Source organism: Carex rostrata, chromosome 19 (assembly GCF_964058835.1).
Source record: "Carex rostrata chromosome 19, lpCarRost1.2, whole genome shotgun sequence".
In the NCBI taxonomy this organism is placed as follows: Eukaryota; Viridiplantae; Streptophyta; class Magnoliopsida; order Poales; family Cyperaceae; genus Carex; species Carex rostrata.
In genome coordinates this window covers 7,319,306-7,459,957 of record NC_135936.1, presented here as the reverse complement: position 1 = coordinate 7,459,957, position 140,652 = coordinate 7,319,306, and the positions used below count along the sequence as shown (strand labels likewise).

General features: G+C 33.8%; 14 protein-coding genes across 17 annotated transcripts; 7 read left to right on the top strand and 7 right to left on the bottom strand.

Moving 5' to 3' along the window:
- Positions 1–14,307: 14,307 nt before the first annotated feature.
- On the bottom strand, positions 14,308–17,685 carry LOC144571585 (Polynucleotidyl transferase, ribonuclease H-like superfamily protein). Its single transcript, XM_078320930.1, has 6 exons — positions 17,427–17,685; positions 17,141–17,343; positions 16,864–16,944; positions 16,639–16,764; positions 15,830–15,953; positions 14,308–14,863 (listed from the first exon to the last, which is right to left on the bottom strand). The coding sequence occupies exons 1-6, from the start codon at positions 17,637–17,639 to the stop codon at positions 14,666–14,668; spliced, it is 945 nt and encodes a 314-aa protein (XP_078177056.1). The 5' UTR covers positions 17,640–17,685; the 3' UTR covers positions 14,308–14,665.
- Positions 17,686–27,934: 10,249 nt separating this feature from the next.
- LOC144571707 (fasciclin-like arabinogalactan protein 6) lies at positions 27,935–30,840 on the top strand. The gene is made up of 2 exons (XM_078321068.1): positions 27,935–28,515; positions 30,516–30,840. The coding sequence occupies exons 1-2, from the start codon at positions 28,072–28,074 to the stop codon at positions 30,825–30,827; spliced, it is 756 nt and encodes a 251-aa protein (XP_078177194.1). The 5' UTR covers positions 27,935–28,071; the 3' UTR covers positions 30,828–30,840.
- Positions 30,841–40,603: 9,763 nt separating this feature from the next.
- LOC144571748 (Mitochondrial substrate carrier family protein) lies at positions 40,604–43,504 on the bottom strand. The gene is made up of 3 exons (XM_078321119.1): positions 43,324–43,504; positions 42,912–42,986; positions 40,604–42,076 (listed from the first exon to the last, which is right to left on the bottom strand). The coding sequence occupies exon 3, from the start codon at positions 42,056–42,058 to the stop codon at positions 40,964–40,966; it is 1,095 nt and encodes a 364-aa protein (XP_078177245.1). The 5' UTR covers positions 42,059–42,076; positions 42,912–42,986; positions 43,324–43,504; the 3' UTR covers positions 40,604–40,963.
- Positions 43,505–54,756: 11,252 nt separating this feature from the next.
- LOC144571584 (uncharacterized) lies at positions 54,757–58,408 on the top strand. The gene is made up of 4 exons (XM_078320929.1): positions 54,757–54,884; positions 55,068–55,138; positions 55,721–58,175; positions 58,266–58,408. The coding sequence occupies exons 3-4, from the start codon at positions 55,727–55,729 to the stop codon at positions 58,292–58,294; spliced, it is 2,478 nt and encodes an 825-aa protein (XP_078177055.1). The 5' UTR covers positions 54,757–54,884; positions 55,068–55,138; positions 55,721–55,726; the 3' UTR covers positions 58,295–58,408.
- Positions 58,409–60,244: 1,836 nt separating this feature from the next.
- Positions 60,245–61,532, top strand: LOC144571676 (fasciclin-like arabinogalactan protein 6). The gene is made up of 2 exons (XM_078321023.1): positions 60,245–60,778; positions 61,054–61,532. Exons 1-2 carry the CDS (start codon positions 60,320–60,322, stop codon positions 61,366–61,368), a joined length of 774 nt encoding a protein of 257 aa, XP_078177149.1. The 5' UTR covers positions 60,245–60,319; the 3' UTR covers positions 61,369–61,532.
- A 2,144-nt stretch (positions 61,533–63,676) lies between these two features.
- On the top strand, positions 63,677–65,208 carry LOC144571513 (Optic atrophy 3 protein (OPA3)). The gene is made up of 4 exons (XM_078320837.1): positions 63,677–63,963; positions 64,194–64,328; positions 64,607–64,693; positions 64,804–65,208. Exons 1-4 carry the CDS (start codon positions 63,835–63,837, stop codon positions 64,966–64,968), a joined length of 516 nt encoding a protein of 171 aa, XP_078176963.1. The 5' UTR covers positions 63,677–63,834; the 3' UTR covers positions 64,969–65,208.
- An 842-nt stretch (positions 65,209–66,050) lies between these two features.
- Positions 66,051–72,075, bottom strand: LOC144571583 (acyl-coenzyme A oxidase 3, peroxisomal-like). Its single transcript, XM_078320927.1, has 13 exons — positions 71,474–72,075; positions 71,146–71,263; positions 70,773–70,880; positions 69,952–70,124; positions 69,248–69,347; positions 68,809–68,883; positions 68,578–68,708; positions 68,048–68,183; positions 67,852–67,971; positions 67,624–67,770; positions 67,436–67,540; positions 67,230–67,331; positions 66,051–66,700 (listed from the first exon to the last, which is right to left on the bottom strand). Exons 1-13 carry the CDS (start codon positions 71,959–71,961, stop codon positions 66,449–66,451), a joined length of 2,055 nt encoding a protein of 684 aa, XP_078177053.1. The 5' UTR covers positions 71,962–72,075; the 3' UTR covers positions 66,051–66,448.
- Positions 72,076–76,355: 4,280 nt separating this feature from the next.
- LOC144571393 (ras-related protein RABA1f) lies at positions 76,356–78,744 on the bottom strand. Its single transcript, XM_078320666.1, has 2 exons — positions 78,307–78,744; positions 76,356–77,092 (listed from the first exon to the last, which is right to left on the bottom strand). Exons 1-2 carry the CDS (start codon positions 78,522–78,524, stop codon positions 76,660–76,662), a joined length of 651 nt encoding a protein of 216 aa, XP_078176792.1. The 5' UTR covers positions 78,525–78,744; the 3' UTR covers positions 76,356–76,659.
- A 1,035-nt stretch (positions 78,745–79,779) lies between these two features.
- On the bottom strand, positions 79,780–82,487 carry LOC144571553 (rac-like GTP-binding protein 7). The gene is made up of 7 exons (XM_078320884.1): positions 82,277–82,487; positions 82,072–82,159; positions 81,819–81,928; positions 81,668–81,731; positions 81,370–81,434; positions 81,217–81,282; positions 79,780–80,169 (listed from the first exon to the last, which is right to left on the bottom strand). The coding sequence occupies exons 1-7, from the start codon at positions 82,373–82,375 to the stop codon at positions 80,041–80,043; spliced, it is 621 nt and encodes a 206-aa protein (XP_078177010.1). The 5' UTR covers positions 82,376–82,487; the 3' UTR covers positions 79,780–80,040.
- Positions 82,488–90,383: 7,896 nt separating this feature from the next.
- On the bottom strand, positions 90,384–94,676 carry LOC144571988 (protein CHROMOSOME TRANSMISSION FIDELITY 7-like). The gene is made up of 7 exons (XM_078321380.1): positions 94,524–94,676; positions 93,895–94,022; positions 93,224–93,455; positions 93,026–93,121; positions 92,492–92,566; positions 91,551–91,897; positions 90,384–90,701 (listed from the first exon to the last, which is right to left on the bottom strand). Exons 1-7 carry the CDS (start codon positions 94,674–94,676, stop codon positions 90,569–90,571), a joined length of 1,164 nt encoding a protein of 387 aa, XP_078177506.1. The 3' UTR covers positions 90,384–90,568.
- Positions 94,677–95,973: 1,297 nt separating this feature from the next.
- SNI1 (negative regulator of systemic acquired resistance (SNI1)) lies at positions 95,974–101,650 on the top strand. 2 transcript variants are annotated; one of them, XM_078320936.1, is made up of 15 exons: positions 95,974–96,187; positions 96,268–96,334; positions 96,448–96,541; positions 97,063–97,122; positions 97,224–97,310; positions 98,598–98,666; positions 98,750–98,822; positions 99,864–99,913; positions 100,005–100,193; positions 100,278–100,348; positions 100,453–100,522; positions 100,707–100,772; positions 100,851–101,000; positions 101,093–101,214; positions 101,425–101,650. In XM_078320936.1, the coding sequence occupies exons 1-15, from the start codon at positions 96,088–96,090 to the stop codon at positions 101,513–101,515; spliced, it is 1,359 nt and encodes a 452-aa protein (XP_078177062.1). In that variant the 5' UTR covers positions 95,974–96,087; the 3' UTR covers positions 101,516–101,650. The 2 variants fall into 2 exon arrangements, with proteins under 2 accessions (XP_078177062.1, XP_078177061.1); XM_078320935.1 differs by having other exon boundaries at positions 95,976–96,187; positions 98,741–98,822.
- Positions 101,651–105,097: 3,447 nt separating this feature from the next.
- LOC144571833 (ATP synthase F1 complex assembly factor) lies at positions 105,098–107,066 on the top strand. Its single transcript, XM_078321212.1, has 4 exons — positions 105,098–105,407; positions 105,994–106,073; positions 106,148–106,206; positions 106,613–107,066. Exons 1-4 carry the CDS (start codon positions 105,099–105,101, stop codon positions 106,915–106,917), a joined length of 753 nt encoding a protein of 250 aa, XP_078177338.1. The 5' UTR covers position 105,098; the 3' UTR covers positions 106,918–107,066.
- A 4,075-nt stretch (positions 107,067–111,141) lies between these two features.
- LOC144571363 (Apoptosis inhibitory protein 5 (API5)) lies at positions 111,142–116,252 on the top strand. Its single transcript, XM_078320638.1, has 16 exons — positions 111,142–111,383; positions 111,912–112,076; positions 112,519–112,618; positions 112,704–112,769; positions 113,379–113,461; positions 113,550–113,624; positions 113,703–113,852; positions 113,961–114,026; positions 114,118–114,183; positions 114,409–114,519; positions 114,750–114,836; positions 114,951–115,057; positions 115,146–115,260; positions 115,437–115,502; positions 115,647–115,747; positions 115,835–116,252. The coding sequence occupies exons 1-16, from the start codon at positions 111,297–111,299 to the stop codon at positions 116,004–116,006; spliced, it is 1,617 nt and encodes a 538-aa protein (XP_078176764.1). The 5' UTR covers positions 111,142–111,296; the 3' UTR covers positions 116,007–116,252.
- An 839-nt stretch (positions 116,253–117,091) lies between these two features.
- On the bottom strand, positions 117,092–124,631 carry LOC144571478 (C2 domain-containing protein At1g53590-like). Of its 3 annotated transcripts, none has more exons than XM_078320769.1 (13): positions 124,206–124,631; positions 122,284–122,358; positions 121,612–121,755; positions 121,433–121,528; positions 121,209–121,340; positions 120,922–121,074; positions 120,792–120,833; positions 120,636–120,684; positions 120,318–120,410; positions 119,614–119,797; positions 118,856–118,973; positions 118,023–118,291; positions 117,092–117,932 (listed from the first exon to the last, which is right to left on the bottom strand). In XM_078320769.1, exons 1-13 carry the CDS (start codon positions 124,329–124,331, stop codon positions 117,302–117,304), a joined length of 2,112 nt encoding a protein of 703 aa, XP_078176895.1. In that variant the 5' UTR covers positions 124,332–124,631; the 3' UTR covers positions 117,092–117,301. The 3 variants fall into 3 exon arrangements, with proteins under 3 accessions (XP_078176895.1, XP_078176896.1, XP_078176898.1); XM_078320770.1 differs by having other exon boundaries at positions 117,092–117,926; positions 124,206–124,597; XM_078320772.1 differs by lacking the exon at positions 121,612–121,755 and having other exon boundaries at positions 124,206–124,559.
- Positions 124,632–140,652: the final 16,021 nt, after the last annotated feature.

Genomic DNA, 140,652 nt, shown 5'->3' with positions numbered 1-140,652 from the left:
CGATCATAATAATTTTACATTTACTTGTGCATCTTTAGAGGATTTATGGTTATTAGATGCAAATATTTCTTTAAAAGATAGGCTATTTGTTGAGCTATTACGAGGATCCATTTTATGGGTAATTTGGTTAGAAAGAAATCAAATTTGTTTTAATGATGCTAACTCATTACCAATTAAATCTATTGATGCAGGAATTATTTCATTGGCTAGTTTTTTGTGTTAATCTCATTTAGATAATTCATTTTTAAAATTAAGTCTAATGCTCCCTTCTGATGTTAAGGATCTCCCAGATCAACTTCAGGAGGAAGAGGTAAGAAGTCCAGAATTGGCTCAAGTAATGGATCTTCCAATGTCCATTTCTCAAGTGACCAGTTAGAGGACATGCAGGTTTTTGGAGTTGGCAACCCTCCATCTCCAATGTCTGGAGAAGAGGGGGATGATGAAGACTTATTAGATATATAGTACTTAGTTTTATGCATATTTTGATGTTTTTTGTGCTATCTTACGTTGTTGCCTTGCTCAGTTGTGTGCATGTTATAAGGTTTTGTATTTCTTTTGTTTTTGTTTCTGTTTTGAACAGTTGTATAAGACTTGTCATATTTTATTTTGGTACCAATTAGGTACTATGTCAGATATGCTATGATTTCAAATAAAATTGGTGGTATATACCACTATTTTTCAAAAAATATATGGTACATATAGAGAGAGAACAATTTGACGAATATAAATTTCAAGAGTATCTAAATAAGTTATAAATATTTGAATTTTTTATTTTCATGATTCAATAAAAAAATATACTAATTAAATTTTATAAAATTTCACAAATATACTTTTGAAGCAACTTGACGAATCAATATGCTGATAAAACTCAACACCATTCATGGGATATGAAATGGTCGAGCAAGTGTATATTGTACTTCCTCTTCCTACTCTTAAGTTTGTAGGAAATTTAAAACTTGAAATAATTCAACGATATCTAATCTGATGTGGTATTATTAGAGTTTCTAATAAGATGTGACATAATTCAGTTTCAGAGTGGAAGAGCTTATTTATAAACTATACAATAAAGTTTCTTAATAAAAAAAACTGTTTATAAACTCACACTGGCCAAATGATTGGCTCAGATTATTTTTTTCCTTTTTTATTTGTTGCTGATGTGGTTTAATAGAAACACTAAAATTAATTTCAAGGATGTGAGAATTAGAAACTTCAGTGACCTTAATTTCTAAAAAGTAGTTAACAGTTATTTAGAAACTCATTTGAGTTGCTGGGATGTAGATTGCAGAGTAATTGTAGAGTAAAATTGTCGATCAAATAATTTTTGTAATGAACACAATATTATTTATAAATTATGTTATGTGAATATCAACCTCTTAATATTTAATTCTGAATAAATGGCAAAACAAAACAGTAACACTATATTAATTCAAATTTAAAAAGAAAAGTAAATTATGCACCTCATTTTTATTTATACTTTTTCAAACACAATTAAAAATATAGCTGAAGCATGCATGATTAATTTTTCTGTTGACTCTATAATTTATGATAATATTGATATTTAATTTAGAGTATTTATTATTATAAAATAAAATTTTAGATGAATAATTAGCTGACTGTGGAAAAAAAAACTTCAACTTAATTTTTGAGATACCAAACGATTTTTTTTATTTTTACAATTCTGATTGCTTCAGCTTTTTGAGTGCTCGAGTCCCATAACGGCCACTAAACATCATATTTTTATCTTCTCTACTACTGGGTTGTGTACCATCTTCTGCATCAAAATCATCTTCAACAGCAGGGTCTCAGGTTCCCTCCTCTCATTCATTCCCAATTTTTTTTTTCTTTTTTGGAAAACATAATTTTTTTTTGGTATTAAAATATTAGAAATGTTGAATATATTTCTTTGAAAATAGATGAAATACAATATAATTTGATTTATTAGAAAGACTGCAACAAATAACCCGGATCAATATTTTTCAGATCGGATTTTTCGCGGCTGTAAGAAAAATTAATATATTTCTTTATGTGTTATTGGAAAAAAAATAAAAATAATTAGATTCTGAGTTATTGATCCCGGTTCAAAAGTCACTTCTAGGTAATCCAGAAAATATTGTGACCTTTCTAGTACATTTAATTTATAAAAAGTTGTATCTATTTTGATAATTCTTTTTGAAAAACAATAATTAAATAAATTAAAGATTTTGATTTTTTTCAAAAATAGATACAACTTTTTATAAATTAAATGTACTAGAAAGGTCACAATATTTTCTGGATTACCTAGAAGTGACTTTTGAACCGGGATCAATAACTCAGAATCTATTTATTTTTATTTTTTTCCAATAACACATAAAGAAATATATTAATTTTTCTTACAGCCGCGAAAAATCCGATCTGAAAAATATTGATCCGGGTTATTTTTTGCAGTCTTTATAATAAATCAAATTATATTGTATTTCATCTATTTTCAAAGAAATATATTCAACATTTCTAATATTTTAATACCAAAAAAAAATTATGTTTTCCAAAAAAGAAAAAAAAAAAAAAGGCAAAATCAATGTGGCCGCTGTGGCCCCCAAAGCGGCCCTGCCCGCTGGGCCCAGAAGCGGCCCAAATAAGTGCCTGCTTCCCCTCGCAGCGGCCATGCGAAATTTAATAATTCCAGTCCAATTTGGTGTTTTGGTTTATTAATTTTAATAAAATGGTATTTTTAAAAATTTCGGCAAACATAGCCAATAAACTACATTGGTAAATAGTAATCATTTGTCACTTTACTGATTTCAATTGTACAGTTGTAGGGAAACAATAATTAAAAAAATACTCGAAAATTGCCTCAGAAATTGCCTTTTATTTCTCTTTTTCTCTCTCTTCCACTCTTTCTCTCTTCGAATTCTAGTGGATTTAAGAGGGAGGAGAGAGAAACGGAACATTTACAATGCAAAAAAAAAGAAACCCAAACTGCATAATTATTTTGCAGTTTGGATTAAAAATTACAAACCACAAAATTAAAATGCAACAATGGGTATTTTTTTTTTTTTTTAAAAGTTGAATCTTGGATATAATTAGATATTAATAAAAATGTCGGGATCTTTCTACTCATAAAATTAATTTGCAGATCTCTCTATATTCCTATTTCCTCTTTTTTTTTTTTAAATATTTTTCTAACACGAGCTATATTTCATGAGGAGCTCAGGAGCTGTATTGGTAGTACACGTATAACATAATCCCAGAGTCTGGGGTCCTGACTATCCCATCAGTTCAATGGTTTGGTGGTTTGCCAAAATTTCACAGATGATGTGACGGGGAAAGTTTGAAGTCTGGATGTCAAGTCCGACTCTTTAATTAATGCCTACGGTTTTCCGTTTTAAAAAGTTTTGTACTAGCCTCGTTATTTTAATGCTTATCCATATTTTTTTTAATAAAAAAAGTTGGGAGTATCTCCTTTAATCGCATGAGTCCGTATGCCCCCAACGTACCTGAGGTGTAATTAATAAAAATGGACGGCTCAGATTAATTCCATCCAGGTTAAACTCAATCCGGTAGCTGTTGAGGCTGTAGGAGCTGCTTTGAGATTCGTGCCAAGTGAAATGAATGGTCCAGATTTATCACTTGCACCTCAGGTACCTGGGGTGATGCGGATTCCAATCGCACCGCCCTTGCCTTATGATTTTTTTTTATAAACCATAATTAAAAAATAAAATGTAGGAAACCAGTAATGATTATTTTTTTTGTTGTTGCAAAAACATAAGAACTAAAATGTCATTTCGGTTCGATTTTTTTTTTGGGACTGAAATGTTAATTTGGTCCAAGTATTTTCATAATTTTTCAACGTATTTTTTTCTCGAAATATGCGAAAACGGCTAGGACCGAAATGGTAATTCGGTAAAAAAAAAGGGACCGAAATGGCATCTCGGTTCTTATAATTTTTGTAAAAAACAAAGTAATCAAGTTGGTTTGGTAAAATTTATTTTTTTATTTATGGTTTCTAAAAAAAATTCCTTGCCTTATTAACAAACCATATTATTTTTTGGTAATTTGCCTGTGTGATTTTATTTAAGCAATTATCTTTTCCACTTTCTATTTAGCGAAAATAATACTCTTATTTATTGTCATCATTCTTAAATAATTAGTCTTCCATTAGTTAATTTCAATTAAAATTGTTTACATAGTTAAGTTATTGAGAACATTTTGGTCATTTAACATTGTAATTAAAGTTAAGAATATGAAAATAATTTAATGGTTGGATGGCTAATTGTCATAAAGAGTGAAAGTTTAGATGAGTGTGGTGGTATTATATGAATTGAATGAGGCTATGCCTCTATGGTAATTTGCATATTGTATACTGATCCGTGCTATGAATTTTTATTTTTATTTTTAAATTTCAAATAATCAAACCGAATTGTTAAATATTTCTTACTATTATGTAAAAAATATTATTTTTCGATGGTTCAGAATTTTTAGATCAAGTGATTTTTTTCAATAATAAAAAAAATCCTGTCCATATCCGTAACCGAAAAAAGAAACAAATATAGATATAATTTTTACCACTATCCGCCCTGTATCCGATCCGTTTTCACTCCTAAGAGTTCGATAAATAGATATCATCATTTCAAGGAAAATTGTTTGTTAAGTAAAATTATATTGTTTAATTATATAATAATTTTGATACTGTGACTAATAAACCTTTCGTTTTGTCCAAAGTAAGCTTTGTTGCCCTCGGTGAAAAACGAAAAATATATATATATATATACTGAATGTTTCACGTCGATTAAAGAGAAAGATAATGATTAATACTCATCATTGAGCAAAACATAAAATATCAAAGTTGATAGCACAACTTTAATAATAGTTAACAATAACGAAAACTCAGAGGGTGTTTCATTTATTTTATTCAGACAGTTCTGCGGACGTACAGACTCTACAGAGAGCTTGTATTATAGATAGGGATGCAGATCGGATAGTGGTAAAATTATATCTGTATTTGCTTTTATTTTTCAGATACGAATACAAGTTATATATTTGACGGATACGGATCGGATATTGAATATATGTAAATATATACATAAATATTTTCATAAATATATATTAAATTATATGGTATATATCTATCTATTCGGATACAGATAATTACAATTCAAAACAATATCCATATCCGTATCCGCACAGATAATCGGATATTCATATTTAATTTTCGGATACAGATCCGGATACAGTCGGATATTATCCGTTTGAACACCCTAATTATAGTTGTTAATTTTTTTTTACACGGATAGTTTAGATTTACATATCCATTTAAAGTTATAAGTTTTTAATATGTCGGCACGAATCTTAAAGCAAATCAAATGGTAAGGTCCGACTTTAGATGAAATTATGTCCAAAGCTCTTTGGACAAAATTCAATTCCATAGTTGTCAAGGCAGCACCCCAAAGCAATTAAATTAGTAATCTGGTACCTTCTGTTATCTGCTTAAATGTGAGATATTATTTATATTGTTAGGGTTTTGACGAAAGAGAGGCAAAAAATAAGAGACATAATTTATAATGAAGCTTAATTGTATTTTTGACTTCATTTTTACATAGAGTACGAATAACATAAATTTCTAAAAAGAAAATCCTATAAATTAATGACACGTTCTAAAATATCCTATATTAAAATATTAACGTCTTCCTCCTTAATATAGCATGCCAAATATAGCATACTATTATGACATCCTGCTAAATCAAGTCGGATGAAAATAAATGATGAAATAAGAGGCATACATGACATATATTTTCATGCATTTCCTAATCCCGTATTTCCATAGAGAATTTGGGAATATTATTTATTTGCATTTTATAACCCTTAATTAACCCTTGGCTCCACCTCCACTCACCCGCTTGGACAACGTACCCAACCAATATATATTGTATGGGCTTGGTAAGATGTAAGAACTGCCAGCTTGTAACACAATCAAATCAATGGCTTGAATTGAAAAGCAAGCGAAGCAAACAATGTGCGGTTGGTGCCTGGTCAAAACAGCACGATTTGCCAGGTGGAGGATCGAGCACTTTACTAAACGTCTTCAAATGGCACCAGTAGCACACAGTTATTACAATTACATACATTACTAAGTACTAACTAACAGAAATAGAATTCCAGTAATTCAGTCATAACTGAATTCGTACTTTTTGAGGATTCCGTCATGCCATTAACGGAAACAGTACTTAAATTCCAGCAACACTTGCGGTCCAAGCGAAAAAAAACAAAAGCGCATTTTATTATGATGAAGTTTGAAGCGCTAATTTAGGTGGGGCACACTAATCAATGCCTTTTAGTACTCCAACCCTTGACAACCATTTCCATTACAACATATATTTTACAAGTTTCTAAAACATTGATATAATCAGTATGACCATCATTTTTAACTGGGGTGTCAATGATACCCTTTTAGCCGTTTACCCGATCCGTACCGTATTTAATAAGGCGGGTATGGGTAACGTTTTTTTTCATTAGTTTATTGGATATGGGGTATGGATGAGAATTTTTTTTCGTTAGTTAAACAGGTAAAGGTACGGATAAAAACTATTTCATACCCGTTACCCTATAAGGTAATTATATAATAATATGATAATGTTTGAGCAATAATTAGTGAGTACATTTGTTATTTAGTGTATTGTTTTTGTTGTAAGAAAAGTATTAAACATATTATTTTTATTTGTATGTCTTGTTTTTTGATTAAATAATTAAATTTATCGGAAAATATATTTTTGTTTTTCAATTCTCTTGTTTTATAAAAAAAAAAATTAGTTGAAATTGATTGCATATTTATTTTTATTTTTATTTTTTATTAGTAATATCATTACATATGTGTGAAATAAATGAGTTTTGATGTTCTAATTGTAAAATATAATAAAACTAATTATTATAGTAGTATTATTCGTTATTCATTCATTACCGTTTCGTTACCCGATAATTTTAACGGGTAAGAATAGGATAGGATCAGGTAAAATTTTAATTGGTAAGAGTAGGATACGAGTAAGGTCATTCTTAGTGGGTATGGATATGAAAATACTTCCACTCTATTTGTATCGTACCCATTAACACCTCTATTTTTAACATAACGTAAAAAATCAAACCCCAGATATAACTTTGACCGATGCAAGAATCAGTTACGTAAACCTAAGAAAATTGAATCGATATGTAAAAAGTAATAAGTGAAAAATTGCAAGCCCAAATATATTAACGACTTGCTACAGCATTAATATTATAAAACATATAGACAGTAAGACAGGCCTGTCCGGAGGATTGAGACCCGTATTAATTAATCCCACAATGTGTACTATGTAGTATGTACTGCGTAGGATGTGGTAGGTTGCTGGAGCCTTTTCTGGTCATACAATTTCTCTCTCCCTCCCTCCCTCCCTCCCTCCCTCTTTGGTTTATATTAAAAAAAAAACAGAAATATATTACTCATTACTCTCTTATGAATTATGATGATCAGAGAATTGTAGGCGCCCACAAGTGGGATAACAAATGGCAAATTAGTCAGGAGGAGATTAGAATTAGAATTAAAATTAAAATTTAAAAGGGCTTTTAGTTCTGGGGAAGCAGGAGAGAATGAGCTGGAGGCCGATCACATGGGAGGCGTGGTACAGTGGAAAAGGAACCGGTAGAAAGTTCCAAAAAGGCTGTATGCGTGAGGACATGCACATGCGTACTGTTTTAGTATATTTATCTGAAAAATAATAGGCGCATGAAAATTGAAAATATCATAAACTTGTGAGCAGGGGTGGCATAAAACTTCGTACCTCGGGGCTCCATCGCGATTCGTATTAACAGCTTATTTGTTATTGGATCGAGCTATTAACGAGTCAGTTTGTCACTAGTTAGGTCCGCAATTAATGAGTTCAAGTTGGGATCGAGCATGCTCGTCAGTTCGCGAGCTAGCTCGGTTGGCATCAATTTGTGTGCATTTTATACTGTTCAGCTTAGTCCAGCTCAGTTCAAAATATTTGTAGTTAAACAAGAACCAATCAGATTTAGCGAGTCAGCTCATCAGCTCACGAGCTAGTTCGATTTAGCTTGTGACGATTTCAAGCTGAGATTTCAGCTCAGACTCTTAAAGTCAGTTCGCTCGTAATTCAGACAAGCCGGCTCATAACGAATTCAAACTAGACTCAACTCGTGACGAACCAGCTTGTTGACACCCTACATGTGAGAGAAAGCATGAGGAAGTATGTACGACTTGTACTAAGAACCGCAAGGCGGCTCACATGCAAAAATACATTATATACTGAGGAGATTATAACTTAAAGGACTGCGATGCATATTCTGTGATTAAGATTTTGAGTGCACTGTTCGAGATTTAAGTTATACCTTTTTAGGACTTTGACTGGACTTTGGGTTTTCCGAATAACGACAGAGAGACCCCAAAAAGAAATCACGCACATCTACGTAGGATGGGAAATCAATGAATAAAGAGAGGAAAAAAAAAAGAGATCAAATGAATAAAGTTTTCTTAAAGGCCAAGTGTGGTTACGCCGTTACGGGACCAATACTGGTTGGTAGGTTGGGTTCACTTCCGGTTAAGTTACCGCCTAATTAAGTTCGATAAGTACCTTCTTCGTATCTAAATAAAACAAGAAAAATAATGAAATGTACTTTTCATTCGTCGCTTGACAGACTGTCAGACTGAATGGGAACCCTGGTCCAATTGACCATTAAAGGATTTTGTGTTCGCCTGACTGTCGCTGTGATCTTGAGATTTATAGTTTGGTGTGCTTAAAATATTTGAAGACACCAGATGAAAGTGCTTAATGTAGATTAAATTTAAAACACTGCAATGTTCAGAACATCTATCTGCTTTCATCATTATTCTAAAAAGTATCGATATTGTAAGATAATTTAATATTTTCATTGTTTAAATTTTGGTTGCCAAATAACACAAGATCAAATAAAATAAAAGCTTGAAATAGAATGGTGTTGTAGAGTGGCGGAGGGAGCTTATATGAATGGAGTCAATTGACTTCATATTTTTTTTATTTATATATAATTTTTAATATAATTTAGAGTAAAATGTCACAAGTATTGTAAATTGATTTCTATTTTTAACATGAATTCTTTTTATGATTAACCCTTATTACATGTTTGACTTCCGTAGTTTGGAAGTCTGAATCCACCCCTGATGCTGTACGTGAAGCTAATTGGCCTTGAACTAGTTCAAGTTTGTTATTGTTAAGGCACCTCTAATTGAACAAAAACTGAAAATAAATTGCAATTGAAAGTAAATAGATGAGTTTAGAGAAATTTGACACGCGGGATGTTAACGGAGTTCGGCAAAACAAAGGCCTACGTCTCCGGGGCTTCACAACCTTGAGTGGTGCGCCTTTCTATTACCCAATATGAAATGATTACAACTTGTGAACCGTTGAGCCCTTACACACCAAGCGGGAAGTCAAACGGCCAACTCAAAGAGATGAGAACAAGGTCTCTTAGTTCTAGTTACTCAAGAGAAACACTCAATAGATCACTCTAACCTAATCTAATTTGAGATTAGTGAAGTGTGTTTGAGGTTGTTTGAGAGATTTTGAAGTTTTAAGCTCTCACAACAATGGAGTAGGCTAAGCTCTCAGAAAATCACTTTTTAGAAGATTAGGGTCGGCTAAGATTATTTGGGAAAAAAATCCAATCACCTATTTATAGGGTCAGCTCAAAAATGAGATGTTTGACATAAAACGTTACCAACGTTTTATAAAACGTTACAACGTTTTAGTTCAAAGTGCGATTTTTAGGTTTAAATTTTCTGACAGCTCAGCAAAACGTTATAACGTTTGTCAAACGTTATGTAACGTTTTAGCCTGTAAAAACTTGATCAAAATAGATGCTCTTTGAAACTTAAATTTAATTAAAACGTTATAACGTTTTGTATAAACGTTGCAACGTTTAAATTTGAATTTTAATCTTTGGTACAGCTGTACTTAACACTTTTGACATCCATAAAACGTTACAACGTTTTAAGTTGTTACTGTACAGCTGTGCTTCAGTAGTTCTGTAACTATTAAAACGTTACAACGTTTATATATCGTTATGACGTTTTTAAATCGTCACAATGTTTATAAAACGTTATAACGTTGTAACTTGTTTCTTATCTTGATCAGTTTGTTACTTCTGACAAGTATAAAACGTTACAACGTTTTGAAAACGTTACCAACGTTTTATCCCTGTTTAGACAGCCTCACGCATACTTTACCAACTTTCTGATTTTACAATTTGTATTCTTGATAAGTGTCTTCATGATTTCTTCAGTCCAAGTATTTCATAATGCGATTTCATTCGACTTGAACCTACATATTTTTCAAAACAATAGAACACATCGTAAAATTCAATAATTGTATGTTTTTGCAAATTAGTCAAATAGATGAAAAAGATTATTGCTCAACCAACAAAGTTAATTATACATACCAGACTCTATCGAATATGCTTAGAATTTTCATTTACATTGTGTGGTTCACCACGACTAAGATCTTCATGGATATTAACGACTAAATGAATTCTGGATATTTGTCAATGGATGGTTAATTGTTAGGTTTTGGTTTGGCAACGCTTTCTAGATCTCAGGTGGAGATTGGGCAAGGTAATACACTGTTCTAATTAGTGTGTTATTTAACATTTAATCTAGGTACGAATCTGTCGCGAGGCTAAACCAGGTACTCCTGGGTTGTAATTACTTTTCTTCTTAATACAATTGTTTACGACACTTCGCTGTAAACCTTCAAAAAAAAAAACGACTAAATGACTCTGAGTACGAGCAAATTTGACACGACAAAAAAAGTACATCTTAATTTGTATCTTTTTGTATTGAGAGCGATTATTGTTTTTTAAAATTGTAATACAATAAGAATAAGTTTTTAGTCTAGTGATACCTTTCAAATATAAGGTTTTAATCTAGTGATAACTTTCAAATAGTAAGAGATACTTTTTAGATCCAATACTAGATTGATAATAAATATCCATAATAATTGGCTAACATTATTGAATACGAAATTAAAATTTCATTTGTAATGGTTGGTTAATAAAGGACATTTTGGTAACTCGTCGGTTACTTTTAAACTTTTCAAGGAACTCCCAATGTAAAAAATATATAAGAGCAACAGACAAATTATTAAATATATGCTGTAGAATATTTTCTAAAAATATAAAGGAACCACCTACTATTTCTATTTTTTTTTTTACTGCAACTTTACTTGCAACAATACATCTATATATAATGTGACACTGTGCAACAGATCAATAATAATTTCATTCAGTGATCTTGTAGTATGTTAGGGACCTTTTTTTTTAAGATAGTTGACAGGTTAATCACTTGAATTCCCAGATAAAGAGTCTCGTTATATGTCACGAACTATACATAGTGGATTAAAGTCGGGCAGGGGCAGGGTGGGCCGGGTATACCCGAGCAGGGGCAAGGGTATTGGTCGGGCACATGTATCACGGGTAGACGGGTATCTCGGGTATTTTTTTCAAAAACCGTGCCCGTTGTACCCTTGAGGGACAGGGCGGTCCGGTTTGGTCCGGTTTTTTTTTTTCTGTGTAGTTGCATGAGGTATAAGGGTGGGGGGAAATTTGAAATTTGGGTTTGTTTTTTGAATTAAAGTGGGTCGGGTATAAGGGTACGGGTAAGGTCGGGTACGGGTATGGTCGGTCCGGATAGGGTCGGATATTTGCCAAAAAAACAGTGACCGGTCCGGTGTTTGCCCATACCCACGTACCCGTTTACCCGATTTATACCCGGGCTCGGGTACCCCGGGCATAGAGTAAGGGCGGACAGGATAGGGTATACCCGACTGGGGTATAATTAATACACTAACTATACATAGATACAATTTATGCATAAATGTTTCTAATTTTTTTACAAGTGAATTTAAATGAATGCACTTGTAGTTGTACTGACGCCACAATACAAAGCTACAAAGGAGCAAACATTCACTTTGTCTAGGCTCCAGCTAGTAGAATCAGAAATAGAAACGCTACATTGCTCCCATGAGATCTTTCGATAAAAATAAAAAAAAGATCCCCCCAAAATCTTTGTCACGGGCCACAGCCCACAGGTGGTGATTTCTCATTTGACCTGCACGGACTCCTTTGATGCTCTTTTAAGATCACCCCATTGGGTGACCCAGTCGCTGACCGTACGGCTCAGGGGATAGGAATTCGTATCCTCTGAGATATCTCAAGCTTTGCGTGACTTTATGGAAAATCCCAACCGTTTAGATACGCTCTGCACGAATCTCAAAGCACACATAATACTGACCCTACATCACCCCCGAATAGGCACTCGGAATTCGTATCCTCTGCATCAACTCAAAAAGGAATCTTTTGCGTTAATGTATCTCGACCGTCTGATTAACTTTAAAATTCGTGTACATTAAATCCGCACTAATATTAAAGTTCCTTTTATTTTAGATGGTGGCTGAATGAACTCTGTTTATAATCGGATGGTCGACATGTATTAATTCAAAAGATGCTCTTCTGAGTTAATGCAGACAATGCGGACTCTACGCACTCGTGGGCATGGCAGGAGGAGGGAGTCCATAACCTATCGCTTTTTTTTGAGGAAAAGCCCGTAGGCACATAACCTATCGCAGACCCACAGCATCAGTTCCTGACCGTTACATGAGGAATCACTACCGTTGTCTGCATCAAGATGCGCGCTTTCACATGGACCGACTGCTTGGATTGATTAAAAAGGGAGTGATTTAGATATCTGACAGGATAGGAACCCTCCAACGCTAATGGGATGATCAGCCAGGCAAGTGGTCCCCGTTCCGGTACACTAGACGCACAGAGAGAGGCCACGTGAGCTGCACTCTTTTTAAGGTGCCCTTGAAAGCAACGTTTCCTTCCTTTTCTCTGTCTTTGACCCCAGTCAATTCCTGTTTTTATATGCCGGGTGCTTCTGGTCCACCTGTCAGTGAGCTAAGGTGTTAGTGGACCAGCGCAGGGAGTAATTAATACGTCCCTATCAGCAGGTTTATGCAGCTTGACTTTCTCGTTCTGTTATTTTCCAAATGCTGCTGCCTGCAGAGGGTTTTTAATGGGCCATCAACGGTAGGGTTTTTGGCAGACAAAACAAGGCCCACTATATTGGGCTTTACTGTAGTTGGATTACGATGGTTTCGATCAGGCCTACCTACTTACTGTTATTAATGCCAGAGCATATGTTTAAATAAGATCATCTCAAATTCCAGAGGCACAGATAGGGCTGCAAACGAATCGAACTTACCCCAGTTTGAGTTTGGTTTGAGTTAATTTCGAACTAAGTTTCGTTTGAATTAATTTCGAATCGAGTTTTTTACGAACTCAATTTCGAATCTTTTACGAACTTTTTTACGACAAGGAAGAGTGATCGTAGTCGCCGAAAGTGAGAGGTGAAAGTCATCTAGGGTTTTAGAACTGAGAGCGAGAGTTACGACTTACGAGTTATGACTTATAGCTGGGCGGCCTTATGTTTTAACTTTTAAGTTATCAGCGGAAATCAACGATTCACATTACTTTGAGATTCGAATTAGAATAGTTTGCAAACCTATTTCGAACGAACCAGGTCCAGTTTGAATTTGGTTAGAATTAATTTCAAACTATTTTGAATCAATTTTTTTACAAAATTTTTCGAATCAAACTCGAATTGAATCACGAACTATGAATTTTTTATGCCCACAGACACAGGTTTGAAATTCTGGTCGCCAATTAACAAAGTTGGGCCAACTCACTATTGTATCTGCAATTCTGCATTTCATTACTCTCTATCTTCATGTTTGGTTGTGAAGTAAGAGGTGGAGTAAACCCCTTACTCCACGCTTAAGGAGCCAAACGAGGAGTAACATAGGCGGTTTAAGATGGAGTAAGATTTGAGCTAAACCGGAGTACACCATCTAGAGAGGTGGTTTAACTTACTCCACCAAACATGATTAACTTGCTCCGGTTTAGCTTGGAGTAAGAAATTTAATCCGGTTTAACTCCACAACCAAACATGACCTATAGCTGTTCAAGGATTTAAGTGTTAAGAGGTTATTAGTTGAGTTTGATGAACAGCAATAGAGCCAATTTATTGGAGTGGACTATGGCATAGAGACGGCACCTGTTTCAGGCAACACTATAGTACAAGAGCTCCACCTTAATGACTGAATACTGATAACAAAGAAATACAGTTAATGTCAGAAAGACACTGGTTATACTATCTTTCTCTGTAAAAACCCAATGCAAAGAGAGCATTTACTAGAGCCTTTTCTCCCTGTCTACTTGCAGGAAATGTTATTCTGTTACAAGCAAATTGACTTTAGGTACAGTAAATTATATAAATAACATGTGCCAGTCTTCCAGAGATTTACATCAAGAAAATGACAAAAAAGGCATCCTACAAGCATGGTCATTTAAGAAGAACAATAACTCCAGCTTTTCTGCTCCTAACCTGTTCATATATCTTCGTCAATATGAAAAACAAAAGGATAAAGAAAGGGCATATTGAATTCCTTCATGTACTACCAAAATGATTCCTCCATGTATCTCAAAATAAAATATCTGCTCAATGTTTCTCTATCCACCATATAATCTCATCCACTATTCCGTGTCAGACTGTTATTGTTTTTTTTCCCGTTCTCCAAGCTGCACAGCCAAAGGTGCCAAAATTACTTGATCAAATCCGATTTTTGAATGTATACTTTACATCACCACTAGCTGAAGAACCCCTTCTTGCAGTTATTTGCATAAGAGCTCCATCTGAAAGCATATGTTGAAGGACTCTCGCTATGTTCTTTGCATCGTCAATTCCAAGATGATGACTGCCGAATGTTGGCATCTGTAGTTCTCTCATCATGGTCATCATTCCAGTTGCCTAAAAATGTCAAAAAAAAAATTAATAAACAAGAGCATAAGGGAGCATTTTCATTTGAAATTCTGCAAATGCTCAGCATATTGTTTAGCCTGAAAGTGTAAAATCAAACATATCCCCACAAATTGGAATTTATTAATATAACTTTTGTAAATCTGGAAATATCCACAAATACCCCTTAAATTTACATATGTTTGTCAAAAGATGCCGGAAGGCTGCGGAATGCTCTCTTGATGTTTCCTTCAACAAATGTGAGAGAGGATGAGGTGAAATTTTGAGTACAATTTAGTATAAATGAGAACATTAATTTCTTTTCCGCTGGTGTTGACAAACATGTAATTTTTCTGAAGTTACTATAATTCTTGAAATTTTGAAAGAGAACAACTAGGAAAGCACTAGTAAAGGTTTTTTTTTTTAAGCGTATAGACTCTCAGTCATTGCTCTTTTAGACTATTCTCAATAAGCATCGACTACAAAGAGGGGTGTTCAGATAGTTTAGTTAATTGGTTTGAGCCAAGTCCTTTTTTTTGGTTAGAAGTAATTCTGTTCTTTGTTTTGTCAGGTTCGGTTCGGTTTAAAAATTATGGTGGTTCAGTTTTTGGTTTGATATTTATAATGTATTTTGAAATATTGCACATAGTAATACATGGATTAGCAAAGTAATATTCAATAATATTGCTTATAAGTTGGACATTTCATACTAGTTCAATTTGACCGAATTAAAGTATGGTACATCTTGGTCGGGTTTTCAATTTGGTTGATGGGTTTATTCAGTGTCTTTAGTTTATATTATGCAAACTTAAAAAAAAGTTTGGTTGGGCTAGTTCCTATTCAGTTTGAAACAAACTGACTAATGAAAAGCACTAACTACAATCATTTAAATTGCAACCCCCCTTTGATCAGCTCAGTTACAGTGACATCGGCATGGCTTGGGAACTAAAAGAGAACATTTTACATAAACATGCTTACCCTTCTATTGTAGAAGTTAAGAAATATATCTTTGAGATTTATCCACTCCATGAAATAAGATGGTAACTTTATCTTTGAAACTCGACACTGGTCTGGAACTTTTGTCTTCAGATCCCAGTTTCCACTGGATTTAAAAATAAAGAATTAGGTCATTAGAATATTTGTTTCTCCTCAGCACAAAAGCTATGTCATTGAATAGTAAAAAAAAAGCTCTAAGAAGCATAAACAAGTCATATAAACTAAAAGAAGTTGAATAAAATAATATGTAACAGCAAGCAGAATTTCGTCTGCCCCTCTTCCAAACCTAAACTTATAATGCATACTACTGGAAAGTATGACCATGAATGTCCCTACAAACCACCAAACAATACAGCTGCTCCAGCTAGCACTATTTTATCTACAGTTGTTAATTGTTTGATATTTTTCCAAAATCACCCCAATTAAGAAATGTAGATGCTCTCCTTGTGCTAGGCTACAGTTAGCGGTCAGAAAGAGGAAACAGTGCTCTCGTAAAGGTAACAGCTACTATGTATGGAAGTTGTAAGAAGTATATTCGCCAACTTTACCCTATTTTTTTCCCATAGAATTTTTTTGTGCTTGTATTAAAGCCATTAACAAATGTACACTAATTTCAATATGGTTAAATTAATTAAATTTGGCGACTAAACAACTAAAATATTTTTGTAAGGCACCCATGATATTTGGGATGGCCTGATACCATGTGTATATGATATAATAAATTTACGCCTTATAGTGCAAGAAATGATTTTGAGATAATGCCAATTATTCCCCAATAAAGTGTTACTAACCAAGTGACAAAAGCTGCTTTATTAAGAGGCCCTCCTTTTACCCTCTCCCATAAATTATGATTTGCAAGCCACTGCTCAAACTCTTGGAGCACGTCTTTGAAAGGGATGGCTGTATCATGCCATACTCTACAAAATTTGGGATAAAAGAAGAGATTTTCTACATGAGAAAAATGGCTTAACTAGCTCAATTCATGACAAAACACGATGGAATGAGTATATTATTACCTGTCAACTCCAAATTTCCCATATTTTCCTTCTATATACTCTCCAATTCTTTGTTCACTCATCATGGTTGGCCGGACAAACCTGAATAAAAAATCTGTGAAGAGAAACCAGTGCCAAGCAAAACTGATGAAAGAGAAATGAACAGCGCAAAATTATTTGTGGCACCAGCTATACATACTTTGCTTTCCTAATCCTATAGTTTTCTCGAACTGAATTATGGCATATGCATAATATCGTGAGAGTAATCACAAACTGGAACTACAGAAAGTATAATCACCTGTGGAAAGAATCAACAAACTTCATATTCCTTGTATCGATCATCACAACAGGAAACTCAAGAATTTCAACTTTCCCTTCCAGATCAAGAACTAAGAGATAATCCAGCTCCTGAGGTCGCAATTTGTTTAGCACCAATTCATTGACACCGAGGTCTAGTTCTAAATTGTGATTAAATTTCTCAAGGTGTGAACCATCCTCCATCTAAAAATAAAACAATTCTCAGCCTCGAGAAAATTCAATTTCAACTACAATTTAGTTCAAAACAAAGAACAGCAATGTCGTACCAGCGTGCACTTCCCTTGCGTGTAGTAAAGGCACACAGGTTTCCATTTCCTCGGCGTGGGAGGCTCAATGTCCACCGTCGGATTCTGATCAAAGGTGGCAACAGATGTCGAGACCGGAGTTCGTCGATTGGCGAAGCGGGAAAGAGGGAGAGAAGAGCAGGTGCGCAGTTGAGAGAAGAGCACAGTGCTACAGTGAACTCTGGTAAACGCCATGAGTGAGCTCGCAGAGGAAGAATCGCATAAGCCATTAGGTCGACAAAATTTCCAAGACACTCTAGTAAAATACGGGCCGGTATGGGCCGATAATTTGATGGTCTTATTGGGCCTAGATTATGATAAACTTCTTTAAGCCTCTTGAGACTATTCAATTATTTAGTGGATCCGATGGGCTGGGTGATGGAGCCCAAGTGTCTGACATGGGTCTCATTTGACAGCTAAGCAAAAGATGAAAATGATAGATGCTATGATTGGAGAAAAGCACACATGATGCATCTGGAGAAGGCTGAAATATGCTTGTCAATAAATGGAGGACATCGGCGCCAGATGGGATAATGGTGACCTCCTGCCAGTAGGGATGCACATGTGACAACTACCATTTGTTCCCAATTTGCAAATGTAAATTATCTTTTATTATTTGTCATTTCCAGCTAAATAAAAAATGTACCATCTATTAATTGGTTTAATGCAATAATGGTTCGACTGAGTTTAATTACTTGTTATTTATCAGATTTTTTGCAAAGCTTTCATTTCATTCAAAATGAAAAGAAAAGAAAAGAAAATGATGGAACCATATCAACAACTCAAATCTAGAACCTGAGATTTTAATTTCACTAAACAAAGAGTGAGTCTATGGTAATATGCATATCACGATTTGGTACTGTGCTATGGCTCTATATTCGAGTTTTCAAATCCTAACGGTCGATTTGAACCGTTCATCTTGTTCTCCATATTAATATGTGTTTGGAGATGAAATTTTACATTTTTTGAAATTTTTTTACTATTTTTTTAGATTTATTGAAAATCACTGTTTTTGGATGGTCCAGAATTTTCAGATCAAGTGATTTTCTAAATATCTAAAAAAATAGTAAAAAAAAATTTCAAAAAAATGTAAAATTTGGTCTCCAAACACATATTAATATGGAGAACAAGATGAACGGTTCGGATCGACCGTTAAAATTTGAAAACTCTAATATAGAGCCGTAGCACGGTAACAACCCGTGATATGCATATTACCATAGACTCACTCCTAAACAAATGCAAATATATAATTAACTAGATAAAGAAAATCACTTGGAAAAAAAAATATCTACAAGAATGGGACAGTATTCGTCAGGGTAAAAAATGACTATCTGCGAGAGTATACCGACAAAAATGTATTTTTTCTATTAGCGACAATAATATCTGCAAGGGTATTAGATACTGTCCCATATAAAAATTATTGTGATGCACCAGATATGATGTGCACTTGGATAGAAACGTTCATTTTGCTTCACCTAACGATTTGGTTACTGTTATACAATGTGGATCTTTTTGTACTTCTTTATTTTATTTTTTTTGTCTTTATTTAGTACTTGTGGAAAAGGACATACTATTTGTATTTTTTTACAACGAATTGAAAGCATAACTTTTGATTGTTCTCTTCTAACAGCCATACACCAAATTGTGTCATTAATTGCTATGGAAATTAAATATAATTCTTGTGTTAGCATCAGAGCAATTAACAAGAATTCATTTAGTTCAATGCTGCCCCAATAATTTAATCGAAATTCGAATAGAAGTTTTGTAACTCTACTTAAATTGCTCCAATCAATGTTGACACAATGCTCGGTGGAAATGTGATCCAATACCGTTCTGATGGAAATTAAATTTATATATTTCAATGAAATAAGTATGTTGAATTTGATTTCTATAAACAACAGCTCCACTGATTAAATGTGGATTAAATGTCGATCGGTGGAGGCAGTTTAATATGTCAGCCATAAATGTAATGGAGCAAAAAAATTCTACCTCCATCGATTCACAAAATCAGTGAAGTTGTTTTTTTATAAAAATCAAATCTTGAGTGCTTGTTTCTTTGAAATATTCACATATAATGCTATTTTAAAAAAAATCGTTCCGATGCATCCGATTCCCTTGTGGAAAATGATCCACAAAGAAACCCAACAACATACTTCATTACATAATTTAAATAGGGTTAAAACTAAAATTATAAATTTATATATATGTTATTGAACATAAAGTAGTCCATAAATTAAATTTCATACAAATTTTATATTATTTGCTGATGATTATGTACCGTTATTTTTAAACTATTGAAAAATTCAAATTGCATGATGAAAGAATAAAATAAACATCAAATTTTATTATTTTTAAGGCATGATATATACCTTATGTTAAGTAGAGACACTATATTAAAATTAATTTTATTATTCATTCTAATTTATTCTTACAACTACACTTTTTTTTTTATGGTTGGCATATACAACTACACTTCTACTGCTCAATATTTTCTACACCTCCAACCTACTATCATTCTTAACTAGAAGAGAAATTGCTTGATTTACTTGATACAAAATGAAGACTAAAATTAAGTTCATATTTATTTATACTAGCTAATAGAGTATTCTAAATACTAAATATTTTATTTATTTATATATTTAAATTAACTGACATTACAAAGTCTGTTTGAAATATAGAAAGAAATCTAGATTAATTTTGAATTTTTCCGAATTGGGCTTGGGCCTTTTAAGGCGGTGCTAACTCTAAACACCTCATAAATTCATACTTTTTACTTCTACGGATTCAATTAGTCACTGCTAAACATGAGGAGGTTTCAAATGCCTCCATGTTTTTGTGCCTCCATCATGCCTCTATCTCTCTCCATTATTTTCAAAGTTCAAACAGTCGATCCGAACCGCTCAACCTAACCTCTATACTAAAATATGTTTGGAGACCAAATTTTATATTTTTAGGAATTTTTTTACTATTTTTTTAGATAGGTAAAAAAATACTGTTTTTAGATGGTTCAGATTTACTGATTTTGTACCTATCTAAGAAAATAGTAAAAAAATTCTTAAAAATATAAAATTTGGTCTCCAAACATATTTTAGTATGGATGTTAGGTTGAGCGGTTCGGATCGACTATTTGAACTTTGAAAATGATGGAGAGAGATGGAGGCATGATGGAGGCACAAAAACATGGAGGCATTTGAACCCTCCTCGCTAAACATAACCAACAAAACAGAGTATTGATGTAAGAAACCGCTCTGCGTGCAGGTGGGATCCACATGTCAGTAATAAGAAGCTTTGATTTCCCTTGACGACATCCATGACAGGACAAATTATCTGAACATGATTACTACAAATCCTCCAAATTTTTGATGATACATTTATAATTGAGAAGTCTAAATTTATTGAGTGATCATTCTGCAATCATATTAATTATTCTCATATAATTAATATTTATTGAGTGGTCATAAGCCATACAAGGATTGCATTCAAACCTTTTTTTTATGAGAAAGCGGCTTTGCCAAGCAGAATAATATACAAATAAAAGATAAACTCTCTTAAATTAAAATTTTATAATTTTTGTGTTCATCGATATTTTTTATCCCCTTGATTTATAAAATAAAATCACTGCACTAGATTATTTAATTTCTCTCTCAACTTTTATCAGCTCTGTCTGTCTCAACAGTCAAGTTTCAACTGTATCAAAATCATTTTCATGTTCTTAAATACTAAATTAGTACAATATATGTCTAATTATAATTTTCTCTATGCATGCCAGTTCAATTATGTGACATATATAGACCGATTTTTTTAAAAATACCCTAAAAAAATGATTTTATTAAAATAACCAAGTTTTAGTCAGATTTTTAAAAATATCCTGGCCGTAGAAAAAAATCTGCGCTCCGGAATTTTTATTCCGGGCCGCAGAAAAAATTTGCACTCCGGAATTTTTTTTTTTTTTTTAGAGTTTGAGTGATGATATCTCACAATTTGTTTGGAGATTTTCAATGAAACTTCACAGTCTTGTTGTACGATGTCAAGACTACATGTCGGTCAATTTTCATAATTTTTGAAGATGTTTTGTTATGTTAACCAGAGGTGCAAGTTTGGACTCAGAAGCACTCTTTCAGCAGTTCGGGCAATTTTTGAGAGATGATATGTCACGATCTGTTTAGAGATTTTGTATGAAACTTCATAGTCTTGTTCTACAATGTCAAGACTACATGTCGGTCAATTTTCATGATTTTTGAAGATGTTTTGTTATGTTAACCAGAGGTGCAAGTTTGGACTCAGAAGCACTCTTTCAGCAGTTAGATTTTGTATGAAACTTCATAGTCTTGTTCTACGATGTGAAGACTACATATCAGTCAATTTTCTTGATTTTGACGAATTTATTAGTGCCGGTTTTTATTTTATTTGTTTGTCATATTATTGTTCTTAATTTAATTTTGTTTTTTATAACATAGAACCCAAAACACAATAAAACATAACGAAAACAATAACTATAAAACTAAACTCAAAGCATGATAAAAATATATAGCTAAACTACACCAAAACAAGAACTATAAAACTAAACTCAAACACAATAAAACATAACGAAACTAAACTACACTAAAACAATAACTATAAAACTAAACTCAAACATAATAAAACATAACTAAACTAAAACTATAAAAAAAAACTCTCTATCATTGGTACGTCGAAGGGGTGAATCGGATAAGTGCTCTACCCTTGTTCTCCCTACATGTCTGTCCAACTTTGCACCTCTGGTTAATATAACAAAACATCTTCAAAAATCATGAAAATTGACCGACATGTAGTCTTGACATTGTAGAACAAGACTATGAAGTTTCATACAAAATCTCCAAACAGATCGTGACATATCATCTCTCAAAAAATTGCCCGAACTGCTGAAAGAGTGCTTCTGAGTCCAAACTTGCACCTCTGGTTAACATAACAAAACATCTTCAAAAATCATGAAAATTGATCAACATGTAGTCTTGACATCGTAGAACAAGACTGTGAAGTTTCATTCAAAATCTCCAAACAGATGGTGAGATATCATCTCCAAAAAATTGCCCGAACTGCTGAAAGAGTGCTTCCACTAGTGGAAAATATGGAATCAGGATCGGTTATATACACATATCAGTATCGGAATCCAACCGATCCTGTTGAAGGCGATACTGATACTATCAGGATCGGTTTTATATTTTTTAAAGAACCGATCCAAATAGAAACTATTAGGATCGGTTTTTTAACAAAACCGATCTTAATAGTTGTTATCTAGATCGGTTTTTGACTAAGAACCGATCCAGATACGTACTATCAAGATCGGTTTTTATAAAAAAACCGATCCTGATACAAATTTTTTTTTTTCAAAAAAATTTCTGCAAAAAAAAAAAAAAAAAAAAAAAAATCAGGGTCGGTTTTTAATAAAAAACCGATCCTAATAGTATTAGGATCGGTTTTTTATTAAAAACCGACCTTGATTTTTTTTTTTTTTTTTTTTTTTTTTTTTTTTTTTTTTTTTTTTTTTAAAAAAATTGTATCAGGATCGGTTTTATTGCTAAAAACCGATCCTGATAGTACTATCAAGATCGGTTTTTATATAAAAACCGATCTTGATATTTTTTTCGAATTTTTTTTTAATTAAAAATTACATATCAAGATCGGTTTTTATATAAAAACCGATCTTGATAGTATTTTCGATTTTTTTTTTTTAAAATTACATATCTAGATCGGTTTTTGAATAAAAACCGATCTTGATACGTACTATCAAGATCGGTTTTTATATAAAACCGATCCTGATGTTTTATTGAGGCTAAAAAAAATATTTTTATTTATTTGACCAGCTTCCATATATATTTTGCTGGCCAGCATCCTAAATTTTTTTTTTTTGCACAGTAAGAAGCAATAATCAATTAAATATCATATACACATTCTAAATTAATTATCATACACATATTAAACTATTACAAAAAATTCATGTACTTCATACAAAGTTTTGTGAAGCATTACATATTATAACAATAAATTTAAATCCAAAAAAAAAATTAATTAACAAACATACAAGTGACTAATTGGGCTATTTCTTCAATTAACACACATTTATGCAATATACACAATTATGCAATTAATGTAAAGCACAACAATAAAAAAATCAATAATTACCTCTTTTGCAATCACATCACTTGAGATTAAAAAAAATCCTAAAAACAAAAACAAAGGTAACAATTAGATAGAAAAACATTTTCCAATAAAAAATACAAAAAAATGTGTTTTAAAAGTATAATAATGAGAAAATTAGATAAAGCTAATACCATGATAGTTGATCGGCCGGATGATTAAGTAACTTGAGAGAGATGTCCTCAAAACTGTAAAACAATATACAAACACCATTAATTCATTTTTGAAACAATAAAAAAAATAAAAAATTGGCACAATTGAGCCGGAGGTGCGAGATGCTCGGATTTGAGAGGAAGAGACGGAGAGAAAGATAGAGAGACACACGGAGGAGAGAGAGAGACGGAGACAGAGAGAGAGAGTACTGAGGATTTGAGAGGGAGATACGGAGACAGAGACAGAGACGCTAAATTGAAAATGAGAGGCGCGAAATGAAAATAAGAAGAACCCTAGCTAAGCTGGTTATATAGAAAGTTATCATTAGGATCGGTTGTTTATAAAGAACCGATCCTAATAGTATCAGGATCGGTTTTTATAAAAAAACCGATCCTGATACTAATTTTTTTGAAAAAAAATAGTATCAGGATCGGTTTTTTATTATAAAAAACCGATCCTGATACTATTTTTTTTTTTTCAAAAAAATTTCTGCAAAAAAAAAAAAAAAAAAAAAAAAAAAAAAAAAAAAAAAAAAAAAAAATCAGGGTCGGTTTTTAATAAAAAACCGATCCTAATACTATTAGGATCGGTTTTTTATTAAAAACCGACCCTGATTTTTTTTTTTTTTTTTTTTTTTTTTTTTTTTTTTTTTTTTGCAGAAATTTTTTTGAAAAAAAAAAATTGTATCAGGATCGGTTTTATTGCTAAAAACCGATCCTGATAGTATCTGGATCGGTTTTTAGCAATAAAACCGATCCAGATAGTTTTTTTCTTTTATTTGGAAAACCTTTTCATATGGTTATGTTTAAATAAATATAAAAAATTACATATTAGAAATATAAGTTAATTATTTAATAAAAATTTTATTTAATTTTCAAATGACTTGTGCATATAATATATTTTCTTTTCATATGGTTATGCATCAATGACTTGTGCCAAAAACCGATCCAGATGCTATTTTCTGATATATATTTCATTTGTTATATGTATTTAAGTTATCTGAGATATATATATATAACCAGAGATTATTTAAAAAAAAATAAACAACTTGTTTGTGTTTGTATAATTGTTTGTTTAATTATTTATTTGTTATTTATAAATTAATACCATAAAATTAATTGCTTAATTGATGTCATGAACAAATGGAAACGAATTCATATTACCTGAGATAACAAAATATATATGGTTAGACCAAGACCATATTGATTCGAATTTTATCAGACGGTTCATATATAGGATGTACATAGGGAATTAAATATCTTTAATTTGACATCTTTAAAGAAATTAATTCAATTATAAACCTCTTTTTAAAAAAATATATATACTTGAAAGCTGACCAGGTTTTACAATGCTACCTTTAAAAAAAAAAAAAAAAAAAAAAAAAAAAAAAAAAAAAAAAATTATCAAGAACGGTTTTTAGCAATAAAACCGTTCCTGATAGTATTTGGATCGGTTTTATTGCTAAAAACCGATCCAGATGCTATTTTCTGATATATATTTCATTTGTTATATGTATTTAAGTTATCTGAGATATATATATATAACCAGAGATTATTTAAAAAAAAATAAACAACTTGTTTGTGTTTGTATAATTGTTTGTTTAATTATTTATTTGTTATTTATAAATTAATACCATAAAATTAATTGCTTAATTGATGTCATGAACAAATGGAAACGAATTCATATTACCTGAGATAACAAAATATATATGGTTAGACCAAGACCATATTATTTCGAATTTGATCAGACGGTTCATATATAGGATGTACATAGGGAATGAAATATCTTTAATTTGACCTCTTTAAAGAAATTAATTTAATTATAAACCTCTTTAAAAAAAAAAAAAAAAGTACTTGAAAGCTGGCCAGGTTTTACCATGCTACCTTAAAAAAAAAAAAAAAAAAAAAAAAAAAAAAAAAAAAAAAAATTATCAAGAACGGTTTTTAGCAATAAAACCGTTCCTGATAGTATCTGGATCGGTTTTATTGCTAAAAACCGATCCAGATGCTATTTTCTGATATATTTTAATTTGTTATATGTATTTAAGTTATCTGGATCGGTTATTATGTATAGACCCGATCCAGATGCTATTTTATGATATATTTCAATTAATAAGATTTATTTGAGATATTTTAATTATCAGGATCGGTTTTTGTTGGAAACGGATCCTGATACTATCAGGATCGGTTTTTACTAAAAACTGATCCAAATGATTGAACTATTAGGATCGGTTCTAAAATAAAACCGATCCTGATAGTATCAGGATCCGTTTCCACAAAAAACCGATCCTAATAGTAATAAACTAGGATCGGTTGTTACTAAAAACCGATCTGAATAGTTTTTAGGATCGGTTTTTTTAAATAAACCGATCCAGATACTTATTAGGATCGGGTGTCCATATAACCGATCCAGATAGGCCGATCCTGATTTCTGTTTTTCCACTAGTGTTCTGAGTCCAAACTTGCACCTCTGGTTAACATAACAAAACATCTTCAAAAATTATGAAAATTGACCGACATGTAGTCTTGACATCGTAGAACAAGACTGCGAAGTTTTATTGAAAATCTCCAAACAAATTGTGAGATATCATCACTCAAACTCTAAAAAAAAAAAAATCTAGAGCGCAGATTTTTTCTGCGCTCCGGAATAAAAATTCCAAAAAAAAAAAAAAAAAAAATTCCGGAGCGCAAATTTTTTCTGCGGCCCGGAATAAAAATTCCGGAGCGCAGATTTTTTCTGCGGCCAGGATATTTTTAAAAATATGACTAAAACTTGGTTATTTTTAATAAAATCATTTTTTTTAGGGTATTTAAAAAAAAATCGGTATATAGATCTACTGGAAAATGAATAATAATTAGCTTTTCAAGATCCAGAACCGGAGTCTTTAAATCAATGATTCGAATAGGATATGCCAAATAAATAATCAATGATTGGACTTGTAAACAATGAGTAGAAAACAAGTTATCCATACACCTTACATGGCCTGTTGGGATAGTTGTGACACCCCAACTTTACCACCATAAATTGCCTTTTTTTATGTACATCAAATTGGTCCTCTCATTTTTGTTTTGTTTTGATAAACATTTATGCTCCATTCATTCATGCTCCTATATGGATTACTTGAGATCAAACCAGTGTTATAAATAACGGTATGCGGTCGTCAGACAGAGATGGTACCGTCAAGCGATTAATCGGAAATAATCAGGAATAATCGGCCGGAAATAATCCGTCGATTAGTCAGGAAAATCCATGACGGTTTAGTCATCGCCAATGACTAATCGGCCAATTAATCGGTCTGGATCAAACTATGCCTCAAAAGTTATTTGTATATCTTGCATCTAGATCTGTGCCAAATATTACTTAATGTTAATAAAGTAGTTGTTAACTTAAAAAGGTAATGTGGTACATGTTGATAAACTGAAATTAAAATCTGATCATATATTTATGTCTTGTTCTGACCTAAATTTTAGATTTTGATATAAAATTTGAAATGATAGAATATTTGGAGATCTTAATATGATTCCTTCACTTTGAATTAAATTGTTGTACATGACTGCAAATTAATGATCAATTTCATTTATCAATAGATTGGCTTGTATTAAGATTAGTGCAAGTAATTACTCAAAATGAAATTCTAATTTCTTTTTCTCTTCTCTTCTTATTTGTAATTATTATTTAACTTTTCAGTGATTTTCAAGCAAGTAAAAAAAATAAAAATGTAAAGCGTACCCTTTTCAAAGAAAAATAGAACCTTAAGTATTAATATTAACTCAAATATTATGAGCTAATTATTACTTAAGTTCCAGACAATAAATGATAGTTCATCACGGAAACAAATGTCCCTTTAGATAATCAATTCAATGCTATAAAATATACAGGCTGGGACTAGTGTTGCAAAAAACGTCAATTTAGATCGATTAATCGGCTGTTTAGTTGTTGGCAGTAATCAAACTGTTATGAATTTTCCCGATTAATCGGTCAATTATTTCTAATTACAATCGATTATTCTCGATTAATCACTTGGCGATACCCTGTCCGTCCGATAACCGCATATTTACTACACTAGCTGGGACAAGTTGGGTATCAATATCATATTTTCATTGATCTTATAATAAAGCGATAGATGGACTCAAAAAGGCAACAGTCATCTCAAGTCTCACATTAAGCCAGCTCATTCCACCGCTCTCCCCTCCACCTTTGTCCCTCGCCTCGCACCACTACAAAACCTCATTCAAGCTCTCAATCCCTCTTACACTTAACAGTTAACACACACTAGCTACACACTGTGAGTTACCAAATGGCTTCCTCATCCCTGTCCTTCTCTTTCCTTCTCTTTACCATATTCCTCTTCTCCTCTACCCATGCAAAAACTGCACCAGTTGCTCCGGGCCCAACGCCAGAGCCGCTAAGCCTAACCAAAATTCTAGAAAAAGGAAGCCAGTACACGACACTGTTGCGGTTGCTCAAAGAAACCCAAGTCAGTACGCAGATTAATAGCCAGTTGAACAGTTCCTATGACGGTCTGACAATCTTTGCACCAACCGATAATGCATTTCACCAGCTCAAAGCCGGTACATTGAACAGCCTCACCGATCAGGAGCAGGTTGAGCTTGTGCTGTTCCATGTTCTACCTCGGTTCTACAGTCTTACAACGTTCCAGTCGGCGAGTAACCCAGTTAGCACACAAGCGTCAGGAAATGATGGTGTTTATACTATGAATGTCACCACCACCAGCAACCAGGTAGATATATATATATATATATATATATATATATATATACACACACCAACAGGATTATTTTTTCTTTACTGCTCATGATACGATGAATAGTTGTGATAGCAGGATTCTTCTAGCTAACCCATTATATTCGAATAGGTATACTTTTAAAATTGACCCGTTTATTTTAGATGGGATGCATGAAATTAGAATAGCAGGGATCCTTATATATATATATACAGCGTAGCAGCAGATCCGATCCGATCCGATCCGATCAATTTTGGACTGATCTTTTGAAAAGAATTCACGTGGGTTGAATGAGCTTAATTAGATCAAACTCAGTCCCCAACAAGTGGCAACGGTATCCATGCAACGCTTTTGAGCAATCACATTATCAGAGGCATATCTTTCCTCTTCATTGATTAGCCGATCAGGGTATCGCTAATCAATTTTTCTTATATATAAAAATCAGTTATATATATATATATATATATATATCATGGTAAAGAAGGACTCTCGTCCAAGATAAGCCAACATATATTGTTATTTTCGAGGGTATATCATTACTGCCAACAAGAATATCTATAATAATATTGACCCTGTTATGCAATTTTTTTTTAATGAAACCAACATGATTACTTTTTTTTTTGGGATCAAAATGACATTTCGGTTCAAGATATTTTTATAATTTTTCAACATATTTTTTTTCTCAAAATTTGTGAAAATGACTCGGATCGAATTGCCATTTCAGTTCAAAAAAAAAAGGGGACTAAAATGGCATCTTGGTTCTTATGGTTTTTGTAAAATAAAAAACAAAGCAATCAAGTTGGTTTGGTAAAATATATTTTTTTATTTATGGTTTCTGAAAAAAAAATTCATGTCATGCACATACCTTTGTCAAATACCTTTTATGAAAAATATATTCTTGTAGTTAGTGTACATGTTTTATTTTCCATATGTGCACACCTTTGTCAAATACTTATTTTAAAAAAAAAAAATTACTTCTAAATCTGATTCAAGACAAAAATTCTCAAGTTAGGAAAAAAATTCTGGATCTAGAGGATAATCTTACAAATAAATGTTTTGGAATATTATTAAGATGGATGTTGAAAATTAAATTATCAGCGTCAACAAATTGAGATTCAAGAAAAGAGTAACATATTGGATTTAGAGGGCATTTAATGAAGAGGGAGATCATTTGACAATTTTGATTATTTTTAATAATAAAGTTAAATTTTAAAATTCTAATATAAACATTATTTATATAAAATATAATGAGACTTGATGTACACATTGTTTATATAATAACATGTATGTTTTATAATACATCAAGTGAGTTAAAATTATAATGATCCAAAGTTAACGGTCTTAATTAATACATGATCAAACGATACTTCGATTAATGCATGAAATGTGATTCTTGGACTATCTATACACCCAATAACATATTTAAAAAATATTTTTAAATTTTTAAATTTTATTTGAATTTTTTTGAAATTTTATTGTTAATGTTGTCAAAATATCAGGTGATCTCTCTGTTTTTTTTTTTTTTATGAAGGCTGGCTGATATTCCGACGTTTTTAGTTATAGAGGAATGTCGGTTTGAACATTATATAAAAATATTAATTTTCTCCTTTAATTTGTTTGACTAAAATTCAAGAGTTTGTACTTTTTCCAATGTCTTTTCAATTTACAGTTTATCTTTTGTCCTAAAGCAAATTTCGTTTGAACGAGTGCCTCAAATCAGCTCTCCTTTTTGAGATTGAACGGTTCCAAAATTCAGTGTAATGTAATTTTATTTTATAGAGAGACTAAAATATATTGATGCATATAATTAATATTACAAAACTTAATATATAAAATTAGAAAATTTCCATTTATATATAGAGAGGACTTAGCTGATCATCTCTTTATCCTCACTATACCATATATATATATGCCCCTTAGACATGTATATAAAATATTGACATACAAACCTTTCATTATTAACAGTAATCATGTTTTGCATAATTATTGTGGAACAGCTAAATGTGTCAACAGGAGTCAATGACACACCAGTAAGCAGTGTACTTTATTCCGACTTCCCGCTCGCGGTATACTCCGTCGACAGCGTCCTCCTGCCACAGGCAATCTTTGGACCAAAACCACCGGCTGCTGCACCGGCGCCTTTGCCTGCAAAAAAGAAGACAAAGAAACCAATCTCTACTACTGCGGAGGCGCCTATTTCGTCTGCTGACGCCGATAGCACCACCTCAGATGCCAGTTGGAGGGGCCAAAATGCTGGATGGAGTCTTGTTTTTGGAATTGGATTTGGAGCTTTGAGCTACTTGATGTGAGTAGTGAGCATGTGAAGAGTATGCTGAGTATAAATGTTGCATGACATGAATATATATATATGAATGTGCGTTTGATGTATTGAACATGTGGATTTAGCTTTTGGCTTGATTTATCTATAATTTTTTCATACATAATTTGTCACAATTAAAAAAGATGCAAAATGTTGTATTCATTATTGACAATTTTTTATTCTCCATAATTCAAGTTATTGTTGTATATTCAATAACGCCAAAAAAAAAATATGAAATTCAAACAACATTCTAATTGTTGATTTTATTCTAGATGCCTATAGAACAAAGAAAGTGAAAGAAGCGGTTTTTGTACCTTCTATTTAATTAATTATTGTTTTTTTAATCTTAATTTCCTTCTCTTTTCGCGCGGACTTGTAAGAAGTCCGTCGCTAATTAATTTAAAAAAATTGTTAATAAAATGATTAGCTTATAATCTAGAGAAAAGATATCTCATCCTTGATCCTCATATTATTTCTGCACTGAAACCTAATAATTATGTTATGAATCACCCAAAATTTTGACAAACTAATTTTTACTTTCTTTCGATCGTCCTTTCCATACATATTTTGGGATAATTTTTTTATGAAAAGTTAACAAGATACTTGATTTTAAATTAAAATGTACTTGATTATGCAATACTTGAAACATTTTATACTGAATTAAAAAGCAACAATACTATAACAAATTGACTCTCTAAGCAAAATTTTGAATTAAAAAAAGAGGAGGGTTCAAGGGTTTAGGGTTTAAGGGTAAATACCATAGTCAGCAAATAAGACAAATTGAACGCAACACTAATAGAGATAGCTAACAAATAAGCATGTCATAGAAAAAAGGGTAAAAAAAAAAAACTCTGTTCAGTTTAAGGAGAGAGTAAATTAACTTCATAGTGCCAACAATTAATCAAGGCAAAGTACCAATCAATTAAATGAAACTTTCTCACTCGTTACAGGCTTTGAATCAAATAAAAACTTGAGATAAGAATTCAAAATTAATACAACAATTAATAAACAAAAATATTGAGCAAAGCTCTCAATGAAGCAAGGATGAACTCAAGACAACATTAATTATAAGAAACATTAGTATTCAGTTTATTTAATTAGGTATCAATACACTAGAAAAAAAAAAGGTATAGTACTCATTATAAGTTCACTACATGGACGGATTTATCTTGTTACCAAACCGTGTCACAATTACAAAACACCATAATTGATTTGCAATTGATTTGTTGTTACTATAACCAATAATTAAGGAACGGTAAAAAACTTGTGTGTTGTACTTATTGCATTTGTTTCTTGTGTGCTGCACTTATTTAATTTGAAGTGTGTTTGTCTCTTGTGGACCAGGGCTGCTAATGGATGGACCCCCTCTGTTCAAACTCGGCCCGGTTCAAAATTAAATGAAAGGGTCTTGTTCATGTTCAGCTCGAAATAAAAGATCGACCCGTCCTATAATGTTTACAACTATGTTCGGTTCGAAACTGATCCCTGTTCATAACATGCCCGTTTCAATGAACCGTGCTGAAATGAACAACTTAATAGACCACCTTAATATCATCCTGGACAATCAACAGGACTAAACAATACGGCAATCTGTATAATATGCACAACATGCCTATCAACTTCGCTAATGCATTTTTGCTTCCACATACCGTAAATTTGCCCAAAAAAAAAAATTCTATATGAAGTGTTATACAGAAAGATTCCTGTTACTAATATAACTCATTTTTCATGATGAATTGCTAGATCACGCTACTAATTTTTCTCGAAAACAAATATAGTTATAGCACGAAACATAACTTAAAAATATATATCGCAAAAAATAAAATATTACACAAATGACAAACATTGCATCTACTTGTAATATCGACCTAGAAAAGCATAACAAAATAGCACCACAAAACAAAATAAATCTCCTACTGTTACACATGCTCATCAGATCAAGTCATCCTCACTTTTGTTATATATCAATCATCTAAAAGATAAAATTACTAGTCTAGATTACATCATAATATGCCAAGTAAACAAACTCTGAATCTCAAGCCTACTTAGAATCAAACAATTATGAGGGGTGGAGACACTAGTATCACTCCACTCCTCTGACAAACATAAATGGTATACATAAAAATTGAGAAACAATTAGTTAACTCGCTCAAAAACAAAATACAGAACTTAAATGATGCACAAATATTGAAATTACTTTCAAGGTTTTCGTACCTAAAACTTATATAATACACAAATATTGAAATTTCTTTGGACCAGAAGTTTTACCTTTTTACCCTTTTCTTATTGAACTTGTGCAAGGGCATCTCAACCTGCAAAATAAATTAATTCAAGGATATGTCGATGCAAGTGTGTTGTGAGAAAAAGTGAAACTCTTAGATTTAATAATTATATTTTGAGATAACATGATTAGACGGTCTTAATAAGAATGAGAAAAATCCCGTCATTCTTGTATTGTTTCTCTACAAACTTTGTTTTAGAACTTGGTTCTGTAATTGTATCAAACTGGGTTTTACAACACCATCAATAGGTGTAAGATGCTCAATTCAAGTTTAGATCAATAAAATGAGTTTATGAGTCTATGATTTGGCTGTTTCAATGGTACATTAACAAATCTCAAGCATAGTAGAATCAGTGATGCTAAAAATTACACACATCTTGGAGTCTACTAACTAGAATCTAAACCAAAAATTATATAGTAAAAACCCAACCTAAGGTACCGGTATAGTACTGGTACCAATTCAACCTAGTATAGAATATTGTAAATAGTATAGAATACAGTACTGGTACCAATTCAACCTAAGGTACCAATACATTAAGAGTAAAAGTACCAATTTAGCCTAGTATAGAATATAGTAAATAGTTTATTAATTTCATTAATAGGTACTCTTAATTTTTAGGAATAATGGAGTAGTTGAGGAAATAGTTGGTTATTGTTCCACACCTATAGTCACACCCAAATAGCAAGATGCACGACAGGAGCAACCTGCACATATATATTATATACAACTTTAAAATAATGAATTGGGTCTGAACCAAACAGTCAAGTAAAGATTGTAAAGACATATATTGCACATATTATGATAAGGCAGAGATTATAAAGATTTAGCCAAAGACAACAACATCAAGCAAACAAGACATAATACAAGCATAATATTAGGAAGGGACAGACAAGTACTGATGCCACCAAACAAGCATTGGGACTGAACCAAACAGTATGTATATTGTAATGCTACATGAATTGTAGAGCTTAGGTTTATATGTAGTTTAGGTGCTGATACATACTGACACTGTCTTTACTCTTTACTGCATACTCAATTTATATTGAAAATTAATAATACTGCATCGCAGTTTATGAATTTGGCATACTTTGGAGGCATCTTCATCACGCAGTCATCCCCAATATATATTGTAAATATTTTATTAGAGTTTGTGCATCCTACCATTCAATAAACAAAGAAAATAATTATAGAAGAAACTCCCAGAGGATAGATTCAAAATTTAGAAAACAAATAGTGAAACGATTCTTACCTGACACTGGCAATGAATATGTCAAACAACTTATATCAGTTTTGGAATTTTTTATCTTATATTATAAGACTATACCAGTAAGTACAACAACAATAGAAATTTGTTCCCATTCATTTATAAATGTATTTTGTCTAGTACGAATGAGGAGTCTATACTTGAAAACCCACTGTTAACTCTTACCCATCAAGTTCAAGCACAACTGCACAGGAAGAGGCAAAGAGACGGTGCGACAGCGAAGAAGTCACCTGACTTCAAATAGGAGAGATGAGAGATGAGAGAAGAGAGACGCACTTCTAGGATGATTAGTGGGACCTACTGGAATCGAAGATCGGACCGAGTGTATGACAAAGAGACGGTGAAGGGCGGCAGAGTGGTGAAGAGAGGGAAAAAATCAGGCTAGAGGCGCTCAAATGAGAGAGACTCCGAGAATGAGGCGTAACTTAGAGCTTGTTCGAGGCTGATCAAACGTGTTGTTCACTGGACAAGAAACTGGCTCTTCACTGAACAAGGATAATTGTTCAGATCTGTTTCGTACTTAAGATTTAACTTGAACATGAACTGAATTTCGGGCCTTATTCAGAATGTAACTTGTTCAATATTAATTTGTTAATTGTTCAGTCCGTTTGTCCATGAATTGTCCTATTCAATTAACAACCCTACTTGTGGTGCATATTTTCATAAAGTAAATGATAAGTTAAGTTTTAGTGTTCTCCATTATCTTATTATATTTGGAATAATATCTTTTAAAATAGCCATATAAGTTTCTCAATCCAATATAAAAAAAAACGCTAGTTAGTTTTAGATAGCTCTAGATTCTTAATTTATAAATGCTTCATTATATTTTGTAGAGAGATAAAATTCTGTTTATAGAAGTAGATTGGACATGCTAAGTATATGATTTTCACACTTTACACAACAGTAGTCCTTGATAATTGTTTGTTCATTTTGAGCAAATTTGCATGATTTGTCACATAATGCTCATTTTAACGTTTAACCAAAAAAAAATTCTCACAAAAGGTTTGACAATTCAAGATTGCTTGACTCTCATATTCTTAAGTTATGCTACGCAGATACAGATAAATATCACATATTAATATGATAATCATACGATAATACTATTTTTTACAATACAAAGAAACAAGACGTCATATATATTTAATTATTATTATTTTTATACATAACACTAATATTATATATAATATGTAGATCTGAGTAGAACAAAGGTGTTCCTAAGTTCATAAAATTTTCTTGTGAATTCAACTAAAAAATCTATCGGAATGGTTTCAAATGATGAATTCTAACCGTTGAAATCAATCGTAACTACATATGAAAATATTCAATTTTCAAACTAATTTTGTATAGAGTCAAGTGGTAAAAAATCGTTAAAAATGAATGCATTAAAATTAATTTATAAACCTTTTAATTTTGACAGCTTGATTTTATACTAAATTAATTCCAAAGTTCAATTTTTTTACATATAGACGCATCATTCATAATGTAGACGAGTTTCAACAGTTTGAATTCAGCATTTGAAATCAATCTGATAAATTTTAGAGTTGAGTTTACAAAAAAAGATGAACTTAGAAACACCCTAGTTCTAATATGTAGATCTTAATTTTAGTTTTTTAGCAAGAAAGAATGTACAAATTAAAGGAACATAGATAAACAATTCTATATATTATAAAGACTATTTTTTTTTACGGCGATGCAAACTATTAATATAACAATGAACAGTTCATGAGTAACTAATTAAATACATATAATTCAGCGGCACATAAAAAATTTCCAGCATTATCGAATTTTAAAAAAAAATGTCAGAACAAAAGCTAATAAGTAAAGCATGATCCAACATTTAGGCTGTGCTTCAGAAACATTGCGCAGAGAGGAAGGAGAAGGAACAGGGAGAAAGGTAATTAGTGCATCGTCACCTCCAAATAGTATTTCGTACACTCCGATTTGGGAGTAACAAATCTCAGCGAAATACATACCATCGTTATCTCCGAACAATGTCAATTCTCTTCCGCTCCCTCCTCATTTCTCCGCTTCTGAAGCAGATGATGGAGTCCGGACTGATTACGGTCTGATCGCTCTTCCTCTCCGCTCCCTTTTCTTTTCTTTAATGAAGACGGCCTTAGGGCGTAGAAAGGTACATGTGGGCCCAGGTTTACACTGCCTTGTTGACCAGTGACCCACTTGACAGTAGCTTGCCGCGTGGATTTTCGTCTAAAAAAATAGAAATATTTCTCTTGATTTTAAAATCTCTTTACCAACACCAGAGTTAACTTACAAGGGAAATAGAGATTATCATGTTTTTGGCATCGCTTATATCATGTCCGAATTTTAGTTATTGAATATATGCTAATTAGAAAGATTGTCATGAAAGTTGGATAAAAGCATGAATCGGTTCAATTAACAATGATAATTAATTAAGTGATGTCGCAACAACAACAAAAATATATCATTCAATAATTAACAATTCTCGTTCGAACAAAAATATTCAGGTCTTGCTACATGTTTACATATTATGTCGAGTAGTTGAACTAAATTGCAACTTTCATGAGCACACTTGCGACAATTAACATTTCGTTGCGCAATACCAATATTACCAATAATTATCAACAAATTCTGGAGTTCAATGTGATGAAGACTTTCGCGATCAATATATTTACAGAAGCAACAACTAGCATATATATTTCTCTAATGGACTAGAGAAATGTAAATGTGATCGATGGAGACATTTGCTCTAAGAACATTATTAATTGTTGCTTCTGTAAATGTGATGGAGACTTTTGCAATCGATTGGAAGATCATTACAAACAGACAAATAATGGTCTTCCAATCGTTGTTTTATTCATGAACTCCCCAACAAATGTCTGATCAATAACTTACATTTGAATGCATAGATACCGATCGATTTAAGTTGGCATGAGCCCTATGATATATATGGAGGAATTAATTGTTGACAAAAATAATGTATATATGATTGAGTGTTGTATATTTAAATGGTTGAACTATGCTTTTATATATCCAATTTTCGTGACAATTTTTTTTGGCATATATTTTTTTCCTTTTAACTATGCAGTTCCTTTTTTTAACCATATATATTCAATTATTAAAATTCAAACTTGATATATATAACACATTCCTTCTTTATTCGGTAAAAAAAATGAGTAGTGCAAACATAAATGACTTTTCTTAACATTTTTTTTTAAATGTCTTTCAAATCGACGGAAATTATTCTATGTTTCAAAATTTTCTTATACTGGTATATGCGACTCAAAAAACATTATCAGTCTATTTACAAAAATTAAATGCAAAAAATAATAAAAATCAAATTAAATAGTCAAAATTGCCAAATTTACTGAACACCCATGTAACCAGTGAAAATTGCATCATACATAGAGCTTGTAACTATTTTTTGTTAAAAACTAATCTATACAAAGTAATATCTCTTTTTAGTCTTCAAATAGGTCACTGTTATAAAAAAGAAAACAACAATATTTGTTATATAATGAAGAAGAGTGAATAAAATACTTGTAAATCTTATCGGTACAAAGTAAAAATAATCTGAAAAAAGAAAAGAAAAAAAGATACTCACAGAGTGCTATTCGTTTCTCACAGGCCATCCTATCAATAAGTAGGTAATTAGTTATATCGACATTACTCCCAAAACTTTAATCTACTTATATATGTAACTACATTTTTGCCCATCAAGTTCAAGTCAAATTGAATATTGGATGATTTATTATATATTAAGTAGTTTTCATGCTGATACGGGCATGACAACTCATTGCATGTCTCTTGATATTTGATATTTCGGGCTTTGTGAGTTATTCAAACAAAACTCATCAGACATATTATCAATAATTATACCAAGCAAGCGGTGCTTAGCTGCAAATACAAAAATTCACTAACATTAGCAATCTAATTGATTAATTTCAATAAAATATTGGATTGATAGCTACTATCAATCTCTCAAAAAAGAAATCCAATAAAATATTGAAGAATTTCTCCATAGGAAAAATTGACAAGCACATTAGAAATAAATTTACTTAGAAATTTTAGAAAGTTTAGAAAGCAATTCTAAAGAGAAAAAGATTGTAACAATCCTCTCAGTTTAGATTGTAAATAGACATAAATAGACATTGTACGTAACATATCAGTATAACATAATTCACTGATACCATATAATATTAGCAACATAAGCCAAGTGAATCGCTATTATACCGGTATCAAGTGGTATTTGTAAAGATTTTGGTTTAAAACCCAAACTAAAATCAAATTCATCTAACAACTTATGTACATGTTATCCGCATTAGTAACAACAAGTAAAGATAGAACAATCATTAAAGATAATTCGAGAATCCAAATCCAATAAAAAAAACAAGATAGAAATGAAAGATATCAAGAGAGAAATTTCAAAATACCAGCAACTTTTTTAAATTGTATTTTGTTCTCTCCAATATTTTATTTAGTATTATCATCATTTCTTTTCCTTGTAACGAAAGGCATATGATCTCTTGCGATAGTATTTTGCATAACATCTCACAATACTTCGAATTCTGAGACAATATTAATTTAATGAGATACTATGGTTCGACTATATATATATTATATATTTTTGTAAAGCCTTAATCACATTTTTTCCGAAGCGCGGAAATTGTATGACAACCATTTAAATGTAATGAATATCACACAATTTATGTATGACAAACACAAATTGTATCACACAATTCTATCGTACAAATTAAAATTTGTTTAAATCTATCTTAGATTTAAAGTTGTCACACAATATATATACACAATTATGACAAAGGAAAATAAGTTTTTTTCTTAATAAAAAATAAAAGCTGTTTAAATCTTGTAAATTTGAATTATAACACTAAAATTTATTTTAAAAACTTATTTTGGTATAGCAATAGGTCATTCGTACTATGGCTGGACTTTGGGGTTCGCCTGATGAAAGAGATAGGGATCTCTGATTTGGGGTTCGCTTGGAGTATTATTCGCGAGAGAGAGCTTCGCCTGGTGAGGGCTAGAAATCACCTGGGCTGAGAGAAGGAAGAAGCGGGAGAGAGAGGGAGTCAGGGTTTGGATGGGGTTTATGCTACTGGACCGTCCATTTCAATTTCCAGCGACATTTTGAGTATCAGATCAATCTGATCAAGCACGAATTAGCAAAGCAGATCGGATGGTTTAAAACTTAATTTGTATTTTTTTTTTAATTTTAAGAAGAAAGTGTCAAGCAGTTATTTTGTTCCGGAAAATAAATGTTTGTGTGGATGAAAATTTGTTCAAACAACTGTCTTACATGAGGGTAAATTGGTAAAAAAGAAATTTCATTAGATCATACCTCAGAAGATATATACCTGTTCGATTATCATACCTCAGCAATTCTCCATCTAGGCTTTCTACAATAACAATAGTTCGGAAGATAATTGACAAATTTATGCTCTATCAAAAAGTAGTTGACTTGAGTTCAGAACTAAATCAAACACAACCAAAACCGCAGGAATGCTCAATCCTATCAGATGGACTCACACGGAGCGAACAGGGATAAAAAACAGAGAGGATAGAGATGATCCAAGATTCATACAAAAATCCTCTGCAAGGGGAAAAACCCATCAAATTTTTAGGAAGAAAATGTAAATTAAACCTTGTTTCAATCTTTGACACATGGGGAACTTTCAAATTGACCTTTGGTTTTATGAGAACTGGGTGGGGTAGACAAAAAAAGAGATGTCAAAACAGTACGCATTTGTGCAAAATTCTACTTTTACCAGTACAAGTATTCACAACATGCAACGATACAGCTTATCCAGAAGTGGACTCATAGTTGCATCAACAATTGTATTAACTTATTTGAGAGTCATCCCTGTGCTAGACAGCGGCTTCAAATCAAAGTAGCTATTTGCGACAGTTAAGAGATGACTAAGGATTTATTCTGGCCAAACTAAAACTAATTTGAGTCTTTGATCAAATAAATATGAAATATAGATTTTTAATTAATTTTATGACTTAAAAGTTAAAACACAGTAAACTAAAACCAGTCTTATATAACAAATATGAACTATTTACCAAAATTCAGTTATTGCATTGGTGCACGACGAGTGAACAAGTTGGTACTGGCATCTAAATTTTAAAGTCTACCTCAAATAATATATGAAACAAATTGAAAGAAATTGTGTTGTTTAAGTACCTCCATGTACTACAATTTAGAAAACAAAAGCCAAATTAAATGAAAACACATGCTCACAATTAAAAGAAATCCAACAGAAGCCTTGAAATGTGGCTTATTTCATACAGATATTACAATAAAAATTCTAAAGAAAAACCAAAGCACCTACTGGACTTGCATTCTTACGCAAACTAAAAAATTGAGTACCTCTTCAAAACCCAACTTGTCTTCATCTCTCAGTTCTAAACAAGGAAGGTAGATACCCATTATGGATATGTGACATTACTTTGAAGAATAGATAGATAGGTACTCATGAATTCCTACTTTCAATAGTAGGTCTCAATATAATTTGAAGTGGGTCAGGGTTACTGAGTCACTGGGTCAGTTTGAGGCTGGGGAATGGAGATGGGTAACAATTAAAAATTGGGAAGCTGCTTGTTGCCTAGAAGGATATCCTTCCAAGCTTCATAGAACATCCAGGTGATGCCAGATGTAGGCATTACCTTCAGACAGCTGGCACCCCATCCCCTGTACAACCCTGCCACCCCCTCTTCCCGCAACACCTCTGACAGTGCTGCAACCATGTGGGCTGGGCACTTACCTCGTATGGCCCCCACCATCAGCCTCTTCCTGGCCACCTCCAAGGGGAAACTTATTGTGCTTGCAGTAAGACCAGAGAGCGCGCCGACTAGGAGGAGCTCAGGGCGCGAGAGGGAGGTCTTTTTGTTGGCGCGGCAGTAGGAGCGCTTGATGGCATCATACATGAAATAGTAGCAGGTGCTGTAGGGCAGCATGCCGACTAGGGTCGGGCAGAGCCCGGCGTAGAAGCCCCCTAGCCCGGCCTCGGCATTGATCTTGACCACCGCAGCCCCCAAGGAGGGATAAGCAGCGCGGTTGATGGTGAGGCGGTCCTTGAGCACCTCCAGCGGGTGGCAGATGAGGGTGCTGACAATGCCCGCAGCAGCCCCACCCACAGCCACAGGAGACAGACGACGCACGAAGGCGTCCACCCAGCTATTGCATCCATTATTGTCTCTGTGTTGGTTTTCCTGAAGAGCCCTCCTGACAGCCTCGAAGGTGGCGAACTCTATGGCCTGCGTGGGAACAATGCGCAGCATGTTGACAGCATTTCCGGCCCAGAGGCCGCGCCAGCCGCCCTCCTGCACGATCTCAACGAAGGTGGCCGGGATGCTGCGGGAACCCACCCCGACGACCATGCGCGTGCGCACCGTCTCAAGAGGGGCCAACACTGCCTTGGCCATGGCCCCTGCCAGTGCCCCGCTGACGAACTCCGCTGCCTCCCTCTGACCCAAGAAAGCCTTCCTCAGCGCCAATTGCACGTCCCATTTCAATCCGATATTGGTATTGGCCCGCCCCTCCTCATTCACCTCCGGATCCACCAGGCCATAAGGATCCGGACCCCCCAGGGTCAGAACGTGCTGCTTGTTCAGCGCTGGGTGTTTCTTGAGCGACTGCTGCAGTTGCGCCGCCGCCTCCTGCTCCAAATCCATTTGATAGCTCGCCTCCTGCTGCAGTAAGATCTAGACTATGTGAGTCTTTAATTATTCAAACTATTGTGGCAAATTTGGATACATTTCAATCAGTACAAGAAGTTTTTACTGACCCCACCATAACATAATCAAATAGATTTTGTACAATTGAAGTAAAATAAAACAAAGTTATTCTCGGATTAAAGCCCAACTCATCCAATCAAATAAGTGTGTGCGAATTAAGGGGAATTGACACAATCCATATCTGATTAAAGACCAATTTAACCAACCAAAACAAAATAAAAAATCAACTAATGGCTGTTCATAGACAACAAAATAACAAAGGTTTTTACTTTTAACACAAATGATAATCAATCGACTAAATATCACACTCAAAAAGCTTAGAAGAAATAACAAGGAAACAAGTCCAAGCATTTAAATATCACAATATCACAGTATCACATCACAGAGAAACCTGACGAACAATAGACCAAGCATTTAAATTTCAATAGGTACAGACCAGCAGAATAATAGAGTATTAATTATCTCAATTATGATAATTAGGTCCTCCAAAGTAATCTAATCAGTACAGTAGTAATATGAACCCAACTAACATGTCAATAACAAACCCTCAGTTTAACCAAAATCACGTAACTAAAGAGAAAACAAGCAAAGAAAATCTGAAACAACAACAACAATTACAAAGGAAAGAGTTTTTGTTCCAACTGGATCAGTGCCTAATAGTCAGTAAATACCAGTACTGAAATTCACTGAAATTATACTAAAACCAGAGATGATTGCCCCTGATTCCATTAGAAAATATTCTATTACCAAAAAACAAAAAAACAAAAGATAGGATACAAAAAGAATTTACTTCAACAGGAGAAAAAAATGGCTTAAGAGATGATTGCCCCTGACTCCACCTGAAGAGACTCTCCTTCTCTTTGACCTAAGAGAAAAAAATTATTCAATTACCATTTGTCATTTAATCCAACAGGAGCCTTGAAAAGTGGCTTATTTCATACAGAAATTAAAAAAAAAAAATCTCAAAAGGAAAACCAAAGCACCTACTGGACTTGCATTCTTACACAAACTCTAATATTGAGTACCTCTTCAAAACCAACTTTTCTCTCATCTCTCAGTTCGAAACAAGGTATATTACAAATTTGTGCAAATTTTGTGTTCAACACCAAACTTCAGTTATTCACCAAACTTTAAACTCTTGACTCAGACCCACAACCCGTTAACCCATTAGATAGAACGAGGGAGAGCAAGGGGACGCTTACCAAGAATGACGAGGAGCAGGGAAAGGGTCTGAAAGAGGGGGTCAAGGTCGTCTGGGAGGTCGCGAAGAGAGAGGCGAGAGGCGGAGTGGCAGATTGATCAAGAGATGGTGAAAGATTGATGAAGAGGCGGCTAAGGAGCTCAAACGGGAGAGAGAGGCGTAAGCGCTCAAACAGGTTAGGCCGTTAAAAGGTGCTGTTCGGCACTATGGATTAAGAGATGGGGGCTTAAGAAATTAAGCTTCACTAAGGAACCCATGTTCGGCAATACGAACGGATTAAAATATCTGGGTAAAGATTTTAACAGAGTATTTTTAGCTTCATGCAGCGCACAAACCATGTGCAGCCCCGTTTTGATTCTATAGTCAGTGCGCTGCATGGAGCCAAACCTAATCTGTTAAAAAAGTTACCCAAAAATCTAGGATGAGTGAATACAAAATATTTTACTTTATGAGAATACACATAAAGACCAAATTACCCTCAATATCATTTTTGTCATCTACGTGCATTAAACTTTAGTAAATTTTGTTTGATAAAGTATAATCCGTTCCAGCTAATACACATATTAAGTCCATAAAGGAGTAGAACTAGGGTGTCCTATCAAGTCAAAAATCCGTCAAATCGGCTTCAAATGATGAATTCGAAAAGTTAAAACCCACCTATCTTACGAGTAATGCGTCTAGATGTGAAATTTTTGAACATTCGAATAATTTAGTATAAAGTTAAGCGATCAAAATTAAATAAATTAATTTTAATGCATTCATTTTTGAACGTTTTTTTATCACTTGACTCTATGCAAAATTAATTTCAATATTCAATTTTTTCACATGTAGACGCATCACTCGTAAGGTAGGCAGGTTTCAACCGATCGGATTTATTATTTGAAACCGATTTGACCGGTTTTAGACTTGAGTTGGAAGCTTGGTGAACTTAAAAACACTCTAGTTCTACTCCCATACAAGTGGATTTGATTTGGATAAAAGGAGATAGATCTCTTCAATCACTCTTTATTTTCATCCATAGAATCCTAAGTACCTGCATCAATAAAAGATTGTTTAAAAACACAGAGATATTCAAAATGATCTTATCTATCTTCTATTCTAATGAATAATGGGGTATCTTTTGAGTTTTACTTTCTTTCTTTTTTATGCTCAAATTGGTAATGTTATTGTTGCTGTAATTAAAGAAGCAGTTCCCAATATGTCTTTAGAAAAATCTGAAGTGATTCGAGCTGTAATTGTACGTACATGCAAGGAATTCAAATGTAAAGATGGTATGATAATAAAATACGATGACAATGCAGCAGTTGTCATTGATAAACAAGGAAATCCAAAGGGATCTAGGATTTTGGTGCAATCATTGAAGAATTGAGAAAATTTCATTTTACTAAAATTCTCTCATTAGCTTCTGATGTATTATAAAAATTAGTAATTTAAACTATTAACTAATAAATGAGACTATTATATATTGGATATCTTAAATAGATGAAATTGGGGATTTTTTTAGGGTATATATTTTAAAAAATCAATAAAAAAAGGAAAACATGTTGATTACAAAAAAAACTGCAAAAATCAATGAATTTGTTGTGACTAACGACACTATTTCCAATCTTATTACTTTGATAAGAAATGCTGACATGGCTAAAAAAGAAACTGTTTCAATACCATCTACAAAGATTACTGAAAGCGCTGACATGGCTAAAAAAGAAACTGTTCCAATACCATCTACAAAGATTACTGAAAGCATTGTTAAGATACTTTTAAGAGAAGGTTTTATTAAAAATGTTCGGAAACATAAAAAAATAACAAAAATTTCTTGATTTTAAGTCTACCTTTTTATAGAAAAAAATGGAATATATAGAACTATTTTAAAACGTATAAGCCGACCCAGCTTTCGAATTTACTCGAAATATCAACGAATTCCCAGGATTCTGGGTGGAATAGGAATTGTAATTTTGTCTACTTCTCGAGGTATAATAACAGATCGAGAAGCTCGACTTCAAATAATTGGAAGAGAAATTTTATGTTATATATGGTAATTCTCATAAAAATAAAAATAAAAGCTCTCAGTAATGTCATTACTAAAAAAAATGATATTTTGAATCATTCAGTATACAAATTTCATGCGATTTCGAAAATTTGACAAATATTACTTAACACTAGAGGAGGTGTACTATGAATGCAAATCATACGTGCGAATACTTCAAATTTCCTTAGAAAGAAACATAAACGGATAAGTTACAGATTATCACAAAAAAAAAAAAAAATAGCACAAGTAATTCGCAGTAAAAAATTAAAATAACTATTAAAGGCCCTCATACATTTTCAGAAATTTGAAATTTAACTATTTAATAGATTTATAGAAGAGATAAGAGGAAATGATTTTGTATTTTCCATAATGTTTCAATTACAGAGACTTTGCTTGTATAGCAGTGTAACCTTATACATAGTCTGAATCCGTAACTAACTTCTAGCCTATTACAACAGCTTCAAGTGTGCCTATTACAATGACTCCTAACACTATCCTTACAAAATCAAACTATAACACAGATTGAGTTAGATACTGGTACAATAGTATCAGAATTAGCATAGTTCATACAATAATTTAATTAGAATATTTCATGAACTGGCACTCTGTACCATATTGACAAATGAATTATTCGGATTCGGTTCAGCGAGGTCAAGAATTTGTGATTCGGAAATAATTTAGATATAATTCGAGAATGATTCGGAATTATCCGGACCAGAGATCTCAGTGTAGAGAGATAAAAAAAACCAATAAAAATATATTCTGGAAAAAAAATTCGAGAAAAATTCATAAAATTCGGAAAAAGTTCGTAAAATTCGCGAATTATTCGGATTTAATTCTGTCAAAATTTGGTTAACTGAATAATTCGGTGTTCAGTTCGGCATCACCAAAAAAATAAATTATTCGAGTATAATACGCGAATCTTGTCACTATGCTATGTGCGAGTTGGATACTTGGGACGGTCCTGTGCCAGCAAGAGTTCCTCTTGTTGTTCTCTTTTATATATTTGTTTACTTTATAGTTATGATCTGATTTAATTGGAGCCTGATACTGGCCTATATTATCCTCGATGGATCTTGTTATGCATGTTCTTTACCTGCCATAATTTTAAAAAATCAGGTTTTTAGAAAATTTTTATACAAGTATATATACGGTAAAGAAAATTGGTCTATTCAGTAGTTTGAGCCTAATGTTTAAGGAATATTGTATCAATTAGGAGGGAAACGGAATTTGCAGAAAGATCTGAAAAACCTTTTAACTATCAATCTCTTATCTTATTTGCCACATCTGCTACCATAAAAATAGAGATACTGGTACAATGGATCAATGCTCCAATTTTGCTCTGTTGTTAATCAGAAACTTTCTTACAAAATTGAGATGTGCGAGCATCGCTTTTAATTAACTAATCCTTACTCAAACTCAACGGTTCCTGTAAGGACATAAATCTGTATATGTGAGTTTCATCTATGGACAATCCGTCGCAATTCGCAAAGGAAGTTCAATTGAAAGTACAGTGCCAAGTACGACGAATTCACATCCCCTCAGGTTACCTGACTGAGTACAATTGAATCGGACGGTCTGAAATTGGATGTTTTTTAAACTTGGCACGAATCTCAAAGCACAAATAATACTGCCCCCAACGTCATTCAGAACATCCACCGACTGAAATTAAATCTGGACCGTCCATTTCAATTGTGTTGAGTCAGGTACCTGGGAGATATGGATCCAAGTACGACTGGAGGTGTGCACTGTGCATTGCTTAATAAGAAGAACTATACTTTCCAATTTTTTGCTCTATTAATGTTACATGTCAGAACCGTGGACTTGGTGCACTGGTACAAGCTCGCATCTCTCTAAGAGGACACAGATTTGCTTACATTTTGCAGAATCATTTTCTCCTCATTTTCGGTTGGCATATGCGGCCATTTTTCTCACCATCGAAATTTTTAATTAAATGTCTTGTTTCTTAAAATATTAAAACAAAATATTTTTCCATCAAATTTATTAACAAAATACTTTTATAAGGCCTAAATACATTTTTTTTTACTCTATGACCTATTAACCGAATTTTTTATTAATATCCAATTTTAATATTAAATTTCAAAAAATAACCACATCAGCCACGTTTCTCGAAATATACCCTTTCCGGAAAAAAAATTTCCGGAAACAGGGGCTACTTCCGGAAATTTTTTTTCCGGAAACGGGCTATTTCCGGAAAATTTTTTTTACGGAAACAAGCTCTTTCCGGAAATTTTTTTTCCGGAAACAGAGGGTGAGTACAAAGGGCGCTGGCTCCACCCGTCCCCATCATTCCCCATCACTTTTTCAAGGTATTTTTTATTTAATTTATTTAATTTATTTAATTAATTAAATTAATTTAATTAATTTAATTAATTAAATTAATTAAATTAATTTAATTAATTTAATTAATTTAATTAATTTAATTAATTTAATTAATTTAATTTATTTAATTTATTTAATTTATTTAATTTATTTAATTTATTTAATTTATTTAATTTATTTAATTTATTTAATTTATTTAATTTATTTAATTTATTTAATTTATTTAATTTATTTAATTTATTTAATTTATTTAATTTATTTAATTAATTTAATTTATTTAATTTATTTAATTTTAAATGGTTTAAAATAATGTCCAAATAATTTAGGAAATACCGAATGGTCTAGAAAAATTTAGAAAATACCAAAATGGTTTAGAATAATTTAGAAAATACCGAAATAGTCTAGAATTGTTTAGAAATTACCGAAATGGGGTAGAATAATTTCAAAAAATACCAAAATGGTGTAGAATAATTTAGAAAAATACCCAAATAGTGTAGAATAATTTTGAGAAATACCAAAATAGTGTAGAATAATTTAGAAAATACCGAAATAGTCTAGAATTGTTTAGAAAATACCGAAATGGTGTAGAATAATTTAAAAAATACCAACATAGTCTAGAATAATTTAGAAAATACCAAACGGTGTAGAAAATTACCTTAGTAATCACAGTCATGTCCCTTCCTAGGACCTCAAAAAGCCCATGACTTCCACGATAAGGAATCACAGTCATGTCCCTTCCTTTTCCAATACGTTTTTGCAATAACTTAGTTACCCTGTCGGACCACACCTGACCATGCTGACATGCCATTTGAGCTTTGTTCGATCGTTCAAAAAACCATTTATTTAATTTATAGAACGTATCCTCCACAACCGCTGCAACCGGTAATCGCCGACTAATTTTGAACACGGCGTTCAGTGACTCTGACCCATTTGTTGTCATTATCCCCCATCGGTGGCCTCCGTCCAAAGCTTTATACAACTTCTCTGGACATGGAAGCTCGTCTTCATCGTTAGGGTCCCTCTTACCCACCTTGTTAAGGTAGTCGATAGCCTTCGGACAACCAATTTCAAAGTCTTGTAACATCTCCTGCAACCTCCTAGGTTTGCATTTGTTCACTCCAGCTATGAACCTGTCACTAACCTCTCTCTTACGGCCCACGTGCTTGTAGAGATTTTCGGCAACATGTTGGGAGCAATACCGATGCACACATTGATCGGTAGACTCATCCCATCCGAGATTTGGATCCTGAAACACGGCTTTAATTCCCAAATGTCTATCCGATATGACACAAAAGAATCGATTATCTCCAATTACTTCCAACCTTAACCATCTCATAAAAAAACCCCAGTTGTCAGCGCTTTCTTTCTCCACAATTGCAAAAGCCACTGGAAGCAATTGGTTTTCAGCATCGTACATACATGCCATTAGCAGCCTACCTTGGTACCGTCCCGACATGAAACATGCATCGATACTAATCACTGGTCTGAGGAACGGTATCGCTGCAATACACGCTCCAAATGCCCATGCTGCTCTGTGGAAGTGTCTATCAGTTTCTTTCTCAATCGGTTTCGAGATCAGACAATACTTAGTTCCTGGATTGTTTCTCTTGATGGCTTCCAATAGTGGAATAAGCAAGTTGTACGAGTTCTCCCAACTCCCAAATAGATTTGCAATAGCAAGCTCACGGCCTCTCCATAATTTGTTGTACTTGGGGGTTACCTTATCATATTTCATCATGACGATATCTCGAATATGATTTATAGAAGAACACACGTCCCTTCTAATGGTCTTATCAATCGCAAGGGCAACCATCTCTGCTGTAAGTTGACAATGATCAGTACGTGTTGCCGATACTGTGCACGTATGGGTAAGTGCTTGTTTGGTAATAATCCAAGATTCTGAAAGACCGTTCTACTTTGCGGACACCTTAAATTTACAAAAAACATCTCTGCACCCCACCTCGTAACGTCTAGGTTCGCTCCTAATAACCCTGCACTCACAATTATTTTCAAGATGAAACTCATTGATTGCTATCTTTAGAGCCGTTTTTGACTCAAAAAATACACCTTTAGCCAATGGATTATCTGTCATTTTTTTTGAGCTGCCGAAAAAATTGACATCCGCAGGCCGAAAACCGGATATGTCATTGAAACTGTCAACCGGATGTGTCATATTTTCCCGACCAGTAATCGGGTACTGTGATTGACGGGACTGTGGTTGTGACTGATTGGGCTGTCCGATATCATCATCGGAACCCGACGGCTCACCGGAGAGCATCTCATCTCCACTTGCCAAACTATCAGAATCAATTGCATCCACAGGTACATGCGAATAATCGCGTACATGTCTGCGGACCGCACTGGAACTGGGTCGGGATCTCATTGGTATATCCACAGAGTGCCGACCGGTACTAGGTCGGGATCTAACTGGTATTGGGTCTTGATCCACATGATTCTGACTGCTACTGGGTCGGGATATAACTGGTTGATCCACAGAGTTGCTACCGATACTGGGTCCGGGTCTCATTCTTACATCCACAGAGTACCGACCGGTGCTAGGTCGGGATCTAACTGGTATTGGGTCGGGTTCCATAGGATTCTAACTGGTACTGGGTCGGGATCGAGGTTCAGGAATCTAACTAGTACAGTTCGGTTCCAATTCTACATATAACTCCATAATCTGGAACCTTTGTGAAAAAGACGACACAATTCCTAAAATCATTTCGAATGATTGTTGGTCCATTACCGGTACTAATTGATAGTCACGTTGTCCATCGGTGGACATATTAAACCTGGCTTGAATTTCCAGATTTGCTTGACTAGCATTGTACCCAACAAATTTATAAATCTCATTCTGAAGATAATCAAAATTGTGGTTCACGGTTATCGGTAATGAGTATTTAGCTCGGGTACTGTAATAGACCCCCTCATCATTATATTGGATTTCCCCTCCAGTATAAATTTTCGCACAAATAGTTGTCATTTTTTATTTCGATTGGTCTGACAATTTCAAAAATAACAACATATAATTAATTAAAAATTGTGTTGCCATTGGTAAAAATATTCTGGACAATTTTCAATAATTATTCTACACTATTTTGGAATTTCATAAATTAATAGGGCAACATTCTAAACTATATTGGAATTTTTAAAATTATTATAAACCATTTTGGAAGGTTGTAAACAATTCTAAATTTTCTGGACAATATTATAAAAAATAAAAAATATTTTGGAATGAAGTAATTAATTATAAATTAAATTAAATTAAAAATAACATAAAGAAAATAAAATTATCTCAATCGAAAACCGGTCGATCTGACTGTCAGAGCTCCGTAAGGAATTCGAAAAGCAAAAAGTTCCTAAAACAATTCTAAATCATTTCAGAATTAATCAAAATTATTTTAGAATTAATAAAACTTTTAAAATTATTCTGCACCATTTTTAATTTTTTTCAATTAATATGACAATATTCAGAATTTAAATAATTTCAAATTAAATAGTTACATATTTAAATAATTACAAATTAAATACTTCTAAATTTAAATTATAAATAAAATAAATTTAAATTAAATTTAAATTATAAATAAATGAAATTAAAATTATAAATTAATGAAATTAAAATTATATATTACTTAAATTTAAAATATAAATAAATTAAATTATAAATAATAAATTAATAAAATTTAAATTATAAATAAATTAAAACTTACTGTGAGAGAGCGGATGAAATGAAAGCGACGACAATCTGCGAATTTATAAACTGCATTTCCGGAAAAAAAATTTTCCGGATTTAGCCAGTTTCCGTAAAAAAATTTTCCGGAAATAGACGGAATTTTCGGAAAATTTTTTTCCGGAAAGGGTATATTTCGAAAAACATGGCTGATACGGTTATTTTTTGAAATTTAATATTAAATTTGGATATTAATAAAAAATTCGGACCTATTAACCCCCCTTCTATTTACTTACACTTTGTTTGGATGGAGAGTAGAGGTAGGGAGGAAATGGAAAGAAAAGAAAACTTTTCGATGAATCATGTTTGGTTGACAAAATTATGTTGGAGGTGAAAGATTTAACCTTGTATCATTGTAATTAATATAATTGGTTTTCCTTCCAATTTGGGATGTAACGGATGAAAATAAATTTTGTTGCAAATATTTTTAGAAAAAATAACACAAATGTCTCTATATCTTACAAATATAATTTTCATACAAGTTTTTTTGTCACAAACATTGGCGGAGTCAAAGTGGCACACGGGTAGGCAGCTAGCTGCCTACCCCTGGATTTTTTTTTTCTTTTGACTAGGTTCTTCGATAGGTCTAGTCTACCCCTGGATTTGGTTCTACCTACCTCTAGATTCAATTCGGAGTACTGATTGTCAGTTCAGATTTCAGAGATGGTTTGTGAGTCGTTTAATCTAATTAGGAAAGAAAGGTATTTTTAAATCTTTGTTCAATTCGGCAATGCACATGCAATTTTACAACCGATTCGGTAGGCAAAGATGCAATTTGGTAGGCGAGTGAAGGCGGAAAGAGAATTATGAAGGCGATTCGAATCCAAACCTGTTTAGAAAAAATATCTGAATCCAATTTCTGCCCACCCCTGACTCAAATCCTAGCTACACCACTAGTCACAAACCTATAACAGCCACTGAATTTCTCATTAACCTTCTAAATTTTAATCAACCAAATAAGAAATAAGACGGAAAAGAAAGTTAAATTTATTTTCTCCAATTAATCATCCAAACATGAAGAGGTTAAATATGTTAATCTTCATTTCTATTACATTCCATTCCCTTTTATTTTTCACCTCATTCTCATTAACATTCTAAATTTTAATCAACCAAACAAGAAATAAGACGGAAAAGAAAGTTAAATTTATTTTCTCTCATTAATCATCTAAACACGAAGATGTTAAATATATTAAGAGTGATGCTTATGTGCATACAAGGACCTATTTGTAAAATGAACATATTTTTATTTTCAAAGTTCAAACAGTCGATCCGAACCGTTCATCTTGTTCTCCATATTAATATGTGCTTGGAGACCAAATTTTACATTTTTCTGAAATTTTTTACTATTTATTAAGATGAGTACAAAAAATATCAAATTCAGACCATTGAATTTTGTACCCATCTTAATAAATAGTAAAAAAATTCAGAAAAATGTAAAATTTGGTCTCCAAGCACATATTAATATGTAGAACAAGTTGAACGGTTCGGATCGACTGTTTGAACTTTGAAAATAAAAATATGTTCATTTTACAAATAGGTCCTTGTATGCACAGAAGCATTTGCCATATATTAATCTTCATTTTTATTATATTACATTCCCTTTTATTTTTCACCTCCCCTTCCTCTACTCTCCATCCAAACAGGGTGTTAATCTATTTTTACAGCATACATATTATGTACAAGGAATTCCTTTAACATCATCCAAATACTTTGATTCTACCTCGTAAACATTGTTTTAATATTTTAATACTTTTGTTGTGCTAGTAGTGTGTCACGGGTAAATGGAGTGGATTCGGAGCGGATAATGCTAATACTATATTTGTATTTGCCTTTCAATGAGCGGATACTGATACAAATACAGATAGTAAACGAATATTAAAATTTAAAAACCAAAAGGGCATTATCCGAAAAGAAAGAAAAGATACGGACTACCAAAAAATAAAAAAAATGAAAGCGTAAGGAAAGGTTATATTCAAGCTAGCCTTTGCCTCTTGGTCCCTCTCTTGGACTCCAGTCTACCTGGCTTCATTGGATTTGCTTTTCTTTTTTTTCTTTTTTTCTCTCTCTTTTTGAAATTTGGCAGAGGCTGATTGCTTCTTCGTCGTTGATGCTTTTATCTCTTGAGTCTTGATCAAGGTCTATCTGTCTCATGCATTCTTTCTTTTCTTTTCTTTGAATTGGAGGAAGATCGATTTCTCTCTCTCTCTCCCTCTTCTCAATCTCATTTCTAAATTTGGTAATTTCAACTTGGAGTTGGAGATTCTTGAATATAAGAGGCGAACTAGCTAATCGTATGCAAGGTAATGAATTTTATTTTATTTTATTTTTATAGAGGAGCAACATAGAATAGACACAGCTTTTATATCAAATGCAAAGTATATATCGCCTTTTGGTTTTTAAAACAACCATTTACTTAATCTATTTTTACAGCATACATATTATGTACATGGAATTCCTTTAACATCATCCAAATACTTTGCTGCTACCTCCTAAACATTGTTTTAATACTTTCTGTTGTGCTAGTAGTGTGTGACCAAAACTTTCAATAATAGTGGAGAATATTCTTGTTATTAGACTGAAAGAAATAATTTTCTAAAAATATTCGTATTCATACAAGCAACAATTTGTCATGTTAAGCCATCTATTTTTTACTAAGTGAGGCCAAATCTAAATATGTTGATCAATTGTATTTTTCAAGGGATTATTTTCAGTCTGAATTTGTCGTGATCAGCTTATTATGAGTTATGATATTATTTTTGAGATCGACTATTAAACAAAATAATGCCAATTCAATCTACAGTTTAATTTAATTTACCCTAACATTAACTGCTTTGCCTCACATCATTTTTAATACAAAAGTAATTGCCTTGATATTTAAAAATAAAAGTTGCCTACATAATCACTTGAACTTTGGAAGAAAAAAAAATGTTTTGTTTTTTTTTTTTCAAATATTTTAAGATTAATGATATTATTCATACTTTCATAGAGAATCATAGTTTTGGAAAAAAAAATGGACTACCGAGAGGACTAAATGTTAATAAACAATGAAAACAATTTAAATTATAATACGTATTTTTTGTATAAAAATAGAGTTAGCCGAGAATAAATGGAAGGGAAAATAATAAAAAAAAAAGTGTATATTCAGGTTTCACAAAAATTTCTGTCAATAATTAATTTTAAGAAAACACGGTATTTTATTTTTGGCGTCTTATATTTAGTGTTTTCCTCTCCGAAGGGATCCGCTTCGAGATTCGTGTCAGGTAAAAGAACGGTCTGGATTAAGTAATTCTAGAACCTGAGGAGGATACGGATTCTCTCCTCTCTCCTGTTTTCTTCCGAAGTAAAAGGAGGAAACAAAAGCTTGCTGTAAGCGGTGTGAGCGACGAGAATTCGCCGCTAGCATCTACGCGCAGATCTGCATAGCCTCCGACAGCAGCTTTTGTGCATCGTTATCTTCTCAAAGGTTTGCTTTTGAAAATCCCCTCTTCGGTTTCGTTTGATGATCTTCCATTCCCTGCTTGTCAAAAATTAGGGGGTTTATCGACAGTGTTAATATTTATATCATCATTTTTGTTTAATTACTTGTGATTTTTCCACTTTCTGAATCCTTTTGTTAAACCCTTATTTCTGGTTTTTTTCTTGTTAGCTGTCGAATTTGAAAGGACGGCGCGGGAAGCAAGGGGGCGGAAAGAGGTTTCGTAAACGACCAAAGCTGCTGTAAGCCTACTATCATCTATATAAACATAAATTTTTGCAATTATTATTCTTTCATGAATGCATTTAATTTGCAATTAATGGCTACTTTTAATTTGAGAACTGTCTTGCAATTGCTAATGAATTGCATTGATGGAGATGCTCTTATGGAGCGAACCATTACTCTTCGCTGTTCATGGGCCAGTTCTAACACATTTTTCGTATAAGTTCTTTTTTTTTTGTATTTTTAGTTCTAAAGCCCTCTGTAGTCTATTTTTTTTTCTGTAGCATAAATTAATAAAATAAAATTCATCATATCAAGATCTCCATATTCACAAAAATAGCAAATCTGTACCGAATAAATCCCCTCGTGTCTCCTCCACTGCTCACATTGTACCGAATTAACACTTCTTCTTTTCATCTCCATTGCTCTCCCCTCAAGTTCAAGAAAAAAGTCCTAGAGTACTAAGAAAAACTTGATTTGAATATTTTTTTGAATCTTTTGAATATTATTAATTTGCGGAATAGTTCTTTTTTGTTTCTTGAATGAACATTGTATTTAAAGAAAATGCATTTTCTAATTTGTTGGTGAAATTGTTCAAACAGGGAAAAATGATTTGTGTTATGATATATATCGGGGGTGAAACCCGACACGGTAAAATGGGGGTTGAGTACACCATTAACCCTAAGCTCACATTTCCTGCTACTGATGATACCAGTTTTGATGGTATAAAAAATGAGATTTACAAAGGCCTCGGTTATTGTGAGAGTAAGTACATACTGAATATTCAAGTCCGTTGTAATGTTGGGACATCTGGTAACCGATTTTATCAGCTGGTCCCAATTTTTGAAGAAAGAGGTTGGCGAATGATTTACGAGATGACAAAGGCCATCGGAACACAGTATCATATCGTTGAACTGTACACTGAGATGTTACCTGTGAGAACTGAGTCCAGTGTAACAACTGAGCCCAGCATGCCCCAGCATAATGACCATGATACCAATAAACCTGATGAATCCAATGATGGTGAAAAGGATGTGGAGAGAGTGAAGGATGATGAGCACGATTGTGCTTGGATGGATGATGATGATTCTGGCCATGATGTGCCTAATGTCACAAAGGTAATTCCAAAGCAGAGTAGAAAATTCCCACTGTCAGGTCGTTCTGAAACACACCCAGTGAGTGCATTCAATGACATTTCTGCATTTCGGACCGCAGATGTCACTTTCTTTGGTACTGACAAACAGTGTGACACTCCTTTGTCGAAAGACCAGACCTTTTTATCAAAAGAACACTTGAATTCTGCCGTGAATGAGTTTCACATCAATGCAAACATTGAGGTGAAGTTCACACACAGTGACAAGAGTAGAATGATTGTGGAGTGCAAAGACACCAGGTGCATGTGGAGGTTATACGGTAAGGCCTTAGGGGTCGGTTCAACATGGGTTATTAGAAAATGTCAATATCCACACACTTGTAGTGTCTCCGCTGCTCAAACTAATCATGCTCAGTTGACAGCAACTATGGTTGCGGATGCAATACGGGTAGATCTCAAGAAGGACTTGACCTTGTCCATCACAAATATTCGGGAGTTAATCCGAAAAGCCTACCCGAATGTAACACCCTTGTACAACAAGCTGTGGCGTGGTCGAGAGCTGGCGATTGCACAGCTTTTTGGTAGTTGGGAGGTATCATATGCATTGTTGATTCCAATGTTAGAGGCCATTAAATCTGTAAATCCAGGTACAAAATACACGCTTCTATCTGATCCTATCACTCGAGAGGGTCATCGTCAATTCAAGGCTGTAGCATGGGCATTTGGTCCATGCATTGAAGCTATCCCGCATCTTAGAGATGTCATCAGTGTGGATGGTAGCTTTTTATCGGGTAGATACGATGGTCAATTGTTGATAGCATGTGGGTATGATGCGGAGAATCAGGTTATCCCACTAGCATTTGCACTTGTTGAAAAAGATGATAACGACAATTGGGGATGGTTTATGAGGTGGCTGCGCACAGAGATATTTGGTTCCGGTAAATTCTTGTGTGTCATCTCTGATAGGCAGAACACCATCAAATGGGTTTTCAAGCAGCCACACATTGGTTGGAATGAGGCTAGCGGTGAATGTGTTCATCGCTTGTGTTCACAACATGTGGCAGAAAATTTGTATAAGGCATGCAAAGATCAGAATGTGGTAGACAAGTTTAAGTTGATGGTCAAGAAAAAAAAACCAAGGAGATTTAAAGAAGGAATGCAGGCGATTACGGATGCGTGTCCAGCAGCAGTTGAGTACCTTAAGAAGGTAGGGAAATACTTAGAGGATGACTCTCATGAAAATCCTAAACCTGAAAAATGCTTCCAGTGCATGGATGGTGGGTATCGATGGGGTATAATGATAAGTAATGGCTCGGAGTTGCTGAATAATGCGTTCAAGTTATGTCGGAGATTACCAGTCACAGCAATAGTGGAGGAAACATTTTACAAGTGTGTGAAGTGGTTTGTGGACAGAAAAGAGAATGCTGAGAGGTGCATTAATGAGGGTAAGTTATGGTCAGCAAGAGTTGAAAATTTATTAGCCAAACGAGGGAGGAAAGCAAGGGTCATGGTTGCAACGCCTTTCGGTAATACCAACGGGGAATATGAGGTTCTTGTTAAGGATGAGAAAGTCCCCTTCCGACGAGGAGAGGTGTTGATACATACATACCAAGATTTCAGATACAAGGTGATCGTACGCGATCAAGCACAACCGCAATGTGAATGCTTGACACCTAATCTGACCGGTATACCATGTGCTCATGTTCTTGCAGTATGCAGGCTTAAAAATCTCAACGAAAATGATTTTGTGCATCAGTTGTACTCTCTGAGAGCACTAGCTGATACATGGAGTGGGCTTTTCCATCCATATGGCAACCAGTGTGACTGGCCTCCATACACAGGTCCAACTATTATTCCTGATCGACACTTGATCAAGCTGGGCAGGAGACGAAAAATGGATGAAATGCACGGAAAGGGGCACAGTCATAAAGGAAAACGTTCTATGGGGGACAGCAATGAAGCAGGTACTTTTTTTTTCTTATAGTTTTTTTTTTTTTTTCTCTTTCAATTTAATCATATTACAACTAACTTAAAGTTTGTGATATATCTCGTAGGGGCATCTCCAAGTCGAATGGCACGATGAATTGTACTAACAATTTGTATCAATTTTTGTAATGCTAATATGATCAGTTACTGCCTTTTTTTGTTGTAAATAGTCACATGTATCGAATTTGCAATAAATTTGTTTATGTTCTAATTTTGTGTGCGATTGTTATCTGATATGTCATTGTTGTCTTGGGTGGAAAGAATGGGTGCTAATGAGGTAAAAAATTGGGTGGAAATGAGGTAAGGAAAGATTGCTACTTTTACCTGCTCCTCCTCTGTTCATGCCATTATCAGCAAACATGTTTCCCACTTTACGTTAATCTTATTGTGTCATCGATTTTATATTGGAAACTCGTATATTTTTTTTTTCCTAAGACTCATTTTTCTTCTAGAACTATTTCCTAAATGGAGCTCATATTGAGAATTTAATTGACATAGATAACTGATTAGTAAATCAGAGTCTAATTTCTGGGATAGACTGGTATGTACTAATCAAAGCAGCTTGCATGATAGGTAATTTTTTGTTTTTGGCTAGCTGTTCTAATTGATTTTGTTTCAATGATACAAGTTAGCATTTGGCTTAAATGATACATTAATATTTTGGATGAGTGCCTAAATAATTTCTGTGCATAATATCATTGCAGGATTCTTGCGTTTCAGGAACTTCAAGACGGGGAAAGACCGTTATCTAAAGTTATCGAAATGTCATACATGTAAGCGCAACTATATTAATCAATGTGAGATGTGTATGGTGTACTTGATGTTGTTTGTTTATCAATTGTGAAAGATAATTCTGCTCACCATTATAAACAAATCTGCATATTAGTTATGTAATGTGTTCCCAAATATTTCGCCTTACTCTAATGTACTATATTGAAAGTTATATCGTATGCAAAATATGGAGGTGAGTAAATTTGGTTGTTGTCATTTCCATTTTTTTCTTTCTTTGCTACTTTGGCAGTTATTGGTTTCTTCATTTTGTTATGTTTCCTTTTCTGGGTTCAGGTTATACTTTCATCTAAATTTATTTCACAGATGGGTTGGGTGGAGATTGGCAATTTTGTAAGAGATCAAGAGATATTGGTGAAGTTTGTTTATCTGAAATTTTCATTTGTTGTTACAAAAATCGAAGGAATCTTTTAGTGAAATAAAAGATCACATGTATTGAATTATACAATGAGATAAAGTGAACAATAAAACTTCTCGATATAAATGGTTTTTCGTTTCAGTATTCTCCGAGTGGATTGATTATTGAGCCAGGTGATGCTACAATTTCATTCTTTTCTATCTTAAATCATGGCTTCCAGTTAGTTCTTCACTCCATATGGTCTGTTGTTGATGTGTCCCCTTTTATAGTCTAAATTTCCATTATTTTATTTTCAAGTTTTTTTTTTTTTTTTTTTTTTTTTTCATTTTGCATTTCGGCCGTTCAAATTATTGCAGTGTTACTTGCATGAGCTGAGGCTTTTTGGTCATGATTGCATCAGCCTGTTGGTTTAGTTCATAGACACACAAGTTGGTTGCCCCATTATAATCACAGTACTTTAATTTTGTACCACATTCCGTTTTCTATGTTAATTTGAAACTCAAAGTTAAATAATATTCTTCATGTAATAATGCATTCTCATAACCAAATCAAATCATACAATTCGTTATCCTGTCAACATCTGCATGAAAACAATAAGCCCTTTCCTTCGTCGTCATACACATACTCCTCTACGTGAACAGATAGATAACCAACCAATTTAAACTGGAAGATCCACAGTCTCTCTACTGTCTACATTCGTTTCGGATCCTCTGAAATAGGTATCTCATTATTCACTTGTAGCGAATTATTGACATTGAGAACCCACTTCACTAGGAAACTCTTTCTAAGACCATGGGTATCATAACATGACATAGAACATTTATGGATGAAAATGGCCGTTGAAAGGCATCTCTCTACAACTTGTTTCAGCCAGCTCACTATTTCCCCACTATGTTTTCTCACTTCACTACAAATGCCTCTCTTCACTCACATTTTTCTCATTCTTTCCTTGCAAGAACAACTAAAAATTACACAATGGCCTCAATTCAAATCCATCAATGTCTCCTGTTTCTAGTATTTGTTATATCCCCAGCTCTTCTCAGTCATGCCAAGACTGCACCGGCAGTTGCTGACGCGCCGAGTCCAGTGGCAGAGCCGCTCAACTTTACTCACATTCTTGAAAAGGGAGAACAATACAAGACCTTTTTGCGCATTTTGAAAGACACACAAGTTGGTGCTCAGGTGGTGAACCAACTGGAGGACTCGATCGAAGGGCTAACGGTCATGGCGCCGACCGACAATGCTTTCAACAGTCTTAAACCTGGCACACTCAACAAACTCACCAGCCAGCAGCAGTCTGAGCTTGTCATGTACCACATTTTGCCTAAGTACTACAGTTTTGTTACGTTCCAGACCACAAGCAACCCGGTATCAACCCAGGCGACAAGTGAGGATGGAACATGCACTGTTAACATAACCAGTGGCAGTAACCAGGTTATTTACTAATTAAGAACAAATTGTTACAATTTAGTTGAATCCAAATCAGGCTTTTTACTAATGAATTACAATTTACCAGTCACTTAGTGTCAGTCAAAATTATGTATTTCAGGTTGGAACAATTACCAGTTTAGCACCACAGCAAAATAATATACTGAACATTGTCCGTTTTGTTTATCAAAAACTTGCTTTTCTATTTGGTCATCTCTTAATTAATTAAGACTTATATTTAACTACTGTAACAGAGAATGTTTTCAATAACTTAATTTCAGGCGAACATCTCTACTGGGGTAGTCGAGACATCAATTACCAATGCTCTGTACCAGGATTTCCCATTAGCCGTCTATTCGGTTGATAAGGTGTTATTGCCTCCTGATCTCTTCGGACCGAAATCCGCAAAATCTCATTCTTCAGCATCTACTAAAGGCAATACCAAGAATAATGGGACCTCAGCTTTGTCACCGTCTTCTGATTCTGAGGATGACACCAATGCAGACACGAAGAGCGCATCTGGAGCCGATTTTAAGGGTGCGCATTGGGGCTCTATAGCAGGGGTTTTGTTCATGTCCATCTTAAACCTTCTATGAGCTGTGTTTATTCCTTGGTTTTGATTTTGGTTAAGAGAATGCTGTTTTTAGCTCTTTGAGGTTGGCTTGTAAATTGATTAATTGTGTATTTTTTTTTTTTTCAAAATTATGAAACTTGTTGTATTTGATAGTTACCATTTTTTTATGTCAGTTGTACAAAATTAGTTTGTTTGCTTGATATTTGGTACTTTCATGACTTAAATCATTAAAATGCACCTTCTCATTAAAACATAAAACATAAAATAATTCTAGCATGCAGCCAAGAAACACAAGTAATTTTCAGTTTGGTGAGCTTAACACCAAAATTATTATATTATATCGGTTTTAAACAACATATCTAAGCAGTTGAAATCCATCTACCTCACAAGTGATGAATTTACATGCAAAGATTTTTAAGTTTTCGAATTATTTTAGTAAAAAATCAAGTGGTCAAAATTAGAAGGTTTATAAATTAATTTTAGTGCATTCATTTTTTTAACACTTTTTGACCATTTGACTTTATACAAAATTAATTCAAAATTCTAAAAAGTTTACATGTATTCATCACTCGTGAAGTAAATCGGTTTCAACTGTTTAGATTCAAACTTGTTTGAAGTTAAATCTAATAAATTTTAGAGTTAAGCTCACCAAACACCTTAGTAAACTTAAGAACACCCTAGTTCTATTATTACCACTAATACATATTTTATGAATTCGTATCCTCTGCATTAACTCAAAAGGAAATCTTTTGAGTTGATGCATCTGGACCATCCAATCCGTTTTAAAACCTGTGTGGACTATAACCGCACAAATATTAAAGAGCCTTTGTGTTAAAATCAGACGGCTGGATTGGTTCCGTTTAAAATCAAACGATCGAAATTCATGAACTCAAAATATTCTTTTTGAGTTAATGCAGAGGATATGTGTTCATATTTTATTGGGGCGTCGGTGGAGAACAATTAAGTACATGACATAACACCGCTATTAATTACTAACCAGAGAGCCAGACAAAACAGAGGGCTAACAAGGCAGTCTAGTCTGGCTCTTAATTTGAATGGCTACTACTCCAACTGGTGTCCTTATCTGAGGTGGTTAAGTGGTCTCGTCCAAGCCCCACTGCTGCTGGTATCTCAATTTAAATAGCCCATACAGATCAGTTTTTTAGGTAGATCAATAATAACAAGTTCTTCTAACAATATGATTTTTGTATTTTTTTTTTTTTTTTGATATTTTTTAAACATGTACGTAGGCGGATTAAATGGATGTTCACAAATAATTTGTCTCTTGTCTTGCCACCACTGCTGTTGTTTGGATTGGAGTTTGTTACAAGTCTGACGGAGGGGTCCCATGTAGCCATGTAGGCCTCATTGCTCTAAGTGGATATTGTCTAAGTTGGAACATTATTTATTTAAGAAAATATATAATGAAAGATGTGATTCTTGATTCTTCTAATTTGTTGGGTCCCGAGTTAATGTTAGTTGTGAGGTTAACACCGTAATACCATCTATATGACAAGGAACTCACATCCCATGTTATAATTGTGATGGTGTCATGTCATTTTGAATTTGTCTTGTTTCATCTTAGTTTGATTTCTCTGTTAAGAAAACAATTGTTTTCGAATGATCTAGAATATATATATTTTTTAAGAAAGGATGGTCTACAATTTTTAAATCAATTGATTTTTTTTATCTATTAAAAATAAAAATATAAAATTCAGTCTGCAAGTATATTTTTATATAAAGATTATGTAGAAAAATTTAGATCAACAATTTTGACTTTTAAAACGAAAATATTGTAAGTTATAGTACGAATCGCTCCGCAATATACATATTATCATATTCTCCCTCAATATTCAGTTAACTATTACAAGAAAATTCAAAATAAACATCAAAATATTGTTTGAGTTGACTTGGTCAATAATTGTTAGTGTTTCAAAACCAATTCGTTTTGTTTTGATAATTTTGTTCTAAAGCTTAATAGAATAAAATGTTATTTTGTTTTGATAATTGTTAGTGTTTTAAAACCAATTCGTGAAACTTCTTTTTATCCTTAACATTTAAGGATTCAAATCAGTTGAAATTCAAGATTCATGTGCCTCTGAAATTTCTGAAATCTTCAATCCAGTCATCCAATTTTTTCTGTGCATGTATCTTGAAACAGCTGATTTTTCTATATACGCATCTCGAAACAGTTCAACGGTTGTATTCAGAATTCCAGAAATTTACTGTTGATCTCGGCTGATTTGAATCCAACATTTAAAACAAGAGAAGACGAAAACACAAAACAAAAGGCCCATTTATATAAAGCCCAATTTGGCCCATTTCTACTTGACCGGAAATCTGAATCCCATTCGATTCGACTTTCCTAGGAACCTAAAAAGACAGCATCTTGTCTTCTTACTTCTCTCCCAAGCTCACCTTTTACTTTTACTCTTGAGGAGTGGAGCGCATGATCGTCCATTAGAAAGGGTGAGGTACGCCTGCGGCGATGGTACTACCAGTGCTCAAGCTCGGTACGCTTGCGTTGAAAACACTGTGTAAACCAATCGCTTATCGACTGAAGAAGGAGGCCGGAAAGCATCCCAAGTTCCGCGAGCTCATCATACGCCTCGCTCAGGTTTATCCCCTTTTCTGCAATAGAAATGATTTCTTCCTTGATTGTGCTCGATCTTTAATGAATGCTCATCCCTTGTCAATGAAGTTTTTAATTCAATCTGTTCTGATATTGCATTGTATCTGATACTCATTTGTTTGAGTTTAGTTTCTTGATTATGCATTTTCCATTGTATATCAACAAATTTACCTCCAAATGATAACGAGAGAGCATCTTTAATATCATATATACAGGCAAATCATCGTACATCAACAAATTTACAAAGGCGCATCTATGGTCATTCTCTAAATGTCGAGATTAGGCCTTTGAATGAGGAGAAGGCTGTTCAAGCTGCTTCTGATCTCATTGGAGAGCTCTTTGTCTTCTCGGTTTGTATTGAAACCTAATCAATTTAGCTCTTTGTTGATTCTTCATTTGGTAAATTTTATAGTTGTCAGGTCAATTGAACAAATTGTCAAGCAGAATTGTATGCACCTTGTTGACTGATACTGGTACCAGCACTTTCTGGTTGATTTAAGAAACCATAATTGAAACATACCATGCTAATGCTGATTGAAGTTTAACAATGTCTAGGTATACTGTTCCAACCACTATGGCATGTTCATCTTTGAAAGCCATTATCTCACTGGCATATTTGGTTTAGTAGGTTGCTGGAGCAGCTTTGATCTTTGAGGTTCAAAGAAACGCTAGATCTGAGGCGAGAAAGGAGGAGCTTCGGAAGATGGAACTTCAGGTAATTCTTTACCGTGATTAATGTGAGAAGTCAGAGCACAGTGCGTCTGAAACTTCGTCTATGTATGTTGTATGTTTTTGCTCATTGTTGTTGTATGTTCTGTAATGAAGGCACTGAAACAAAAGGAGGAAGAACTGGCTAGAGAAGTAGACTTGTTAAAGCAGAAGCTGGATGAGATCGAGAATCTTGCAAAGGCACGGGGCCTTTCTGGAGTCTTCAATCTTCGGGGTAATCGTAAAATTGAAAGTGCCCCGTCAGCAACACCTGCTAGTTAGTGGTAATTTAGGTGTACCTGCTAGTTAGTGGGTATAATTCTGGTAGATGGTTCTGCCAGCTTCTCCCTTTTACCGTCATTAATTCACCTCTGCTGATTTTGATCAGATGGCTTTGTCGTTTATAGCTTTTTCTTACATTTTTTTGCAACATCTTCTTGTAATTAGTTAGCACAAGATTTAATTTGGAGGTTAAATCGCCCCCAATTTCATTGTTAGTCAAATAAGAAAGTTTTGCTTCAAGTGTGTTTTTCTTTTAATGTGCAATGCTGTTTTTTTTTTTTTTTTTTTTGCTTTTTTTAGCTAATTGACCTTTCAGAAGGTGGAAATTTTCCGGATGTTTGAGAGATTGAAATAGTTCTTTATTTTAGAAATTTAATATTGTACCATATAGGTCACAACTCACAACAACAACTCTTGAATTATGTTTCTGACCATATATTTATTTTCCGGGTAAAGTATAAAACACCCTCTTACTTTTCTACGAAGTTTTGAAATGCCTCCTGCAGTTCTTTTTTGCAATTTTGAAATGCATAAAATGAAGCGGTCAACAAAACAATTTCAAAAGACTTTTTATTGCAGAGAAGTTACCAGATATAAAAGTTGTGCTTGGATGATAACAAAATCCTTGATCCAGCTAGGAACTTGAGGTTTTAACCCTTGCAGGACAATAAATATTTTAATAAAATAAACTTTTGTAACGCCATAAGTTTTCTAATTATTATTATTTTTATTTTTTTTGGAAATCAAAACCTTGTAGTATATCCTTGGGCAAAGTTATTTTTGGTTGTTTATCTCATTTCTTATTTTGAATTCCCTTCATCTTGATATATTGACATTTTAATTAGTTATTCATTACAGTCAATCATATACAAAATTAAATTTTTACAGGATTTACACTTGTCAATATATATCTTCTGAAGGGTACAAGTGTGAGTTCATACAAATATGTAGAGTTCACACATGACTGAATATAATTTGTACAGCATCTGTGGTTTATATAATCAAAATACAAAAACAAACCGGTGCAATTAATAATTAATGATAGAGCTTTCGAAGTACAACAGTGGTGCCAGACCAATTACTTTGTAAAAATTTCTTTTTTATTAATGCATTTGTTTAACCTTAAAAAAAAGTACAACAAAAATATTTTTCTTCTATATAGCTTCAAGGAAAATTGAGATATTTACATTATTACCAGGTCCCTTATAGAGGATTATTACATTGTGCCTCCGTTTGTGATGATATTCAGGACCCAGACCCTAGGATCCTTTTAGTCCAGTCGGCACCATTCAATCTAAAAGGAACACACCAAATTATTTTATGATGATATCAGAAAATCACCCTTGTAAGACATCATCTAGTTGATTTGGTGCATTCATGTTAGGTCAAACAGAAGATAAGATTACAGTAAATAGCATTTTACTAAAGTATTCCAACATTATTAGCTACATCATATGAGAAGTAAAAGACTTGTAGCGCCTCATTCGCTGCTGAGGTTAGACCAAGAGTTGGCTTCTATCCAGTCAAAGGCAATTGGACTGAGATAAGAGTCAGGTATGCCAAAAGAGCTAACAATAGCTAGTGCATGTGGCCTTAGGTCAGTGCATAATGCTACAACTTCCTTTCTTACAGCAGCACCATTGTCAACAGAGAGATAGCCATATCGGAAGAATGATGCCACCTCATCTATGCACGTCATAGCATACATTGACCTCAACAAACCCATGACCTCCTGCAATTTGCAAAGCATGACATGTTAATACAAAGCTAAGATATTAACTATTATCTCATTTTTCGAGTAGCATGGCAACTCTGGACTACATGCAAGGAACTGAGTTTTTTGAGTCACCAGTTCAATCTATTCCTGGAATATTTGTATATTTCAATCTTACGTAGAGAGGAATTTCGATAAAATTTGTGGATGTTTGTTTAAATTTGGAGATGAGTACTTCATTTGTCCTTGCTCAGATCATTTGTTTTGATTCCAACACTATATCTATTTTTGTTGGCTGCCAAGACTTGCATAAGCCATCCATTAAACACCATTTTAAAGCTATTGCAAATAGCCACACTGAAAATTACTAGCAGTATCCTTCATTTCTTTCAAAATTGGGTGACCAAAAGAAAATTCAGTATCAACAGTTCCTTTCATTTGGCTAGTCTAATTCTTGAAGAAAGAAATCCAAATTTCCATTGTTCATCACTAAATTAAAAAAATTTAAAAATCTATTTATTCAGCTGTAATCAAACTACAGACGCACCTTCAATGGTGCCTGAAGCACATTCATTTCAGCCTCCAGAAACACTTGCAAAGTGGTGCGTTCGGTGAATGCTCTAGCCAATTCCTCGGCAAGTTGATAACTCTGGACAAGAGAAAATAAAATAACACCATCAACAAAACAAAATGACATCTTTGTAACCCAAATTGAGAATAGAGAAATTTGTGAAAAAAGATAATATATCTTACCAGCAAGAATGCCTTCTCTTTGCTTTCTCCCTGAGCTTGGTAATAGGAAACTTCCTCTACAAACTGCTTAAGCAGGTCTCTCTCCCTCAAGCAGAATAGATCAGTCTATCAAGAAAAATGAAAGTAATTTCTCAAGAATCAGCCTTATAAGTTTTAAAAAGATTAAAGGGAAAAAAAAAATAACGTACTTGGAACTTGGAGCTCCTGAGTGTAGAGCTTGTGAGATCAGCTGGAATAACAGGTAAAGGTCCATTCATGTGCTCTAGTCCAAGACCTTTGAATGGCTTCTTCTTTTTCTGAACAGCTAAATACTCTGATAATAGTGCTTTGCTAACCTGCATTGCAGCAAACCTAACCATTAAAACAAAAAATAATTGACAAAATATAATAGATTGCCAATTAGGGCTATCAATCACCTGCTGCATTAGAACCTTGTTGTCACCTTCAAAGGTACATTGCACATCATATTCTCCTTTCAAAATACCAATGCGGTTCTCTGTCTTTAATCCCTGACCACCACATGCCTCACGACACTCCTGTGGCACAAAAGAACATTGGCTTCATTAGAAGAGTCTTAAAAAGAAGTAAAAGAAATGGTTTTAAAGTTTTGACCTGAAGTGTTATCATGTTCTGCCAGCTTGCTGTTGCTTTCAGAGCACTTGAATAAATGTGCATAGCTTTGTTAGCCTCAGGAGTACTCTGGATGTAGAGCGTCTTCAAAAAGTTAGTAGAACAACTCTGAGCACATCTGCATGTAAAAAGAATATTGATTAGAAAAAGAAAGTTCACTATTTATTCTAACACTTAACAAGAGCCAATTTTATCTGTGCAAGTAAAATTTAACATTAAGCCACTGTGAGTATTTGATGTACATCATTGATACGAGTAGTGATGTCTCATAGCAACATAACTATAGTGTTATATTAGTACTGGCATTAAATTATGACTAGGTAATTATCTGCTAAAAATTCAGACAAAAAAATAACTGTATTTAAATTAACAAAGCGAGCAGAATTTTTTTATTTTTTTTAGGAAAGTAGGCTTTGCCAAATCGAGCAGAAATTTGGTGCGCTTTTCCCTTAATTCAAGAAAAGAAAGATAGTTAATAGAAATAATAAAAGAGAATTCAGGTTCAAACTTACACTTTTGCTAGTAGTGGAATTAGACGACGTTGATGACTTGGATAGTCAAGCAAAAGAACTTCTGGCCCACTGGGAGTAACTGAAAAGGCTCTTCTAGTAAGAGCATATCTTGTAGCAATAGCTAAGGCCACCTAAAAGTTAATCGATGGGTGTCCCAAATAAATAAAGCCACGAGTTACTGCATTATAGCCCGAGAATGCAATAAAAATCAACAAGAATTATCCAAATTACCTTTGATATGTAAACAGCCTCAGCGGTAATGGTGAGACGACCAACTGTTAGCGGGGATAAAAATGCGGCAAACCTCTGGAAGTTATAATTTTGAATATCAGAACATTGATTATAACTACCACATGCATAAGTGTTACAAATCATTTGATCTAATAGCATAAGCTGATAGCATAGGCAGTAGGCAATCATTTAGAAATTTACATCCTCAATACCAGTCGTGTGGCAGTTTTTTCACACACCAATCACATATAAGATTATTAAAAGAAGAAAACTATTATAAGGCCTGACAGGTATCAATTTTGGGATCTTTGGCTCGAAGAGAATGTTATCCCAACTTATATTTCCTCCAAAGCTTAAGCTCACAGAGTATGCAAAGACGACCGTTTGATATTCTGATTCTGCATAACCAAACACCTGTTATTAAGGCAAGATATATTACCTGATCAGGGTCCTTTATTGAGCTGACATATTGTCCATCAGGAAGCACATCTGCAACCGAATTTAATAAGTTTTCTCGTGGGACGCGTACGTTATCGAACCTAGAGCAAACAAACAGTTAGGAAGGCATTAAAGAGCCATAATAATTTAATTGCAGTCCTCAATTTCAGTGTATGCAACAGATAATACTTGGGACCTGCACTTGTGTTTGTTCTATTAAAGAACCTGGTGCATTGGAAACAGTAGGCTGAAATACAATAAATTAGAAAAAAAAAAAAAAAAGGATTCTTTCACAAGCACCTAATATTTTACTGAACTCTAAAAAACAAGATCCAACATTTCTTGTACCGCAATTAATAATGTATTGAAAATAAACCAAGGTCCCATCAAGCAAAAGAGTCTAGATTGCCTCCACAGCCATTTTAATATTATCTCTACCAACGACTTGGTTGCACAAGTATGCTTAACTACCTCAATGTTGGCTTAAAATAAAAAACATAGAGGGGCATATTAAGCTAATTTTATTTGCCATACTAAACTAGCATTCTTTATGGCAAGTACATCATGAAATATAAGGCAATATGTGCTAGCTGAAGAAACATTTAGAGCTATTTGCAAAGAACCTATAATAATGATAAGCAAACCAACATTTAGAGCTATTTTTATAAAAGATTATACAAATACATCAAGATATGGCCTACTAACCAGATCCGGCCATTGTCGACACCATTCAAACCAATCTTATGGCCACAGTCAGCTATGCGAATATTAGGACATATATTTCCATTGGAGTCCCTAATCTGTGCTATGAAGGCATGCACACCTTCATGCCTTCCATTTATATGCAGTTGGGCAAAAACTACAGTATGTGTTGCATGCTGTCATTTGCCAAAAAAGACAGAATAAAATTGATATTAATAGTTTCGCAGATTGAATATTTAATTTTAGTCATTTTCCTTTTGAATTATACTGCAAAAATACCCATTGTGTATCTTACTTGCAGAAAGACCAATTGTTTTTAGTAGTTGCAAAAGACAACCATGTAAGGAACAGTCAACTTCAGTTTTTTTTAATTGCTAGAAAGAGGTTATAATTCAGATTTTTGGAAAAACAAGGAAGATTTATAGGGAAATAAAGAAGAGAAGGGATCCAATGCCCATGATTAATAATGCCAAACATGCCAACTATTTATTTGTGCTTAAATTAACAAATATAAACCACTAGATATATTTTAATCATCCCAATTACATGCATATAAAAAATTATAAAATTTTAACTTTCATTTCAAAATTTGGTCTGTTGATATACCAATTCCCTAGTCAATCTCTGTCATCAAGAAATATTAGTTGCTTTTAGGAAATTTCAGAAAAAAAAAAAAAAAGCAAACACAGTACACTTTTCAAAACAAGAATTGTACTTCTAATTTTTTTGTTCGAAGTCCCACCCCAAGTATTCTTATTTTAATGTTTGACCTTTCTAGTAAAATAAACACAGGGGAGAGTAATAATTGAAGTTAATTTTCTTACATTAGCAGCACCACCTATCCAGTACTTTTGGGCTGATTCACTAGGAGTGTTAATAATGAACTCTCTTGTACTGGAGTCATAAGTTGCAATTGTCTCAATCCCTCGAACCTAGAAATCAATTCAAATTTCACTTATACAATAACAGAAAAAGAAATCAACTAAAGAACGTACATTGTAGCCATTAGTACACCATAAATTGTAAGTGGTACTGTTTGGTTAACTCGAAAATCCAAAAAAAAGAAGAAATATCACCCATGTAAACACAACCATAGTCATGTACCATTAGATACCAGCTGGTACAAATCAGTGGCCTAATATTATTTCATTCAATGCTTCTAAAATAGCTAAATAAATTTAAATTTCATTCGCTTACATTACTTCCATGGCCTAATTCAGTCATTGCAAAACAACCCCGGATTTTGTACTTTTCAGTGTCACTCAACCATCTGTCGTGGTGATTCTTTGTGCCAAAGAATTTTATAGCTGAACCCCTGTTATCAATCACAATACAGTAATTAAGCAGTAAACACCATGTTTTGTTTTTTGTTTTTTGTTTTTTAATTTCCCAATCAAACGAAATAGAAGCTTGTGCCCTTTTTGGTTGGTTTTCTTCGTTAAAAGATAACAAAAAAAGGCAATAAACGCCTTTAACATTGTAATACGAAGTAAAAACAACAAAAATTATTAAAAAAAATCTCTACCAGAGAATGAAGTGGACACCGACTTTGATCGCTAGCGAATGATCATAGACTCCAAGACTCTCCAGAAGCCCGAACTTTCTCAAGGTGGCCTCTGCGCTAAAGTCGGTGAGCCAACCCTCAAAAACGCCATTATTTAAGAGAAACTCGATTCTTCTCATAGTCATTTCTCTCTGTTGCTCCTTCGTCGCGTTATAATCAGGCGTGACAAACACCTTCCCTTCGCACCGACGCTTGGGGCAGAACAGTGGGCTCTCCTCCATCAGCTTGAACAGCCAATCCCTCGTCTCCACGTGGTGTCCATCCAGGATCTGACGGAGGTGGATCGTGTTGAAGGAGGCGGGGTTGGTGAGCTCAGGCGCGTTGTAGTGGAGACAGTTGGAGGCGGAGAGGAGGGAAGTAGCGGCCAATTCGGGTTGGATTAGGTGGTTAGCGAGGATGGTGGCTCGGCGAGCAGCACGGTCGACGCCGGAGTTGAAGAGAGAACCCATCTTTTGCTTTGAATTTGGGTTTGACTAGTAAACGAAATGGAAGCTTATATACCGCGGATGGGGTAGTTGGGAGATATATTTATAGACCCACGCGGGAATCGGAACAAATTTGTTGAAATCGAGGAAGAAGATAGATAGATGGCTAAAACCAAAAAGAAATCCATCTTACCTTTAAGACTTGTGAGGATGCATCTCTGTAGTAATATATGTAGCAAATTATTTTTAGTGTGAAAAAGCTCTGCAAACCTACGTTGACAGTCATTTGTTACACGATTCATTGGAAAAAGACATCATAAAGGAGCAGAATAAAAATAATACCATATATCCATCCAGGGATCCGTATCCTCCCAGGTACCTGACTCACCTAAATTGAAACAGACGGTCCACATTTGCTCTCAGCCGGTTCTTTCTCAGGATTGGGGTATTATTTGTGCTTTGAGATTCGTGCCGAATTAAAAAGAACAATTTTTCACCGTCCAATTCAATTGTACTCAGTCCGGTAACCTGGGGATGTGAATTCATCCAGCTCAACTGGATTATTTCGTTTGACTTGCGTGGTATTTTATATTTTGTTCGTAGGTTGCCCATCTCCAGACATTTCTGTTTTTTTTTTTTAAATGTTAAGAATGGGTAGCTAATATAGCATTTTAAATTGACAAAATTTTGCAACTCAAAAGATGACTGATCTAATTAAATTTTATAGAACTTACGTATTTAATTATCATAATATCATTCTTACGCAATCAAGGTCATCGATCTTGATCCAGTTGTAAATCTACGAGTAAGAGTTCAACTTTCTTCGCCCTTCTTACCAGTGGAGGAGGTTGATGAGGATCGGATCAAATTTAATTTGATATTCGATCGGAGCTTCTCAATCTGTGCGTACATCATCCGTACCGATCTTAAATCTGTTTCCGTAAATTTTAAGATAATCGCACGGCCTCCTAATCCCTTATCAGTTAATGAACTCGAGACCCCTATTTTTACTCAAATAACTTCAAATCCCATCCCAACGACCCAGACCTCTGTAAAAGAGGACCTGATCAGTGATATTTTATACTTGTGCTTGTGCTTATTTGTAGATGGAAATAAAATCTATTTTTTAATTTAATTTAATGTCTTGTAGAAGAAAATTACGTGAAAAAGAAAGTTAATCCAAACTGATTCGTGTAAAAGAAAGAAAAAAAGAAAACGCAGTCTAATTTGCTACTCCGCTCAGAAAAATCGTTGATTCACCAAGAGAAAAAAGAGGTACGCTACCATGTATCTAAATATGTACCGTGTCGTAACTTGAATCACATGTTATATATGTCATAACCAAGTTAGATTTATACGTGTTGTCACGTGTTATGATCATGGCACACAAATGATCACAACACGTTAGTCACATCGTGACCACACGTGACGTGTCCAGATGTTTAGTCTGTTGGTCCCAAAGACACTTAGAGCGGGGGTGAATAGGGCATTTTTAAATCTTTAATCTAATTTACAAGTCCCTAGTGTGTCTTGTAGTTATTCTTGACAGAAATTAGAATTACTTGAATATAAACTAAAATATAAAATAAATAGTAGAGTTTAGAGATACTTGACACGATAGTTGTTTATGAAGTTCGACATTAATGCCTACGTCTCCGGGGCTCGCAACCTTCGAAATGGCACGTCTTTCTTTACCAAATAAGAAAGGAGTACAAGGTGGAACCGGTGAGCCCTTACCATCTTCTGAAAAGTCACACGGCCCGAGCACGAAATCGGCTCACGAGCACTAATGGCTTAAAGAAAACAATCCCAGCAACAAAGGGCTCAAGGATTACAAAGTGAGCAACAAGGCTACACTATAGGAGTTGTTGTATTGATTGAATAAGCTTGAGATTGATTGTGAGTATTGAAGTTTAAGTGCACAAGCAACAACGGCTTTCTCTAAATCTGAAAATACGAAATATTGAAGTTGGAGACGACTAGAGTTCTATTCCAAACCTTGGTATAGTTTCTATTTATAGAGAGCTGAGAAAAATGAATTATGTTGTGCTGACCGTTGCAACGGTATAGGGACCGTTACAACGGTACAGGGACCGTTACAACGGTAGGTTAATTTGAACAGGTTTGGATTATGGAACCATAACGATGGATTACGGTGGCCAATGGTGGATTCCGTTGTCAACGGTAGATGACCGTTGCAACGGTCCCCACAACAGTAACCCTCTAGAATGCTGACCGTCAAGTGACAGTTATGATTGATTTAAACCGTCACAGACTCAGCTGAGGATTTATTTATTCCGTTGCAACGGTTCCTAGACCGTTACAACGGTAGGTCTCACTCAGGTCAGTCTCAAACTTATTTTACCAATTTTACAGATTAAATGTCCTTAATCTTGAGATAATGCTTCTGCTGTCCAATATCTTGTGCTTCATGACTACATCCTTGATGTTATATTGCAATTCATTAATTCATCTTTGATGTGTATTTATTACATTTTCAGTTGTCATAAACCTACACAATGTCTCAAGAAGAAAAACTGTAAAATTCAATTTATATATGTTTTACAAATTTAGTCAAACAAATAAGTAGATTATAGCACAAGCCAACATAGTCACGTTTTTTCCATAATGTAGATTAGTTTATTCAAAAATTCACTATTTGATCAAGATCTAACTGTCCTAAATACACATGATCACGTGTTGTGTCGTGGCCAAATATTTCATGCAATGTGCCGCGTCGTGTCAAAATTTTGAAAGATAATTACGTCACGTGAATAATCACTGCATGAGACACGCAAATCACAGCTCATAGCCGGTACACGTGCCATGACATATCTGATCACGGCATTTTACTATTGATAAACAATTTTTTTTTTTTAAAAAAAACTATTATTTAACATGTGATATATTCTTATGCTTTAAGTACGTGTGCCGTGACATTCTGATCACGGCATTTTACTCCTAATAAACAATATTTTTTTTGAAAAAGATAAAACTATTATTTAACATGTGATATACTCTCATGCTTCAAGTTGGATACCGCATAAGCATATGCAAACCGTATATACGATACATGCATCTTTTCCTCAAAAAAAGAAAAGAAAAAAAAGATACATGCATCATATTTTAGGATATAAAATGTGTACACATCACTCTTAGCTAGTACGAGAGTGCCTTGTTGAGAGCTACAAAGTTGTAAACTTGAAAACCAATGATGAAGGAATATCGATACAATTGAGGCAATTACAATAAGATCAATCTTTTTTAGTTGGTACGCTGATTCTTTTCTGAGAAACCGAATAATACGCGGATCTTTCCGAAAGAAAATGGAAACACCCAATGGAAAAAAAATAGGCGGTTTAGGTGTTTGAGCCCCCGGTTTATTAATCGGGAAAGACATAAAAGCGGTCCAACCGCACATGGAAAAGAAAAAAAGATAGTTCATTTTTTTTTTTTTCAAAAAAAATAATTCAGTTGCTTGTTGGTTGCTTATGAGGTAATTTCCTTCTCGAAGAAATTAGGTGGATCATACCCATTATGTTGATTATTCTCCTTGACCTAATCCCATTTTGGATTTTATCTGCTCTCTTCATGAAAGAGATGCATTGACTTATCTTAGCAAAAAAAAAAAGGCGAAAATTGGGAGTACAAAAAGTAAACGGGCGATTTGACGATTTATCCAAAAAAAAGAGTTTGTAAACCGAAAGGGTCGCATTGAAAGCAACGAATGTGACTTGTTTAGTTTAGGTACGGAACGGCCGGACTCCTATTAGCAGGCTTAAGCAATAAGCCCATCAAATTCAAACCGCGTTTCCAGGCTAAGGTTCTAGTATCAAACTATCACATCTCACTTTTCTTTTCTAATTTTGGGATTTTTGCTTGGATCAGATATATACACGCATCCCCATTCCCGAGTCGTCTGATCTGATCCATGCACAATATGTATTTGGCGGTTCCAAGGTGGTTAAGAAATCTAGACTAGCCATATTCTTCAAGCAATATTTATAACTGATTAAAGCTTTTGAAAGCCAATGAAATAGCCGAAGCATTTGACAAGCAGGAGCTACTACAAAACTCGATGTTTGGCATTCAGCAACCCAGCCATCAATTATACAATACATAATAAATTCACAAATTGTTTAAGCATATCGAAATTTCAATTGATATAAATTCCGTCTTGAGATCAACATGATATGACCACTACGGAAAGTGCAACACATTTAGATTCAGATACAGGCAATGATAGAAATTCAATTGATATAAATTCCATCTAGAGATCAGCATTATCGCAACAGAAAGTGTAACATACTTGTATTCAGGTACACGCAATGATTTTCATAATAGTAGACCTTAAAAGGTACAGGCAAGATGACCAGCATGCAAATAAAAGATTTTCGTAAAAATAGACCTAAACTTGGTAATTAATCAACTAGCTTACTGTATAAAATTCCAGTTTCTCAAAGTACAGCACCAGTTAATCCAAATATAAAGCATCCTCAAAACCAATAAACCATAACAGTTAACATTACCAAAAGTCAGTATCCGTACTCTGGCAGAGGGGAAGATCAAAGAAACAAAAACACAAAAAAGAAAATTACAACAACCACTAACCCAGAATAACCTCACCTCATCCTTGGATGAAAAGGGATATCACTTTAACAACCTCTCTCTACAAGAGAAAATGAAAGAACAACATTTCCCACCAACAAAAGAATTTGAATTCTAGGCTGAGCAGCAACCAACCTTCTTCACGGCTGACACATCATCTTTGCCACCTACATTAATAGTCTGTCCCTTCGGCAAGGAGGCGGGGTCTTCACCAGCCTCAAGGGCCTTCCTACTGACAACTCGGTAAATCTGTGTCAGCACTTCAGTGAAGGCATTCTCCACATTCAACGACTCGAGTGCAGATGTCTCCATGAAAAATGTGTTCTCCTTTTCGGCAAATGCTTGTGCATCTTCTGTGGACACAGCACGTAAGTGACGCAGATCAGCCTTGTTGCCGACGAGCATGATCACCATGTTGGCGTCAGTGTGGTCCCGAAGCTCCTTCAACCACCTCTCAACATTCTCGAAGGTGACATGGCGGGTGACGTCATAGACTACGAGGGCGCCAACTGCACCTCTGTAGTATGCACTTGTGATTGCCCGGTATCTGTTAGAAAAGGAAATCGATATTATACAAGCTGACATCATGGACATATAATTAACATGAACTGAAAAACGTGTCATCGGTTTGAATATGATGAAGTTGCATGTTCATATACTTTTTTTTTATTTGTGTGTTCAGTTTCACAGTTAGGTGCATCAGCACCAAGACAAAGTTTCACATTTCAACATGAATCCTATGATGCCCTTCCAGTCTGTGCAGGACTGGAGAAAATATTCATTCAAATTTGATCATGTTATGATCCTATGATGAGAAGTTTGAATAGTGCTTTCAATTATAGTGACTCCAAAACAGAAGAGAGTGAAAGGCTAACAAACTATCACTAAACCATACTCGATAACAAACTGACAAAAAGACAAAGAAAACCTTGTCCATTTTTCAACTGCAAAACACCTCAGGATGTTAGTTATCAACAGAAACAGCCAATCCAGAACAGAAAAAAAAAACTGTGGCCATTCTCTCATCTAATCCTAACTGCTCTACAGTACCTTTCTTGATTTTTTTTTTCCTAATTTTACCCATACAGGATTTCACAATTGCAATTCAGCAGGTCATAAAGAAGGAAAAAACAGATCTGTCACGTTATTATTTTCAATCCATTTTCAAAAGCCCTGTAGATCTTTCTTTATAACATAAAAGTCAAATCACAAGGAAAATCCTGAAGAGGCTTTAGTATCCTTTCCATAACAGCTCATAATTTGAGAATCCCCACATAAACTTAACACAAATCAACTGTACAGCCCTTCAAAATTAAACTATATGCTAAACAGAGAAATGCCAAGAACATAAGCATTTACAGGAAAATGAAGAAAACCTCCATCTAATGATCAGAAATGAGATCTTAGTTGTGAGGTTGGATAATTCGATAATTTCACTACTTGACTTGCAGTCAAACCTTTGATCAACAAATGAATGTCATTTGCAAAATTACCATCCGAAGGATATCTCAGTTTAGAAATTAGAACATCCTAATTTACCAATATTACCAAACAAACATCTCACTATTATGGATTACAATAAGATCCAGGAGATCCAAAGAGCAATAAAAATTGATCAACAATGAATCATGCATGTACTAAAACGTGTAGTTTCTATAGTTTGGCAATCCATTTCACCAGATCTTATCACAGATCTATCACATCTAAGCACAGGTACGTCTTACAAAACAAAATTTAAGAAAATAATTCATTCAATTGAACCTTTCTTGACCAGCAGTATCCCAGATCTGAGCTTTGACGACCTTATCATCGACCCGGATCGTACGCGTCGCGAACTCAACCCCGATGGTCGACTTCGATTCCAAGCTAAACTCGTTCCTTGTGAACCTAGAGAGAAGATTGGACTTCCCGACACCAGAATCGCCTATGAGCACCACCTTGAAGAGGTAATCGTAATCGTCATCGGCTCTGTAACCCATTTCAGACGCCGCTGTTCTTCGATGCCTCTCTTTCTTTGTTTCTCCCTTGGAGAGGTGAGATGAAGAGAGGAATTAGGGTTTTGGTTTTGGTTTTGTTGGTTCAAATCTAAGAAGGCAAGAAAGATATGGCAATGGAATGGAGGAGGGAGGGAAGGGGAGAAATTTGCGAAAGAGAAATAGTGAGAGGATTAAATGATAAATAATTAATTATAGCTGGCGGAGACACAATCTGGTCTGGTGGACGACGGTAAGAAAAGAAAATGGTAAAGACTCCTGCTTAACCCTTCCGGATTTTCTGTGGCTCTACTCTGTAACCAATTACTCAATCTCCTGTAAATTAACAAGTGCCCCTTTTTTTTTATTAAAATTGATTATGGAAAGTAAATATTTAAGTAAAATCAATTATCAGTTATTAATAATTATAAAAAAAATAGTATTTTATTTACTAAGACTACTTTAACATATTGCAACAATATTAACTACAATTGAATTTTTTTTTGTACAAAAAGTAGAACACATACTTTTGTTTACTTTGTGATTTTAAATTTTGTAGATGGAATGAAATTTAAGACTAGGAAGTTTTGTATTTACAATTTTTTTTTCTCAAATTTTAGAATAAAAAGGTTTGATCTTGTTTTCATTTCTATAAATTGACGACATGTCTTTCTTTTAAACTAGTATTAAGTTAATTCCTATGTATATAAATTTATACGTAGTACGTTTATTTCTTGTTAATAAGTTATATTTTAATAAGACAAAAGCATCAAGTTTGAGAAAACAAAAATATCAAATCAGCAATTGTTTTACAATCTCCTTTTGCATCGACATCATAAAGGACTTGCCACAGCAAATCCAAAAGAAATGTACTAATGGAACTCGATCAATATTGGACCTGATGAAATGTAACGTGCTAGTGTCGTTGTTAATTTTTTTTCTTTCTTTTTTTTGTTTAGTTTGGATTTGCTTAGCCTGCATCGATATTTTAATCAAGGCAAATTAGAGAAGAAAATTAATATTATGAGAAAAGATAAAAGGGCAGAACAAGGAAACAAGTAATTCATGCAGAGCATAATTTCAAAAAAAAAACCCTTACTTTATTTTTATTTTATTTTTCATCCTTTGCACATTTTTAACTAATTTTATTTTACTTGGCCCATCCCAAAAATTCATAATATCTTAAATTATCATTAACTTGATTTATCTCATGCATCAACCAAATATAGAAAAGAGCTGTGATAAACATACTTTTACAATCAACAATACAAGGGCTATAAATATGCCTTAAAATTGACAAGTCATAGACACAGAGAAAATACTACAAGCTTTTACAAACAATGACACAAATTTAACAAGCACAGTACATAGGTGAGCTAAAAATTATAGAACAATATACATGGTATTCAATAAACTAAATCATCAAAGAGAAAAAAATTTGTAAAACCCACCTAGTAGCTCAAACATAACAAGGAACTGGTAAATATTTTTCTCTCTCATAAAGAAAAATTATAAAAAACAGTCATGAGTTCCTCCTGATATTAGTGCTCAAAAAAAACCAGCAACCTTTGGGTTTTCTGCTCTTTTTCTTCTTAGTCTTTGGTGGACATAAAACGACCTTAATTGCGGCATCGAACACTGCTTTTACATTCTATTGAAATTATAAGATAAAAGAATTTGTATTAATCATTTTATTCATGAAGCGGAAGAGATTAAAAATTCAACTTAAGTATGTTCGTAGATACTGACGGCATTCAACTTGTTCTGTTCTGAAACAGATGCTTCTAAGTTACCATGTGAAGTCTAAATACGAGTAACTCAAGTACCGAACAAGCATTTGATTCATTTTTTAGTTAGGCTTTCGCTAAATTACAATGGCTTTTGTTATTTTATCAGTGTTCTTGTGCCATTCCTTGTCATACTGGCATCTATGTCATCAGGAACTATGGTACCAGCCAGGGGCGGACGCAGGATTTTTGTCAGGGCGGGGCAATAATCGGATGCAAATAGCTTATCGGGTTCAAACCCAATAGCTTATCGTGTACAATTCAACATAACAAAAAAAAATACCAATCAACATAATACAAATTCTAAATTACTTGAAAAAAATCAACAATTCAACATTTATAGGGAATTTGAAATCAACATTTTGGTTCAACTTGGCAGCCTCTGTCTTTGAATTCAAAAAAAAATAAAAAATAAAAACATTTTGGTTCAACTAATTTTCGCTATTTGGGCTCCGCTAATTTGTTTCGCTCAGAGTTTATATGGGCTCCGTTCCGTCTATTAGAATTTCAAAATGGGCTAAGGGGGGCAATTTGAATTCCAGGGAGAGGCAGAGATCCGAAAAGCATATTTTTAGTACTATTTTTGAAAATCCAGCGGGGGGCAGCTGACCCCCCTGTGCTACAGTAGATCCGCCCCTGGTACCAGCCAAGTTCACAGTTAGTCTGGTACCAGCAACTTTATTTCAGTATTGCTATTTTGGTATTGATATACATGATACATCGCATATTTTTGTATCTATTGGACTAGTAATCTTATACTGCCTTTTAATATAATTCATCTTAAGGTCTAAACAACCTTTTAATATAAGCTAATTTCAGTTCGGTGCTGTGCAGTAGAAACGAAGCGGAATGTTATGTACAAATTTGTAAAATGTGATCCTAATAATGATGTTTACCAGTATAATTAATACCTGTTGTGTTTTGGAGCTACACTCTACATAAGAAGCTGCACCTATCATCCTCTTCAGCTCTTCCCCCTACATACAAAAAAAAAATTTCATGGTTTAACAGAGTATGAAGATTTACAAAAATAAAAGTAATCTGATATTAACTAAGAAACATGCCTGTATTGTTGTTATCGGAGTTAACCCGGGATGGTCAATGAAGAATTGTCTGTCGTCACGTAAATCTGCATAATTAGAATAATATAACGTAATTGCGTATAAATTTTGGAAACAATTGCTAAATTTCTACGTCAATAATGCATAATTTCTATGTCAATTTTTTATATATATGGTACATTATATGGCAAAAACTATTTAGATGGCAATAATATAAACTTATTGTGAGAGCGATCAGATAATACTTCTTATTTAATCAAAAATTAATCAGAGAAAAATTAAAATTGTGCACTTAACTCACCAAGCTTAGTTCCAACTAGTACTATTGGCACATTTGGAGCATAATGCCTCAGCTCTGGTATCCACTGCGAACAACTACTTGAATCAAAATCATCGCAATTTACGAGTACAAGAACTTGGAGAGAAACAGGTCATTATGTTAGAGTTTTAACCTTTTTGTAGATGTTCTCATAGCTCGCTTTGCTGATGAGCGAAAAGGCTAGCAAGAACACATCGGCTCCTCGATAACTGAGCGGCCTTAACCTGTTATAATCTTCTTGGCCTACAAAAGGAATTGATGAAAGGAAATTCAAATAGACAACTAGCTTCAGGGAATTGAGCAAACTATTCAAGTTACATATCTCAAATTTAAAAGAATCAATAAAAAAAAAGCAAAAACATAAAAGATAAGAATGATGTCGATACCGGCAGTATCCCATAGGCCTAGGTTCACCGTGCTCCCGTCGACAATCACATTGGCACTAAAATTATCAAACACAGTAGGGACATAATCCTACATATCAACAAAAGACAAACAGATTGAATTAAATAATTAAAGTTTCCGACCTTGCATCTATGGTCATAAACAAATGATTGAAAAAGAAAAAAAAAAAAAAAAAATCAAGTTTACTGTAGGGAAGGTGTTGCTGGTGTATGAAATTAACATGCATGTCTTGCCGACGGCTCCATCGCCAACCGTCACGCACTTGATGAACCTCGCTGTGCTCATTATATATATGTTTCCTTTCTGGCTTCCTTTCACTTGTATATTGCTCTCCTACTTCTTCTCTATGTATTGTCTCAGGCTACTGGTATTTATCTCACTTAAAAGAGTCTTAACTACTCCCTCAACTTAAAGCAAGATACACTCATAGGAATAATGGAGAAAAAGGAAAGGCTAATGATACTATGATAGTGGGTTTTTTGTTATGCGCTGTGATCTTCAATTTCTTAGACTTGAATTTAAAATATATGTCCCTATTGGATATCGGTTAGATTTAGTTCGAATCCACAACTGTATCATTCTGTTTTTTTCTTTCTTTCTGTAAAGCTTTTTTGATGGTTGGCAAACTGCCAACAAATTAATATATTGATAACAACAAAAGTTTATATTATAAAGCCCTAATAATTAACTGTATCATTTTGGATTTATTTTCTTGTAAAGTTTACTATAGAATTTTCAAATGACAACATTAATCTTGTCAAATCTAACTATTTCAATTGGTGATTTACGACTAAGATAACAAAGAAGCGGGCGGATCTAAGGCTTATTAGTCAAGGTGGCGCTTCTATGATTTTAAAATTTTAGTAATGTATATTGAAATTTTAATTGAATTTTAATTTTTTTAAATATTTTATATAATTCAGTCTCCTTATAAAATATTAAATGATTACTTGTAGTCTTGTGTTTAGAGCTCTACTTTGTGTTGGTGAAGATTTTAGTTCAATTTCCACCTACCACGTATTATGCATTTTAAATTTTAATTCCGCCCACACCCATAGAATTTTTTTATAAACCATAATTAGAAAAAAAAAAATTTATGAAATCATCATGATTACTTTTTTTTTTACAAAAACCATAAGAACCAAAATGTCATTTCGGTCCTGAATTTTTTTTTTTGGGACCGAAATGGCAATATGGTCTCAGGTACTTTCACAATTTTTCAACGTATATTTTTTCCAAAATTTGTAAAAAAGGCAATGACCGAAATAGCAATTCGGTCCCAAAAAAAGAGGGACCGAAATGACATCTCGGTTCTTATGATTTTTGTAAAAAAACGAAGTAATCAAATTGGTTTGGTAAAATTTATATTTTTATTTATGGTTTCTAAAAAAAAAAAATCACACCCATACATTCTAATTTTTCATTTTTGTGCATAAAAAAAAATAATGTAACATTGTAAACTTTAATTGTAATATTAGTTACGTTTATAGGTTATCTGTTAGAGAAATTTTGGATTCGGTACCAACATTATTCTCCTTGAATGGGTGTATATTTTTGCTTTATTTAAACTGGTAATGATGGAAGGCACCGCCAATTTCTTTCTTTTTTTTTGTTGCTTTGAGTACAAGTTCAGTAGGAGAAGCCACCAAATAATCCTTTAAAATTTGAGTGCTGGTTGGTTAAGTGTGTGAAACAAGAAAGTGGACCGGTAGAAATGATGGGTAAGATCACGAAAGCAACTCCCGTTAATTCAAAAAAAAAGTTATCAGATTATCAGGAGAAAGAAAAAGAGAAAAAGAAAAAGGAAAACAATGTGGAGGATCGTTTTCAAGAGAGTGAGAGATCAATTGGTGGACATGCATAATCTGTCACTGCAGCAAAATATGTCTCAGATTCAGTGTTGTAAAAAATGGTATGCGGTCGTCAGATGGACAAATACCGCTAAGTGATTAATTGAGAATAATTGATCATAGTTGAAAATAATCGGTCAAGTAGTCGGAAAAATCTATGACGGTTTGTTCACCGCCAATGACTAATCGGCCTAAAAGAATGTTTCTTACAACACTGTTCAAAACCAGTGGCGGATCAATTTAGATCCAATGGGGGTCAATTGACCCCATTTAATTTAAAAAGTTTTGTGTTTATGTTTATTTTTCTATATAATTTAGCATAAAATGTCATGATACGGTAGCATTGACCCTCATTCTTTGCATAATTTTTTTATATAATTGATTCTCATAGTTTGAATTTTTTTTATATGATTGAATTCATATGTGTTTATCTCTTATTGTTCGAAAGTCTGGATCCGCCCCTGCTCAAAACTAGTAATTCGTATGAGAGTGGAGGTGATTCGATAAGCATAGTTCGAGCTGATGCTTGATGAGAATAATCTGATCTATGTTAAAATTGGTGTATATTTAATTCGCACAAATTTTAAATGTTATCAATACAAATTTTAAATGTTGTTCATCCAAATTATGCGGATGAAATTACTCTAGATCTGACATCGAACCAAATTTGATGGACATCTATCAGATCGCCCCGATTTCATTTATATGACATGTTAATGAAGGCTTATTTTTAAAATAAATATAAAGAATCATATAAACACTTTTTGATGATAGCCAATTGAATGCTAAATTATTTGGTTGACCGAACTTTGACCCAATTTATTTGTGAATTTTTTTAAAAAATTTGTGAATTTTACGAATTACTCGTGAATTTATTCTGAACATTTTTGTTTTTACTCCAGTCTAGATAATTCCAATCATTCTTAAATTATATCAGAATTATTTCCGAATTACAAATTTTAACCCATCGAACCGAACCTGAATAATTCATTTTTAAAGAATCCGAATAATTCTTAATTCTTGTTGCCGAACGCCCCCCGCGGAATGATATAGCATCCACGTAGAATTGATTTAAGCAACATTTTTAAAGAGAGGAATATACTGACAATAAATTCAAATTTAATTAAATTTATTATTATTTAAATATTTAAAAAAATATCATTTTTATCTAGTTTGATTAGGTTTTAGTTTCGTTTAGGTACGAATCAATTATGTTATTAGATTTTATTTGGTTTTTGACATTACATTAGTCGATGTTAGAATATTGAGTCATATTGTAGTGGCTGGTCTACATAATTAAAAGCTTGTGTGTTTTTGTTAATTCTTGAAGAAACTTCTCTTCTATCCAGTATTTTAATATTCGGTTTATATGCGATATGCGGTTGTATATGTGAATTTTTATGCAGACTTATATCTATGAATTTTAAATGAGAATTCATATATATTTATATAAATAAGTATACGGCAATATGTGATATAAACTATTGTTAGTATACTCTAAACTAATATTTTTTATCACTGTTAATATACTTTAAATCGGTAATATACTCTAAACTGATAATATGTGGTATAAACCACTGTTAATATACTCTAAACCGGTATTTTTACCACTATTGATATACTCTAAACTGATAATATGTTCTAAACCGCATATTCAGACCGAATATATTTTTTCTATTCGAATTACATCTAATAGAAACATTTGACCGAATAATATTATTACAATGCTTCTACCACTATCTCCGTTAGACCTTGTGCTTCTTTTTAGTCAAAATCTCCCTTGTACCAACTTGATTAAAAAAAAAAAAAAAAAAAACACATATTTGTCCTATTTGATTTGATATTAAGAGTAAAAGCTTTATTGAGCGAACACTTTAAAGGATGATTTTGGCATTCTGAACTCTCTTCATGATGATTTTGGCATCGGGGTGTTCAAGTTTTATTTGCACTTGAGAAAATTATTTTGAGAGAGAATTTATGATGACTCTGAAAACTCAAATCTGTCTACTAACAACGTACTTTTCAAACTCAAAACTAAAATTTTGAATTGACTCATACTAAAATCCTAATTTGAAAAGGAACTTTTGCGTTCACAAATTAACTCTATTGAAAGAAGAATGAGAATTTGATTTATTTTAAAAACTTTGAAACTATGTATTTTCTCCTATAAATTTCATAATATCATATTTTCTTTTTTAAATTAAAAAAAACTCACTAATTTATCTAATTTGTTGCTTTCGAAACAAATTTTAAATTTATAAATTTCTCATTTTAATATTTCACCCTATATTTTATCCAGCTTATAAAGATCTAAAATGTTTGTTCTTGTGCTAGTCAGTTTTTTAAGGCAAATGATTCATTTTTCTAATTATAACACATTCACACTGATATTTAGACAACCGTCAGTGTATGTGTCACAAGTAAGAAAATGAATCACTTACCGGCTTAACCGACCAAATAGAAGAATGGACATTTCTCTTAAAGAGACTACAATTTTTTTAATTAAAGGGAAAAAATGATACTTTATAAATTTTAACTGAGTTTAAATAGAGAGGATAATATATTGAATTAATTTTGTGAATTCCTGAAATTTAGAAGGACAAATATATATAATATTACAAATTGTAGAGAGAAAAATACGAAATTTCGAAGTATTTGAGATATATAGATAAAATTGCTCCGTTTTTAAAATCTCATCCGAAAATGAGGATTATCGTTTTCGAAAAATTGATCTTAAGTCAGCTATTTTTTATAATAATGCTTTAAAATCCAACTCTCTTTTTTACCATCTACCAAAATAATAAATAAATAGAATTAACATGGTTTTCGTAAAAATTCTATTTTAATCAGAAGCGTAGATTTTATTTGTGCTCCACCCAAGGTAGGAATGCAGATAAAATAACCTGTGTTGTCTTTTAGGTCTTGTTTGAATTTTATTGTTCACATGAAAAAAAATCATTCGGAGTGAATTTTTTTTTTTCCACGTAAACAATAAAAATCAGTTCAAAAATTTTGAGTTTCCATTCTTGTACCTATTCCTATACATTCGCTGAAGAGGGTCTTAGAGAGTGCAAATTTCGGTGTCACTGTTCTGGAGGAATGCGTATTCTCTGCATTAACTCAAAAGAAAATCTTTAATCTTTTGAGTTAATGAATTTCAACCGTCTGATTTTAAACGGAGCCAATCCGACTTCTATTTATAACATAGGGAAATTTTCAATATTAGTGTAGATCTAGTCCGCACAAATATTAAAACAAATTGGACGATTGAGATTTATTAATTCAAAAGATTCCTTTTGAACGTAGATTTGCTCTCCTAATAAAAATAAAAAAAATTATAAAAATTATGTCAATTATGTTTATTTATTTTTTAAAGATAGTAAGAAGAACAAATTTGGCTTGAAAATTCAACAATATAGATTATTTCTTGTAATTAATCATTCAAGTTTGTCCATCTAAACTAAACTAAACTAAACGTACGAGATAGATATCTATCCGAACCATTAATTATTTAATGAACTTTAAAACTGTCTTTATTCATGAAACTGTTCGAAATTCGAATCAAATCGCACGAACCACGGATGATAGATACGGTCTGAAGTGGAACCCAGGCTACAATTTCTCATATTTTGCGTCACCGACGTGTCCGGTGCCTATTCGGAGATTGTGTTGGGGCAGTATTATTTCAGCTTTGAGATTCGTGCAGAATGTATTTGTACGGTTGTGATTTTAAAAATAGTCGTGCAAAATATGATATATCTCAGAGGATGCGAATTCCAATCTCTTTACCATTCAAAACATTTGGAGTTATTTTTTTTTTCGAAAAAAATAATAAAATAATAAAATCAGAAACTAAATTATTAAACTTGTAAAAGGTGGAAAAAAAAAAGAACTTTAAGAAAGGGACCGAATTTTAGATACCCATTTTTTTTTTTTTACGGATTAAGTTGGGAGGTACGAAATTAAATGAAAAAAAATCCGTACTCTAAAAATTTTATATTCTTTTTCGAGTAGATTTAAGGTGTTTTTAAACTAATCAAGTCACTTTGTGAACTTAATTCAAAAAAATTATTGAATTGACTTTAAATAATGTATTCAAACTGTTAAAACCGATCTACTTCATGAATGAGATGTTTACTTGTCAAATTTATAATTGATCAAATTAATTTAGTATAAAGTCAAGTGGTAAAAAATGTTATAAATTAAAAATTAATTTTAATGTATTTAATTTAATAATTTTCTGATCTCTTGACTTTATATCAAATTAATTCGAAAATTTATAAATTTTGACATATAAACACATCACTCATGAAGTAAATCGGTTCCAACAGTTTGGATACTTTGTTTGAAGTCAATCCGATATAATCTTTTGTTAAGTTCATAAAAGAACTTTGTGAGGGTGTTCGGCAAGTTGGGTAGTATTAAATTTTAAATTTTGTTAAAGAAGAAATGTCCAGTAACAAAAAAATTAATACTTAGTTTTCTTAAGGAGTCTCAAATACTTAAATTAAATTATGTAGAATGACTCCTTAAAAATTTAAGCAAGCTTAAAAGTTTAAACCCTCTTTAGCAAGAACACCTTTTAGTTCTACTCTTCGTTTTCTATTAAAATCTTCCACAATCAATCTCATAAGAGGAATCACAGCCACGCAAAAATAGACAACCGTTATGTGTGGATTTTTGCTTACTCTTGTTGACTTGAATTTAGAATTTAAGATTTCGGGGAGAAAATTTTTTTGTTTATAGAAAAAATTAAAAAGGAAGAGTACTACCATATATTCTTTATGATCTATAGAATTAAAAATGTTGTAATAATACCGTGAATATGATTTGGATTCTATTAGATCGCCCAAAAAAAGGCCAACCAAAGAGACTTATTTAATTTAGTATGTCATATAAATATGAACGTCGTGAAAATTAAATTAAATAGAATAGTTGTAATTTAATTTAATTTTGGTCATTCGTATAATACTAAAATAACTATAAAGAAAATGATAACTTCAGTCTAAAATAAATCGATATCATGTGTCACATGTTATATAAATGTGTATCTCAACAACTTTATGAGAAATATAATTGTACAAAAACATGTGATGGTTTGTGGTGCTTTATTTGACGGGATTAATTAGATAGGAGGAAGAGAATAAGGAAATAAATATCTGAATAATGCCTTTACATTTTGTCTCGAACAGTGGAAAAGAGAAATAGGCAATATATTCTTGAAAATAATGCTCTGACCTCTTGCCATAAATAAATGTAAAGGGAAATAAGCAATGTATCTTTGAATGATGTCTTAGTCTCTTAATTACCTTAAACAGAGATGTCATGCCAGTTATAAATATAGACCACCATTCTCTACCTCTCGTTAAATCGATTGAAGAAGGGAATATTATGATCAAGGATTTCCAGTAAATGAATACTAATTATCTAAACATTTCTCAGTCGATGCAATAGAGGCACCGCATCAACTTGGTGCCTTATTTGAAGTTTTGGAGGTCAAAGATTGAAGCACGCAATCTGGGACTCTCAAGAGAGGTATAAATATATTTATATGATTTATTTTATGGTTTAGAATCAATCAAAATGATAAGTGACTCTTTAGTTATTGATAATACATTTTAGTTATTGATAATACATTTTTTAAAGTTATCTCCACATTGAAACCATGTGGCGTATAGTCCATTTTTAACCTGCTTCATTTTGATTGGACATAAACATTTATGTTTGGTTGCAATAAGAATAGGCTATTCTTGAGAACAAGCTATTCGGTGTTTGGTTGGGTTAAAATTAATAGCTATAATAGGAAATTCAACTTGTTTGTCTTATCAAAACAAGCTATTTTCATAAAAATTTGAAACAAACTATTCTAATAAAACAAACACCAACTTACCATTCTAGCTATTCTAATATACGTTTGGATGAAATAAGAAATAGAGCAATAATAGAGCTAATCTCAAGTTTGAGAATAGTAGCTAATTTAACTTTTGATTGAGTTAGTAAAATAGTGAGTCAACCCATATAAGACAAACAAATAATAGCGAATTAGTGCTATTTTTTCTCCACCCAAACATCGAACAAAAGAATCGTGCTATTCTCAAATTAGTACGTGCTATTCTTGCTCCATCAAACGCACCCAGAGATTTAAAAATATAACGCTGTAGTTATCTATGTACTACGTCCCTTGGATCTGTTTCATTTATACATATCTTTTTTATTTTATCCTGATCATCGGGATTTTCAAACTAAAATATTCTTGAAATTCCAAAACTAAAATATTACACTTTATTTATACTATTTACATACAAGATGATGAAATTTGATGTAAATTTCATAATTTATCAAATTACAAAGAAAAAACCATGCCAACCCTGCAACCCATATCTGAAGGGATTCAATGGGACAACAAACAATATCTAATTTCGTGAATATTTAAACATAACCAATATTAAAAAATATATATATATATATGTTATAACTTTTTTATTTGAATTTAACATCATTTGAATTATCTGTCCTGATAAAATCATTTGAGCCAGATATAGAACCAAGTATGCCCGCAATTTACAACGCAGCAAGATTTCTAATTCCAATGGTATGGAAGTAGAAAAAAGAAAGGACTATTATAAACCTAATTATCTGTCCTGTAAACCAAGAAAGAGCCAGTTTTACTGTACTGGCATGCAAGTGCTTGTCCGGCAGAAGTTGGAGGTGTGAATGCACACTTACATGTTTCGACAGTTTCACCTGGAAAGTAAGATTTCCTGAAATTAATTAGCAAACAGAATATAAGTAATTGCTAAACTAGACTGGCAAGGAAAGGAACCATATCAAAGGTGCTGATACTTTACTATCTTATTCAATTACCACAGCCTAAACTGGTAAATAACTTGAGGAAAAAATAAACGGGTGATTGAGTGGTTTGAGGTGGCGGAAAGGAGAAAATACTAACACAGTATTACTTGTATACCAAAAGATGCATGCGATAATCAATCAAATTGTGGCACACACAATACTGTACATGTTTGGCAATTATACACTTGCAATTAATGCAGGGACAAGTTCGGCAAGCACTGAGTCGGTTACTTTGGTTGTTTGTCAATTATACCCCAACAGGTAAAGCAGGGTGAGTCGAACAAACGATGACTCGATTTTTTTGGTTATTTGCCAATTATACCCCTGCAGTTAAAGCAGGCGAGTCAAGCATACAATGACTCAATTTTTTGGTTGTATGTGAATTATAACCTGCAGTTAAAGCAGGAGCGGGACGGGCAAAAGATGAGTCAAATGACTAAGTAACCAGGACTCTACATTAAAGAAAATAACTTTATGACCAGTTAATACTATTTTGAATACCTCAAGTCACCCGATATTAAGTCCAATTGGATTGCTGTCAGCTTTTAAGAAAAGGACGAGTTTATTAACCAAAGCGGCATAATAGTCAAGACTAACATATACATATATATCTGTTTCCATCACAGTAATCTTAAATGTTGGATACTTGTTTTTTTAATATCTCAGGAGGAATTAGGTGTTAATTGCAAATATCAGTGAAGTATATGCAATTTGTAAGATTTGAAAACCGCAACAAGTTAATAGAAATAAATCAAAACCTTGCTGTATCCATTAAGCGAGAAGCAACCCCTTTTCTTCTTTTAGAAGGTACGACCCAAATAGCCTTAAATCCCAAAACAGCTGGTACCGCCTCCTCTTCGCAAACAATGGCACCAAAATTTGAAATACCTTCTTTGGCCATCTTATTAGAGTTGCATTTTCTAAGAACCTCCCTCGTAAAATTGTAATTTCCAAAAGTCATGGTTTTATTCGACCTGGTTGAAATGACTTTATCCTGTGACAGACTAGGGCAAACTGGTTTCTCAGAGATTACTCTATGAGCAGCTTTTATGGGTTCAGCAACTAGGCAGCCAGCAATTCTGTGGTTTAATATGTACATGTAAACCTGCATAAGGGAGTGAGAGAAAGTTCTTATACAACTTCAGCGATGAACTCAAGTTTCTTTACTTTCATGTATTTCATCAAGTCATAACTGAGGTCAAACGTGTAGAACCCAAAAACAGCAGAAACTAACAGTGAAGAGATAACTATAATAAAGGTCAGTCTGCACCAGTATAACGCAATATGGACTAGTTGGTTTATTCAGCACACCATACAATAGGTTCTGGGTCAAGTGGGGTCCAACCCGAACCCGACAGGCCACAAGGACAAGCAATACAGACTCAGAACTGAATTGTCAATGTGCCAGGCAAACGGTTGGGCTGACACCAACAGTTATGAGTTTCCAAAAATTCAGATTTAGTAGTTTATATATCCATGATTTCTCTTTATATTTATGTATATTAATTAAAGTTATCGAGATAATGTACACTACAACCTTAAATTTAACAGAGCTGAAATCAAGCTCCGGGTGGGTGGGTTAAGACCAGAACCTATCAACCAGCTTGTCAAAAACCAACCTTGACTCAAATCCATAAACCCATTATTACAGCACTCCAGGCCTTAAATAGGGTCAGATCAGGGCTAATAATTAGCCTACCTTACAGTGTGCATGAAGAAGCTGTCCTTCGCCAAATCCAAGCTCTTTCTCACTTGTTCTTATTACTTGTCTAACCTGCATTGTATGATATGGAACTCATCAGCAATGACATATGTTGCCACAGCTGGTGCCTTCCAGATATATATTTTCAAAATTTTAATGGCTAATATACACAACCACCACCACCTTCCCAGACAGGGAAAAAGAAAGAAAAACAAAACGCACCAGCAACACACCACACACAAATTTAGTGACCATACACGAGACCTGCCTAAACTTTGTTCAATTGCTTTGAAGTCATTAATAGTTGTTACTATTCAGTTAGTAGTCACCCACCAAAAATGTCTAAGAGCAATAAGTGATTACAACAGTATGAAGGCTTTACAGATCAAAAACTCAAGAATAGCCAAAAAATAATATCTTAGTAAGGTAAGGAGTAAATCTCACACTGTCTACAATATAACAAGGAAAAGAGATATTGAAATGGCTAGAAGTTGACTACTGTATTAGTAATTTGGCCTAGAAAATTCAAACCTTTTGCTTATGGCCAGATAAATCGGATTCATCTAATAGCACGACTCTGTCATCGTTATCACAAAATCTTGCAACCACCTTCTCATTCTTCCATCCCTGCTTGACCAAATACAAAAATAAACAACATGTATGTATACCACTAATGAAAAGGAAATCATTGCTCTATCTATTAAATAACAGGAGGGAAAGAGCAAACACCCTGAAGGCAATCCCTTCGAAGTATTCTTTATGATACGACTTGTGAGCCTTCTCGTCTGCAGGATCTCCACGCGCATACATCATACCACAGACTGCACACTGGTGCAGTAGAAAATCAGACTGCCCCAGCTCCAGATAGTATTGTGCATAGCTTCTCTTCTTGCTGACCACCTTGGTTGGGGTCGAACCCAACTCGTGAGCATTCTTTGACCACATATCGACACTATCCAAACTGTTCTACAAGTACATTACATTGAATTAGAAAGAAGCATTGATGGTAACTTCTACAAAAAAATCCTATGGTGTTTCAAAATTATATATTTGATCAAGATTTTAGAATCCAAATTTGTATCCAATCAAGAAAGCTGGCCGTTAACTCCAACCTCGAATTGAAAATAATGATAAAACTGGATATTTGAGTTATATTCAAAACACTGAACTACAAAACCCAAAATCAATATTAACGGCAAGTTGTCTCACTCTAGCAATTCATGCTAAGATTGAACAAAATTGGTTGTTTTGCACATGGCATTAGAAATTAAATTGTCCGAAATCAGTGGCGAGGCTAGGAATTCAATCAAGGGTAGGCAAGCATAACTATATAAATAATTGTAAAAAAAATTTGAACATAAATGAACATCAAAGGTTTCAACTAAGGGCCTAAGCTATACCCTATTTGTTGTGATCCTTGTGAAGATGAAGAACTACTAGGGCCTAAGCTAGGCCCTATTTGTTGTGATCCTTGTGAAGATGAATCAATTGGAAATTTAGGTGCCCTCGTGTAGTATCTATCCATTCTCTATTAACAAATTCAAAGAAAAAATTAGAGTTAAGCAAGAGTCTAAGCAATTCTAAATTTTTAATTATCCGATTCAATTCTAATCTGAGCCTCAGCCAAACCCTCTTAGCCTCATGTACTGTCTGATGTAAATAAGCCTAACTCAGATGGTAAACAATAGAACACATTCATGAAACACATTCACTGTCTGATGTAAATATCCGATTTAATTATCCGATTCAGAGTGCCCAATTGCAAAATTCACTGTCTGATGTAAGTCTGCACTGTTTATAAAGGAAAATTGCACAATTCAGAGTGCCCAATTGTATGGTGCGCAATTGAACTGAATTCGTTTAGTTTTGCATGGTGCCCAATTGCACAATTCAAAGTACTAAATCAAGGAAGTACTAAATCAGAGTACCAATTTAGGTTGCACAATTAAGTACTAAATCAAGGAAAACTGAAGCTTAAGCTTAATTGCACAATTCAGAGTGTAATCTGAGTAAATCATTCATAAAGTACGTTAAGGCGGGGCTGGCGGAGGTCTAGCGGAGGCAGTGGCGAATGGCAATGAGTTTTTCTTTGCGCAGGGCTAGCGGAGGCACCGGTATTTCCTATTCTTTTCCTTCGCGCAGACCTAGAAACTTTTTTGCACTCCAGTTTAGTAGAATCCATGTCCTCTAAGGTAACAAAATATTTCTGTTTGAATCAAGGCCGTCCAATCAGAATATGGGTCAATCCGGTCGAGTTAAACGCAGGGCGTCGCTTTAATAGTCGTGCGGAATTCGCTCAGGAGTCCCTTCGAGGCTTGGACGAGTTCAGAATATTATCCGACCGAATTCGGATTCGTATTCGAATTTTTCGGATTCGGATACGGATAATTTGCGGATACGAATATGATTTATCCGAATACGGATATGAATTCGGTTTTAATTTCGGAAGCGAATACGGATACGGATAATTATCCGAATTCAGATACATTGATTTTTCGGATATATTTTTCGGATAATCGGATAATTTTTCAGACAATTTTTCGAATATCCAGATTTTTGAATTTTTCGGATAATTTTTCGGATATTCGGATATAGGTGGGGTTAGCTTTTAATAGAAATAAAGAGAGGAGAATTAAGAGGTGGAATCTGTGTGGCCATCCGTGAGTGAGAAGTCCTGCTATGACACCCCATCGTCATTCAAACAACATCTTGAATTTTTATTTCTCTCATTAAGTTAAATCTTAGGTTTAAAAATCCATAATAAATTTTCAAAAATACTAATAATCATTTTTTTAATTATTTTCTCATTTAATTAATTGATTTTTAATGTAATTTATTGTTTATGATGGGTCATTTTATTTTTATTAAATAACACATTAGTTAATTAGTTTTGTTCTGATTTCAAATGTTGATACTTGTTGTTTTACACTTAAAAATTTTAATTCACTCCACTGATGTTATACAATCTTGTTGTAATATATATATATATCTGAATTAGATATTCGATTTATATTCGTATTCGTATTTGTATTCGACTAATATTCGATTCGTATTCGTATCCGATTAATATCCGATCTGTATTCGTATCCGATTAATATCCGATTCGTATCCGATTAATATCCGATTCGTATCCGTATCCGGAAAATAAAAATGGATGCGAATATGGTTTTATCACTATCCGATCCGTATTCGATCCGTTTTCACCCCTAGTTCAGATCCAGTGAAGGAACCCAAACCTTGGGTTTTAAATCGGAACCGACCAATTCAAATCTAAAATAATCTATCTGAACCGCAGCGCACACATCTCCAAAAATGAATTCAAATGGCTAAGCAATCTTGAGCGGATTCGAATTGAACGGCCCCGAACCAAAACCCAAAGATTGGGTTACTTTAGGGATCCGGGCCCGACTTCGACCCCTCCTTTATTTTGGCGGGAAAGCGAGGCGCCGTGCCGTCGTCCCCTACGACGCACACTTTCAATTTGTCGTTTCGGTTAAAAAGCTAACACGAATAAGAAAAAATCTCTCTTCTTAAATCCCCTCTTATCCTTGCATTTCCATTTCCTAATCAAGGAAAAAATAAAGATCGGATTAATGGATTATTTAAAGATGTGCAGTCAGGGCTTTGAGGAGAACACCATGGCGCTTCTCGATTCGTCTGGCATCAAGGATTCGCAAGATATACACGACGATCGTACTAGACTACTGTTCTCTCTTTCAATACGCTATATATCTTTCCTTTTCTTTGATCTAATTTTTTTATAATAACTGTAGGAATCGCTTTCTTGGAAGCTGTTCGGTCGATTTCTCTGGACTGTAATTCCAACAGACCTCCTTCCTGGTATGGGAAACCCAAATCACATTAATACAGTCTCTTTGAGCGATCCTTTCTTTAGAAGTATAAGAAAATTTTGTTCATAAAGTGCTAGATTTTGTCTACCATTTGTATACAAGGAATATGTATGATGCGACGTTTAAGATGCTTAGAGACAGTAAATCTCTCGAACTGGTGATGGCTAGTTTCCAACTCTTAACTGAGTTGAATAAGGTGCAATTGTTTTCCCATTCATATACCATTACATTACATCAATGTCATACATGTTGCTAGTTAGCAGTTTCTCTTTTGAGAAATAATACGTATTTACCTATGTTTCACTAGGTAACTTTGGAATTCGTATCCTCTGAGATATCTCAAACTTTGCGTGACTTTATGGAAAATCCCAACCGTTTAAATACATTCTGCGCGAATCTCAAAGCACACATAATTCTCATCCCCTACATCACCTCCGAATAGGCACCGGACACGTCGGTCACGCAAAAGTTGAGATATCTCAGAGGATACGCACTCGTAACTTTGGGCACATCATTGTTTTGTCAGCCCTTTTTTCTGATAATAAATATAGGCACTTGGGCTGTTCATGTAAAATATGTCCATTATAATTCTATCAAATTAATGGGGCATTTTTAGTGATAATATAAATTAAGCACCTAATTTAATAACATTTTCAAATTCTTACTTTTTCTTTTTAGGTCATTAATTTCTCTAAAATATTGTTTTTTTCCCTGCAGAAATTCCCAAGAACTTATATGGTAACTACAGTCCAACCAGATATCTTCGTAAACAGTGAGGTAAAAAGACTAACTTATAGAATAATTTAGAATTACTGTCTTTTGGATAACAATGTCTATCATTTCATGAAAATTTGTGCACTTTGTTTTATATTTTACAGGCTTGGTCCCCATTTGTTCTTGGCACCGACAGCATTCATGTGGAGGGGCAAGACAGGAAAAGCACAAGCGATCTGCTTGATCCTTTAGTAAGTTAAATTGAGTATTTCTTATTCCCCCCCCCCCCACCCACACACACACACGTGCGCGTGCGGTGAACAACAGCCCCATCGACCGGTTCACTCTCTAGTAGCTTCTCCTATTTTTCTGAGGACGTTGACATTACCATTGACAGCTTCAGGCTGCTCTGCCTCTGGTTAGGAGACAGGACCCTTGTTGGGTCTAGAAGCTTCTACAGGCTGGCTAGCGTCTCCATCTTTAGGAAGATTTTAATACTGAACATGCAAATAAGCATCTATGAGGCAATGTAAAAGCATGAAAGGGATTCCTTTGAAATAAGCCCTCTGATACTGAGTAGCAAAGACAGTTCATCGACTTATTAGTAATATTGACCAAAATCTACATTCAAAATCTACAGATGCAGTTATTGCTTAGTGAATTGTATCCAATACTCACTAAGGCATGTACACCTTTTTTTGGAAGCGGAACAGGTCCTCTTTCATGTGAACTTATGCAATACTGATTCCAATTTTAGCACCTATCATATATGACTTCATCATTGTTAATTTTAATTAGTGACAAGACTGGGGAAATAAGATGAATGTCGGGTAGGTTTTGAAGTGAATTCCGAGTTACCTCAGAGTCAACTATATTTTTATTTTTCTTCAGAAAAAGAGACTTACATTTGTCCTTAACTCAGAGATGCATTTCTTTGTTTCACTATATTCTTAAAATGAATTATGATCTCTTAACTGTCTGCTAATATATATATATATATATATATATATATAGAGAGAGAGAGAGAGAGAGATAGGCTAATGTGCTTCCATAAGCACTTGGCCCGAAGTGCTGCCACCCCATTTTCGATTTTTCAAAATCCAAACAGTCGATCCGAACCGTTCATCTTGTTCTCCATATTAATATCTGCTTGGAGACCAAATTTTACATTTTTTGGAATTTTTTTGCTATTTATTAAGCCACTTTGAAAATCGCTGATCCAACGGTGGCTTGCCAAACAGTAAAATCAGGGGTTCACCGTTGGATCAGCGATTTTCAAAGTGGCTTAATAAATAGCAAAAAAATTCCAAAAACTGTAAAATTTGGTCTCCAAGCAGATATTAATATGGAGAACAAGATGAACGGTTCGGATCGACTGTTTGGATTTTGAAAAATCGAAAATGGGGTGGCAGCACTTCGGGCCAAGTGCTTATGGAAGCACATTAGCCTATCTCTATATATATATATATTTTTATTTTTTTTTTGCCAAATAAAAAAAAAAAAAATCATAATTTTTTTTCATTTTTACTATTTTGAAGGGTTTTGCTTGCTTGGTGGAGGCCATTGCTCAGGATGTCAGCAGTGTTAATTCTGTGTTGGGAATTGAGGTAAGAATTTTGCCCTTTTTTCGTAAACTTTTATGGATTAGCTTCCTTTTCCATATTAATTCTGTTTCATCTAGCCTTTGCAGAAAATGCTATTGTTTCAGTATGTCGTTGAAGTTCTTGAGACAGATATCAGACCTCGTCAGGCTTTATACAAAGGTAAAGAACCGTTAAGGCATTAACAATACAATGACCTCTAACCTAGCAGATGGAGATTGCTATGGGGTATTCTACGCCTGTGTGATTACTTCCTTTGTGTGGGGTGGGGGGTGGGGTGGGATGCTCCAGTGGCCCCCGCAAGGGCATGCATAAGCTCTCAGTTGAACTTTGGGCCCTCACAGTCAGGTTATTGTGAAAACCTATTGCATTAGGCCACCTCAGATCTTGGACCACTTGCCACTTGGCCAGAGGCTTAATTAGGGTGGCTCTTTATCCACTGAGGCTTGACTCAGTAGGCCCCACCCCACTGCTCACTGAACAATTTTCTTGTGTATATTCTTTTTCAATATTAGACGTTTTTTGTCCATGCAATCAGGTTCACCATTTATTATTAGGTATATAAAGGTTGAATCCCTCTATGTACTTTGGCTATGATCTGAATTGTGTTTTTTCCCTTTGGACTTTCAACCTGGACAACCCAAGACTTAAATTCACTGTTCTAACAACACTGATGAACTGTATTGGCTATAACGGGTCGATCTGGATCCTTCAATTTTTTTTCATGTATAATCTCATCTATTGTCTCTTGGGTTTCTACCATCTTCTAACCTACTAACCTCATTTGCTACCGGTGTTACCCTCTTTTTTCTCATTTGTTTTTTTTATGTGTGGAAGCAACCATGATTGGTGGTATTTTCAAACATACCCGTATCTATTTTGGACATAAAATAATTCTTGTTCTCTGGAATATTGTTTTCCCAGGACAATCTTCCCTTCGTTAATTTTCACATGTGTCCTTATTTATAATTATTAATCATATACTTCTAATTATTGACTGAATACTCGATATTGTCTTTCCTCTGGGTAAAATGCCTAATATTTATAATGCTTTGTTTGTTAAGGGTTGATATCCTGGTATAATATTTGCAAACATTACAGATCCTGTATAAAAAAATTCATACTCTTGAAAAGAAAGTGGTTACCTTTTGCCAATATCCCACTTAAAAAGCTTCTTCTAATGTATTGCTAAACTTTCAACAGAGTCGCTGAACTGGATCCTTATTAGGGAGTCTATGCTCAACATGCTTCTGGTATGGCCTTCTGTTCTGTAGAAGGTATATTGACAAGATTAATAATATTGTTAAAACATTTTTATACAGCATTCTTTTTAACCTGTTTTAGGGGTCCAGAAAGATCCACCACAAAAGTTTAATGAAGAATTGCATGGCAATTATGCTCAGAAGATGCTGCCACCAAGTTTTGGAAGAAGATTGTAAAATGTCAACAGATGAGTTTAATGTTCCATTAGCAGCTGCCTTGGCTGAGACACAGAGGAGAACTTTTGGTGCTATGAAGAAGTTTTTGACACTGGTAAGGTTCATTTTTTATGCGCTGAAGTATAACATCATCCTTGCATGTTTCAATTTCAAGGATTAGTGTTTTGTTGTAAATTAGGTTATGGGCCTTGATTTTGTGAGAAAGGAAGCAGATTCACTAGGAGCAACATCAAGAAATGATGGTTCTAGGTAAGCTTGGTCTACTTGAGTTTTTTCTTACACAATAAAGAAAAGTTTCCACAATTGATTGAACTTAAATGTTTATTCATCTATATTTTATTTTTTTAAAACAGGAGTTCTGCCTTAGAGATCATTTTGGATGAGTTGACTTACAATATTCATGATTTGTCTCCTTTTCTAATGGTTATTGCTCTATCCATTTGATTATAGCTAGTGTTAAGCTCTTATTTGAAAGCCACATAAATGTCTTTTATCCATTGCAAATATTTTTTAAAAGTAGTAATCAAAACTTATTTTATAAGATCTACTCAATTGCCAAACAATAAGCTTGCTTAGGATTTGACTCATAATATTTGTTTTACTGTAGGCCTTCTCTGTGCCTAAATGGAAGCTGGAGATCATTTTGCAATACTTGTCAAAGTACTGTATAAAGGTATGCTGACAACAACATGTTTCTTATTATGAAAATAGTTAGCTAATGCATTGTCTTTGTGTGTTCCTGTTTATCTAGGCATCGGTTCGTACTAGGAGAGCAAATGTTCCCAACGAAATAACAGTGGATTATATCTTAACTAACTTTTCTACTCCTGCCAACTCAAAAGCTATTGGAAAAAAGATCAGTTCAGGAATCTTGCAGATACTCTTGGCTCATCTCTTTCAGGTAGTCTTTTATACAAATCTGACTTTCTATTTCTACACGCTGTGACCAAATGATCAAACGATATCCTTACAACTTAATTTTGATTCTTAAAGGCTTGCTTATTGACACGGCAAGATAGCAACAGTTACGATTCACCTAAAAAGATTGGAGGCACGCTTGCTGAGATATCTGAGAAATTCATTTTCACTATCCAGAATCTCAGAAAGACTGAAGAGTAAGTACCAGTGCTGCATTTGTTATTGTTTTTCCTAGTAAATTTTTTGCCAAGTATCTCCCAAATGGCTGTCAATTCAATCCCTTTGGGCAAAAGTTACGGGTCGAACTTGCCAGCCACCATTTATGCAAAATGAAAGGAGGGAAAATAGGAGGAATTAGTTTTTTTTTTTTTTTTACATATTAATCTAATTCTGAAACGTTCTTTCAGGGGAATGGAGATGATGCCATTTGTGAGAGAAGCGTTGTTTACTGCTACATTACTGGCTGGAAAAATGGAGAAGGATGACATGCAGATCTGATGAAACGTGTATTAGGAGTTTAGAACTAGGATTATATATATATATATATATTTGGTGTTCTCCTTCTATGAAAAACACCATGTACCTTTTCAATTATAATTTATCCTAACGGGTGATTTTGCAAGAAAAATGGAAAAGTTCTGGCACTGTATCATAGCATGAGGTAGTTAGTAGTATCTTGCCAACAACCAAAGGTGATGGCAAAAGCCACATTATTGAAAGAATTTTTTTTTTTTTGAGATAAAGATCAGGAAAGATACTGTGTTAGTCACTAAACCGAATGTTAGTTCTTATTGGTAGAAATACTTGTGTTGCTTGTGGTTAAAAAAATATTTTATTTTAAGAAAGGATCTAGAAACGTTTGGAATTTCTTTGAGGGACTTGTTTGCAAGTAGTTCTACTTTCTTGATTATTTTTATAAAAGCAATGTTCAAGTAAATCAAATTTAATTACTAAATAGGAAGTCTGCGCCATCAGTACGAGTCCTCGTAGCACCTCTGGTGAATGCATTTAGCTGATTTTTAGGTTTATATTTTGGCGTATCTTTTTTTATTTAATATAAAATATTACGAACAAATATATGATAGAATTTACAGGATATCTATTGGGTTTTGATGATTGATAACATAAAAAATGATTGCAAAAATGTAGTGGTTTGCTAATGGGTTACCCGTGACCCGTTCCGGGTAACCCGTTAGGGGTAACGGGTAGGACGGGTAAAGGGGTAGGCCGGGTACGGGTAAAACCCGTGACGGGTAGACGGGTAATTTTCCCAAAACCTCTATCCGGTCCGTTTATTACCCGTACCCGTTGCGGGTTGACGGGTACGGGTCCGGTCCGGGCGGGTTTTTTTTTTTTTTTTCTGTTTAATAGAAACGAACGGCCCAGATTTACTTAGGATTGTAGCAGATTTAAATAAAAGGTTGGATTTGGAATTGGAGGGACCCTACAATCCCTTAGGATTGTAGCAGATTAGAATTGCACTGGATCTGAATTTTAAAAGGAGGCCGCCAAAAAAAATTTGAAATTCAAATTTTGTAACGGGTACGGGTAGACGGGTACGGGTAGGCGGGTAAACGGGTACAACGGGTTTTTTTTTCAAATGCCTTGTCCGGCCCGTATATTACCCGTACCCGTCTACCCGTTTGACCCGGGCAACGGGTACTGGTCAAACGGGTAACGGGTACGGGCCGGGTAAAACGGGTTTAACCCGTTTCGGGTATAGCAAAACACTACAAAAATGGCATGAATATCATATCACAATATCTGGAGTATAGGAATTGCAATGTGCCTGCAAATTGATTAAAATCTTGGATAGACACCAAATATCATGTACATTTATTTCAGTAGATTTGGTCCGGCCTGATACATTTTTTTTTTATTAAGCTCTAAATAATTTAATATAATGCACAAGATAATGCTTCGAAAATATTTGTTTATTTTGGTGTTTAATTATGTGGCTTGAAAGTTGGCTCGAATTTTTAAAACGTGATTATACTATCTACTGGGAAACGAATTTCCGCAGATTTAGGTACGTATTATTGGATACATCTTTCTTGTTTAGTGCAAAAAATCAGTAGCATCTTTAAGAAATGTAGCCACAATTGACTAAAAACATAAAGAGAAGCATGCAATCTGTTTTTGAATTTTTTTTATAAACCATAATTGAAAACTAAAAAGATTTTTATGAAACCAACATGTTACTTTTTAAAAAAAAAATCATAAGAACTGAAATGTCATTTCGGTCCGAATTTTTTTTTCGGAACCGAAATGACAATTCGGTCCGAGATATTTTCACAATTTTTTAATGTATTTTTTTCTCGAAATCTGTGAAAACGACTCGGTCCGAATTGTCATTTTGGTCCAAAAATAAAATGGGATCGAAATGGCATCTCAGTTCTTATGGTTTTTGTAAAAAAAAAAACAAAGTAATCAAGTAGGTTTGGTAAAAAATATTTTTTTCATATATGGTTTCTAAAAAAAATTCTTTGTTTTTAGTGCATTTTGCTCATCTGTAGACATGATATATGAAGTATCTACTCGACATGGCACAAAAAATCTATGAGCATGTACATGATAATTAAAGAGATTATCTGTCTGTTTTTGTGATTATATGACATGAGATTAGATTGCAATTGATTAAAAACATTAAGAGACGTGTGCAATGTGTTGTTAATTCCATTTTGATTTTTTTTAAGTATAAATTTTGATGTATCCTTTTGATTTAGCGCAAAAAACGTATTATTTTATTTATTTAGTGCAAAACATATTGTGCTACATTTAAATTTTTTTTTTAAAATAGAACAAAATTTAATGATTAAAAAAAAAAGCTCCACCGATGCAGATCGGTGGAGACAAAAATGCATTTGCTCCACTGATCTTGCGGATTGGTAGAGCCATCTTATGATCCCTCCATACAATTTAATCACGAAAAACAATAGCAAATGGCTCTATCGATTCGCAGGATTGGTGGAGCTGTTTTTATAAAAAAAAAAACAATTCATTAATATTTGTTCAATTGAAAATATTAAATTCAGTTTTATTTAAAAAAAAAAAATCTACATTTTATCGTCTACTTCTGAATAAATATTGTGCTACATTTAGAGTAGTTAAATAAGTTCCGCATCCTCTGCATTAACTTACTGTTTGATTTAATTTTTGGTCCGTTTGATCGAATTCGGACTATAATGCAAATAGAGTGGAAATAATGACACTGCGGAGTCGGTTCTGTCATAAAATGGCACGGTACACATGTCGGTAATGTGTTACGATTTGCGTATTTTGTACCGTGATCATTCGCATGTCATGATTATCTTTAGAAAATTTAGCACGTCACGTGATCACGCGTAATTAGAACCGTTACATCTTGACCAAATGATAAATTTTGAATAAATTAATCTAAATTATGATAAAATGGTCACGCCAGTCATGTTTAGGCAAGACACGACTCACGTGGCGTGATTATTCTCGTGGTGTGACCACCCCTTGATATCTTAGTCAATGCATGATACGGTACGTGAAAATTTAACTTGATCATAGCACGACACGAGACCAAAGTCATGACATGTCAGTCACATCACGTCTCATTCTAACAGGGCTCTTTAACATTTGATCTAAATCGGACGGTCAAGATCTGAACTCAAAATTTAAGTTAAATTAGATGATCCGAATTCCACCCCAAGTCCGCATCTCCCTCCTCTCTCTCAGAAGCATATCCTTTGCGGAGTTTTTCTGTGCGGAGCTTTTAATCTGGTCTGTTCATTTCGGATCGGACGGATCCGATTAAAAGTTCCGCAAATTTTGATTTTTTTTCAATTCGGGCAAGATTTGATCAGGTCCGTTCGTTTCGGATCGGACGGACCAGATCAGATCTTGCCCGAATTTAAAAAAAAAATCAAAATTTGGTGAATCCATTCAGTCCGTCCGATCCGAAACGAACGGAGCAGATTAAAAGCTCCGCACACCTCCACACGGAAAAACTCCAAAAAAATAGCGTTTCCTTCCCCTCTCTCTCTCTGCGAAAATTACTTGCTCAAGTGCTCCGCCGTTACGCGCTCCCACCTGCTGAAAAACACTTCCCACCATGCGAGCGCTGCTTAGAAGAATCGAACGTCTCGCAGCGGCCGCTTGTTCTTCCACCACCGTCCGATCGTCTTTTCATCATCCCCTTCCCCCACTTCCTCTCCCCCCTCCAGCGCTCTTCTCAAATCGCACCTCTTGCAATGCGTCCCAATCCGATTTCGTTAGTTGGTCCTCCCTGGGATTCTCCCGGAGTTTCTCGAAATTTGCGACCGGATTCACCCCTCTCAAGGCCAAGCCGCTGGAATCGATCCTCGACCTTGACCGGGCGAAGAACCTTTCTCCGGAGCACCTCGTCTCCGCCTGGGATGACGTAAGCCCTAACTCAGTACTCACTGATCGTGTGATAAATGAAAAGTTTCACAAATGCAAGCTTTCTATGGTGTAAACCGTGAAATGTGTTTAGTAATCATTATGTTTGATCTAGAATATCTAATTTACTGGTTATTTTCAAATACCAAGCTAATAGCCATAATTGACCAGCTAAACTAATTAGAAAATTTGTATATTTATAAAAGGGGCTTGCATCCATGGACAATGCCTTGACAATTTCGATTATTTTCTCAAATCAAGACAAAAAAAAGTAGTTTGTAGAACTAAAAGATAGGCTAATCAAATTTCATGCATGTCGTATACCCTTTAATACTTAACAGGGGTTGGCTAACACAAACCATTGCAAGTTTCAAATGGTCCGGTGAACGGTAAAATATACACTAAGTCTCATCTTGTTTGATGTGCACACTATAGATATCCTTTAGAACTTTGGATCACATCTTGAATGCATTCATGTGGATTTGTAATTTAGAATTTAAGGACCATTAAATTATTACATTGTCAATCTATCCTAATGCTTTGGAAAAATTGGTATGTCCTTTTAACTCTAGTGTTTTACATGGCAGTTTCATTTGGGAAGAGGCCACATAGGCACATACATGAAGGCAAATCAATATCATTTGCTTGAGCAAAGATCAGCTACTTGGTACTTCTCTTTGGCCTTTATTTTTCCTTTCTTTTAGCGCCTACATTAACGTAGCCCTTTACTTTTGTTTGTAGTCGGCATTTTGTTATTCCTTTGTGGAGAGGAAGTGGTTATACCACCATGTTTGTGCAAGGTCAGTTCCTTAGCAAGCAAATTTCTGTCTACTGTTTAATCAATTTAGTATAATTGTGTAATTTCCTTGGATTTTTACAGAAATGAAAGTATATTATTTAGCATTTGGCAAATTTAATATGCATTCAGGTTCAAATGTTTACTTTCACCTCATGTTCCCTCTTTTTACTTGTTGGAACTTAAAAGCATCTTCTGTGCTAGGCCACATTGTAGTTAGAAAAAGTATTTACTATGCGGACAATATTTGACAGTATAACTGGGATGTCAAGGGATCATAGAATATGATGTCTCTCTGTATGTACTTGCTTATTTGAGGATCAATAGGGGACAAAACTAGATGTAGTATGCATAAAAGCAAATCTTGGATTTTTTTTTTTTTATTGTTGTTTTATCATTCATGGTTGCAGTGCAGACACCACATATTATCTTCACAGGACTTGAAGATTACAAGGCAAGAGGCACTCAAGCAAGCCCTTATTTTACAGTGACGTATTACACGGAGTTTGCCGAAACAAAAGACACCGTGCTTGTTCGAGGGGATGTCGTGTTTACTAGCAAATTGAGTGATGAAGAGGCCAAATGGCTTCTAGAAACTGCTCAGTCATTCTATCTGAATGATTCCCGGTATAAACTTGTTGAGCGGTTCAACAAGCAGACTCGCGAGTTTGAGTTCAAGGATGTGCTTCAGGCACTTGAGATGCCAAATTTTTAAAAATTGCTATGTTTTTGGCTAGAGAGAAATAGATGCATATTAATAAGTTTCCTGAGAAAATATTGTGCATGGGAGTTTCCTTTTTTTTTTCACTCCCTTTATGTATTGCTGTTTAATTTTTACTCAAATTAGATTCTTTTTTCTTTTTCTTTTTTTCAAAGAGTTTCTTGTAGATAGGCAGGGAATTGATTTAAGGGGGGTGTTGTCAATGCATCTATAGCTTTGAGAAAGTGCATGGGGTCTTTCATTTCATACTAGCAATGCAAGAAGAGCTTATCAGCTTATTTCAATTTTGCTTGCGGCATTTGCAGTGCCTTGACATGCTTTAGTATATGGATCCGTTAGAATTTTGAATATCATATTTGTACTGCAATTAGTTTGTCATTGAAGTTGGAACGAATGATGTTACACAATTGAACCTTCCCTTAAAGGTTTACACAAGACGCAATAAAGATACAATTGAATTCAATCGTTAACTGATGATGCTAAATTGGAAAATTGCAATTGAGGCTTGATTTGAAATCAGCCATTAAGAGGACATCTGAACAGCTAACTGATGATGCTAAATTGGAATGATGCTAAATTGGAATGATGCTAAATTGGAAAATTGCAATTGAGGCTTGAATTGAAATCAGCCATTAAGAGAACATCTGAACAGCAAAGGCTTAGGCAGGATTCAGGGAGGGATTTATGGAGATTTGATTTATATTTTAATTAGTACTTTTGTTAGACAATAATTGATAGAGGTCAAATTTGTCATGATTTTTCTTATCACTTTGCCTATATTTTGACAATTTATCGAGTTACAATTGTTTATTTTTTAGAGAATCATATATTTTTTTTTTGTTATTTTACTTGATTTTAGATAATTGCAGATTTTCAATGATTTTGGAGCAAAAATAGGCTTAAAACACACAATTCTGACACCTCAGCCTCAGGCGCACAGATGCTGTCATCCGCATGCTATCCAGAAGCGCTACCGCACGGATCTCAGCCAAACCGCATGCTATTCCGAAGACGCTATCGCAGACGGTTACGCCACCCGCATGGATCTCAGCCAAACCGCATGCTATTCTGGCATCCGCACACAGAAATTGTCAGAACAGTAATTACATATCTAACTTCCCAATCAAGGCCTATTTAAGTAAATGGACGCATGGGAAAGAAAGAGACTCTCACGCTGGACATACCACAGAACACAATACACATCTGAGAGTACTTAGAACTAGGATTTCCACTCTAGTGGGGGCTATAAAAAATGAAAATTACTAAGGAATAACAAGGTCTCAACTAGAAGAGAAGGATGGAACAAGGCGTGAAGACAGCGTGCATGAGATAAGGGACATCACAGGTGTTCGCCTTCCATCTCTCTCTATTGCTCTCCCTCTTTATGTACTTTGTTTCTTTTGTTGTTGAACCCGCCATGAGCGACTAAGCAACCCTATTCTATGGTGAAGACATGTAATCTTGAATTCTTATGAGTTTAATATAGTTGTTCATTTATATTATCTTGCACTATGATCTAAATTCTTACTAAGATTTTATGCCTTATGATCTTGTTTATTGTGTGCTTAAAGTGACATCGTATATGTGGAGTACGTAATCCACTCATACCTAATTGGGGTTAACCAATATCCGAGAACATAAGTTATCCTAGGTACAAGTAGAATAGACTGACCCGTTGATCGCTTGTATCTGAACCACAGTCAAGGAACCTATTGGGAAGTGGTTTAGCAGACGAATGTCGCATTCCATCACCGGTAGTGGGGTAATCTTGATTATTGTTATTATCAAAGGTTAGAGGAAGGACCGACCAAGTGAACTTGACCCTTTTGTAATATTAGCAATTAGGACTTATCATTGATCTTAAATGCCGCTGAGCCTTACAAAGTACTCGACGGGTACTTGCTCAGTTAGGGTGTTGTGAGTCCGACCTAGAGATTAGCACTAGAATAGGATTAGCAACTCTCAGATCGCATAGATACCAGTACAAGGCGTGTGCGGTTATGGCCAGACCGTGTGCGATTCCGACTGGAGTTGAAACAAGACTTTGCATGGTTTACCCAAAACGTGTGCTGATGGTGACAGAGCCGCATGCTATTGAGTAGCTTTACAACTGACAGGTATTAACAATTAGCATGCGGATTGTGACAGAACCGTGCACTATTGTTATGACAACCAGAACCTAGATTGAACAGGTTTGAATGATAGAATGTCTGATTCCCTAGAAGCCCATCTTCTAAACACTTAAACTACTACCACTTCTTTGTTGTAATCCAATATTACAACTGAGAATCCAACAATCAACCAACCAAATACAATCAACCAACCTAAAGGAACCGATAATCTAGACCTTAGTTTACATCTTAGATCTCTTAATACACCATCTCTGCGGATCAACACCCCAATCTATACTACACAGTAGATTCATGCATTTGTGAATCAATAGTAAGTAAAAATTAGATTTATAAATACTATTAGCATTAATTTTCATCCTATCAATAATCAAGGACTAATAGCCTATAAGTGTATCAGTTGACAGAGAAAATAGACAAGCAATATTCAACATCTCTCTCTCCCTCTTATCCTATAACTCTTCTGTCTTCTATCCTCTATTTTGCTAACTACAGCTCCTACACACAAATTCTCCTAACAAATGACTTGCTGTATGGGGTTCGTATTCCAGGACGGAGTCAAGAATTTGTTTTTGAGAAAACCAACAATTTTTAATAATGATACAATTTCTAATCAAAATAAAGATTTAAGACTGATACAATTTTTGGAAGCCTTATTTGTCAAATAGGAAAAAAAAAAACGTATATTCATATTTTATAATAAATAATATTTGTGCCTTAATGATTTATTTTTACAACACAAGAGATATAAATGCTTGATAAATGACTTGGGGGGGGGGGGGGGGGGGGTATGATTTTTGAACAAATCATAATGACAAGGTTTCCCAGTTAGTATTTTGTTTTAACACATCTTCTAGTTATTGCCGAATTTGATTAATTGTAAGAACAACACACTATTTATCCCACATTGTTTGGGAAAAACATTAATATTTTGTTCGTTTTGTAAAAAACAATATTTTTATACAGATTGTGCTATGATCTATATTTATATTTTTAAAGTTCAAATAATCAATCTGAACAGTTAAACATAACCTCCATATAAAATTGTATTTGAAGACCAAAATGTAGAATTTTATACTATTGTTTTAGATAGGTACAATTTTGCTTGATCTAAAAATTGGAATCTAGAAAAATATAAAATTTGATCTCTATGTATATATTTATATGGATATATGGTTTAATGTTCAGTTCAACTGTTTAAATTTAAAAAAAAATAGAGATATATATAGATCCATAACACAACACTGTTGATCCTTACATGTCTGGTGATCTGAAACTCGGTTTTTGCCTTTTTGGTATTTCTTTGACACTTTGAAATTGAGCAACAATTTTTTTTGGTACAAAGGCCGTAAACATATATTTCATTAAGCAACAATCGTGACAAATTTTATTCACTTGTGTTTTTAGCATGTTTATTAAACTCCCAAGAATTTGCTGTGATTTTTATATACGGAAACATGGCGCTAAAAACGCGCATCTTTGGGAATTCAGATCCAATGAAGTAACTCAATCTTTGAATTTTAAATCGAAATCGTCTGATTCGAATTTATGATAATCTATCAAAATTGGAGTGCACACATTTCAAAGAGATGAATTTGAATTGTGAAATAATCTCAAGCGACAGATTGAAATCAGACGGTTCCAATTCAAAACTCAAAGATTGAGTTAATTTAGAGGATCCGGTCCCTTTGGGAGGATGTGGAATTCACAGTTTCACACCATTTTTTATGATTTTTTAATAGAGCAATCTAAAGATAAGCTTATCCAAACAACTAAACAAGCCTTAGTTCTCCGGCCTTATAAAACTGCGGCAGTGCGGCCCCATTTTTTCAAAGAGAAGTTTGAAAGCCCATTTTTACCCATAACCATATAGGTATAAACAAAGATGAAAAGAAAACCAACCTTCTACAAGTCTCCTTCATAAGACTTTCATCACCCTCTTCAGCCTGGTTTTTTTTTTTTTTTTTTTTAATCTCAGGGCATCTAGGCCGTTCATTTTCTGCTAGTAAAATCTCACGGTTTTTTTACCTTTTTTTTTAATTTTTTATTTTTAAAAGAGGCTAGAAGCCCAGTTTTTTTACCTTTTAAGATTGAGAAATTTACCCCTTGCTCGGCTAGTAATTTACCAGCCAGAAGCAACCTGAGCGCCCGCGGACCTCTCTTCGTGTTACTTGCTCCAGCATTTCATTTTCATTCCCTCTCTTTTCTTGCTTTCCAAAACCCTAAAATTTTCGTCAAGTGGTGATGGCCGTCGATCCAGCCGACGCGGCGGAGGTCGAAAAGCTCTACGAGTACGGCGAGCGCCTCAGCGAGGTCAAGGACAAGTCTGAGGTCCCTCCTTCTCTCTCTCCTACTCCGCAATTGTTTATAAGCTCTATTTAGTTGCGTATTATTTGTTCTCTGGGAAAATTTGAGCAATTTTGAACAAAGGCGAGGTGCTTGCTTTGACTTGCCTCTCAGGAGTAACTATTCAGTTTTTCAAATTGAAATAGGTTATGAGGCATGCTTTAAGTTGCATAATACTTGTAGGAGGATGTAAGCAGCAGAGAGTATTTGATGTTTTTCTTATATGTGACCAGAAAAGCACCTAGTTGTAACTACTGCTAGCTGGTAACCTTATTGAATCGAACTGGTGACAGATCTGACCAGAAAAATTATGGCTCTTAATCTGATGGAATTTTATCTGATAGTTAGTTCTAGAACCTCAAATAAGGCTGGGACTTCATATTTGTTCCTAGGGTTGCTATTGGTATTTTTTTTAGTGAAGGCTAATCAATGCTTCATTGTTTGATTCTATTCTGTATCCAATACTAGTGTTCTTAACAAACTACTACCTTTTTGTTCCCTTAATGGAAACAGCATCTAGGAGACTATGAGGGGATAATAGCAGCCGTTAAGGGGCAGAGTCTCAAAGCAAAACAGCTGGCAGCCCAGCTGATTCCAAGGTACTTCAAGCACTTCCCGAGCCTCGCCACACAAGCCATGTCAGCACAGTTTGATCTTGTGGAGGAGGATGAGCTTGCGGTTAGTTCTAAAGGAGCTGTTGTATCTTTTAGAAATTTTATTCAATGAACTAAGACGATTGGTTGTTGTACACTTAGCTCAAGTAAGTGTGCGATCTGAAATTGAGCTGACCAGACCAGTATAAGTACACACAGAGGAAAAAAAAATGTTTAAAAAAAAATTTCAAACCAAAATGCTCAAAAAGAAGAAATAGCAAATAGCTCTTGGTTGATATGAGACCCAATGTTATTTATTCATGTGTGTTACTAGCGAGTGGGCCCACTACAAATGATACCTGAAAGTTCTGTGATATCTACGTGGGAGGATATTTACCTTTCTGAATGCCTGTTTTATTTAAACGGAATGTGCTCTTAAGCTATAGCTTACTGAGTTTGAAGGATGTTTTGTTATTTTCCCTTTTTTGTGTAATCTTAAAATAAGTTACCCTTTTTATGAGCTACAGATTAGAGTACAAGCTATCCGTGGCCTCCCTCTTCTGTGCAAAGATACACCGGAGTATGTTTCCAAAATTGTTGATGTCCTGGGGCAGCTCCTGGGCAGCGGTAGGTATTTTGTTTTATTTTTCTGTTCTTCATATTTGTTCTTATTCAGTAATTTTTATTTCGCATATGTATTTTACTTTTTTAGAGGAAAATGTCGAACGTGATGCAGTACACAAGGCTCTTATGTCCCTCTTAAGGCAAGATGTGAAAGGTATTAACTTATTCTTCTTCTTTTAGTCATAAAAATGTTTCATTAGCTACACTGAAGGTTGTTCCCATAACAGCTACAATTGAATCAAGCTTCATGAGATATCTCCCAACATCATAATTGTTGGGTTATGCTTTATTTGGTTAGTACTTAGTACTCTTTTAACTTTTGTTGATTCCATAGGCCATTACCACTAAGTTTCAACATGATTCCAAGCGTTTTGCAAGCAAGTATTAAGGGGCAACTAAAAAAAGTTAGTGGGTCCCGAAAATGTGTTAGTAATAGGTGGTAAAGCATGTTGTGGAAATATTTGTGAACAGCATACAAGCTGTTGTCAGTATATGTTGACTTTACTGCATACTGTGGTTGGCCCTTAATTCTTTTTTTTATAATGAACTGTTATCTTATATGCAGTCCTTGCCACGCATTTTGCAGTTGACAGTTTAGTAGTCTTTTGCTCTTTGATAAGGAAAGAAGAGTTGATATATGCTTAATTTGTAGTCTAGGCCCTTTTTTATTCAGTTTCAACAGTAGATTTTGTTTTTAGCGTTAAGGATGAGTTGTTTTAGCATAATATATCAAAAATCTATTGACTAAATTTAAAATTTACAGCTTCCTTGACTGCTCTGTTTAATCATATCGAACTTGGATTGGAGAATGTCCGTGAAAAAGTTATCTGCTTCTTGAAAGACAAGGTATATGAACTGCAGAGACTATTCTTATATTTCTTTTGAAATAGATTAACTAGTTACAGTAAATCAACCTGAACTAAATCTCTATTAGGTATTCCCGATAAAAGCTGAGCTACTTAAACCTCAAGACGAAATGGAAAGATTTGTTACTGATTTGGTGAAGAAGGTATGTACCTCACTCTTAACAAGTGGTAAGCTTTTTACTTGAAATTCGTTTTATCTCACAAGTGTCCATTGTGTTCAGAGTTTACAAGATGTAACGGGTGCTGAATTTAAATTATTCATGGAGTTTCTGAAGAACTTTAAATTGTTCGGGAACGGTGCTTCCCCAGAGAATATTCGAGAACTGATTGAAATTATAGAAGCACAAGCCGACCTTGATGCACAGTTCAACGTAAGTGATGTTACCTTGGTTTACAATTTATTATCGGCTCTGATACTTTCTGCAGACTTGCTTTATGTAATTAACTTGGAACTTAAAAAAGAGTCCTCCTTTATTTAGGTTGCAGATATAGATCACATTGACCGATTGAGTTCATGCATGTACATGGCTCTTCCTTTCTACAAGGTACATACGACATGTTCCATTGTTTGTTTTATTTCCTTTCTCACAAGAAAATATATTTACTTGCTTTGAACCAAATCTACTTTTTTTTCAGGGAGGTGCTTCAAGTAGCAAGTTCGTCAGTTATTGCAACAAGCATATTATACCTGTGCTTGATAAGGTAACATCCTTGCTTTTCGAGGCTTTGTTCAAAATAGATAGTACTTTTCCTTGTCTGACCAATTTCAAGTCTTTGCACAGTCCATCATTAGAGCTGCTCTCTATAAATCTAGTGTAATAACTAATACTTTACTTTGGACCAGGTACTGCCAAAATGTAATATTGAGCTGTCAATTAATTATTTCATGTACTAATTGTTGCCCCGCTTGTCCTTTTCTTGTTACAGCTACCTGAAGAGAAGAGAATAGGTTTGCTCAGGACAGTCGCTGCAAGCTCGAAATATGCTTCAGCTCAGGATTCACGTCAGCTTCTTCCCTCTGTTGTTCAACTACTTACGGTACATCTCACTTCAATCTTTATATTATACATACTCCTTTTCTCTGGTTGAGTTATTGTATATCAGTGCACACAAAGTTACTTTTAGATGTTCTAGCAAAATGATGCTAATCGTTATATCCCAAAGAATTGACACTAATTATACACATATCAAATGAGAATCCTTGTTGGATTGCTTGTTTTCAAACTGATTTCCGAGTTTCTAACGATACCTTTTTCTTAAACAAACAGAAATACATGCCTGGGAAGAAAGCTGAAGATATGAGTTATGATTATGTCGAGTGCCTGCTCTACACATTTCACCATCTAGCTCATAAGGTTCTCTAACACTATTCTCTTATTACTAGCAAACAGTCTTGAATTATAATATTTTTTTGGGGTATGGCTTTTTTCTTTTATTATGTTATCAAGTTATTTGATTTTAAATTGCAGACACCCAACACAACAAATAGTCTTTGCGGGTACAAGATCGTTACTGGCCAACCGTCAGATAGGCTTGGAGAGGACTTCTCAGAACAGTACAAAGATTTTACTGTGAGGTAAAACTGTTGCCCATTCTGTTATTGTGCTTCCGTGTCTTTTTTTTTTTTTTTTTGGTACTCATAAAAAAGGTGCTTTCAATGGTAGGTTGAATGCAACTGAAGAAACAGTTCGACAAACCATGAAGAAACTAACACAAGGAATGTCTGAGTACAACAAGGCTCTGTCAGCAGCAAAAACTGATGAAGAAAAGGCTAATATTGTGAGTCTACAAGTTTATAACACTCAGTAACTTTTCCCATGTTATTGCAAAGAGCATAATCTGTATTGGACGAAGCATATGCTAGTAGTAAATGTATGGAAATCCAGTAGGTAAAAATTATTTTCAATTCGAGCTTTGAAGCTTACTATTTTTTGCAATGCTTAAACTTTTTGCAGAAAGCTGAACAACAGAAAACAACAATGAAACTCCGGATCTGTAACAACATTCTGGCCATGACAAAGGTAGTTAGGAATTAGTGCCATGTTTTGGCTTTTACATAAGTTCCTTTTTTAAATATCGGGTCCTTATTATTAAATTTTGTGGCATTTCCTGTACCAAGTCATCAACTATTCTTGGGGTGGTGATTGTGAATGATTTCTTTTCAGCCTTTGCACGTGAAAACCCCTTCATTCATTGGAGATGACAAAATCGACCTCTCGTGGATGGAACCTGCAAAGAAGTCCCAAGCGTCAAATGCCAGTTCAAGGTAAATACTGACATATTCTTTCTCTCTATAATTTGAGATATGTGCGGATAGGTTCTTGAACACCGTATCTTCTTTTATGTTTTTCAGTGTCAAGAGACCTCAACCTTCAACCAATGGGAGCAGCACTGTCAAGAAAGGTAGATTTGATGGAGGCCAAAAGCAGCTGATGAACAGAGCATTTGAGGGGATTTCTCGTGGTGGTGGCAGTGGCAGAGGTAGAGGATGGGGTGGCAGGGGAAGAGGCCGAGGTTACCGTTAAAACTGTCAAATCGAAAAGCGTGTTGATATCATGATTTGAAGGTTCCTTTTTTGTTTCTAGTGTTTACTCGGAGGAAGATCTGGAAATTGGGTTTGAACTGAATTAAATATGATCTTAGCTTGCTGGATTAATGTCAATTTGTTGAAACTCAGAATAACTGAGTGCTAGAACTAGCTTGTAGAGTTGCGACAGGTTTCATGTAACCTAACATTTTCTTCATTCATTGAAGATTTTGACGTAGTTAGCTTTTGCAAGGCAGTCTGTTTACCTTTTCTGTGCTTTCCAAGTATTACCATGCTTTTACCATGTGCACACTTACGATGCAAGTTTCATGTTTAAAAACTACAGTTTCTTCATGTGTACGCTTGTGTTTTTAATTGTGTTTTGTAGAAATTCTGATAACTGAATCCTACAATTTTTTGTGTGAAGTCAATTAGCACCGAGCTCATAATTAAATAGTACCGTGAAGGGAATATTGCCTCTTAAATCTGAACAGTTAATTACAGTAGAGATGACAGTAGGATCCCATTAACCTTCAACGTGGTGCCAGTATAGAGGGGTCCGGATCCCCTAAAGTAGCCCAACTTTTGGGTTTTGGATAAGAACGTCTGATTCGAATCTGTCGCTCGAGATCGTTTTGGGATTTGGATTTGTTACTCGGGATGTGTGTGCTCCACTTTGGATGGATTGTTGTGAATTCGAATTGGATGGTCCTGATTCAAAACCCTAAAATTGGGACTAAGTTGTGAGATACCATTTCACAAGTATTTTGAACTACAGACATTTCTATAATTTTTCTTCAAAAAATCGTAGTATATGAAGCTAAACTTTTCTTAGGAACGAGCAAATATATACCCTAGCCTTGTTTTTTCTATTATAACCCTGGATTCATCTTAACGGTAGTATGAAACGCATGATTTTGGGATCGCACTACAATGTCGATATTTTATAGGAAACCAGGCACGACAATTTGACTGCTTGCAAGTTGCAACCACAGTGACATACCATTGCTCCGTTATTAACTACATTATTTTTCTTGTTGGAAGTAATAGTCTTTTTCTCAAACAAAAAAACAAAGTTCCTGCAAAAGTTGCAGCTAATGATTCTGTGTTATTAACTACATTGAGCATAACAAAAAAATTACTGCTATCTATATATTAACCAAGCCCAAAGACTTGGCATCTATATACACTATGAACCCTCCAAACACGAGAAAAAAAATCTGGACTAGAACCGGGAAGCAAGTCGGAAAAAAGGGGAATATTCCTCTTCCACCATCACCAACTCACCTAACTCTACACATCAATTGACAGAACTTCGGATTTATTCGACAATTTATCCTCACTTGAAGGACTCAGATTTTGAATCGAAATTGGGGAGCTTTCAACTACAAGAGGATTCTCCTTTGATTCCTCTTTTGAGACACTATTGTATCTGGTCAATGAATCATTTCCGTAATCATCTTCTAACAGTTGTTCTTCCGTATTTTTATCCATCCTTTTGTCACTTAATTTTCTCAAAGCACTCTTGCCAGCATTCTTCACCATTTCTTTGGCCTTCTGTCTCAAGTGGCCTTTACCTTCACTCTTAATTGATTCATCCACTCTAGACTCTTCACAATCGGGGTTGTTCTTGTTGTCATTTTCTTTGATTTCACCTTTCAAATCTTGCTCAAGTACCATGTTAACTGATACTCGCTTCTCTCCAACTGAGCGAAGGTTTGGTCGTGGAGTCGTGAACAGTTCTTGACTCCAAGCCTCTGAATTTTGGTTCTTTCTTGGGCTGCTGGATTTGTGAAACATGTTACCTAGTTTGCCAAGTCCTCTCTTAATTTTACCATGCTTGGTATTCTTGCCCACTTCTGTTGATTCGTCATCGCTGCTACTACTTCGACGTGATTCTGGTAGAGATGATCTTGAGCTTTCCCTGAAATAAATGAAAACCAATATTTAACCTAAATTGGGCGTTGTACTTCTTTGCTGTTTTTTAGATGTATTCGAAGATGCAAGTATATACCTGTTAATTTCTTTGTGGATTTGAGTCTCTGGAATGCTGGTTGACCGCCCTTTACGGGGCTCCCATGTTTGACAGACCTCACTGCCTGGATGATGCACCCAAATTCCTGTCTTGTCTTGTCCTTCTATGTTGATTGGCTCGAACTTGTCTTTCATCTTTACAGTTTTATCATCACCAGTTTTCATGTCTTCTGTAGTATAGCTAGTTGATTTTGTGGTTTCAGAGGGGCTACCTGATTCTTCTTCTGTGGTACTGCCCACTTGCAAATTCTACAAAGTTTGTACTATTTCAGATAAATTCTTTTTAGCTTTATTTATGAACCGGGAACTGGAGTAATGTACTGACATATTACTTGAGCTAAAGACAAAGAATAACTTTTGATATATTTTTCAAAATTTATGCTGTGTTTATTATGAACTATGTTGTTTCAAGGGATAAGCCCTTCACTTTGTGCAGGGCTTATCTGTTGAATCAACAGAGCTCATGCTGGTATTCCTTTTAGAAATCTGAAGAGATGAGGGGATTGAATGAAATTTCTATATTGCAAACAAAGAGAGCTCATGCTTTCGGCAAGCTACTTATTGGTAATTTAAAAAGATTTTCCATGAGACAGATCTCCCAACCTACTGGTTGCTCCACAGGTTTAAGGTATCTGAGAAATGCTTTCAGATTTCTAATAGACCCATCAATACTATCAGATAAAATGCGTGATTGAACACAGCCTGGTGATATTTGAACCTATGACTCCTGCCATAAAATTTTATTTTAGTTCTAAAAACTAAAGCTAACAAAGAGTGACACTCCTAATATCTTATATTCATTGAAAATGATACCTCATCTTCATTCACAGTAATTGCAATGTGAATTCTACCCATCTTAATATTCTTCAATGATATCCATTTGTCGTGTCTCTGTCCACCCCTTAATTCGTTAATATTGATGCAACAATCTCTGCAACATAATCAAAGTGAAAGTGAGGCAAACCAATCAATTTTTCCACCATAAACCAATCAGTAGCCAAACCACAAAGCACTCAGCTTGTTGTGTTGGTAGACTTAATATATAAATCAGAACACACATTTACAAAGAGCCTTTAGGCAAATCATTCACATTATTATACCATAAATAAGACAGGACATCTCTCGCACCTGCAACTCACTCACCAACAACACTTCAGATAATTTCAAATAATTACCAACTTTCAGGTTAGAACACCTTTTATACAATCACAAATGTCTTTTCTAACTGTACTATATTTATATGTTCTGTTTGAAATTATACAAAGTAGGTGAAAAAAAAAATTTGGCTTGTTTAATTTAAAAAGCTAGAGGCAACTTTTTAATTGTTGCCCGACTTGACTTCATGGGTCACAATTCAGTGTCCAATAATTCAAAATCTGGTACTGTTCCCATTTATGACAAAATATTAAGTGTAGTCTCCACTCTCCACAAGAAGACCCGTTAAAAGGATAAATTTGTCGATTTAAGCGACTAATACTGCACTATTGTATTACCCATATATCCTGGCAATGCAGGTAGATGAAACCAAAATCCCAAAAGTGGTAATTTATAAATAGAGAACAGAAACCAACCCAAGCAAGTCATCAAAAATTGGGTCTTTATCTCGAACTTGTAGAGATAGCAAATTCTGTGCATCCCAGGACGTGATGGGAATCAAAAACTCCTCCAACCACTTTGGAGCTAGAGTTTTCTTGTGAATCTTTGTTTGAAATCTGTACGCACCAAGCTGGCCTTTCACATATGGATCCGCAAGTCCTAACATAAATCATCAAATAAAAAGTTAGAATATTCTAAATGTCTGTTCACAAGTGTCAATTAATGGATCCAAATGGTTGGTTTTGAATTTGTTTCATGCATAAATTCAGTCGATGTTATTTTGTTGACAGTTCTTGTTTGGTTTAGTAGGTACTGGGATGGATTAAAACAGATGGCTTCATCTCTGTGATAAGTGGAAAGAGGTGGTAGTCACCACTTTTCTCAGGGTAAAAAGAGGAGAAGCATGCCATTGTTATATGACCAATACCATAGCAAATTATCAAGTAGGTTAAAAGAAGTTTATAAGCTATCTTGCTAAAATGATGTCACAGTTCTACTTTCTGTTTTTGCATCAGGTTTAGGTTTCGGTAATTGAATTAGACACAAAAATATATGACCATTTTATTATAAGTATCCAATCCTATCAAATACACTTGTAGCATTGCGAAGTACTAACACTGGCAAGAATTCATAAGAAATTAGGAATGACAATATACAAACTTCATGAAGACTAATATACCATTTGGATCAGAAGGTTTCATATCAGCTCCTTCCATAAGTTCCAACTTGACTTGTGCAACAGGACGTTTCTCATCAACTGTGAACCAGCCTCCTGGTATTTTGAAATAACAATAATTCAATTGAATGAACACATACCAGAATAATGATTATTGGTCAAAGAAATAATAACAGCAAAGCATTTTGTCTGTATATTTTCTAATACTAAGCTCACTATTTTGATCCCAGCCAAAGAAACTGAACTGATCACAGCTCAACCCAAATGCTAAAAGTTACAACTAAGAGAAGTCATAACAAAGCAAAAGAATTGCTCTTTTACCTGTTGGCACTTTAACAAACTTTTCCACGTCAACAACGAGCATGTTGGGCTGCAAAAATATTAAAATTTACTTAACAATAAAAGAAAAGATAATTAATCGTACTGCGAATCCACTGTTCCATTCAAACTGGAATAAAACAGTGAAGAGTAACAAACCTCAACCAGTGTCTGTCTAAATGCAACATCCAACAGTTTATCCTGCATAAAATGCCAGAAAAAGGGTGTAAGATAGAGACAAAAATCATAATATCACTAATTAACATTTATTGAATAGAGTTCGAATTACCAGCCATCCTGAAATTCCTGGAAGTTCAGCTACGTCAAGTCCGTGGCCAAATATCGGTTTTACTGTCATCTGAAAATAAGGTGGCTCAACGAAGCAGACTCTCACACGTTCAAGAAATGGCCACTGCCTGAGAAATTTTACCCCAACAAGAATCTGCATAAATATAAGATTCCACAATATTTCATCATTCAAGAAGCATGTCAAGATTATTTATTTCATATGTGGATACAAACTAGTCTGAAAAATTTCTTACAGAAAATAGACCTCAGTCAATCAAGACCATTTACCTTTCCTTCTACATGCATTCCGGTAACATGCAGATTTGCTGTAATTCCAAATCCTAATCTCTTCGTTAGCTGCACTGAGAGCACAGCATTCATGTCATCTCCAGTTAGGAAGTTCATTCCCATTTCAAGAACCTACATTCCATCATCAGCCATTTGCTAATTGTCAAATTATTGAAAATTGACTTGCTGAAAACAAAATAGCACTTGGCTTTTTTAAAAATTACCAGATGATCATCGTCTGCCGAATGGCGGAGAACCCTTATATCTGTAAATATAGGTGGATTCCTCCCAAGGTAAAGATTTTGAAGGACCGCTTTTTTCTATAAATAAATTAAAATTAACATTAATTAAAACCCACACAAAAAAGAGAGGACATGAGCGAGAAAGAGAGAAAGAGACAAACTGCTGTCCAGGGTTTGAACTTGTCTAGAAACCAAGGTACAATTGGCATGAGAAACTGCTGAGAAGCGATCCTTTCCATGCATATAGGCCATATTTTCTCAATGGCGTGATTAAGCCACCTAACAGTTTCTGAATCAGAGAGAAGCTGTGAACATAAGAAATTGAGGATTAATCTGCATGTCTTACATCAGTGTCATCTAAAGAGTACAAAACATTAATGAAACCAGGAAATAGTTTTCCACTTGGAGATTACCATACGTCAGTTCATCACATTACCAGATACATCAGTTTGGAATCCGCCACTTTGCAACAATGCCTAACAAAATGTGCCATGCAGATACCTAAAAAGAATTTGCCATGCAAACATGCACTGTTGTACATGTGTGTATGTCCAGACGAATAGGCTTCCATGTGGTGCCCGTGGTGTGGGTGTTTGCGAGTGTATCTGTAGCTTTTGTCCCTCTCTCTCTTGTCTAAGAAGTCTATATCTCAAATAAATAATGAGCAGAGTAAAATGCTCACGCAGATCTGAGAGCTAGGTATGATGATTGCAGCAATTGTGCACGCTGGTAAAAACCACTACCGGCATAGCCGTTACAAACAAACATCCTGATTTCAATCATGATTTGTAATTGGAAGTAAAATATACAGCATGAATATATACAGAGCATACCCTTTTTTGGTTTGCACTTTTCCTTTCTTCATATTGTAATCTCCTCCTCAGTCTATCTGAATATCGTTCATTAACCTAAAAGATATAAATATATAGTTAGAGATCTACTAATTTAATAGATAATCAATTTAAAACTAACTTAAAAAATTCCATAGCACATTAATTGAACACTAGTGTACAATTGATATCGAACCTTGTAGACTCTGAATAGCTTATCTAATTTCTCGTTTAAATAATTGCTAATTAAGGGAAAAAAGATTTCTGAAGGAAATAATATACAAAGAACATATTGATATTATATCATTACAAGAAACAAAAATCTCAAAGAAGACATTAACAAAAAATTTGTAATCATACCACTAAATGGAATCGGTTACCATCAATGGGGCTAAATATCATGTACTTCGATAGATAATTATAACTCATATAATATCTGTTCAATAAATGAACAAGAATACAACAAAGCTGGATGTTGACTACAGTTTACGGGCCTGTTTCTTATGCTCATATATCTGAGTTTTGGCAAGAATTACAAAAACTTGGTTCTAAAGTATGCTTGCCCAAGAAGCAAGGGGGCCCGAGTGTGCTTAATTTGGAATTCATGACTATTGCTTATTGAGTAAATGGATGTATAGATATCTCAAAGGTAATGAAAAAGGGTACTGGCAGGATTGTATTCACTGTGCCTATGGGAGGAGGACAACAGGTAAAATGTAAAATATCTCCTTTTGTAGGGGGGGTGCATATGTAAAATAGCACATTTCACACACTTGGGATGCCAATTTACCAATTTACAGTAGGTGATGGTAAAGGAATTCTCCTCCTCTTCTGGCATGACAATTGGTTAAGGGTACACCATTAATAATACAACTCCTAACACTCTTCTGACTAATAACCAAACCACAAACTTCTTTTGCTGAGGTTTGGAATTCAGGTGTACCACTGCTCAATGCATTGGTAGGTTAGCATCTTGTAATAGAGGGCGGAAAAAAGAGATGCTACAGTACTGCACAATACCAGATTCACCACATCATCAGATATGGTAACTTGGGCTTTGGCAAAAAGGAATTCACTGTACACACTGTATCAATTTCTTTGCTTCTGTGGTGTATCCTCTAATCCTTTTTCTTTAATTTGGAAGTTCAAAATATGTCACGAGGAAAGGGGTTGGCCAGGTCAGAACAAATGCGCATTTTACTCCCAACGTGAAACAATAGATCATAGTTTTCTTTTTTTCCCTCACATAACTCCCATTTGGTTTTTGTTAGGTTCAATGGGTCAGATACCAGTACCAATACAATCATATACCTTAACAAAATTGTGGGATGCTGGGGTTGCACTTTCAAATCAGACAGGAATCAATTTTTGATATTTGTGTGGATCATTTTACAAACATATGGCTAAAATAAATGTATTTTTAAGGATGCCAGACAACGTTCTTGTAGGACCTTGACAGTCACTGTACTTAATTTATTTGAATTTTGGTCAGGTACAAAGGGATATCAAAGGAAATATTGGAATCTTTTCTTCACTTCGGATAGCTTTGGATTGGATGACAATGGATAGCTGAAGCTATAATAGCCTTTTTGGGTCAACATCACTGGGTGTGCATTCAGTCATTTTATCTTGGTTAAATTGATGGTAGCACTTTAGGATTAATCTGATCAAAGTTGGGATATCTTTAAACTGGGGGAAGGGATCTTATGGTCTGGTCTTTTTACTTTTTAAGAATTTTTTTATACCTTTCTACTATTCCCGAAAAGAAATGGAATAGGAGGTATTTAAGTATCACTATTTCTAAAAAATATCAAACTAATTGAGCACTCGAAGAAACAAAATTAAACATGACGAACAAAAGTAAAATATATCAGTTTCCTCAATTGGAAATTAAAATCAAAATATAAACTGAGAAGAACTAATACCGCATAGAGATAGATCAGCGCGCAGAAAAACACCAACGGGTGAGACCATCCTACAGACACCAAAGCCCATATAACAGCTAGAACCAGTGCGATGTGATGCACGATGGATATATCTAATATACTCATCTTATTTTCTTCTTTCCGTTTTTTCTTTTACCTATTTCTCGATCCAACATCAAATCAAACCTCCCAAAAGATTATGTTTTAAATGCACCCGCGTAAAGGATATAACTTTCGGTGAAGAAACCAAAGTGTTATCTGGGGGTGAGAGGTTTGATTTGGAATTTAAGCAAAGCCGACGCACGCCACGAAGACGCTGCCACGCTGGACTGTTGGAGGGAAGGTGAATACGCGCATGTGACAAGGAGAGGAGAGGGATAGTAAACGAATATGTATTGAGTTTAAAATTTGGTGACGTGGTGATGATTTTCAGATTTTAAGATCTGCAGTAGTTCGCATCTAACCATCTGTAAACGATGGAAATAGATCTGCTGTGATTCCAAAGGATCGCAGGATCCCTGCAATTCTAATCTCATACGTTCTGAGATTCGTGTACAAAAACTAACTTCTTTCAAGATTCGTGCATTCTAATAGATGAAAGGTTGAGAATATAATCGCACAACCCTGCGATCCCTTGAAATCACAGCAGATTTGCTCCCGTAAAGGATAGGGACAAACCGCAGTTTCTTCTGAATTCGTATCCTCTGAGATATCTCAAACTTTGCGTGACTTTATGTAATATCCCAACCGTTTAACTACGTTCTGCACGAATCTCAAAGCACACATAATACTGACCCCTACATTATCCCCGAATAGGCACCGGACACGTCGGTCACGCAAAAGTTGAGATATCTCAGAGGATACGCACTCGTTTCTTCTTTTCTAGGAAATAAATCTGCTGTTATTTTAAAGGTATAATTGGAACCTGTCATCTCATCTCAAACGTTGATATTTAATGAAATCCGCGTATGAAAAAGTTTCTTTGTTGAGATTCGCGTATAAAAATATTTGAACAGTTGAGATCGGAATAACAGGTTCCTGAACAGCAGATTTATTTCCAATTTTCTGAGCGTTGGTGTAGCTGGTAGATAAAATGGATGGCCTAGATTAATCCAGCTGGGCCAAAATTAATCCTGATACGTTAGAACTTTAGAGTGTCTGCTTTGAGAGTCGTGCCATATAAAAATAACGATCCAGATTTATAGCTTGCACCTCAGTTACCTGGGGTGATAGGGATTCTTGAATCTAGAAGAGGATGAGAGCCGCGTCTTGTAGAAAGTTTGTGATGTGTGGGTCCCCAAGTCGGCTGATAACTGATTGTTACATTTTGTGTGGTAAGTAACAGCCTCAGGGGAACTCTTTTTGACCTCAGAGCTCTTTGTTTTGTCGGCCGTGTCTGGTTCAATAGTTGACGATGGACCATAAAATCTTCGGACGGCAAAAAGAAAATTGACATTCTTCTCTCCTTTCTATTTCTAAATGATAAAAGTAAAAGTCGCAATCTCCACACTTGGTTTATCAATATAATGTTTTTTTTTCCCTAATTGTTTTTATTAATATAACGTATATTGTAATTGAAATTGAAACATAATAACTGGGTTGTTATAAAATGTGACCAACTAATGTGAATAAAAAATCAACCAAAATAAATATGAAAGTGGTATTTTTCCAATTTTCAGAATAATTTAAAAAATAGTTATGGATTTTATATTTTATTTTTTTTAGTTATATTGTTTTTCTCATTCTAAGTACATATTAGAACCACACAACTAATACCCATTGATTTGGGAAAAAGAACTACGTACCTAACATTCTTCTTAGTGCTTTACTTTACATCTTATATTAATTTTGACATGATGTCTGAAAGTTGTTTGCCACCATATACAATCTATTTTATCATTTACCAGTATTATGGTATATCTGAAGATAAAGAAATTAGCCTTTTATTATTTTTCTTTCAATTTAAATGTAGTATGTATATTTTTGATAATTCAATTAATTATTTATACTTTTTCCATAAAAAACATTGATTCTATAACAATTTTGTTATTTCCTTTAAGATATATATGTTACACTAAACGCACCGCTAATTGCAATTAAAAGTAAATAGATGAGTTTAGAGAAATTTGACACGTGGAGTGTTAACGGAGTTCGACAAAACAAGGCCTACGTCTCTGGGGTGCCGCAACTTCTTCTAGGTGTGCCTTTCTATTACTCAACAAGAAATGTTTACAACTTGTGAACCGGTGAGCCTTTACAACCAATGGGAAGTCACACAGCCAACTCGAGAAGAGAACAAAGTCTCTGAGTTAAGATTCTCAAGAGAAACACTCAAAAGTTAACTCTAACCTAATCTAACTGAAGATTAGTGAAGTGGGTTTGAGGTTGTTTAAGGGATATTGAAGTTTTAAGCTCTCACAACAATGGAGGAACTAAAGCTCACAGAAATCTGCCTTTTGAAAGTTAGGAGCGACTAAAGTTACTTTGGAAAGAAACTCAAAACTCTATTTATAGAGACAACGCTAAAAAGAGCTTTCTATCTTAAAACATTACAACGTTTAGTTCAAATACAAATTAGAATTTTTTTTTTTTTTGTGAACTCAGTATAAACGTTACCAACAATTTCAACCTGTGGAAACTTGATCAAAAACATAAATTTTTAAAGTTTCTAACATGTGTGATTCCTTTTGACTTTGACCAAGTTGTTCTTCAGCGTTTTCTTACAAGATATAATCGTTATAACGTTTTCAAACATTACCAATGTTTGTATCCTGTTAAAACAACATAAAAAATACTTTACCAAGTTTATAATTTTACAATTTAAATTATTGATAAATATTTTTATGATTTCTTCAGTTCAAACAATTAATATTGCAATTTCAATTGTTTTGAACATGCATAAATTCTAAAATAGAAGAAATTATAAAGTTCAATAATTGTATGTTTTGTAAATTAGTCAAATAAACGAAAAAGATAATTACTAAAAATAACAATATATGATTATTTTTATAAAAAATAAATTTAATCTTACTCATTGTATTTTATATTAGGAAAAGTGTGATCTTCCTTCCGATAAATCAAGACATCAGTTCTGATTCAAAGAAGGAAAACATTTTCTTTCTTGGGAGGATCTTATGTATGCCTCTCAAAAACTTAAAAATTACATATTTATCATTTTAAACTTAAAAAATTAACAAATTTATCCATTTTAATATTTTTCTACTAAAAATAATTTTAAATTTATGAAGTATCATTTTACTCTTTCTTATTCTTTTTGAAATTATGAGTTGGAGGTCAAGCCTAGGGTTGCACAAAAAATTTGTAGTTTGTGATTCGATTCGAGTTTGATTCGAAAAAGTTTGTAAAAAATTCGATTCGAAATAGTTCGAAATTAATTCAAACTAAATTCAAACTGGACCTGATTTGTTCGAAATAGGTTCGTGAACTATTGATTTCTGCGATGACTTATGTTCGCTGATGACTACGATCACTCTTCTTTGTCGTAAAAAAGTTTGTAAAAGATTCGAAATTGAATTCATAAAAAAATCGATTTGAAATTAATTCAAACCAAACTTAGTTCGAAATTAATTCAAATCAAACTCAAACTGAAATAAGTTCAATTCGTTTGCAGCCTTAATTTAGTCATATCCAACACACTTTCAAACCTCTACATATATTATAGAGAATTTTTCTACAGTGAATTTCGAACTCATGATTTCTCATATGAGAGCTATATGCATTTGAACAAATTCTTCCTTGTATCTTTTATTAAAAAGTATAAAATATGTAGTGCGGTAGTTGAGAACAAATTAGCTATTTTTCTAGTTTTGACACTTTGACATCACGCATGTAGTTGTGTGAGCGTCGAAGTATATAAATGACCCATTTTCAAAGAGATGCAGAGTTGTAGACCTTGTCCAGCCATTACTTCCTCGCCTATTTTTTTTCTCAGTTAGCGCCAGGGGCAGTTGAATCGCATGACATCCGGATTGGTCATAACGTAAGCCGTCCGATTTTGAATGGTCTCAGTGGGACTGTGGGAGCAATGTGAGTTCTTTTTCCCGATAGGCACTCCGCGGGATTGTCGCAGGGTGTATGGTAGGTCTTGAAGAGTGCGTATCCTATGAGATATCTCAACTTTAGCGTGGCCGACGTGTCCGGTTCCTATTCGGTGATAGCTCAGGGGCCTGCTTTGAGATTCGTGCAGAACTTAGTTAAACGGTTCAAATTTTCCGTAAAGTCACGCAAATCTCAGAGGATACGAATTCGTCTCGTTGATGGGTCAGATTTACAGCCTGTCTCATTCATCATCAGTCGGCGCTTGGATCTAGTTTAACATGGAAAGATTCGCCATCATTGCTGGTATAGACGTATAGTATTCCGATAGAATTATTTTATTGGGTTGTGTTGGAAATTGACTATATTGCATAGGCCTTGTACGAATTAGTGTGACGAGTTCGCGCTGGACCTATCAGAAAACTGTTACAACAACTGTGAATAAATTGAACATTAAAGCATAAAAAATTTCAGAAAGAAAACATCGATAGACCTCAGCTAAATTGTTGGGACCACTTAGTAAACAAACAATATAAGAAGTTAAAAAGGTCTCTATCTTTATCTACTACACTACTATTTATATCTTTGGAAATCAGGAGCCGACTCAATCGACTTTGATTTATGTCTAATATCTCTCAACTCTTACATAGACTTCTTATTTACCCCCATCTAATTACTTTTAGTCATTAAAATTTTACTTTTTGATTATATTCTTTTGTTCTCTTCTTTCAATCTTGCTCGTTCTCTTAAGTTCCCTCGATCGATCAATCTCTTTTTTAGATGTGATAAGATAATAAACATTTCAATCCTGATCTACACAATAATTTGTTCCTCTTCTGCTCATCTTCCTCTCTTGGATGCAAGAGAACAATTACAATGATATTTTTTAGCAATTCACATAAGATCAATTTTAAGTTATAGTTAGTCACCTCTATGTTTGACCTTTAGATGATAGAAACTAGCAACTAGCAATTCCTATGTGGGGGTGTTTATGAGTGCTTTATGGTCTTTATTGGATCTTTTGTTCTGGATCCAAAATATTAGAAAATTAGTCAAATCAATAGAATGAATAATTATTAGTTACAAGCTCTAGGCCTAATTCACTCCTGCAATGTCACAAAGCATTCAGCAAAATATATGGTAATTAAATAATCACTGAGAAAATAACAACATGGAGCAAGAAGCAACGAGAGAGAACCCAAGAAAAGAAAAATGGATGAATTATTATGTAGAGAAAGTAAGGGTAATTGTATTTTATTTCTTAATTAGAAGTATATTAAGGATAAATTATAACTTAAAATAGAGTTAGATTAGGAGTTATTATATGATGGGTAAATAAGAAAGAGTTGTTCAAGTTGATAGGTAAATAAGATATATTCAAGTTTTGATGGATAAATAGAAAATTGGACTTGTCTTCAAAGACAAATAAGAAATTAACCCAAACTTTTATTCATATTCTAAAAAGACAAAATTCCAACTCTGTTCTCATATTCTAAAAAGAAAAAAAAAATTCCAACTTTGTCCTCGATTTTTCAAAATCTAAAAAAAAAAAAAAAAATCCTTACCACTGACAATGTCACCGGCGTGTGTAAATTTCTAAAAAGGGTTAAAAATATGGTTGGAGACTTGGAGTATGCCGATTTTTTTATATATATCCAAAACTTCAATCAAATTACAAAAAATAACCGAAGCACCGTTGAAATTCAATTTTTACCCAATCCGGTTATCCAATAACTGGATTTTATAGAAATGTCCGGTTAACCACTCCCCGGACTCAAAATGCACAAATCCGGTTAATGGTTAACCGGATTTGTGCATTTTGCCTTTTTTTTTTTTTTTTTTGAAAACAGAAATTTTTTTATTTTTTTATTTTTTGTATTAAAATATTAGAAATATTGAATATATTTCTTTGAAAACAGATATAATACAATATAATTTGATTTATTAGAAAGACTGCAACAAATAACCCGGATCAATATTTTTCAGATCGGATTTTTCGCAGCTGTAAGAAAAATTAATATATTTCTTTATGTGTTATTGGAAAAAAATAAAAATAATTAGATTCCGAGTTATTGATCCCGGTTCAAAAGTCACTTCTAGGTAATCCAAAAAATATTGTGACCTTTCTAGTACATTTAATTAATAAAAAGTTGTATCTATTTTTGAAAAAAATAAAAAAATAAAAAACTTTAATTTATTTAATTATTGTTTTTCAAAAAGAATTCTCAAAATAGATACAACTTTTTATTAATTAAATGTACTAGAAAGGTCACAATATTTTCTGGATTACCTAGAAGTGACTTTTGAACCGGGATCAATAACTCGTGATTTTAATTATTTTTATTTTTTTCCAATAACACATAAAGAAATATATTAATTTTTCTTACAGCCACGAAAAATCCGATCTGAAAAATATTGATCCGGGTTATTTGTTGCAGTCTTTCTAATAAATCAAATTATATTGTATTATATCTGTTTTCAAAGAAATATATTCAATATTTCTAATATTTTAATACAAAAAATAAAAAAATAAAAAAAATTTGTCTGGACTATTGATTCGGTCACAATTATTGTTTTTCTGGACTATTTCAAGTTTATTAAGATCCACGTACATCTGCAATCAAGCATAAACAGTCACTCATTTAGCAGCATTGGTACAAGTGGCACCCTCTCAGACTTAGTGGTCTCAATTTCTCTTCGACATTGAATTTCTCTGTCAAATAATCCATCAAAGTACAAATCATATATGCATTTGTCTTATTTATTTTTGTATATGATCGTAAAAACAAATATCATTTCGTGTTCTTCAGACAAGGCCAACACACTGAACTGCACTGGCATATGCAATTAAAGTTTTTGATTTTTTTCAAAAATAGATACAACTTTTTATAAATTAAATGTACTAGAAGGATCACAATATTTTCTGGATTACCTAGAAGTGACTTTTGAACCGGGATCAATAACTCAGAATCTAATTATTTTTATTTTTTTCCAATAACACATAAATAAATATATTAATTTTTCTTATAGCCGCGAAAAATCCGATCTGAAAAATATTGATCCGGGTTATTTGTTGCAGTCTTTCTAATAAATCAAATTATATTGTATTCCATCTATTTTCAAATAAATATATTCAATATTTCTAATATTTTAATACAAAAAATAATAAATAATAAAAAATTTCTGTTTTCAAAAAAAAAAAAAAAAAAAAAACCAAAATGCACAAATCCGGTTAACCAATAACCGGATTTGTTTTGTTGAGTCCGGGGAATGGATAACCGGATATTTGTATTAAATCCGGTTATTGGATAACCGGATTGGATATTTTTCGAATTTCATTGCAAAACATGGTAGATTTTGTAATTTGTTATTTGATTTGGATATTTATAAAAATTTCGGTGGAGTATGCATGGTTATTTTTTTTTTAGAAATTTTGAAGTATTTCTTTTACACTAAGAGACAGAGAGAATGATCGAACTTTTTTGCATCACCACTTCATCGATATTTTTGTAATGAAATATCGATTCATTTCTTTTGGGATTAACGGGGTATATAACATCAACGCATCATTGATATTTTTGTAATGAAACATCGATGCACTTGCGCTGAGATTAACCAGAGTATAAAAATTGATATGTCATTGATGTTTTTGCGATAAAATATCGGTACATTTTTCTCAAACTTTAAACAACTATAATTTTTTGTAGGAAACTAGGATTTAAGCGTTTGATCACAATTCATAAATCTCGCAAAGAGACAGAGGCCACCGTATCCCAGGCATAGCGCCAGGACATTGGAGAAATTAGAATTGAAAGAAAGCATTAATTAGGGTCTCAAAACTTTAGTTAAAGTTGTTGCTGATTTTACAGTCTGTTAATTATTTATCATGATATTTTATTTTATAATAATAAACATTCTAAAATTGAGCATCAATTTTAGTATTTTTTTACTCGAACTAATACAATATTTTTGTATTGTTTAGTCATTTAAATTAAGATTATATATTGTGGAGTTGATATTCATCATTAAAATAATTAATTGATGAACAATTTTATCTCAATTAATATTCCATTTATATGCTATTTGTTTGAGAAGTTTTTAAAAAAAAATACCACTGGCAATTTTTAAAATTTTTGGAAAATAGAGGACGGAGTTGAAATTTCCTGTTATGTGAGCACATGAATAAAAATTTCAGTGATAAATATGATTTTTTTTTTTTTTCTGATCGCGGTATATGGTAAACCAACTAATATTGTTGTTTAGAAACAACAAAATATATACACGAGTCTAGATGAAAATTTAGTCGATTAATATTTTTCTTTGAAAGCTCATTTTTTTTTTATATAGAAAAGTGGAGGTCTCGTTTATTAATTTTTACTTAATGTTTATAGAAAAAAGAAACTGTTCAGATTTCAAACTCACAACTTTTTATATGGAGAATGTTCTCCCTTGCTCCTAAATCAAAAATTGATTATTTTTGTGAAAGTTCTTTAGTTTGAGCTTTCTTTAAAAAAAAAAATGTTGAGCTTCGTACTTCGAATTTTACAAACAAAATAAAAATTCAAAATGATTGAGAAAAAAAATATTTGCCAGCACAATACAACACATGCAATTCACTAGTAGCTAAATTAAAGTTACGTGTGAGCAATTTTAGGACCGTGTTTGAATTTAACTTCTAAAGAAGAAATGTGGAGGTCAAACTTAATATTATTCTTTGAATTTGCTCCAACTTAAAGTGCTATAAACAAATACACGACTATTTTGAATTTATGCTTACAATTGAAATTCTCCGCTGGACAAAAGATTGAGAAGTACAATAATCGATTAAAACAATTATGGTTTCTAGCAACTCACTTTAATTATTAGCAATATTATCATAACTGCTAGGGGTGTTCAATTAATTTGATTTAATTATTTTAATTCGGTTTCAACCATTTGAACATCCTAACTGCTGTCACCATAACATGGCTAATTTAATAATTTTCCTTGATCCTATAGGACATGTAAGAGCCCGTACAGAAACATCTTCTTTTTTGTTTTTTTGTTTTGTTTTGTTTAAATGCTGTTTATTTTTTAATTTATATTCGGTCATAGTTTCCGTGCTTGTTGCCACTTGACAGTCTAAATGTCACAAATGTATGACTAGACTGAGATATCTTAGCCCACACGTTTTGCTTTATTAGAGAAATTGAAAATCAAAGTGACTTTTAAGACTAATTAAATTAATTAATTGATTACCTCATGTTTTAGACCCCTCTTAAATTTTGACTGGTACAAGATAATCGGCACATAAACTATGATAAACATCCCCTAATCATAAACCATGTTGCAATAAATAAATTTTAACAAAACCCAGTTTTAAAATACAGAATTATAACAAAATCCAAGTTAGATAACCTGCCAGCTTTTTTATATACAAAAAAACAAGTATTCAGCAGGGGCGGATCTAGAATTTTTGTCAGGGGGACAAAAAAATATCGAATCGGATTTAAACTCATTAACTAATTGGGTACTCGATAAAAAAAGTACTCTGACTTATATTTTTCAATACTCTGACTTGTAATTTCTAATTCTTAACTTATAATTCTAAATACCCATCATAATTCAAGAAATTTATTTTGATTTTTACACTAAATTTAACCCGAATTACAAATCAAACATCTAGAGGGAGGCAAAAAAATTTCCGGGAAAAGAGGAGCAAAGTTAATCAGACAGATAACTACTAAAACTCAAAATCCAGAGAGAGTGGCTACCCTACTGTATAGTGTTGGGTCTGCCCCTGATATTCAGTGCCTTGTATAAATATTGCTTTGGCAAAACATGATTTTTCTTTTCTTTGCATATTGATGGTTTTATGCAAAGATGATATATATAGTTTCTTTTGAGTAATTATCAAAATATATCTGAATTGGAGCACCAAACATTTCAAAATATTAGTTAAACATTTAACGAGAATTAAACTTTTAGCGTTTAGCGGCAATATTAATTCTCAGTGTCAATATTCAGATATATCTGATGAATTGATATTAATTGATATTTAATGAATTGATGTTTAATGCATTCAGATATAGTTTGAGCTGGAGGCCCCTAGACTTTTGAGAATTTTCTGAAATTTTGAGTGGCAATATTAACGAGAATTAAAATTTTAAGAGGAGGATTGCTGAACACCCTAGAACACCGTAGTTCTACTAATGAAATTCATCTGTAATTTTTTAAATATACCATTCCAAAAAAAAAAAAAAAAATCAAATAATTACATTTTCTAAAAAATTTAAATTTTGAAATGGCCGCATCATTTAGATGTCGCCTCTTTTATTGGGGCTGCATCTAGAGGATGCGGACCATAAATAAGTAGTCACATCCTCTAGATGCGGCCACCCTTTTTTTCCCCCTTCTCCTGCGGTAGTTCAATTTGAAGAAAAAAAAAAAAGATGGCCTCATCTAGGGGATGCGGCCCCCTATTTATGATCCACATCCCTTAGATACGGCCTCCAAAAAAGTGGCAACACTTAGGGGATGCGGTCGTGTTGAAATTCGAATTTTTCAGAAAACGTGGTTATTTGAGTTTTTTTTTTTTAGAATATGGTATTTTTAAAATTTATGGGAAATTCATACATACCATCTTGTGTCATGAAATTTAGTTAAATTTTGGGGAATGAAATTAAGCCAAGTTTTGTTCACGTTAGAGAATCCAATATTGCCAATGTGTTATAGGTCACATACTTTTGAAAAACAAAGATTTAGGACCTTAAATTACTTTATCTTGTCAAAAAAAAGAAAAAAAAAACATTATCTGGTCAAAAAACTTTTAGAAAGGCTTACCGAAGCATGAAGATTGAAGGGTGATTTTATGATGCACATTTGTTGCGGCCATTTTTATTAATATCTCAAAAGAAAAAGTTAATTTTAAAAATAACTCCGCATTCTATTTTTTTTCAAAAATGACCTAACCGCCTAGCCCACGGGCGGTCTCCTAGGAGACCAAACCGCCCCCCCCCCCTCCCCCCCACGGGCGGTCTTTTTTTTTTTATTTAATTTTTTATTTTTAGAGATCTGAGTATTTTGATTTAAATAATTTTGTGAAGAAAAAGTTTTCTTGTTTAGAGTGTATGCCAAAAAAATAAGACATTTGATAAATTTATGAAGTGATGTCGTAACTCTTTATAACTTTGATTTTATTTGTCAGTTAGATATCACAAGTCTAAATATAACACTAATGAAGGACTTGGCCTTTATTCAAAAAATTTCAAGCTCTGACAGCTTGTTGATCTTTTTCTTTTTTTTCGGTTTTTATAATATATGTATAATATATACATATATTTATAATATATACATATATTTATATATATATATACATATATACATACACATATACATATACATATATACATATACATATCTACATATACACATATACATATACACATCTACATATACACATATACATATACACATATACATATATGAGTAAAGCTAGGGTGTGACATGCTCACCAATAAAGTTTGGTGAGCATAACTCCAAAAGTATATCGGATTGATGCCAAATGCCGAATCCAAACCGTTGAAATCCATGTACTTCATGAGTGATGCACATACATTTAAAATTTTGAAAGTTTCGAGTTTATTTGCTACATAGTCAAGTAGTCAAAGAAATGAACATTTTATAAGTTAATTTATAAGTTATTTTATATATTCAATTTTTATTATTTCTTTGACCGCTTGACCGTGTAGCAAATAAATTCGAAACTTTCAAAAAAAAATTTCACAAAATTATTTAAATCAAAATACCTAGATCTCTCTAAAAAAAAAAAAAAAAAAAAAGGAAGACCGCCCGTGGGAGGGGCGGTTTGGTCCCCTAGGCGGCCATTTTTATTAATAATCCAAAAAAAAAAGTTTTTTACAAAAATAACCTCAAAATTTGATTTTTTTCAAATATAATCAAACCGCCAGGGTTGCTGGCGGTCCACTTCTATAGCGGACCGCCAGGGACACGGGCGGTCCGCTGGGACCCGACCGCCAGAGTTCTGGGCGGTCCGCTATTTTTTTATTTTTTTATTTTTTTATTAGAGAGATCTGATTTTTTTCTTAATATTTTCATTTGTGAAGTTTTAGTTTTTTTTTTGTTTAGGGTATTTGGGGTATTTGTCAAAAAATTAAGGACTTGGCCTTTATTAAAAAAATTTCAAGTTCTGACAGCTTGGGCGGTCCACTAGGGACCAGACCGCCAGTATCTCTGGCGGTCCGCTAGCTGTCTTATAAGCACGCTTTCTCTCTCTATCCAGCACACAGTCTCATTTGTTAAACCACAGAGAAGAAAGAGAGAGCGATTTTGGCGATTTTGAAGCGATTTTAGGCGATTTAGAGGCGATTGCTACAGGTATTTTATTTTTTATTTAATTATTTTCTGTTTAATTTTTAATTAATAATTATTATACCCGCAGTATGTAAATACTATAAATTAGTCTTTAATTAATATTATAATTAACTTTTAGAACACAACCACCTCTTGCGAGAGTTGTTGCTGAAGCAACTGGTAGAACACAACCACCTCTTGCGACCCAATCATCTAGTAGCCAAGGGTCTACAAGTACTGCTGCTCCTGCAGCTGGCACCGCCAGCAACCCTGGCGGTTTGGTTATATTTGAAAAAACTCAGATTTTGAGGTTATTTTTGTAAAAAACCTTTTTTTTTTGGTTATTAATAAAAATGGCCGTCCCCTAGGAGACCGCCCGTGGGACAGGCGGTTAGGTCATTTTTGAAAAAAAATAAAATACAGAGTTATTTTTAAAATTAACTTTTTTTTTTGAGATATTAAGAAAAATGGCCGCATTTGTTGTCTGCTGACCACTTCTATAATATGAAAAACAAATGAATGTAGACGTCAAAAGAGAAAAGGATTGATAATTAAATAAGTTGACAGCTCTCACGAGTGATACATAATGCATTGCGTATTTGCGTTGAAACCGAACTATAAATCTTAAAAAAAATCATTTATCCCGGAAACAGACTATATAGGCAATTAGGCCCTTAATGAAAACAACGGGCTTTGTTAAAAAAGGAAACAGAATGATAACGGCCCGGTCCGGCCCGGACCGGCCTGGAAAGACGAAATTACAACGATCTAAAATCTACTCCGGAGCCGTGCAGTTGCCTACTTGCCTCCCAGAAAACATTTTCTTATAAGTGTGATTTTATATCCTCATTTTTTCTTACTAAGTGTGATGTTGTATTCCATATATATATATATATATATATATATATATATATATTTATCAAATATGGGATCAAAGCCGTATAATTTTAGATATAAGAAAATTTGTAATCAATCTTTAAACCTGCAATCATACGCAGAGTATAATTAAACGTTGATTCTCATCGGGAGCGGACCCATGTACATCCAGGGGCAACTGCCCCTCTAGATTTCGAGTTTTAGTAGAGATTTGGACGTTCTGATCTACTTTGTCCTCATTTGAAATTTGTTTTGCCCCTCTCTGAGTGTTTGATTTGTAATTCGAGTTAAATTTAGAGTTAAAATTAAAATAAATTTCTTGAATTATAATTGATAATAAAAATTATAGGTTAGAAAATCAGAAATTACAACTCAGAGTATTAGAAAGTATAAGTTAAAACAGTAAACAAATTTCAAAAAATGTAAATTTTGGTCTCCAAACACATATTAATATGGAGAACAAGATGAATGGTTTGGATCGACCGTTAGGATTTGAAAACTCGAATATAGAGCCGTAGCACGGTAACAACCCGTGATATGCATAGTACTATAGACTCACTCAAATAAAAATGTAGAATTTGAGGTACAATGAGATATAAAAGATACAAGATATTTGAATCCTCTGTTATAAATAAGTTTCAAGTATAAATCGGGTTGAGACAATAAATAAGTTATGACTTATGAGTTGAAGAATATTAAAGACAATAAATCGGTTTCAACAAATCTCATAAAAACTGAAACCGATGTGATACTAATGCGTTGAAACCGATTTATTATCTTAAATAATTATCAAACTTATTTTATATTTATTAAATATGTTGACAGCTTACAACGAATCTCATAAAAGCTGTGAATTAATTCTTTTTCGGTACGAGTGACAGCTTTTATGAGATCCGTTGTGGAGAATTTAAAAAAATAATAATAATAAACAGGAGAGAAAAATAGAAAGAATATATGTGATTTTTTATTGGTAAAAAGATCCGTATTAATTTTACCAATTAAAAATATTCAATGTTAGAATCAGTATTAATCCCACCACTCTAACCCAGTTGTTTTTAAAAAAAAAAAAAAAATTCCTCTATTAAAATATAAAAAATATTGATGCAATCAATTGCAAACTCGTCTCATGCTGGAAATATCCATATATTTTTCAAAATAAAAGAGTCCATTTATTGTCTCCACAAATTATGTGTTTGTCATGAGACTTTTGCTGTTACCCGCTCGGGTACTACCCGACCCGTACCCGTTACCCGAGGTATCCGTACCCGTGCCCGGGTATAGGCGGGTAAACGGGTACATGGGTACGGGTTTGAGACGGACCGGACTCAAAGATTTGGGAAAAAAATCCGCCCAACCCGTACCCGAAACCCGCCAACCCGCACCCGTTTTACCCATACCCGTTTACCTGACCAACTTTACCCGTTTACCCGTGTACCTTTACCCGTTTACCCGATTACCCGTTTACCCCTTTACCTTTATCCGTTTTTAATTTAAATTCAAAATTTAATTTTTTTTGCCGCCGGTTCAGAAAAAAAAAATTAAACAAAACAGAAAAAAAATAAAACAGAAACAAAGACAGAAAAAAAAGAAAAAAAAACGGAAAAAAAAAGAAAAAAAAACCTAAAAAAAAAGAAAAAAAAAACTAAAAAAAAAAGAGAAAAAAAACTAAAAAAAAAAGGAAAAAAAAAACAGAAAAAAAAAGTAAAAAAAAAACCGAAAAAAACAACAGAAAAAAAAACAGTATTAAAAACCGGAAAAAAAAATACCCGTATCCTATCCGAGGTACCCGTTACCCGTACTCGAGGTACCCGTTACCCGAGACGGGCACGGGTTTGAAACGGGTAGGGTACACTTTTTTAAAAACCTACCCGACCTACCCGTACCCGTTCTACCCGTACCCGCCCTACTTGACTATCCGTCCCGGGTATATCCGAGGTACCTGTACCCTACCCGAGAGAAAATGTCTATTGTCATCTAATTGTTGAGGTTGCCAAAAATTACATAAATCGTATCGAACAAAAAAACTTAGAAATATAACGGTTTTTTCAAAAATTACACACCATCAAATCATAAAGAGAATTTAAGAAAAATATCTATGCAAAAGCAAAAAAATGTGTGCTTGAAAGATTGGATTGATGCTGAAAATCGCATGCAACATGGAGATCGTCAAGCAACATCATCCGGAGTCGAAACTGAAGAAAGCGGTACCGAGTTGCGGCCCGAGACTAATTCGGATTCAGACGGTGCGGAAAATAGCGAACTATGGTATATGAATGAGAACTTCTAAATAGGTAGTGTCGGTATAAATTTATAACCTCTTTAATCTTTATGGTTATTTTTTAAATTATAAATTTCTAAACATTTCAATTAGTTTTTAAATTATTCATTTTAAAGAAGAATTACTAACAAAAAAAAGTTAGAACTCCGCCTATGTTATTTTACATAGCCGGTCTCAAGCCCGGAATAAAGGAGGAGAGTAACTTTTGTTTTTAAATCTATTGTTTTAAAATAATTCATATTTTTTTTAAAGTAATTGATTTAAGAAATTTTTGATTTATATTTTATTGTTTTAAAGTAATTGATTTAAGATATTTTAAAGTAATTGATTTAAGCAACATTGTTTTAAAATAATTCGTAATTTTGATTTATATTTTATTATAACAAAAATTATTGAGTTCAAATATGCAATCATGTCAAATGAATTTTAGTTTAAATGAATTTTGATTTATATTTTATTGGTTTAAAAAGAAAAGAAAAAATAAACCCGGTTCGGACCGGACCGGACCGGACCCGTACCTGCCCGAACCAACCCACGGATCCGGACCCGGACCGTGCAACCCCCGGACCCGTGCTACCCGGGGGTTGAGCCGGGCCGGATAAGGGTTTTTGAAAATCAACCCGTGCTACCCTACCCAACCTACCCGCCTACCCGAGAAACCCGTGCCCGTGCCAACCCCCGCCCGCCCGGGTTTGACCCGTACCTGCCCGGTCCGGCCCGTTTTCAATACACTAGCATCATCTAGGTACCTATCGTTTTTACAGAATGAATATAATTTTGAGATTCCAATGATTAGGATGTTGTTTATTTCTCTGAATTATCTCATACGTGGATGCGTACCCTCCCAGGTACTTGACTCAACACAATTGAAACGGACGGCTCAGA

Excerpts from the sequence above, each read along its gene's own strand:
- LOC144571585 (XM_078320930.1), bottom strand. The coding sequence starts at position 17,639 with ATGGCGTTTACCAGAGTTCACTGTAGCACTGTGCTCTTCTCTCAACTG. Across the intron at positions 16,765-16,863 it reads GGGAAATTTGGAGTTGACAG|AGTATGGCATGATACAGCCA; the intron begins GTAATAATATAC and ends CAAATTTTGTAG. Across the intron at positions 15,954-16,638 it reads AAAGCAGCTTTTGTCACTTG|TGGAAACTGGGATCTGAAGA; the intron begins GTTAGTAACACT and ends TTTTAAATCCAG.
- LOC144571707 (XM_078321068.1), top strand. The coding sequence starts at position 28,072 with ATGGCTTCCTCATCCCTGTCCTTCTCTTTCCTTCTCTTTACCATATTC. Across the intron at positions 28,516-30,515 it reads TCACCACCACCAGCAACCAG|CTAAATGTGTCAACAGGAGT; the intron begins GTAGATATATAT and ends ATTGTGGAACAG.
- LOC144571748 (XM_078321119.1), bottom strand. The coding sequence starts at position 42,058 with ATGGATTTGGAGCAGGAGGCGGCGGCGCAACTGCAGCAGTCGCTCAAG.
- LOC144571584 (XM_078320929.1), top strand. The coding sequence starts at position 55,727 with ATGATTTGTGTTATGATATATATCGGGGGTGAAACCCGACACGGTAAA. Across the intron at positions 58,176-58,265 it reads GGGGGACAGCAATGAAGCAG|GGGCATCTCCAAGTCGAATG; the intron begins GTACTTTTTTTT and ends TATATCTCGTAG.
- LOC144571676 (XM_078321023.1), top strand. The coding sequence starts at position 60,320 with ATGGCCTCAATTCAAATCCATCAATGTCTCCTGTTTCTAGTATTTGTT. Across the intron at positions 60,779-61,053 it reads TAACCAGTGGCAGTAACCAG|GCGAACATCTCTACTGGGGT; the intron begins GTTATTTACTAA and ends ACTTAATTTCAG.
- LOC144571513 (XM_078320837.1), top strand. The coding sequence starts at position 63,835 with ATGGTACTACCAGTGCTCAAGCTCGGTACGCTTGCGTTGAAAACACTG. Across the intron at positions 64,329-64,606 it reads GAGAGCTCTTTGTCTTCTCG|GTTGCTGGAGCAGCTTTGAT; the intron begins GTTTGTATTGAA and ends TTGGTTTAGTAG. Across the intron at positions 64,694-64,803 it reads TTCGGAAGATGGAACTTCAG|GCACTGAAACAAAAGGAGGA; the intron begins GTAATTCTTTAC and ends TCTGTAATGAAG.
- LOC144571583 (XM_078320927.1), bottom strand. The coding sequence starts at position 71,961 with ATGGGTTCTCTCTTCAACTCCGGCGTCGACCGTGCTGCTCGCCGAGCC. Across the intron at positions 70,881-71,145 it reads AATTAGGCCATGGAAGTAAT|GTTCGAGGGATTGAGACAAT; the intron begins GTAAGCGAATGA and ends ATTGATTTCTAG. Across the intron at positions 69,348-69,951 it reads GTCGACAATGGCCGGATCTG|GTTCGATAACGTACGCGTCC; the intron begins GTTAGTAGGCCA and ends TGTTTGCTCTAG.
- LOC144571393 (XM_078320666.1), bottom strand. The coding sequence starts at position 78,524 with ATGGGTTACAGAGCCGATGACGATTACGATTACCTCTTCAAGGTGGTG. Across the intron at positions 77,093-78,306 it reads GATACTGCTGGTCAAGAAAG|ATACCGGGCAATCACAAGTG; the intron begins GTTCAATTGAAT and ends CTTTTCTAACAG.
- LOC144571553 (XM_078320884.1), bottom strand. The coding sequence starts at position 82,375 with ATGAGCACAGCGAGGTTCATCAAGTGCGTGACGGTTGGCGATGGAGCC. Across the intron at positions 81,732-81,818 it reads ATGAGAACATCTACAAAAAG|TGGATACCAGAGCTGAGGCA; the intron begins GTTAAAACTCTA and ends AGTTGTTCGCAG. Across the intron at positions 80,170-81,216 it reads GTAGCTCCAAAACACAACAG|AATGTAAAAGCAGTGTTCGA; the intron begins GTATTAATTATA and ends TAATTTCAATAG.
- LOC144571988 (XM_078321380.1), bottom strand. The coding sequence starts at position 94,676 with ATGGATTCTACTAAACTGGAGTGCAAAAAAGTTTCTAGGTCTGCGCGA. Across the intron at positions 93,122-93,223 it reads TCGAAGGGATTGCCTTCAGG|GGATGGAAGAATGAGAAGGT; the intron begins GTGTTTGCTCTT and ends TTGGTCAAGCAG. Across the intron at positions 92,567-93,025 it reads TATCTGGCCATAAGCAAAAG|GTTAGACAAGTAATAAGAAC; the intron begins GTTTGAATTTTC and ends CATACAATGCAG.
- SNI1 (XM_078320935.1), top strand. The coding sequence starts at position 96,088 with ATGGATTATTTAAAGATGTGCAGTCAGGGCTTTGAGGAGAACACCATG. Across the intron at positions 96,335-96,447 it reads TCCAACAGACCTCCTTCCTG|GAATATGTATGATGCGACGT; the intron begins GTATGGGAAACC and ends TTTGTATACAAG. Across the intron at positions 100,349-100,452 it reads TCAAGAAATGATGGTTCTAG|GAGTTCTGCCTTAGAGATCA; the intron begins GTAAGCTTGGTC and ends TTTTTAAAACAG.
- LOC144571833 (XM_078321212.1), top strand. The coding sequence starts at position 105,099 with ATGCGAGCGCTGCTTAGAAGAATCGAACGTCTCGCAGCGGCCGCTTGT. Across the intron at positions 106,074-106,147 it reads GAGCAAAGATCAGCTACTTG|TCGGCATTTTGTTATTCCTT; the intron begins GTACTTCTCTTT and ends TTTTGTTTGTAG. Across the intron at positions 106,207-106,612 it reads TACCACCATGTTTGTGCAAG|TGCAGACACCACATATTATC; the intron begins GTCAGTTCCTTA and ends TCATGGTTGCAG.
- LOC144571363 (XM_078320638.1), top strand. The coding sequence starts at position 111,297 with ATGGCCGTCGATCCAGCCGACGCGGCGGAGGTCGAAAAGCTCTACGAG. Across the intron at positions 115,058-115,145 it reads TACAAAGATTTTACTGTGAG|GTTGAATGCAACTGAAGAAA; the intron begins GTAAAACTGTTG and ends TTTCAATGGTAG. Across the intron at positions 115,261-115,436 it reads ATGAAGAAAAGGCTAATATT|AAAGCTGAACAACAGAAAAC; the intron begins GTGAGTCTACAA and ends AACTTTTTGCAG.
- LOC144571478 (XM_078320769.1), bottom strand. The coding sequence starts at position 124,331 with ATGAGTATATTAGATATATCCATCGTGCATCACATCGCACTGGTTCTA. Across the intron at positions 120,834-120,921 it reads CAGGAATTTCAGGATGGCTG|GATAAACTGTTGGATGTTGC; the intron begins GTAATTCGAACT and ends CATTTTATGCAG. Across the intron at positions 117,933-118,022 it reads ATCCACAAAGAAATTAACAG|GGAAAGCTCAAGATCATCTC; the intron begins GTATATACTTGC and ends CATTTATTTCAG.